Source organism: Sparus aurata, chromosome 9 (genome assembly GCF_900880675.1).
Source record: "Sparus aurata chromosome 9, fSpaAur1.1, whole genome shotgun sequence".
NCBI lineage: Eukaryota > Metazoa > Chordata > Actinopteri > Spariformes > Sparidae > Sparus > Sparus aurata.
In genome coordinates this window covers 17,056,477-17,200,655 of record NC_044195.1, presented here as the reverse complement: position 1 = coordinate 17,200,655, position 144,179 = coordinate 17,056,477, and the positions used below count along the sequence as shown (strand labels likewise).

Here is a 144,179-nt window from a genome sequence, read left to right as displayed (position 1 = left end):
TCCACGTCCTTCTTAGAGTCAATGTAGTGCTCCTTTATCTCCGGTGTTCCCTGGGGGCCACAGAGACAAAGGGTTTAGCACAGAAGTGACATTTCCCTTAAGGCAGGGTGCTATCAAAGTATATAATGCGTATGGTATGTTTAATAAAACAAGCAAAAAAAAAAAAAAAAACACTACCTCCAACAGGAATTCAAGTATGGCGTTGTGACTGTTAAGTCGGAAGAATTTGGGAACAGCCTTAGGGTTCAGGATTTTGAAGGCAGCATCTGAGCACAAAGAGATTAAATCTGAGCTGTGTAGAATTAGAGTGCCCTCTAGTGCTACAAATTTAATATGACCTTGACTGAGATGAGGGTGATAGGAGGGGCAAATCTGCCCTATGAGCCATCAGTTAATGTACATTATGGTGTTAGATTACACTGTAATTTCCACATTAATTGTTGCCACTGGTGCATGTGATAGGCACAAGTTGCTTAATGAGCATGAGAATGTAATGACTGGCTTTATGGAGCTGAACACCAATGCTCCTACCGCCTTTAATTATGTTACCTCGCGTTTTCTTCAGGTCCAGTGAGATTTCCTTGATGGCGAAGTCGGTGTGAAACGGGGCAATCTGTTCACGCATTATCAGCAGGTGCTTGATCAGGAATAGTTGCCCATCTATTTGCGTCTACAGAAAGTGATAGCACACTGTTAAATCCACACTGCAGGCTGCCAATACAAAAAGGGCATCTGCTGACTAGCCAAGCCACAGAGAACACAGAAAGCACAGGCTCCAAGACGATAAGGGAATATGTCTAATTAATAACTGCTGATTAACCATAGCTGGAGAGAGACGTATTACTGTGACAAAAAAGCCAGCTGAAACCATTTATTGCTCAGTGAGCGACTAAAAACATTGGAAATGGACATCATCAAAACTGGGTGGGAACACGTCCTCTGAGGATTGATGCTGCTGCTTCAATTTGAAGTGTTAGGTTGAAACGGGCCAGTTAGCACAGATAGACAGCAAATCTGAAGGTGAGAGAGGCCCATAAATAAAGAATGGTCTGCTGAACACTCTGTGGAGCATAATAAAGCAGCCATTAAAATAAACCTTAAATGACATCCCAGCTGCTTTAGTTAACTATCCTGTAGCAGGAATGACTTTGAATATCAGAGCACATTTTATCTTAGAGGAAACTGATCTTATTCACCAGGTCGAAAAAAGGCCCATTTCTTTCTTTTTTGATAATAATGAAAAAGTTCAAAACATTTGCAACAAATACAAAACCATACGCTATTTTTAACCGTGTGTGCCAACCTTGTTTTTAAGGATGATATCTGAAGCTTTAAGCAGCGACTGGATGCAGGCAGATAAGGCCTCTTGAGATAAACCCTGGAAGACTGCTCTCTGGAAAAAGACCAAATCACAGTAAGACACACAAGAATAAGAGATGCAAAAGTGGAAAGAACTATCTTCTACATATCCTGCCATATTTTAGGATTAAAAAAACAGAAACTAGAGAAACAGAAATTGAAGACTCACGTCTATACATCTGTAGAGTTTGGACAAACAGACCAGCGTTCGCCTGACTGTAGGGTACCACATGCCATGCAGGTCAGCAGGAGAGATCGTCGTCTGTAGGCTTGATGCTTCCACATTTCCTATATTCATTGAACGAAAGGGAGGAAGAGCCATCAGGCAAATGACAATAACATCAAAAGTAGAGAAAAGACAAGCGTCACAATCTGGAAACACAGACCAGCATTACTGTTTCTTCTACCATCCGGGTCCTCAAGCTGAACATCAGAAAACACGGACTCTTGTGACGTCTGCTTCATCTGCTCTTCCTTCAAGCTCTGAGCAATTCTCTATTGGCGACAATAAAAAGAAAAGCAGACAAAAACTTTGAGATTCTGGAGGGTCAGATTTTTTCCTGATTTAAGGATAAATTAACAGAAAATAAAAGTGAACTTGCAAAGTCTTAGGAAGAACGGAAAGCCAATCATCTAAATAATCCATGGAGGACGAACGTCAGAGAGACTTCATTGTTAGAAAATGTAGGAAGATGTAACACATTTTTAAGTAGATGAATATAAGTTAAGGCTCATCACTGTTTCACAACATTTCAGATAATCACAAGACCAAAGACTGAGCCCAGAGCTTTAAATTTGCATAATTTACCTTAGACTTCTCAAAGACCTTAAGAAAAAAAGTTGCAAAGTCGCTTTCTTTTCCATCGCTTCAATAGAAAATCTGAATATTTGTAAAAGTTTGTCATAAAATGTAGTTCATTTTGCAGAAAGAAAACAAATAAAATAAATATCTGAAGAGAAACAGGAGCAAAATCAAGGAGATTTGATGTTGACAAAATGGGTGTAACACACATGGGAATTTTAAAACAGCCCAGAGTCGAAGGCACACTTAAAAGTGCAATATGTAAGAATTGGCCCTCTCTCAAAATCATACTCCAAACAAGTAGGGGGCAGTATTTCACAAGAGATGAAATGCTAACTGCTGCTAACTTAGCTCAGTTGGCCATGCAGCTAGCTGTCCGAACTGGGAGCTCAGAGTGGTATTTTGAAAGAAAACAGGCCGGGTCTAGCTGGTTCCATGTAAATATTATTAGCTATCTGCAACTAAACACATTTATGTCTTTGATATATCATCAATACTGCTTCACATTCTGGTGATAATTTTTGTTTATTTGGTTTATGATGTTTGTTTTGTAATGTTTTAAACTAAAACTTCTACATACTGTACCTTCAATTTCATGTTCACATATTCACAAGCCAAGTGACCTTACAAGGCTTCAATTAATATAATTCAAGTTAAAACATGAACAGTATTCACAAACCTGCAGATGCTTGTTTGACCAGACAGACACATTTTAAGAAACATTATCTTACACTCTGTAACCTGTTGATGGGCATTCTTCCGTTTTGGGCATTTTATAGACTAACTTTTAATCAAAATAATCAATTAATTAGTGACTGATGAAAACATTCATTACCTACAAGAAAAAGGTAATGAAAATTTCAGTTAGTTGCAGCAGACAAAACATCTATATTGTGCAAAATGGGCTGAGTACACACTGTAAAAACCACACCCCGTACAGCACATAAAACTTGCCTCCATCATTTCCAGCTTCTCGGGGTAGGCCAGATCCCCCGGAGCTGGGTTGTAGCCCATGATATCAGTCTGGATGTAAATGTGAGTCCTGTAGACCAGCCTCTCCTGGACATCCTCCAGCATCTGCTTCACCACTGCATCAAAGGCCCCCAACTGAGCGGCTACATAAAAGCACACAAGAGGCCGATTTACAGTCGAACCGAAAGCAAAATCACGACAAACTTTGCCCTCTGGTCCAACACTTTGTTGTTAACAAACACCTGATACAAGTCCCTTCAGGCTATTCAGTATAAAGTTAGTGTATATTAAAGTGAAATCTCAACAGCAGGGTGAGAAGCGAATAAGAACCAAAAAGCAAGGTACTGTGCCATGTTCAGAAAAATCATCCCTTAAATGTTAGATTAACAACCCAGCAACGAATGAATTTAGTTTAGCACCAATATTGGTAAAAGGGAGAAACAGACCAAGAAGTAGTCCTGCACACAAAGTAAACCTCAATGCAACTGGAGAGATTCAGAGGACATTTCAAATTAAGAGAAAATATCCCAATTTAAAACGCGGATCCAAACTCCAGCACAACTGATATTCAGTAACTCAAAATCTAACACACCATGTGACAAGTGAGAAGCTTTGATGAGAACAAAAGGCTCCACTTTACCGTTGTTATGAACATGGTCTTCCAGCATCTCATTCTTGAGGATACTGCAGAGCTCCGACAGGGTCTCCAGGTGGATGATGTGGATGATGAGAGGCCGGAGGACATCATACAGGGACAAACATAACTTCTCAAGCAGCTCGCTGTCGGAGATTAAACACCATTAAATTGCTTTGTACAACTGAGGGGAGTCTAAAATTACACTTTATGCTCATTTTAAGCTTCAAGTTAAGGGATAAGTAAAGCCTAAAAATAATTATGCAAAAAAACGCTCTCAAATCATGATACGAGTTGTCTACCCAAGCTGTTTAAGCTGGTAATTCAAGCACTTAACATATTAAGTGAAACTTAAAATCTATATTGAAGTGCCATGCCTTAAGCAAACGCACTGTCTGTGTGTGTGTGTGTGTGTGTGTGTGTGTCTCTGTGTGTTCAGTGCTTATTTTACGAGTGAGGCAGGTGATACTCACTCTAGTTTAAGCGTGGGTTTAGAGAAGAACTCATTGTACAGTTGGTGTTCATCCTGGCACACGTGAACCATGAAGGCACAGCCACTGCGAACCTGTACAAATACACATAATGATCACCCGCTGCAGTGCCTTCCAATACTTTGCTTTGGCCCCACTTCAAACGAGCAAACACATCCTCCCACATAAAGCATAGAGGCACCCATTACAGCAATCATTAACGAGATGCAGTTTCATTAAAAGAAAAAATCTCAGATAGATGGTGCCGCCGTGACGACATCTGTTGCATGAATTTCTGACCTTTAATTATAGGATCCCCATCAAGCCAATTACTGAAGTGTTATTAAATGCCAGCACAGCATCAGAATACACACGCTGTCCAGGTGGCAATATTGGATCAGTTATTTCTGAAATATCAAACTAGAATAAAATATTTTACATTGTGCCAACCTTTACGTCAGATACAATTTTGCGTGCTGGAGGAGAACAGCACAGAAGTCACTGCTTTACAGATGAGGTATGACAGAGCATAAAACCAGCACTCTGAGCAGCAATTCACTTGTGAACAAAACAGGAGTAAGCTTTGGACGCCCGCTGTACACAGTCTCAGATTACACTCATTTATCACGTGCACAGCTTTATGTCTGCACCAACCACTCCAGAAAATATCCCAGAGGGAGCACGATGTCCGTTCTCTGCAAGTTCAAATGTCACCTCACTGTAATCTAAGGGCAGTTCAGCTTAGAACAGAATGAATCTTACCAGAGCGCAGTGGTCTTTGCTGTTTTGGTTGGTCAGGTCAGTAATGGTGGATGTAATGCTGGGACTGAGGAGCTGCTCCCTCTGGTCAAGGTAGCACTGATGGATTTCATCTAGGAGTTGATGGTATCTGCTCACATCGATATATGGAGGGATGAGTTCATTAAAAGGGTTTCGTCACCAGTTTGAAACAAACCAAGTTATTTTATATACTACATTTGCTAGTATGTTTACAGGACTTGGAGAGTTCTACTGCATATGGGAAAAAATAGAATAAAGCCTTCTGTGGCTCTGGAGGAAGCTGCATGTAATCTGATAAATCGCCTCCAGTGATGTCACTCAGTGACTTAGCTGCATTGTGGGTAATGTAATGAGTTTTGAAAATAAGTCCACTGGTGTAGCATCACACTCATATAATATTCTTATATTCATTATGTACAGTCTAAAAATCAATTAGAAAGAAAGTAGAAATACTACAGCAAATCCAGAAATATTTTCTTTTTTAATCCACGCATTTTTGAAAACCTGGTGCCTACATTACCCACAGTGCAATTTAGCTACTGAATGACATCACTTTTTCCACATATGGAGTAGTTCTTCCCAAGACTTGCAAACATACTTTATTGTGTAATACTGGTGGAGTTACCCATTAAGAAAATAAATAAAAAATAATAAAAAATTAGGGATGCACATTTTTTACCTATAACCAATAAATACCAGCTTCTCAAGGCAGATACAGATCATTTCACATTTTTAGCATTTTAAAAGTTCATAACTTGTAGTTTATGCGTAAGAAAGGGACATTTGGTTTCTTCTTCTTCTTCTTCTTGTTTATTGGCAGATCACAACCCAACTTTTAAAAAGGTGCATACATCTCCAACTGTATTGGAGTGTAGATAAAAAAAATGTTACAATGTCTGGCTGATCATTTATCTGTGCTAAAGTGCTGATACTCACTCTGGAATCTTCTCCGTTCGTTGCTCTATCTGTTCAATCAATGACTGAAAGAAAACAAATTTATTAGAGAAAATAGTCTATGCATAACTTTAATGGGTAATTAAAAAGTATATACTCACTCTAACTTTGGGTGCAACTGCTCTGAACTTTACATAGTAAAGTGTAAAGGCATTGTCTGCATTGGCCAGGCCCATTGGATCCTGGGGGAGAAAGATAAATAAATAATTGATCATGGACTGCACAAACAGTATCGATGCCTCTATCTGTTCTCATGGACTGTAAAAGAGAGTGGGAATGTGACTTTCCTTACCCTTTTTGTTAACTGGCTTGTGAGATTCTGCATAGTGTTTACAATATGGATCTTCATGAAGTGCATAGCTTTTGAAAGACACTGTTTAAACTTGGCCAAATAAACTGGATAGTCCTTGAAACTGGGCTGCAAACAATCAAAAGAAGCAAGTGTTAGATAGCTTTAATTGTGATCACACAGTACAGATCATAGTACAGGGGTAGCACAAGTCAACAGTATTTTATCTAGATCTTGCATGGCATAAATATGCATTAATTACACAGAAGGCATCCAAACACATTAACTACTGAAAAACATGCCTACGTGTTAAATTATTCCATCACTGTTGCTAAAAGGAGATCTGCACATACAGACAGAAACTGTGTGGAGAGTGCAAACTACTTACATGTGAAGAAACATATTCGATGCAGTCATCCAATTTCGACAGCATCGGTATAAAGCCTTCGCTATTTACAGACAAGGTCGGTGAGTTCAGTTTCTGCAAAGACAAAGAGAAAAGCTTGGTTTGAAATGATTCCAAATATAAACAATTATAATCCTTCTCTTGGTTTTTTGTAATCAAAACATTTCTTTCAGTTGGCAAAGTCATCATTGCCAGAAATGTGTTGCTTTAACTTTGAAACCAGTCCAAAGTAAAATCTATTAAACGACTTTCACAGATTTAACTTTCACATTTGAAAGGTTTAGAAGGTGAAACTCAATTTCAAGTTCGTTTTATGAAACTTTTCAGAAATAACTGGAACTGTAGCTTACATTAAAACTTCCTAACAATAATTGCTGATCTTCAATCACAATATTTCGTTAAAATCTAATAAGCTCATAAATAACAATGCATATTCCAAGATGAAGACAACAATAAAACCCATCCTACCGTGTTTATGTTTTCTAGCTCGTTAAAATATGACAGTTTCTGCTGTATGCTCTCTGCCAGGTCAACAAGCTCTGACTGCAGAAGAGAGAGAACAACAAATCACAGTTGATACAATATGAAAAGACAGTTTCATTTCACTTCAGTTCCAAAATGTTCCTCTGAGAGTACAATCTACATATATTTGTGAATGTAAGCAGCTATCTGCATAAAAAAAGAACAAAAAACTGCAGCGTCTATACGATTTTAAATATGCCACATAAAGAATGAGCAGCAGAGTGATTTTTTTGGCCTGCAGAATGCTTGCTGGTGATTTTATAATCAGACAAGCTTTTATCTGTGTCATGCTGTCCTGAACTAGATAGTATTTCCACTCTCCAATCACCAGTGACTCCTTTGGGTGTTACCAAAGATGTTTATACACAGTTTCCTAATTCAGACCAGCTCCAGAGATTACACCACACTGACATTAAAGCTAATTCTGAGATTTCTTAGTGTAGGAGTGATGTCCCTGTAAGACATACATTCAGTGAAATAACAATTTAAACATTCTCCGCTGATCAAGACTCAGTTATCTGCTTATCATGTTACTTGGGTTGATAGATGGATAACACAGCGTGCAGCTTACCTGCTCTTTCAAGAGTCGTTCACAGGAATCATGCAGGGTGCCGGTCTTATTGGACACAAACAGATACTGTTTCTGAAGGGAGTCCAAGTGTTCAAGAGCAGCACTGACATCTTTCAGAATAGCATCACACTGTTCCTGGTAGCAGTTCAGATCATCTCTGGTTTTCCTGATGGGAAAGTAGACATATTGTTTGTTTACGCAAAGAAAAGATGATGACCAATTGGTTTGCACAGCTATTTGACAGTGCAATTGTTTTAAACAAATGCATTTTATTAACATTAATTTATTTCAATTGTGACCATTTCTTTTTCATTTGATTATTTAATTATATATACATATTAAATTAAGTTTAAGGGTTTGTATGGGTCTGAATGTAAAACAACAGTTTTCTAGTTTTTTATTAAGCTGACTTTTCTTTGTATATATTTCACATTGTTATTGCTTTTTCCTTTTCATTGCATTGACTCAATGTTATTGTTACAAGTAAAGGTTGATTGACTGATTAATTAATTGATTATCACTGAGCAGACAACTGGACGCAATGTTGTTTATGAGTTAATCTTTGAAGCATGTCACACTGCTGACCGAACGTTAAACAGGGATGTAACAGCAGATGTGCTCAACCAGCTTTCAAAAGCAAAAGAAGCAGCTGTGACATCCATAATTTCAGTTTAGAAGAAACGCAGCTGATTTCTGCCTTGCTTGTTGTAACTTTGGTCCTCTTCTGTGGTGCACACAGCCTGGTGACCTGAGATCTGTCACAACTGTGGACACTTTTAAAAACCAACTTGAAAGTTCTCCATCGGCTTATGATTTGCTGTCATATGCTTGTGTATGTATGGCAATATGGCAGTATTTTAACATTTATTAGCTAGAATGGATATTCAATACTGATATCTGCAATGTAAATTTGCCACTTATTCAAAATATCTTTGATTAAGCTTTGACTACTCAAATCTTTAATTTTAATATCTGTATTAATATCTAGACTAGAAATATTCACACTACATTTGGCACTCATGTATATGTTTATCATTACATGTATCTGCAACTGAATGATGAGTAGCTGTAATTCCAGTTTAAATATCTATAATCTAACCCTGATAAGACATAATACAAATAAACAATCTCCATTTTCTTTTTGGATATCCTGGATAAGTTTTAAGTAGTGGGAATCACAGAGTACAGATAGTATGGATAATTGTATCACAAGAGGAAGCAATGTATTGCCATATCAATATCATGACACACCGCTGGACAGAATGAGGTTTACAGATATCTTAAACTGGTATTAGGAACAGTCATACTTAAATTGCAGGTATTCATCCTGAAGTTCAAACCATGTAATTCAACCTGTTGGCAGCTATTCAGACGTCCGACTGAAACAAGGCTAGCATATGACGATGGAGTGTTTGGGTGGACGTGGTGTGTGAGATAACAGGCATATTAATGTGACACACGCTGTGTTTGTCATTTAAATGACAATGACCTGTAAATAACACTGCTTTGCTTTGTGTGGTCGGTTGTTTCTGATTTATCCTTCTAATAAACTACTTTCTCAGTCTCAACCTGTGGTATGCAAATGGTGGTGGGAACCGAAAAATAAACATCTACACTACAATGTGATTAGATAACAATCCACAGAGTATATATTGTGAGGATTTGAATACAGGTGTGCCTTGAGATTTTGGCTCGACTTTGGTGTAACATGGGCACACGACTTTGAAGACCACTGGTGGTAACAAGTCCAAACAACAGTAAGACAGCATGGTAAAGGTGTAGGGTAAAATAATTCCAAAGGTAAGCACCTGTACTTTACGCTGTCATCCTGGTCCATGTTTGCCTGCAACTTGGCAAACCAGGCAAAAAACTGCAACACAAATTAGCATCGTATTAAAAGCCTGCATCTTACTGTGACAGAGTATGTCTGCCTGGCTACGGTGCTGTTTACTGCTGTCAGAGGCATGTCACCTGTTGTGCTGTTTCTATCCTGTCATTCTCCATGTCAAGCATCTGGAAACCCTTGAGCAGGACGTCCTCTGTTGATGCGGGCACAGTCGCTGTAAAGGGGGACTGCAAGGACCGCGACGAAAGGCTGCACAAGTCCTCGATGGGCAACTGCAAGGAAAGCAGGGCTCACTGTTTTGAACATATCAAACAAGCCCTCATACGAAGCTAGTTGGACGGGTTGACGTGGCGGAGTGCTAGTGAGAGTTAGCCTATAAGTTAAAGTGACGTGCTATATTGACTTTAATGTACAGTTTACATTACATGGAGGTAAACTGAGCTCACCCAGAGGAACCTACGTGGCTCACTTAACATCACTTGACGTTTAAAAAGTAAGTTAGCGTCCCTGTTAGCTCGCTAGCTAGGTAGCTAGCGGTCTGGCTATTGAGTGACATCTCACCTCTGACGGGACAGAGAGCGTCTCGGCGGCGGCTCGCAGCTCCAGGACAGAGTCCATTTGTTTCTCCGTGAGCGGAGCCATGGCGTCGGTGCGGCGGTCCCATAACGACAGTTTATCCCAGGTTTCTTTATCAGTCGGGTCCTGAAGGGTCTGGTCTGTGAACGCCATCGCCACTATGTATTAGCACCAACGTCAGCAGCAGCAGGTACTTCCTGTTCCGGGGGTGTGGGCGGGGCTTAGTTACGCGGCTGATCCAGTTTCTGACATAGGTTACATGAAGGTAAATTAACTCAAATTTAGTTTAATCAGACCACAGACCACACCATTCTGTAGTGAATCTGATCATTTTTACACACAAACTGCTTTTTGTCTGTTCAATGCTTTTGTCCTGTCTTCATCACCTTGTTTGGTTTCTCTTTATATTATTTTATTTATATTTTATCTTGTGTTATATTTTTATTTAGATATGTCCAAGTGTCGTTATATTGTCGTATTGAATTCATGGTTTTCGTTGTATTTTCTTTTCTTTCCTGCGACCATTTGGACAAGTGTGTTTTGCCTATGTTATAACACATTCAAATCAAATCAGTCACTTGTAATTAACTTTCTATGCAGTAATAGATTTGTATATTTACCATAGGTTTAAATGCCTCTAAATAAGTACGTGAATAAAAGATAGATGTGCATAAACACACATGTATCATGATGCTTTATAACGTCCATGTATCTCGAGTTACTTCACGTAAGTCTTCTTTTGATTATTACTCACAGAGTGCTTTTTGTTCTTTATTTTCCTTGAACTAAATTTGCCTCACACATCACCCAGATGACAGCTGAAACCCAAAATATAATTATTGCAAAGCTAACACCACATGACTAATAGACCAACGTGATACATTGGATTTTCTGGGTGGGACAGATATGGCCTCTGGCGCCATAATCATTCATCACAGAAGGTACAGATCCAGCAGGTGGAGCCCTGGGGCACTGTTTTAATCCTTCAAACAGTGATTTTCCCCTCTTTTTCATTATGTCTGCAAATGAGTTTCTTTGCTCCAAGTACTCACTCAGAGTAAAGCATTTGATGAGACTTTTCTAGTGTCGCAGTCACACAAAGACAATGTTTCTTACCCCAAGTCATACAGAGCCTTAAATGTCATGTCTGCCAACTCTATTATGTCTCGGCTCTTTCAAGGAAGACTGAAGATAAAGCACAAATAACAGGAAACATTGTCTTTGCTGCAAATGTGTATATGTTCTCAGTTTTTTTGTTTCAATAAACTGTAAGTGATGAAATCATTATAAACACATTGCAATTACATGTCCTTTGTCATGGAAAAACATTTATATTGACATATTTTCTTCAAAATCCTGTGTGATGGTACAACACAGAAATGTCATTTTGTTTGGCACTATGTTTTTTTGACTATCTTGTGATGTTGAAGAAAGTTAGAAAGAAATTCCTGGATAAGTCCCTTTATCCGGATCTGCAACATAAGTCAATAGGGTCTGTTCTGGGCCGAGGCCCATCCTCCAGCCAAATTTTGTGGAAATCCGTTTGGTAGTTTTTGTGTAATCCTGCTGACAAACCAACAAACCACCAGACACACACGGGAGAAAACATGACATCCTTGGAGAATGGATCTCGCTGAAGAAAATCAGCCATATCTGTGAGTGAGTACAGCTTGATGCAGAGCCTAATGAAAATCAATTAATCTTCACCCAATGGAGATTATGATTCAATCTGCATTGTTTTGTTGTCCTGGTGGTTGTTTTTAGTGTTGTTGGCTGTTTTTCTGGTGAGCTTATAATGAAGCAGTTATTGGTGGGTTAAAACAGAGTGATGCAGGGCTGTCGAGTTGGATATTTGATTAGGCTTGACTGGATTAACGGGGACTGTTCGACTGCGGAGGTAATCCCTGGGTGCTTGTCTATTTTTTGGTTTATTCCCTTCAAAAAAAAAAACTTAAAGGCAAAACCAGAACTATGTAGCAATTACATATTACACAAAAGGCTCCCACATTTTCTTTACACACAAGAAAGTACACATCTTAAAATCCACTGAAGTCCCGGTGGCATTACATGGTGGAGGTCTTGTTCACGTATTACAGCTCTGTCTGCAGGGTGTCTCACAGGGAGGTCACACAGAGTTCAGATTTTTTTCTCTCTCTTTTTTGCTCTTGTCTACTTTAGTTGAAAGGAGATGCTGCAGAATTCAAGCCACGTTACTCCAGAACAAAAAGGGATGTCAGAACGGATCTTGTCAGAGGTTGTATTTTGGCTCAGCATGGGTCAGGGCGAGTCCTGTAAAGCAACACTTTCCTCTGTGCTGGTGGTGTTTTCTTTTCACTGTGGCGTTGTGAGAGCGTGCTCAAGCTTTAATTAGAGATCAAGTATAAATGAGTGTAAACAAGTGTGCAGTGTATTAAATTATTATCCCACTGAGACACATTTTTCACCAGCAGTGCATCTTAAGAATGAAGATGACGAGTCATGCGGATAATCAAAAGACAACATTTTTATTACATCTTGTCAGAGTTAAACTTAAATGTGAAAATGGTGATGAGCTCTTGGTACAATGAGGAGATGAATAATCCCATAATGCTGAACTATACTCAAGCATTTTACAGACAATAAATATTTGAACATTGCTGAACTGACTGAAGTGAAACTGTTGTTAACTATTGTTATTGGATCTATTCAAGTGCCTTTCCTTTACAAAACATGAAACATTTGCATTATGGTACAAGTGGCTTAAAAATACATAGTGACAATTTCTCAAAGTGCTATGATTTAAAAAGAATCTTCAAAAACATTTAAAATAACCTATAATACAACCTTCCAGAAACATTAAAGTCAGAGAGTCCGCTTGTCACTTTAAGTTTTATCATGACCCTAGCATGACTGGCAAAGCCTGAAATATGAATTTAATGAAGTTAAAACTAAATATGAAGACTATTTAAAAAATAACTCAAACTGAAAGCAAACCCTTAAAACCATCCAGCAGTGTAATGTACATAAATGTGCAAAGCAAAGAAAAACATCAACAGATGCTTGGAAATAATTTCTTCAATAAATCCAATTAATTTCATCATACGCCTGATTAGAAATACCCCCTGGGTCATTTATTGCATGTCATTCAGTTACTGTTTCATTTTGACAACAGTATGTGGGCATCACAGTAAAGGTGCAGTCTGGTCTCTTTTTTCGGTCAACAAACAAAGTCCATTGACACAGGTCTGGTCAGTTGTTGTAGTCCGTTCCCTCTAAGTGATCAGGGATGGGCAGCCCAGTGAGGACTGTTAAACACCTGTTCCACACGTTAAACACAGGGCAGACTGGCTGAGCAAAGGCAATGTCAAACGTATACAAGTGCTGAGAGCCGACGGCATCGTAGAAGGACAGATATCCAGAGTCATAGTCCAACAGTATTCCAAGACGCCGCAGGTGGGGCGATGGCTCAATGGGCATCTCCTTGCAGTTGTGACGCACCACCCACGAGTTGTTGCATCGGGACAGCACCCAGGACGCAGAGTTTTTGCCGACCCACTCATGTTTTGGTGCTGACTTGTATGCAATGCCCACCGCAAACCTGCAAGCCCAAAGGAGAATAAAAAACTTAAATACCTGCTGATCTCTAGGTCTGTGGCTCCCATATTAAATGGTGTTGATTCTTGGCATAAAATATGCAAATGTGTTACATGGTGACATCGTGTGATATCAAGAAGTCACAGAATTGAAGGCAGGACTACTGACGAGGCGTTTCAAGAGAAGTTTTTTCTGTGAGAGAGGAGCTCCTGTTGCCGTGTACTTTGACCTTTTTACTCTCAATACCTTTTGCATGCACAAGAACCTAAATAACACACTGAAGGACGGGGAAAAAAATGTTAAGCAGTAAAGTACAGCTTAGGCTGCATACTGTTCTTTTTTAGCTGACTGGAGAAGATCTAGCTGATCAAAATGTCACACACCAACAGTAAAAAAAATAAACAAAAAACAAAAAAACTAACTTAAAACACTGTGGGAGCAAGAGAAAGTGGGCAGATTCTTGCCATGTACACAGCTTCATGGAAATCTATCCAACACTATAATAATACCACATCCATTGAGATAATTCACACTGGACCAAAGTAACAGAAGAGAAAAGAAGAGTAAAGGAAAAAAATACACTGCCATCCTAAGAGCCATGCTGAAAACGTATACTTACCATGTGCTTCCTCCTATAAGAGCTTCCCAGTAATGGCGGCCGCTGTCGATGTAGACGTTCCCTGTGACCCCGTAGCTGCTGTGGCTGGAGAAGCGGTCCTGACTGTGGCTCTTCTTGGAAGACGTCTCGTCCCTCTCTACTGTCAGATTGTCATGGGACACCCTGAGCTTTCGGTGAGCTGACTTTGGGTCCAACTTAAATGGCTGACCTTAAAAAAAGAGAAAAAATAAAAGAATATCGCTGTTTTCTAAAATGCAAGACAATATTCCTGGATTATATTTTCAGAATTAATTCTGTGCAGTTGCTAAAGTTGACATACTGTTAGTCTTGAGTTTCCCTGGTTCACTGCTGCGGTTTCCTGCCTGGTTTATGGCCTTCACAATGAAAATGTACTTGGTGCCACACTGGAGCCCGTGCACAGTGTAGTGATTCTGCTTGATGTTTGGTACAATCATCCAGCTGTCAGCAGAGTTACACAGACCTGCAGCCCAGACAGACAGAGAATCATTGATAAAGAACATCATCTTGAGTCACAAATGCTCACTTAGCAAAGGAGAGACACAATACAGCATAATTCTATGCAATGTTTCAATCTATAGCTGCTATTTTGACTCATTTAATAAGTGTGCACAAGTGTGCTTGAGCACTGAGGCAGATGAGAATAAATTGCTTGATCGAGCATGTTGTGACCTTGTTAGAGCAATCAATTCAAACAGCCTGCTGCTCATTCCAACCCCGAGATAATATCGAGCTTATGATGTGCATCTGGATGTAAATCCGCTCCGACTGAGATGTTATTTTCTCCCCATATCCCTTCCTAGACACTGCAGTGTATTTTGCTAACATCTCATTACCCATAAGAGCCAGGACAGAGTTCCCCTCTGCTACAGCTATTATGTTTGGATATTGTAACATAGCCCCAAAGCAATTTAAAGTCCTCCACTGAAATCCCTTTCAAATCCCTCCATCATTGTCATGTTTCCCCATCCCAAACATAATGCCATACTTCCACTAGAGAGCTGCATATAGACTTACTGACAACGTTAGATTGGCTGGTGAAGATGGCGTACTGAAGTTCATATGATACAACAGAGAATTCGTCTTCTGATGTCCAGTGAACTGTGATTGTGTCGTATGAAGCTGTGCATAATTCCTCACGGATTACTGGTGGATTTGGTGCTGCAATCCCAGAACAAAAGACAGATGCGGTTCTCAGTCAGTAATGAAAGCAAACAACATTAAATAACAAAACAAACAAAAAAACACAATATGTTGCAGAGACCAGTGGTGGTATAAAGCCCCATCCATTTGTGTTGTTTTTATCCTGACGAGTGTAATTAAGCAGGGTTACAATTCCTCCTGCTATTACAGCTACAGGCCCCTTGCCGAGTTAAATTCACGCTGCACAACGGGCGGCTGAGCATAAACAATCAAACCTGTTCCATTCAGCGGAAAATAAAGCTCAACTGTTTGTGTGCTTTTCTGTTATCTGCCACTTGCTAACAAGCATATACTTTAATAATAATCTATCCATGCTGAAGCCTTTAAATCATATGAATGTATAATTGAAGGATAAGGTGAGGACAATTTCAAATGCATTGTCTACCTGACAAGAATTAAAGAGTGCAGGTGAAAAACTGCTCAAATGTCTTCATCTGATGAACCTAACATAAATGTCGAACTTATACATTTCTGCAAACTGCTGACATGTTCACATCTCGTAAGGTTTAGGCTATAGAAGGAATTGGTTGGGATCAGGAAAATATACTATTTTGGCTTAAAGGTCCAGTGTGTGGGATTAAGTGGCATCTAACACTGAGTGTGCAGATTGCAACCATGAAATACCAAGAAATAACCCTCAACTCGCCCTCCCCCACACAGGCTCACTAGAATGAAGCCTAATTAAATAAAAAAAACAAAACATATTTAAATCCACTAGATCTGGATTTTAATTTGAATGTGCATCAAAATGTACTCACTCAGACACTAGCCTCTTAAATACACCTGCTGTTTTTGGTTTTTTTAAATTATCAAGATCCATGCATTACGCATGACAAAAATGTCGAAAAATGCAAAGTTAGAAAATAAATAACAAAAACAATCCTTGATCCATCCCTTTATCCAGATCCACACCAAAAGTTGAAGGGGTCTATTCTGGACCAAGACCATCCTCCATCCAAGTTATCCAAGTAGTTTTTGTGTAATCCTGCTCATAAAACAACCAAGAAACAAACAAACCGACAAATGCGAAAATGTAACCTCCTTGGAGGAGGTAATAAAAACACAAAAAATGGACATCTCTAGAGCCAGTGTTTGGTTTGTCCATTCTGGCTGGTGGTGCAACAAAGTGGTCAACAAAAGGACCCATTCTAGATCTTCCCAGATCCCCCTAAATCCAACACACTGCACCTTCAAAATACCAGGATTGGTTGCCACAAAGAAGACTGGAAAATGTCTTAATGTCTTGCTAAATATTTGCAGGTTTTTCAGTTGAAACAGGAAGCAGGAATGGTGGTCTCAACCAGCTGTCCCATCTAGCTGTCAGCCCACCCCCACCCTGCTCTCCTCATAAGGAAGTCAGCTCATACACATCTGTTTTCTGAATGTTAGTTCAGTTTGCAGAAAGGTATGCCAACATTCTATTCTGGCCACTGAGCTGCATCTTGTAGTATACACAGACAGATTTACACAATGCAATATGGTGTGCTTAACTTGTAAGACCAACACTCACCTGTGAGGTAATCCAAGCTTTCTAACATTTTCTTCTCTCTTGTGAAATCCAGAGCAAAAGTATCAAAAGTGTCGTTCAAGTTAATTTCTGGTAACAGGATTTGAGAGGATGCTGTCGCCATTGACAGTCTGAAATAAAGAGTTACATGATTAGTTGGTGATAGTTTTATACACCCTATCAGTTGTTTGTTCACAGTTGCTTCCTTACCTCTCACAGATACTCTTAGCCGTTTGGAGGAAACGAGTCTGGTCTGTCTCTTTGAGAGCGACGTCGGCCTGAGTGATGAGGGAGGAGGACCTCTCGATGCACTGTTTGCAGCTGGCTATCTGCTGGGCTAGTTTCCTTAGCCGCATAGCCTGGGCACGAGAAAGAAAACGCATGTTCATAAATGAAAAGCTTGATAAATATGCACTACCTATTGTACAAAGCACCACCCTGCCAGACGCTTGATTTGATTTGATCTTGCCAATTACAAAATCCCTGCTGAAGAAAATCCAATTTACACCTGCGACAATTGGATTTTTGAGTTGTCTAATACCCACAAGACTGCAAGCTTCAACCTGCTCTTAGAGCTATACTGGCATTGAGGGTGTATTTATGAAACATCCCCCATAACACTGCCATAGTAACCGGACCCTCCTATGTGCCTTGTTGGCTTAGTGGCTGGAAGCAACCTTAGAACCTGACAGGAGGCACAGGGCGAGGAAGGAAAGAGTGCTCCTCCAGAGAGGCTATCACAGGAAGCAGGGCTGATCTTACTCTGACACAGCATGCCATTGCCTCTATAATGGCATCTAACAGGGGAAAAGGAAGGGAAACGATTCAAGGGGCACAGCATATGCACATCAAATGTGTGAACATGGGGCCAAAAGTACTAAAAAACAAAGCACAGTAACAGTAAACTCTGCAGGCTGGTGAGGATTTCAGTGCAAACAGCTTCTTGGCTAAGCTATGTGTTTACTATTAAAGATAGATTGAATAAGTAAACATTCATGATTAGAATGCAGTGGATTTAGAAATTCATCACTGTCAACTAAGGCCTTGCAAGCCTTGATTTGGGAAGTTTTTTGTGAGTTCAAAGAATGACATGCTCGCCTCTGTGTGTCAACTAACCATGACAACCACTGGGGTTTAAGAGACAAAACAATCAGTCAGAAAAACCCAAACATTTATATAAAGTTTAAAAGAAAAAGCTTTTGTAGTTGAGGACTTAAAAACCAGACTGTGTGGCTTCGACTGTAATTATGGATACATTTTCAAAAATTAGTCGGTAGCTCCAAAGTCATCATCATTTAGGCGGCCAGACAGGGAGGGAACCAAATAAGAAACAGCAAACATGTCTCATGATGCAATCATGATGCAATCCAACAGATCTACATTTTTGAAGAAGGTAATGTTTTGCTTTTGTGAAACTTTCTAATAAGGATCGGCTATATGGCCTTAAAGGAATATATTACGGATATCTTTAGACTACTTCAAAATACACAATATTTATCCTGCCCTCTCCCCCTGACCCACCCCTCTACACTCTCCTTCTACTCTCCTCACCCATCAGCCCCCCACTGCTCTTTAATCCATCCCTGCCACCTTTAGACTGCTGCTGTACCTGTTTTGTCTGTTTGTCTGTAACAGTGTCATCTATTCCACACTCCACCATTGCTTCTGTTCTCTGTTGTGCTGTCTCTCGCTTGTCCCCCTTGACTGTCATTGCCCTTTTTGTGTTTTTTATTATCTTTTTGTGTCTTCATCTCTGTCAGCGACTTTGGGTCATTGAAAAGCGTTATATAAATAAAATGAATTATTATTTATTATTATCTTCTCAATATTTTGAAATCGCCTCAGAAGCACTTGATAAATGTTTTTATCAGATTACAAAATCAAAAATCACAATATTTTGGATCAAATACCTTAATATTGATATTGGGACAATATAATTGGTTAATATATCAACTCAATTTGATTCCTGATAAATAATCATGATGATGTGGATATAATAAATATATAGGCTACTTTTAGAACAATTCAAACAGTCTAGTGGGTTCAGAAAATGACATCAGTGGCAGGTCCAAAAACACACATATCTATACAGTATATAAATAATTATGCCAAATAAATAATTTTTTATTAGGATTTAGCAAGAGCATCCTTCAGTTCTGGCTACCATCTTTGTTTGGATTATGGAAAGGGTCACTGGTTCGGAAATGGGTTAAACATATTTTGTATCCTTATTTCTTCATCTTGATCATCAGAAGCATCTTTGAGGTTTCTTGAATTATCTTCAGAGCAGCAGTAAGTCATGTTGAATGAACAAGGTTTTTAGGGATCACTGGGCATGTATTTTTAGGAAATCGAATGCTGAGCTCAGTGACTCAAATGTAACATTTATACACAAGAGGAACAAACCAGGTCTAATCTGGGGCATGATAAAATGTTCTGTAACAGAAGCCAAAGTGGAGAAATAGAGAAATAAAGTCAGTGACATGACTTCAGTACTGGCAGGTACACAGTGAGTGAGGCTGGAACAGATAAACCCAGACTGTGTGGAACTGAGTAAGCATGTGATTTATTGCTTATGGATGAAACCTCTCATCTGGAAGAAGAAAAATGTATGATTGATTTTGTCAGAAGTTAGAAAGCTTTCACTTTTTAGAGTAACATTTTGTCAACAAGACTTAAGGCTTTTACTTAACAACAACAAAGATTTGCTACCACTGTATTCTCATGAGAGCAGCAGGCTTTGTTGAGTTGTAAGCTAGCTTGTCGGCTGTGTGGGGTGGGAAGGTTATCAACACGCACAAGGTGATAAACAAACAAACAAAGGTTATCAAGGTAACAAAAGGTGACAAACAGTACCTTTCCCTCCTTTATCTTGGTCGCTATGATTTGTCTCCGCTGCTGTATGATATTAATCAGAAGGTCACACTCCTCGAGCAGCTTGTTTTCCTGTCGCGATGCGTTTACCTAGACAGGACAGAAATATAGATAAGACACAGTCGATAACAGTGTTTTGTAATTCATCTGCTTTTTTTATGTTTTGCTGCACAACTGCAGGCACATTTGATTGAATTATGTTTTTAAAATACTTGACTGTGAGCACAGTTAATTTGATATAAAGCCCATGTGACAGGAAAACCACATTAGAGGATAACTCTGCCTTCTCGTGTTCGGCGGACAGTTGACCTTGTTTACAGTTTGTTTGTTTGTCTTCTTATCCCAAACACATGCATGATCACAGCAAATCTAATAAACCTGTGGCACACAGTCATGAGTCATCTTTATGACAGTAACACTAGGATGGAGACTGCTCAAAACAAGACTGCTTGTTGACTTTGTTTAAATGTCGAGCAAGGACCATTTACAAATGCATAATGAAATGAGATAATGAACTAAATACAAAACATTTTATATTGTTTTTATCCATACAATATTTTCAGAAGATCACTATTGAGGTATTTGGTCAAAAATAGTATGATAAGTATGATAATAACTGATGCACCTGTAACACATTTGAGGCTTTAGAAGTGTTAGTTTAGTGGGCTAAGCAATATTAATGCTAGAAGTATTCACTCGATAAAGAGTCTAACCTAGATCTTCATGAATGAATGATACCTGTTATCAATTGCTCTAAGAATGAGGTTTAGCGCCCTGTTACCATGGAAAACGCTGCTTTGATTAAGTTACATGTCACGCCGGATGTTGCACCCACTTACACAAGTTAAATCGGGGGATAGGAATAGGTGGATAGCTTAAAATTGCTGCCGTAATATTGTTGGACCATATCACTCTGCGCAAGGACATTTTTTAATGTATTTGGTGTAGTCCGGTTATGTAAAACAGCACTATTAGACAGTCTTAGCTGAACAGTTAAGTGTCTATGGGATCAAATGACATAATTATGATTCTATAGAGATCCAGGTATTGAGCGAAACTAGGAAAGTAAATAAAGGGGGGAAGAGATGGCACCTTTTCCCAAGCTTTGTCTGATTGGAAGCCCATAGTCTTCAAAAAAAAAAAAAAAAGCTTCTATGACAAATTACCATGAACATGCTTTATTACATTCTACTTTATATGTTTATTTCCAAGTCCATGCATTCATATCTGGTCTACACTACTCGACTTTGCAGCAAACTGTATGCATATTACAGACATGATTGATCTATAAACTAATGAGCACTTAATCTTGTTGACATGATGAAAAGCAACTCACCGATACTGTAATTCATCACTGTGTTAATAATTTAATGAGTTGTTGCCCATGAAATGCCACAAATGCGAGGAGCCCGCACCTGAAAGGGAACAGATAAACAACCTCACCTCCACATGTTGGCAGGTTTGGATAAGTTTGCCCATCAGACTTTCCAAATCACTGGTCCTCTTGATTAGACTGCCTAGGTTGGAATCCAAGGCTTGCTGCAAAGCGAAATTGAAAATGAGTTATTTTGTTGCACACTGACCCCCCGCATCCCACTGTAAACAGCTGAATAAATCTTGGAGGGGAGTGAGTTGAATGGGAACCTAAGGAGCATGTCTGGCCCGGGTGTAATGGGCACAGGAGAGGACACACAAGGCTGCCTCTGGATATGACTGGCCACATTTTTGGGCTCTGATGAGTGTGGAGCCTCGAGACTCCCAGTGTGCCAGAGATCCCATCATACTGCCTGCTGAGGCCACGGAGCTTAGCAGAGCATCTGCCAGTGATTTGGACAAGTAAACCCTGGCTGTGTTAATCACTGACTCAGATCAAAGGCTTATGTTTCAAACTTAATCTCTAACTGTAATTGGGTAGCATGATGACGGCGTACTGTGTTAATACAAAATATCTTCTGATAGAAAGTGTTAACTCTCCTCAAATAAAAGATCAACGTGTAATGAGATTTAAGCGTGCTATCCATTACTTAAATTTAAACAAACGTGTTGTAGTGATAAAATTGACTTTTTCAATAAATCAGATAAAAGCAAAAACATGCTTGTTTGAATTTATCATTAAAAGTCTTAACAATGGACACTATGTGAATGGAAAATCACAAATATTTCCTTAATGCTACATCCGATTGCAAAACATGATTTAATAAGGTCGTCCACTGCAGGTATAGTACATGGCAAGTAGCAGGGTCTTAGGTGTGAGGAGGTTGATTCAATCTGTGATGTGGACAGACTTTTTTTCTCTTATAGATTTATGACTTTTAATCTACCAATATTTACATTTTATCCTCTTAAATCTGTGCTTGTTTCGTGGAAATTTGGGTTTGCACTGGTAATATTGTGATAATCTTTTCCTCACTAATTTACGATTTTAAAGTCTCTGAGAATATAATTATAATATATATACATTTTTTTTTTCTCCGAAATGTACCAATTCAGTTTCAAATAATTGTTCTCATAAATTCATACAAGCTGAGTCTTGGAGTTTTTTTTCTTTGCATAGTGTGTTTCCATGTAGTTTATTATTGTTTTTACCTGCAACAATACACCTTTGTATGACGGATATCCACTATTATGGTAAAAAAACAATACTGACACAGCCCTGAAACTGTACTGTCCCCTGAAATATAACACTTGGTTTCAGGAAAATAGATACAAATAATGTTTGGGAGGTCAACATTGTGAATGTGTTTACTTTTACATGTATTATTTGTGTTTTCTTCTATATTTTATATCGTATTGTTTATCATGTTTGTTGGACAGAGACTGTGGATAGAGAAGTGGAAGCTGAAGGTGAATGGTAGGTAATCCAAGGCGATTTAATATTCAATTCTTCTCCATATGTTGAAAGCACAAACCCTAACCCTGAAAGCACAAACTCGAAAAAGGTTTCACAAATACCAGAAATATAACTGCGAGTCATGCCTGGATTCACTTGATCAAAAATAAACCACTGAAAATGGTCAGAAGAAGAGAACAAATGGACAACAAAAGGCCTGTAAGGTGCAAGGCTTTTAGCAAATTGTCGGTGGACCTCTTTCAGGTTGGATGTTTCACATTATGATTTCATAGGGTAGGTGCGTCACCGTGTACTAAAATAGCCGAGGCTTTATTTCACCACTCTCACAGGTATTATTTATTTATATGGAGAAGGAAAGTGATGAAAGCCATTTCAGATTCGGTGCTGCAGGTACAGTCGAGGTGAGTACAAAACTTTTAAAATGGATGCATGAAACATTAACATATTAATCAAACTGATACAGCCAAATATATCTGCTGACCTTTCTGTGCGCTGTACTTCTAAATCAGCCTAAAATGTGACTTCTCCTGCAGCATTAATACCCCGCATGTGTTCAGGCAGCTCTCTCTAATGGAAATCTCTTTCCCAGAATCATTTAAACTTGATGAGAGGAAAGAATAGCAGCTTCCTTTTGTACATGAATGCTTCTGGTCCCACACCTTTACTTTGGCCAGTCGGCCTTCCTTCCTCTCGCAGCCCTGACAGGTCACTGTCAGGTCTCAGAGTTTTATCCTGTGTCAACATTAGAAATCGGATCCATTGTCAGAGTTTGTCACTTCATCCTGTGAACACCACCGGCCCTCTTACAGGTCTGGGTTTTTTTTACTTTGTTGGAGGGCTTTTCTACTGTGCAAATATACTCTGTTATCTACTTAATTAATTAATTTAATTAAAGACCTAATCAGTATGTTCTATGTACATTATAGACGGTATGGTTTGTTTACTTCCCTGTGACGGTGAACTGAATTGTCTTTGCATTCTGGACAAACCAAGACAATTGAAGACGTCATTCTGGGCTTTAGGAAACACTGATCAATAATTATTTGAATTTTTTTGCCATTTTCTGACATTTTAGGAGACCAAAGAGCCAATCAATTAACTGAAAAACAAAACTGACCGATGAAAATAATCATTAGCTGCAGCCCTACTGTGTACTCTCTTCTGATCATAATTTCAAACAAGGTTTGTTTAGATAGATCAGTCAGTGTGGGAGTGAAAGCAGGTTCCAAACCTGTTTTACAAATTTAGCCTTCCGACAGGAAACAATGCAGAGGCTGCATTCTGTTAAACAGGTTAGCTATACTGTACAGCAGGTCTACTGACTAGCACATTTTCGTAATAGGTAAATTATAACAGATGAAGAGGAACCTTCATAATTGAGGATGTGCTGATCCTGCAGGACAAAGGTGCAGGTCCGAGGGTGATTGCTGCATTTTAAAGCATTTCAGGTGCCTGTTAGCACATCTGGACTTCTGGTAGCAACAGCTTGATAACAACATGGTAATAGTGATGTAATACTTTAATAATAAAGAGGTAATAATTTAACGATTCCATGTTGCAACTGTGACTCAGGATTATTATAATTAGGTGTTTCAAAGTGATAACTCACAGCATTCTACATGTAATCTGTCCAGTATTACCAAAGAACATGGTTTGAGCATTGTGATATGGTAATTACCTCAGAGTTATGAAGTGCTGTTACTTGAGTATTACGTCTTTACCCCACAAATACCATTTTATTAACATTTGTTATGTGTCGTGCTGCTGGATTTTTTCATGAAGATTAATTGCAGGATTGTTTTTAAAAAAAGTCATATCAAAATATTGTGTCTTACCACATTTTCTTAACCGGAATATATTTGCAGATAAATGTTTTTCTTCATTTATCTGCAAAGCGCACTAAACAAGACATTTTGATGACCTCAATTGTTTAAAAATAAAGTTTCAAAGTGTATGAGAAACTCAAATTAATAAACCAGGCTCAACCTAAAATATGTAGGTTTGACAGATATTTAATTTATCCATTATCTGTAACCGCTGATCCTTTTCAAGGTCACCGAGGGGCAACAGCTGATCCCAGCTGACACTGGTCAACGGTGGGATACACCCTGGATAAGCCAGATCATGAAAGGGCAGATATATGAGGACAAACAACCATTCACGCCTACTGACAATTTAGTAACCAATTAATCAAATTTTTTTGCATGTCTTTGGATTGTGGGAAGAAGCCTGAGTACCTGAAGAAAACCCACGCAGACAAGGGGAGAATATGCAAACTCCTCACAGAAAGGCCCTGCCCCAACCAGGTGTCGACTGATGGTCCTTCTTGCTGTGGGGCAACAGCGCTAACCACTGCACTGCCACACTAACTTAATCATGTTTAAATGTAGTGAACTCTGGGGAGACACGATAAGCAAAGTTTGTTCAAAGGAGCACCTAATAAGAATGTTAAGTCACACTTGACAGTTTTTTAGGTGCATGTGCGACCAAAATAGTAGCACCCTGGAGCCAAGGTCTACCTACACATGATACAGTACATCAATACAGTATTTTTAAGCGGGGATGTATTTCTGTATTTGATATGACTCTATATTCTTTACTTCAACTGATAGTAGGGGGGTTGTGATGAGCACCAGGAAGGTTTAAGGTCTGAGTTTCACTCCTGGTGTCTTTTGTTGGGAAATGTGCTTGTTCTTTCTGTGTTTACATGAGTTTCTTCCCACAGCTTAGAGCCAGTTGACTCAAATTCAGTTCAAACTTAAAATGTCCTGTGAGTGTTTTTGTCTGTTTACACATAAGCCTTGCGACTGACTGGCAACCTGAGGTTTTTCCTGAGCATGCAATGGGCAAATAGTTATTCTCCCTTGCCTCCACTGCATGTTGGGATATGCTCTGGCCACTCCTCTGACCATAAAAAAGAATAACTTGAGATACATGATGGATAGATACTAACAGATACAATGCCAGAGCAGGATCAGATCACATAGTGCCAGACTGAAGAAATTACTGCATTATACATGTTTGTGCACACATCCACACACACTCAGCCATTACAATGTCACAATATCCCTTTGTGTGGGAATTTCTGAGAAATGGGAGGCACTGTGACTGTTAACATGTGTTTGGAAAAAAAAACGGCAACTACGAACAAGCTCAGCTGCATGCCACCTGGGTCCTTTCCTCTGTGCCAGGAGAGAAAAAAACAATTTCTCTCTAAGATGGGAATTGCTGTTTCCTATGTCAGTTCTAACAATGCATCTACATGTACGCAGTATGAGGTCAACAAAAACATGTACTGGTAGAATGAATCCCATTGTAAAATGACATCAAAAGAGAAAAAACAGATCAGAGTGAGCAAGTCTTTAAGAAGATAAAGGACTCGCTTCATCTCAAGCCCAACACTCTGCTGTCAATCCTGAGATTGTGCTTGTTAAAAGAGAAAGAACAGTACATAAGCTACTGCACAGAATAATGAAGACACAAACTGAATACTATAATTTATTACATGTCTCATTACCATGTGGCTGGCCTGTTGCTGAATATATTTCACTCTCATTCTGTTGTTTTTCAAAGGATAAATCCCTGGAAAAGCCTCAGAGAGGTTTAGTTTTTAAAAACTAAAACTAAATCTCTTCCTGAATGTGGAATCAAAGAAATGATCACCTGGTCGGCCTCCTGGTGTGAACGATCACGCCCCACACAGAGAAAGCGGCCAGGAGATTTCTGCACGACAGCATGATCAAACAAAGGAGACAAGTTAAGACTGGTCCTCGGAGCCATCTTTGCAAAACTGCTTGCATCCACGTTTGCTGTGACTAAGCATTGTGAAAGAGAGGATCGGGCACAAAAGGGTTTCCAGTGTTACCTGTGATACAGTAAACCCTGCCTTTGTGAGTCATGCATGAACACTGTCAGTGTTGGTGAACAACAAAGCAGGGCTTCATTTTTATTTCATGCAGTGGATGCAAGGCTGTTCTCAGGATACACTCTCGGGTGAACTCAAAGCTCAACAGAATAAAGACATGTTCCGTAGCTAAAATAGTTAAGATTTGAGATAACTTATTTTTCCTAAATGCAGCTACACACAGTAGGTCAACGCTAACTTGCTATTTCCGTGTCAGAGGCGTCACAATAAAGCTCCACAATTGCCTTGACGTGGACTATTAAATGATCCCGCGAGGTTGCCTGAGACAAGATAGAAACCGACACTGTGACCTCGCTAAGCCAAAATCTCACTCTGATGATAGAAGCCGTTCATGTTTATAAAAAGAAAGAATACAGAGCCATCTTTTTAGATGCTCCAGCTAACAGCTTCGTCTCATGCCTTATTGATAAGAGCCCATCTGCTGAAAGTAAGCAGTTCCACTTAACCTAAAATAGTGAAAGCAGTCTTTGCATTGGGTGTCATTCTATTTAAGCATTGAGAGGGAGACAGCCTATTCCTCACTCCATTTAGATTAGTTGTGGAAAGCTTATGATTAATTTGTTTTCAAGGGTACAGCTGGCAGTTTTCTACATTTTTCACTGTAAATAAATCCAGTATTGAGACCAAAATCAAGCATCGTGCCCATACTGAAAACCCTGAACAACAAGTCATGACAAATATACTTTCAAGATACCTTCTTTAAACAAGTGGGCACTGTATTGTTTCTCAAACAGATGTAAATACTGTGTTGGTCTGGGACTTCTCAGCGAGTATTCACAGTTTATGTGGGACTGACTGTGCTAACAGTGCCCATGTTCATACCAACAAGGGAACATGTCGCCAAGTGCAATGGTGCGTCTCATAGATTTGTTTTTGGTAAACAATGAAGGTCTATGGCAAGGAGGAATAAGCCATATTGGGATTTGGCTTTACAGAATTATTGAAATGGTTGGTTTGGGTCTTTTCATGGGATTTGTTGACAGTAAGAAATATATAAATTTTTAGCAGACGCACACATTATTGTAAAATGAAGTGATTTTAGAGGTAGCAGAGTGTAGGTAAGTATTTTATATTGCTGATTGAAGAGAGTTTACAGTACAGTGTTTGTGAAAATGTCACTCTAGATATCCTTAAGGATGAGTTAACCCTAAAATGGAAATTTAGCTATTAACTACCCATGCAGATAGAAAGTGAGGTGAAGTAGTCCACCAGACATTTCTGGAGCTTCACAGAAAAGCAGCGTTGCAGCTCCTATAACACTGAGATAATACAACATAAAATGGCTCCATACAGCTCATCAGATGTAATCCAAATCTCTGGAAGTCCCAGTGGTCTCCCAATATGATTTTTAAAGAATACGATATTTACACCCTGTATGTGCAGTCGAGCTTGTGTAACCACTTCTGACAGGGTGTGTGGAACTAACACTTTTAGCTCTGCAGCTACAGTGAAGATTTCTGCAAAAAAGAGGGTGTAAATGAATCTTTTCAAATCAATTTGGGATCTTGGGGCTCCCAGAGACTTGGATTACAATCGATGAGCCTTCCACATCTTCCCATCCACTTAATCTAGTTCAGGAGGATGCTGCGGCGCTGTTTTGTTGTGATCTCCAGAAATGTTTTGTGGACATCTTGTGTATCTTGGGTCACTTTAAGCACATTCCTAACATAACATTAATACAGGGTTTATTAGTATACAAAAGAATTGCCTTATATATGTTAATTTTATATGAACTGGTCTCATAATGGTACCCATATCAGCCATCACGCAAAGTTCAGGTATCAGGGAAAAATTATATTAAAACATCTCTAATCTGTTTCCTTAGTTCTGGAGAATATGCTTCATTTATGTTGTGACATATTTTACTTTTAATAAAAATGAAAACTTCTCCTGCTATTTCAATATTAGAACAGCCATATTGCCATTTAATTGCCATTACAATTAACTGTTCAACGCTATAAGGTTACAAATCCTTTATCGAATGTTTAGCTTTCGGCATTTGCAAGCAGCGATCTGATCACCTGCCGCTGGGACAAGAAGCCAGACATACTATAGTTAACAGGCGTATCTACAGTATTACTTGATTCAATACTGTAGATTCTGGTTCAAAAATATGAGGTTAATGAGTGATTTGATATAAATAAAATGTTTAGAAATCACCTAGTTCACTGTTGACCATCAAAAAGACAGTTTACTCGACATTGTAGCGTAATGTTACACAATGGTAATTTTAACCACCATAATCTAGAAGCCTGCTAACATTATCTGCATTTTTTTCGCATTGGTCTTTGCTAACTTGGAGAAATAAAACATTTGCTCTGCTTATTTTACCACCAAGAGACAGTTTTCCAATAAACTGAAATTTCTTTAACATATTCGATCACAAAGTTAAAATATTTGCTGATGATTTTTCATCCGTGAAATCAAGCGGCTCACTTCTGTTTTTGTGCAAAATTGAAACCTAATCTGTATCAATAGCTTGTGTACTGTGACACTTTGATACTGTACAGGTTGAAAAGAGGTTTTGAACAATACTAGAAATAAGCTTTAAATTCTGTGGGCTAAAATCTGAGGGGACAGTTTTTCTACGGTGCATCACAACTCTCCAAGCATTCCTTTGACAATACATCATTTCTTACCTTGAGTTTATCATATCGGTCACCGAGGGCTGCCACTTGGTGGTCGCGGTGTCGGCCAACAAGCTTACACAATGCACAGATCAACTGTTCATCTGTCACACAGTACATGTTGACCTTCTCGTCCTCGTGCTCCAGACACATGAGGCCACGCAGATGGGAATCTAGCAAGGGCTCGATTAGACGGTGGCCCGTGAAAGGCTTCTTGTTGGGGTGGGTGGCCTTGAGACACTCGTCGCAGTATGACACTTCGCAGGTGACGCAGGTCTTCACTGCATCCTGTGGAGGGTCCTGCTCACAGAACTGACATTGCACCCGGTCGCCAGGAGAAGTCATGGCTGCGCTGTCGGACACGGCTCGCTCACGCCGGGTCTCGTTAGGAGAGTTAGGTCCACTGAGAGAGGCCTTCTGGTAGCGGTCAATGATGTTCTGTAATGTAACGTTGCGTTTGAGTCCCTCTAAGCCCCTCTGGTTGAGGCTGATGACATAGCGACAGGTGGGGCACTGAAAGGCGCTGATGGACTGAATTGGCTCGCTGGGCGTGCAGTGTGACACCAGGATACGATGGGCACAGTTGAAACAAAGACTGTGAGCACAGGGCAAGAGCAGTGGGTCCTCAAAGAGCTCCAGACAAATTGGGCAGGTCAGCTCCGACTCCAGTGTTTCCATCTTCAGGCAAAACAAAGTGGGGTCGTCAGCGAAATCCAGGGAAGCTGATGAGCTATCTGCAAAGAGACGGGAAAATGAGTTAGAAAATGGTGATGGCTATGAAAAGAGTGAGGGTTGTATCTGCAATTCAGAATGATAGAATATTATCTGTAGTTATTTTTAGTGCCAAAAATACCAAACATTCCAGCTTCAGCTTGGCAGTTGTGAGGATTTTCATCTTATGTGATAAGTACACAGAAAAAGGTTTATAAAGACATTATTTTAAGCTTCAGGAAATTGTAACTTTTTTTCTTCTGTCATTTAATACAGAGCTGAAATGAATAATTGATTAGTTATAAACTGTTAAATCATCGGCCTACTATTGAATCATGTATTACTCAGTTTGAGTAAAAATTCAGGTTATTTCTGATTGCAGCTCATTAAATGTTAATTTTATGTGGTTTCTTTCCTCCTTTGTGACAGTAAACTCAACATCTTTGCGGTGTGGACAAAACGAGAGATCAGAGGAAGTCATCTTGAACTCTGGGAAATGTTGATTTACATTTTTCACAATTTTCAGGACCAAATAATGCACTGATTAATCAGGGAAATAATCTGCAATTAAATCAACATTGAAAATAATGATTAATTGAAGCTTTTCCATGAATGATTAATCAAATAATTATGGAAAAATAATAAAATAATTGCGTCCCCCTTTTCAGGTTTGGACATGAAGTTTACTTGGGAAGAAGTGAATAAAGTGCTTATGTGCTTAACTAAAATTTCCATTCATGTCTTGAGCTTCATATGATTTCCATTCCAAACTGAATCTAAAAATGTGAATATAGACATTACTCTATGTACATATTTGTCATAAATATGAAAATAAACCAACATGTGTCTGCATATCACACTCATATCAGACTTCTGTATGGTCCATTTGGCTGAACTTACAACTCAGAGAATGCAGCAAGGTCTCATTTTAATTTAGCTCAGGAATAGTCTAGCCTGTCCCCATGTGTTCCTCTCTTTACTGTAGTCTGCCGGCCAGCAGGCCAGCGAGGACTGACAGCTCAGCCAAGCAGAAGTCTATTGGCCTGCTTGCTGATGGCTGGGGCTCCACACTATCACAGACACTAAGCCTTTGTTCCCGGCCAGTCAGACACCCCAGCTGCGAGTGGACACACTGTGCTCACAGCGTCGCTCTTATGTGAACTCCCTACCTCCACTCATTATGTGTGAAGAAGGCAAAAGCTCATTATCAGGACAGTCGGGCACACAAGTAGCCTTTTGAAGTTGTGAGGATACAGCAATTACCTCGGAGCTACAGACCTGGGTTTGTTCTTTCCATTCTATTCAAATCTTCACAGACATTGAGCCATCCCACTCTACTGTATAAGACAAGAGGCGATTGTTGCACTTGTCTCTGGTGACGGCTGGGATGCATCTGTGGGCCTTTGTTTCTCTGCTATTTTGTTCTTAACAGACAAAGCGACGAATGCAGGTGTCTAAAAGTTATCAAAGACAACCTCTTCACTATGCAAACACCCAGTCTTAAACAGAAACATCAAGGCGCAGGCATTTTTTTTTTAAGTTTGTATTTCATCATTCATTGACATGTTCTCTTTAAAATTTCTGACTTTCTCAATTTTTCTAAACATATTCTTAACTAATTCATGCATAAATAAGCAGCCAAAAACTCAACTCATCTCAACAGAGTAATCAACCTGTGGCACATGAGACTACTGAATCGTCCATTATTGTATCCAGTTGTTTGTCATGTTTTTATCTAAACACACATCACTTTTTGGCGAATCTACCAGCTACAACACAACCACTGTACTCGCACAGGTCTGGCCAAATAGGTCGAGTCATTACTTCGAACCGGGCTGTCCTAAATACAAAATGAATAAAAGAGCTTTGTATGACAAAACACAATGCGAAGACGCTAATCCTCTGATGTCATCGCCTTTGGTATAAAATACCCTGAAGTTACAGGAACCTTGTAAAACAACACTGTGGCAAAGAGCCACCGCAAACTGCATCACAGCCCCGAGTACATTATGCACTCCTGAAAGCTCTCCCATTCATACACAGTTTTACTTTACCCACCGATGGATTTCGCCCCACTTTGCACTGCCGAGACATTTCTGCTGAAGGAAAACTTCTGACCTAAATCATGAAAACATATTTATGACAACAAGTGCACCAGCCATAAAAACCCAAGCATGCTGTCGAGATGTGGCATCCAGATGGCACAAGTCTTTGCAGCCCCAGTAGTCCTGCAGCGGAGCTGTCATTAAGCAAAGAGATTGAGCAAGAGGTAGCAAGCACAACAGGAAAAGTTGCCCGACAATTCCAGGAAAGCCAGCTCCACCTACAGCTGGAGCGCTGGCCAGTACTGGAAGAAGAGAGAGAGAGAGCAGACAACAGCAAGAGAGAGAGCGAGAGAGTGTGTATGTGTGTGTGTTTGTTCATGAGTGTGTGTGTGTGTGTGTGTGAGAGAGAGAGAGAGAGAGGCACAGGATTGTGTACAGCCCCAGACCACGTCCTCACAGGCAGGTTAGTGTCCTCTCAGCTCTGCTGCCCATTCACAAATTCAAGCAACGGGATGAGTTTCAGGTTTCCTTCTTGTGTGACCGTCCCTACTGCTCTCTAGCAGCACAATGCAGAGGATCGGGACTTTTTCTTGGCTACGCCACTGGGGATTCAAAGAGAGAAGCTGAAGGCACAAACATGGCAGAAAGGCTGCCTGATAGGCAGCAGGATTCATTTGTAACAAGGGACTGAGGTCTGCGATTCCCACAGCATCCGAAAAAACAAGTACGACAATTACATCACAGCGTGTTTCCCCATCAGGGCCACAATTCAGGAAACCATATAGCTTCATAGAAAGTAAAATAAAGTTAAACCGTCCTTAAAAATCCTCATTCAACCACCTGACAGCAAAAATAAAAAGACACTAAGCGTTCTCTCTGACAGACAAGACTTCAAATGAAGACAGACACTACGAGACATCATCTGTCACATCCAAGTCGGTCCCAGTTGGCCCTCATGTGGGAATCACCGAGGTACCATCTGCTTACCATGTGCCTCTATTTCCAGACACACCCCCGTCGTGCTCCATTCGAATTCTCCTGTCATTCAAAGGGGTCCCCAGAGTGACTATCCTCTCTGAGCGACGGATACACACTGTAAATATTAAAGACGAGCTAAAGTTCAGACAAAGCGGTGGGTGTGAGCTACACTGCTTGGGAGATGCAAAGGGGAATGTGACTGGCATTCCCCAGGTCTCCCATGGTGTGCCCCATCTGGGACGGAATTTAGTACCATGAGATCAAACTTCTGTTTATACTTCCCCTAGGGGTGGTTAATCAGCCCAATTTCCCGATTCGATTCGATTCCGATTATTGAAGTCTCGATTCGATTACAAATCGATTTTCGATTATTAACGATTATCGTTACGATTTTCAATTATTAACAATTATTGATCTTCCATTTAACATCAGTCAGCTGCTGAATTATTTTACTTCTCTTTTGAGTAACACCTCACAGCACCTTCAATATTGTATAGTGTAACTGTAATATCAAAATTATTATTTTTTAATTTATTTTAAATGTAGTGTTTCACTGTTAAAAGAAAGTTGCCAAGCTCAGCAGCAGGACTCATGTTAGAAGCATTGTTGGTGACGAGAACCAGGGCGTGTTTATCTATTCCTCACTCGTCTGCCATTGCTTTGAGAAACTCACACATATTTGCGCTTGTGTGGCTATCATCCATAGCTCTCGTCTGAAGTACGTAGGACATTAGCTTCCATTAACTGCTGACATAATGAGCTGTAACGGTCACATATGAGACTGTAGCTCTGGATGTCCAGGCATCGCAGGTTATCGCTACCCTGTGAGCAGAGTTGAGGGACTCTTGCACGGAAAGGTTTGTCTCCTTGTAAAGATTTGGAATCGATTTAACCCCTTAACATATCTTGGCTCCAGATATAGATATATATATATTTTTTTATCGATTTTTGGAAATTTAATAATCGAATCATAATCGTCAATATCATAATCGCGATTAATCAATAATCGATTTTTTTCACCACCCCTAACTTCCCCCAAAGATATGATATGTTGAAAAAGAGAATCATAGTTGAATTACTGCAGATAAGCTCTGAACTATAAAGCAGTATTTAAGACAAGAAAATCACAAAAGCTATGATATAGTAAAAATAACCACAGTCTAGTATCTTAAATAAATCAAAGAATCAATGTTATATCTAAAATTGATCTGTTATGGGCAAATAGTTTGAGGAAAAACCTGTATTATTTTCTTTCTTTCAGAGGAAAAAATTGAATTATATTTCATTGCAGTTTTGCAGAATATGAGATGGACAGAAGATTTGCTTAAAGCAAAAGTTCACCCAAAACTCAAAACCACACATTTGTACTCTTATCTGTAGTGCCAGTAGTGATATCCATAGAGATGTCTGCCTGCTTTGGAATATAATGGAACTAGATGGCACTCGACCTGTGGTGCTCAAAGCAACAAAAGAATACATTTGTCTCTCTCTGGAAATCATGACGAGGTTACACAAGATAATCTACATATCCTGTTGCGAGCAGTGTCACGTAGGAACTATTTTCTTTTCTACCAAACTACACCCGCCAAGCGTATCGCCGCACAGACGGAAGCATGCATCTATTCAGGGGAGGGAGGCCAATGATGTTACACTGAAATGTCCTCATGGTGTGGCCCGCAGCGCATGCACACTCAAGACTTCAATCGACTCAGCCAGCGTATTTCCAGTTCAGTGCTCGGTTAACTCAAATAGAAAATCAATTTTTTAATATCAAATGGCTTACCCTATGACAGTCGAACAAGTAATTTTGCTGGGTTTGTGAAACAAAAAAAAACTATCCACGGTTTTACAGCAGCTTCTTTCACAATGTTAGCATAAGGGAAAGCCCCAAGTCTTGTTGGGCCCCAGTGTGTCACATGACGTCGCAATTACACAGGCTGGCCACCACGAAAGTTGGCTCCCCGAAAGTTTCATCCTGGATGCTTGGTAAACATCAACAGCGTCCTCCTCAGCTGAACTGTAATGAGCTAGCTTAGTTATCTTTGTTTACTAGCTTCTCGTCCATGAGCAGATGAACACTTTCTTCAGCGCAGTGATGCAGAAAGAAAATAGATCTTACATGAAACTGCTCTCTATGAGGTCTGTGGATTATCTTGAGTAGCCAGGTCATGATTTCCAAAATAATTTCTGAAATGTATTTTTTGGGGGCTTTGGGCATCCTAAGCCAAATAGCATGTAGTTTTATTAAATCCAAGAGAAGGCAGCTGTCTGTACTGTTAATATCTCAAAACTTCTGCACCTCACACCGACTACAGCTAAGAGGAAAAACATGCATTTTCGTTTGGTGTTGAACTGTCACTTCATGCTGCGTATGTAGCAGATGTGAACTGTGACTCATGCACACTTAACTGTGTGGCGCTTTGTCAAATGATGAACTTGGGCAGCGACTTAACATTTAGGCTTTATTTGATTATGAAAGTAATGGATCATTTGGAGATGAAACAATTACAATGTCTCCGATAGGACGACAATTACCTGCTCAAGCACTTTCTAATCCTTTTTGTTATGGTCCTTTATCACCTTTAATGACGGCTCTTAACCATGTATTCAGAGCCAGTGAAGGAGTGTGATTGCTCTTTGTCTTCTTTCCTGGGGCAGACACCTAACATATTTATCTGTAATCCTGTCTTCACAGCGTGGCTGTGACCAATGTGTGGCCTGTTGCTGCTCCCTAAAGCAGCTGGCTCAGCAGCGGCCCACTCAGGCCTAATGTGATTTACAGCTGGAGCAGCACAAGCCAGCTGATTAGACTGACAAATCTACCTGCTCTGCAGCCACACACTTTACTGAGATTAGCTGCATGGAGCCTGGCCCTCACCAACACCCTTTTCTTACTGTTATTTATTGAGGGGGGCGATTTAATTACCCTGCTGAACACTGAGGCTACTGAATTAAAAACTCATCTGTCAAACACAGGAAAAGTGTGACTGCTATAAGCTTTTTTTTTTTCTTTCTTTCTTTCTTTGCATAGACACAAAACTGTTATGAAAGTAAAAGATGACTCCATTAAGAGAGGCTCCAGCTTCCTCCATGAGCGAGCAGGATGTTTTATAATGGAGCACCAGATGAGGAAATGGCGCTAAGAATCAATAATGCACATGATGTTTGGAGCTAATGAACTTCTTACAGACTCAGGAGTGGAAATACAGGTTTAAAAGGTCAGTTATTTCTCACACGTCTCTGTCTCTGCTGCTTCAGGTCGTCCTGAAGTTGTACCAAGTCTCATTTCCTCGCCGCGGCTTGGCAGGTGGCATCGGCGGGAAAAAGAAAAAAACAAAAAAAACACCACTATATCCGTCCCACAACCACAGGAACTTTACGGAATGTGACTTTCCAGGCATGAGGCTGCTTAGAAGAAGAAATGTCTAACTGAGCTCAAAATAAAGAGGACGTAAGTGTCTCGTTCACATCTACATGTACACACTTTTTAGACGTAGTTATCCGTCGTGACGTGTGAGTTTTTAGCAATTTGTGGACGTGACACAACAAAAGTGTTGTGTTGTTTTTAGTTTCTGGGGAAGACGGTCAAAGAGCGACATCGTGCGGCGGATGTATGAACTGCAGCGTGTGTCTTACCTCATCACTCAGAGGAGAGGAGACCTTTCTCCACTTAAACATGTCATGATGACATGGAGACATTTTTTTTTTTTTTTTTTTACAGTTTTAATGTGCAAACATAAGCCACGTCACTCAAATAATACTGTTTAAGAAAAACACGAGGACAACTTCTTCTCTGTAACTTCGTCACCGACCAAGGTGATGCACCCCCTTCACAGTCGTTCATATCACTCCGCCGATATTAACCGACCCTGGCATCACAGGAAAAGGTGCACCACAATATAGTTCCTAGTTTAACTTAAATAGGTGAAAAACAATAAGATATATGAAATTGCCATTAAAGGTGCACTGTGTAGTTTTGGGAAAGACATTTTTAATCAGAAGTGAAAGATCTTCACTGACTAACACTGAATAAACAAACTAATCTTAAAGAACAACACAGTTTCATATTTTACTTTGTATATCTGTGGCGGACCCTGCCAACTTTCTAGTTTCAAACAATGTTCTGGGGGCCTTATTTTGCTCTGAGAACAGCTTGTTTATCCAGTAACGGCAAAAATAAATATTAGAGTATATATTATTACTTCATTAATATTGAAAATATAGCCATTTTGAGTTTTTCCCCCAAAACTACGTAGTGTCCCTTTAATGAATGAATGTCAACTCTCTAAATAAACCAAAATATAATAGTAACATTCACTAATCTGTCCCTATCAACTTACCCCTCACTGAAAACCAGCGCTGTCTCCCTTCATAAAGACCTCCACATGTGTTGCCATGGTGACAGCTTGATATCTATTTGTCACACTGGCGATCAAAGGCGGGCGCGCTCTGGTGGGAAGATGTCTAACATTCCATCTCCCAGGAACGAGCTAAGTTACTAATTAATAGGGGAAACCAAAGACCCAACTGCGATGTCCCAGTTTCACTCTTCATTAGCCTCACGTAAGAGTGACTCTTGTGCGCGTCACGCACGTGGGCCTGTTGCAAACTGTGTCCAGATGCACTGCCAGGGGAGAAAAGTCTGTTTCTTTTATCTTATCGGTGTTTTAAAATGTTTTTTGTTTTTTTTTGTAGGTCACGAGGTTGCCAGATTGTAGATCAAAGGCTGAGTCTATCTCCCTCAATGAAGCTAGTGAAAAACTTTTATGGTGACTCAGAGAAAGGTAAAAAAGAACAGCCACACTCTCACAACCCGTATTATATTCTTTCACATAGATCCAGTTCAGATGCACATATCTCAGGGAAGCTCCACACTGAATAGCCACTTTTGACACTGGAAACCTTCTCTGCCAACTCCCACTCTCTTTTGACGCTTTTTAATCACAGAAACCCCCTCGGCCTTCTCACTTAGTCATCTTATCTCTCATGTATTATCCACAGTTCTAAACATGAAGGAATCTGTGAACACAACAAGGCCAAACAGCCTCAGCCTTTCGCACACACACACACCCCTGCCCTGGAGGCTTGGAAGCATATGATGACTCAATGTTTTGGTAGCAAAAACACAGAGGCTCACTCAGTAACATGAAATACAGACTTCAGAGTTAAGAATGACCTTCTGACTTACCTGCCACATGATTACATCCATGAACAGGCAAAGAGAGGGGGGAAAAGCCACCTTTAAAGTCAGTCACTTTTGATGTTTTGGGCTGTGCCAAAGCTGATCCGGTGCTGAGTCTGAACTTTGAGTGGAGTGACTCGTCTTAGTCGTGACCCTCCAACCCTGTTCTCTACTGGAAAGCAGCAGGAGGATCGAAAACTTTTCCACCCTTTTCCTCTCCTCTCACTGAGGACCGTACCTATCCCATCTATACACAGTGGGCTGCAAGTTGTTCGCCTGGCCAATCACGTAAAAGGGGCAGGACTTGAGCTGGTTTGGTGTATCACTCAGGGCTATCAGGAGCATGGTCGTTGCCATAGCTCCCAAAAAGCTTTGTTTTTTATCATCATCAAATAAACATCACCCTCGCAGCAACATCCAGTGCATTAATTATACGTTCTGTCTTGATTTTTTGCATAATTGGCACGGTGACATTTATAAGTAATTGTCAGCCGCATTCACGCAAAATGTGAACTGCATGCTGTTATATTTATCCTCAACAAAGTCAGTCTGGATTATCGCAGCTAGAAATGTGTTTCATGCTTAAGGCAAGATTCAATACAGCCAGATGAAATAGTGCATAAGTAAACAGGAATCAATGATGTGCATGCTCCCTAGAAATGACAGTGATGCTTTGTGTCAGAGACAGTGGCCCAACACAAACGCACAGATGAGCAAAAGATGCATTGACAGACCACGTTTTTTTTCACACACAACAAGCATGTTCTTTAACGCAGATGGCGATCAAACAAGCCACGTTACATTCAGCAAACCTTATTTTCTCAGAGCGATCACACACACCCTTTTGTTTTTCCATGTGAACACACTGAAATGGAAACACACAGGAATGCACTGTGGTTGCGACAGATCGTGTTGAAAGTTGTCTCAGATTGTTTGGCACCGATCTTTTGGCTGCGTGGAAAATGTTCCCAACACAAACATGTGCTGGCTGAGGTGACTGGCATCCAAACAGTGACGCCGATCACATAAAGTTTGATCAGTCTCTCAGCTCTGGACAAGAGCCCCCGCTCGCTGTTTGACTGGCGAGGTTTTTGAGGTATTTAGTGAGAGGCCATTACCCCGGACGACCTTGTCTGCGACATCAAGTCGGTGTTTTTTTAATAGGGTATCTCTGTTTAAAGCAAACGTTTGTGTTATGCGGTGAAACCGCAGCACATACGGCATGGATTGATTTGGATTAGTAGCGATCCAAAAAAGCCCTGCCAGGACTCCTCGTGTTTCAGTTCAGCCTGCAGGGTTCAATAAAATATGGAAAGAAATGTGAGAGCAATGAAAACAAGTTATAGTTGAAGGTGTGTTCAGGAAGATAATGACTTTACAGTTATATAAACAATTGAATATAGTGTTAATTGCAGTGAGACCTAATGTATATGCAGTGGTTACAGCAGTAAGTGTGGAAAGCATAAAAATAATTGAATTCAGTTGCAGAGAAATTTAATAGACGAAAAAAAACTAAGCAGCAATATCCCCATTAAAGGGGCATTATGTAGTTTTTGACTCAGAATTTTAATATTTACAATATTAATGAGCTAATACTGCAAAGTCCGAATTTGTTTTTCAATAACTGAACAAACAAGCTGTTTTCAGAGGAAAATAAGGCCTCAGAACACTGTTTGAAGCAAGACAGGTGGAAGGGTCCGCCACATATTAAAAAAGTAAAATGGGATGAACTTGTGTTGTCAGTTAGGTCAGTTCGTTTATTCAGTCAACAAAACAAAGATTGTTTATTTAGTTTTTTAAAAGTTAATTAAAAAAAAATCAGTCAGTGAAGATCTTTCTGTTCTGATTAAAATGTCTTTCCCAAAAACTACATAGTGTACCTTCAATGGTTTATCATCTTGTGATCTTCACTTTTCTGTAAATCAAAAAATATGTTGCCACATTTCAAACACATAGATAAAAAGGCAGGCAGAATACTGCAAAGCATGTATTTTTAGCATGGCAAAACTTCCTCAAAGCCTCACTTTAAAGTCTAAAAGTAACTTAAATGGGACTTTGCACCACTAAAAGTAGAGATGATCCCTTACCTCTCAGCCTGTTAGTCAGTCAACCAGTGGACCAGACAGTCCATAGTCCAGGTGACATGAATACAAAAATAAAGTCCGTGAAGAGATATGTCTAAAAAAATACACACACTTTCCTCAGAAGCCTCCTTTTTTAGCTCCTACTTTCTGTCTGGGGCTCTGCGGCTTCGTCTGTCTCACCGCTATCTCTGAAATTCTCCTCACACACAGCCTCTTCTTCTCTAATCCTCTCTAAAGGAAGCCGAAACAGCTCCAAATGGTTCAACCAGGCTGCCGACTTCTCAGGCTTTTTCCCTCTTTGTATTATTTTGTTGGCTGGGATCATTAACTTAGTCCCATGAGAACATAAGGAGGTAAATAACCCCCCTCCCTTCCTGTGGGAGGCTGTCAATCACAACTGATGATGAGGTGGTGAGAGGAGGAGGAGGAGGTGGGGGGGGTTGCTTTTTAGCTGCCAAGGAGGCACTCCTGATTGGTCACCGGGGAACAGAGGTGGCCCTGCATGACAAGCGGGTGCACTGGGATGGATGGGGCCTGGAGAGATGCTCAGCTGAGGTTACGTGCACATTTATAATAGACTTTTATGCAACTCTCTCATTTACATGTCCCTCAAAGGAGAGTAAATGAATGGAAATGACTAATCAAAGTTGACATAGCAAATGTCTATTCAAGGATTTACGTACATGACAAACGAGCTGAATGTTGAGGAATCACAAGATCTTTAAGTGAGTCTTTGGTGCAGTCTGGTCACCCAGTGGGGGGGACTGGGAGGAAGGCATAAAGCTTCCGTTGCCATGGCCGTGTGGCAAGAGCAACGATGCATCTTGGCGCTTTGAGCCAAATGCCACTCTAATCTTTTCACTGGCAAACCCTCAGCTCTCTCTTCACAGCTTGTTTGTCTCTCAGTCAAGCCTACCGCTGTCTGTCACTCTCCACTTCCCTCCAACATCCCATGCCAATCTGAAGTCTGCTGCATTTTGTTAAGGGAAAAGAAGTGTGTAAAGACACTGTTAGCAGGAGAAACACTTCCTGAGATGGGTCACTCTGCTCCCAGTGACCACGACTAAACTGAAGAAAGGAGAGACAATGGGCGGATTAAGCATGACTTCCACTGTGATTCCACTAATGGATTTGTAAACAGCACAGCACACATCCATTTCCTGTGCAGCGCTGAATTATTCTCTCATCACTCCTCAGATGTGTGCAACCTCTCCAGTAATTTACAACAGCAAGAAAGTCTACAAGACAGTGTTATTGCCTCAGCCCAAGGCCACACATTGCTGCTGTATGTCCATAAATTGTCTGCGAAAGTAATGAGATCGCCACTTCATTTCGTTTCAATGCGATGAAACACCATAAAACCGGAGACATTTACATGGACTGCAGAGTCACGCTGACATTTGAGGCCAGGCGCTTTTTAAAGGTGAAAATGGTTTGCCACTCCAGGGTCACTCCAAAGTCGCTCCCCTCTCTTGAACTGTCGTAAAACATTAAGTGGAAAAAAAGTCTGCGTCTGTTTTAACCATCCCCAAAAAAGACAACTTGTCTGGGCTGCGGTTTCGAGCAACTGTTCCCACCTCACCCACTGGAAACCCCGACCTGACCCTCCATACAGGCTGACGCATAAAGTTTCTGTGGCTCTCGGCCCTGAAAACGAACCAAAACAGCGCATGTTTTCGTTTATTCCTCAGACCTCAAAGAACACCACAGTTTAATACTGTTTTACCTTGTTTAAAGTTGGCGGACCCTGCCACCTTTCTAGCTTCAAGCAGTGTTCTGGGGACCTTATTTATTCATTTATTTATTTATTTATTTATTTAACAGCTTGTTTATTCAGTTATTAACATTTCTGAGTATTCTGAGTATCCTTATCTCATTAATATTGTAAATATTAAAATTCTGAGTCTTGATTTCCTCTCCAAAACTACATAGTGCCCCTTTAAAAAGTACATATTCTGTGTCTATTATGTCATGATAATTCAACTTTAACAAAAGAGAAACTGTTCCATTATAGCTATTCGATAAAATAGGACTCAAAGCCACAATTTAATCCAGTCCAGAGGTTGGGATGCTGACAATTACAATTATATATTTTTTTTGTTCATGTGTTTGTATAAGTGGCAATCAAGATGCCGACGTTCTCGGTGTAATCCTTGTAAAATTATTTCCAGAAAACACGCCGCATTACACTGTACATATATTCTCTTATCAATAAGTAACAGCACTGTCGAAAAAATAATTATTCAAAACAAATGAATATTCATCCCCACTAAATAAGGCAATTTGCCGCCCAAGGCGCTTCTCTTGGTGGCGGCTGGCACATCAAGCTGTATTAATTGGAAAAAGAACTGAAAGGGGCCAGAAAAGCCCTCCTGAAGGAGCAGATAAGAAAGTTGGAACAAAATGGACTGTGAAATCTGATGTCACATAAAAGTTTGATGGGTAAGAAAAGACACAGGATTTCTCTCAGGGACCTTGCAGGAGGAGGCATTTGTTTGAGCTGCATCATCATGTTACAAGGTTATGCTTCACCTTGGTGCTCACTGGCAAGTGCAAACTCATTTTGCACTGAACAAAGAAATCCAAAAATCTTGTGTCCAAATATATGCAGAGAAGGACGTGCGAGGGAAGTCTTTCACACTGGTCAAGAGTCTTTGTCCTTGTCATTTCACTAAAGCAAATCCTGACAACTTTTCCATCAGATTCAGCAGCCAAAAACAAAGAAAGTTAGCCTGACTTACATGCTTATGTCCAGGGCGATCCTCTAAAGGAAAAGAAGATGCAATTCCGATTGACGGCTCAGCCTCCTATTTCACTAGCACATGGACGAGGGACTAAACAAAACATACAGTAGCATCCCGGCTTGTCTCTTTCCACACTCCCTCCCTCATTGCTTAAGCTCCCCACCCTGCCACAGCCCCAGCCGTATGCTCATGCGAGCGTAAAACATGCCCAGGAAGCGTCACTTCCACTGGGCCATTTCATGGATACTGTCTCCATTAATGCTGTGGCCCATCAACCCCCACCCCTTCCCCATTGGGGTTGCGCTCTCGCCCCCTGGCTCCCCACCCTCACGGTAATAACACAAAGATGTAGCAAATGGAGAGACAAAGGAGGGGGGGGCATGAACCTTGGGGACCCCATTTTGATGAGTTTCTGACTAAACAACCAGGGCCCGAACAGATGGGATCAGTCTCCAGGGCTCTGCTGCATGGCTGCATTTAATACACAGCTCCATACATCCTCACAATAAATGTTGTTCCGCTGCTCACTAAACGGCACTCGTCACAGCACAGACCAAAAAGGCGACACAAAAGCAGAATATCGTGTTATGTTTGCCATTAAGCCCTCAGAAACTACAGTAATTAAAGTGTGAGTGCGCATTTCTAATTGAGTTAGCACATGCTTTGGCACTGAGATTGTCTTTTTGAGTGCGAACACTGATCTAAGCAGCCATGATTGTTCTCCTAACTAGGACAGTCCAAAACAGCCACTCCTCGTTTTGCCAATAAACAATAAGATGAAAGCGTATCCTGTCCTCATCGTGGGCAAAGGTTCAGGATTTTAATTGCTTTCATCCCCGAGGCATACTGCCCATAACTAAGCAACGCACAACCGATCCAAAGACCAACTGAATAAATGAACACCAACACCAATTAACACCTCCTCCCCCCTTTTCGGTTTAACTTTCAGACGTGTTATTTTGGTGCAAATGAGAAGATAACCTTTACGCTATTCATCAGCCGTGCTGGGTGGGAGCTGAGGAGTGTAGAGTATCTGCTGCGTGCATGTCACATTAGCCAGTGTCTCCATGTATTTGCACGGGGGTTTATGATTAGCTGGCAGAACATATAGGACTGCTGTGAGCACTGACCTGGAATTGATTTTTCTCCTCTTTAGTATGCTATAGCTCTGTTGGTGCTGTGGTAATAGGTTTGCCAACAACGGAATCAATTGTCAGCCTAGTTGTCCCCTCTGATATGATGGAGCAAACATACACAAAGAGCTGTGATCTAAATGGTGCGATTGAATTTCGTATGAAAGACTAGTATACACGCAGTACTGATGCCTCGGGGGTGTCGTGGATGACAGCAACCTACTCAGTTTAGGTCTCTTAAACTGACAAAAGGCAACTTCGTTCCTTCTACTTATTCTGAAGTCATTTCTGAATGCGCCGTGAAACAGCTGTGAAAAAAATGAAATAAAAAAAAAAAAGTAAAAATAACACCATCCATGTGTAGTTTGGTTGCCTATAAACCTGGCTTTGTTCTGCCTGCCCGGCTCAATTTGTCTTGAAAAAATGAAGGGCGCATTATGACTAAAAGGAAGCGTGTCCGCCATTACGCAACTAAAGTGGGAAGAGGCATTGTTTTCCCTGGTTGCTAGCCCCAGGTAATGGTGGAACAACTGGAATAAACTGGTAAGCGTGTTGTGTCGAAGTCTGTTCTCTTGTCAATGTGTTTCCTCTCGCCACTGGGACTCGAGACGGTTCAACACTTTCATTGCTTTCTGCCTACTAATTGATAGAACTGAATGTTTTACTCGCCACTTACCACTACAAAGTGCTATTATGAGACAGGACAGACCGGGCTAGCTGATTAGCGTGCAGACCTCAGTAGAAAGGCTTTGACATTATGTCAACACAGTTCATTTGCTTCAATATCTAAAAATACATTCTGGCCCATCTTACAAATTGCTCCTTTGATGTAGATGGGTAAGCATGGTGCCAGGCTGCATGCCAAGCTGAACAAGCAGTCAGCCTTTATTTTCAAAGGAGATTTTGTGGCTGGTAGTTGACAGAACAGCATGGTGAAAGCCAGGTTTATAGATGCTGATGGTGTCAAGTTTCTATCCATTTCATTATGAAACCAACATTTGTCTTAATTATTAGTGGTTCAGGGTTTTATATTCTATTATGTCTTGTATTTTCTTATAGGTTCTTTCCTCATGTGACAAGTTTTGCGTTACACTTCTTGTCTTTGTCCTTTTTCCTGTTCACCTGTGTCTCATTTCTCCTCCTGGTGTCAGGTTATCTCCTCGCCTGTCTTTAGTATTTCAGCTTTTGTTCCTGCGTCACTTCCTGAATCCTGTTCTTCATTTTGTATTCTTTGTTTTTTTTTTTGTATTCTCTTTTGCTTGCCTTTTTGTCACAAGCCATGTATTGCCTGCATTTTGAGTTTTTTTTTCATAAAATGAAGCTAGCTTTCTGTTTCTAACTGCCCACCTCAGTGTCTGCATTAGGGTCTTCACCTTTTTGCCAAACTCGTACACTTCATAACACTTCAGAATCTGTGACAAAAAGGTTGAAAAAAGAAAGCAGAAGAAAACATTCAGACATCCCTCACCAAGGAAGGAGTTTAACTTTGTGGTTTGAAAGCAACACTGTGCCGTCTGGCCTTTTCTCACTAAAATGAAACAATGAAGGAGTTTTGGGAAAGTAAGGTCATGTGTTATGTTCGGTCCACACCACAGCCGCACAAGCCTGAAAATCTTGGCTTTTATTTTTTCCTGAAAAAAAAAAAATAAAAATCCTCCTTCAGAAAAGGGTGCGGTGAACGCCTGCTACATACTTCACTGCTCAGAGAGGTCTGTAATTGCTTCCAGCTTCTGAGAGATGCACTGTAGGAAACTAGTGCCACGTCTTTATCAAGAATCTTCCACATCTTTCAGCAACACGGAGCTAATCTTATCAGAGATGGTGCTGGTGAAGCTTTCAACCACTCTCTCATCCGCCGATGCCAGCTCCCAAATAGCTTTTTTTTTTTCCTTTTTTTTTCAAGTACAGTGTACAGTAGGACATATATAATTTTACCTCGACACCTGTATTATTCCTTCATCATGCAGTGGGAGAAATTGAGTCACTACACAGTTCACTCAGACCTCCTACAACAAGAACTGCTGGAGGAGGTCTGAACATCTGTCGTGTGTGCTGCCTTAGTGTGTCCGAGGAGACAAAGTCAGAGCCAGAGGCAGGAGCCCAGCTGGTGGGATCTGGGTCAGCCGCTTCCGAGCTGAGGGCCGAGGGGATGTTCTCTAAACTCTTTGCTCAGGGTGAGACACCTCTGACAGTGTAGTCGGCGCTATCACCGATTACCACCAGTGTAAACAACCCTTTCATCAAGATTCATTGCAGATTAAAAGGTTGAGAGACAGTCAAACTGATCAGTTTCCTGCTTTTGCTGTGAATCTTGGCTCAGAGAGGACTTATCCTCACTTCATCGACATGTCAACAAAGCATTCCTTCAAAACAGTGTGGGACGCATTCCTCGATTTTGGCCTGTGGAGCACATTCTCCGGAGTTTAAAATGCATTAAACCATGGCCGATATAAGAATACTCTTCATCGGATACCACACGCGCACTCATTTCCATCCACAGTTGCTGGCTCAGACAATGACATAGTGTCAGATCTCGCCCCGTCGCAACAAGCAGGCCAAGAGAACTCGCAGCTGCTGATGGAGACAGTTGTGTTTATCACTTGGAAAGAAGAGTGAGATTATAGAAACAGAGAAAAAAATCACCACACATTCATAGCACTCAAGGAAATAATAGCAAATTCTAATTAACAGCCTTCCTTATCAACTTTAAATATGACAAAGGACTGTCGGATGAGCACAAATCAACACCAAAGGCACAAAAGATTGATACGCAGAAAGGAGACTTTACTTTCAGTCTCTAAAGGAGAAGGAAGGAGGGCGGTTCAGAGCAGAACCAGATGCCTGCATGGAAGAAAAGGACTGCAAACCAAAAATGAATTCACCAGAGTTCCCTATCCACAGTTATTTGGCACACTTCTGCTTGCTCTTAGAACAACATCCCATCGCTTTTGCTCTCACCAAAACAAAAGTGGGGAGGAGAGTAGAGGTGCTCATTGAAAATCATACGCTTTCTTGCAAAAATACACAAAACTAAAAGTCTTGGACACGGCAAGTATGACAACAATCTGTTCCCCTCACACAGGAAATGTTACATTCTTGCCAGTTGGCTAATTTGCCAGCACTTGTTTTAGCTGATATTCAACAGCAGATGTGATGCATGTGCAAACAAGATTGAACTTGCTGTTGAGGGACGATTTCCAGCTACTTTTTTGAAATTTAAATTCTTATTGAGACACACGTGTGTGAATAGTGCTTTCTCTTGCTCTCTCCTTGGGCTCCATGCATGTGCGTATCTAATGTTTCCCTTGCTGTGCAGACTACAGCATGAGCGAAATCAACGTGCAGTGATTGATTTATTGTTAAAATCTATATCAAATGGACTTTAGCAGGACATGTATGCGTATAGGATTAACCATACAATATTTCACTTCTGCTGCCAGGGGGCACCTCTATGCCAACAAAACATAAGATGTTTGTAGAGTGTTGGGAAACAAGGCAAGAGTTGTTGCTCAGCTGCTTAGAGATTCAGGATCAGGTCCAGACCCTCTGGAGAATAAACACCTGGAGGCACTTCAGGTTCTGCTCCGAGCTGGAGCCATTTACCGACAGGAGCAGAGCTCAGAGATTACTTTTTAACTTTTAGAATTAAAAAAGTGGATTTATCTTCACTCCTGTTAATCAACCTGACTGGAGCAGCGATATATGGGGCTGACCTCAGTTTTCGGACACCCTCGGCGCTGCTCTCTCACGTCAGCTCACTCGCTATCGCTCGCTCAAGTTAGCTTGCGGCAAATGTACAGTAAAGTAAACTGGCTGCTTTGGGCAGATAAACGCTTCATGAGTAACACAAAGAAACACAAATGTTCCTGCCATCAACTTTTGGGGTTAAAAAGTTGAATTATCTTCACACTCCATGTTGACTGCCAACTGAAGCTGGAGGGGAAATGTATTTTACTTTGTGAATGTAACATTACAGAGAGGAGAGGGGGAAAGAAGAGAGAGTACCAGAGTCTCCTGTGAGTGCTGAATTCACTGAATTAAACCACGCAGACACACATATCCCTCGGCGTGTGCCGTCACTTCCTAACGTTATCTTACTGCTTATGTACAGTAAAGTAAGATGTATACAACAATAAACAATCTAATGTGAACCTAACCAACCTAATTTCCCCATCCCTGAAGTAAGAACAGTCGACCCCATGAAACGACCGTTACCTTGACTAAACTTGTGGATTTCTCTGGGTTTAAACATTGTTGGAAACACACATACACAACTCTACAAAATATTTAACAAAAGTGTGGTCGTTCTTGGTCTTCTTAACGAGCAATTGCTACATAAAATCTACTTATACTGTGACTTTTTCTGACTCAACACAAAGCCAGTGGTTCCCTCAACTGCTCCCCCACTGATCAGTCTGAGACGATCAGCACTTCCACCCTGCAACAAAATGTAAGACCTGGCGCCAATTAAACTCCCCTAACTCGATTGCCACTAAACGTATCTTTATCAGATCTTACCTGCTTCCCCATGGCTGCCATGGTATGTGTGTCTCCCCTGGTGAATAAACACAAGGCTAACACAGAGCGTGACTGTTGGGCAGCTGGTACTTCCCCTGAGGTGAAACAGACAGGAGACAGGAGTTTGAAGGTGTTTCTGTCTGCATGTACACTCCCCTTCGTTGGGGTGTGTGCACACACACACATATTTCACTGACATACTGCTTCTCATCTGCTGTACAGGTTCACACAGGAGCATCGAAAGCTCCTGAGAAGAGTACTTAACCCTTGCACAAGTTGGCACTAATAGGGGAAGACATTCATTATTCCCATGCATTATCATATTAATAATTTCTTGTAGCAGTATCACCAGCACTGTCACTGTTAATGAGTAGCTTTTCGCATTTCATGTTGGTAAAAAGAAAAAAAAAATGGGTGAAAAATTGTCGAAGGTTGGACCTGGTACTGATATTCTGTAAGACAGCATCTGATAATGGGGATAAAGAGCTTTTCTTTGTCACTGCAGGCAGCTTCGTGGAGTTACCAAGCAGAGAAAAATAAAGCTCAAGGATCCACAGCAGCCAGCAGGCAGAGAGCAGCAAAGAAAGAATGCTTGCTATTAAGCAAGAGAGAATTGGTTTTCTCCACCCTAATGAGAATTCATCCTGCGAGATAGATGAGTCAGTCTGAAAACACAATTCCATACTTGCAATAATGAGATCATATTTGAGGAATTGGGAGTACATCCCTCAAGTGGGAAAGAAAAAAAGTCAAGGTTACCAAGAATTTCAGTGAGATCTAACCTTGCCTTGAGGAATTTCCCCTTTTCAACTCAGAATTATAGACAATGACTAAATATTAACATTCAGACTGCATACATGTAAAAGAAAAAGAGAAAAGAAAAAGACACTGTCGGGCTCTAATGGTCACTGCCTCACAAAACTGCAAGGAGAAAAACAGAAAGAGATTTGTGTCGGCGTCTGGCCAAGCAATAGAAAGGCCTTGCACTGAAAACAAAACTGCAAAATTGATCGGAAATATGTGGAAATTGAAAAGGCCACTTGGGGAGAAATCAGAAAGCTAGGACTCAATAGGACAGAGAAAGTAAAAACCACACAGGAGCTCAAGTAAAGTTGTTCTTACCTATACATTACTGGATGGCAGAGCAGAGTGAACCATGCTGGAAGCAATTATGGCCAAGGTAGCTACACAGTGCAGCTAAATCCCTGGCTGAGGACTGTTCATCAATATAGTTTTGTTCCATATTACCTCAGGGTTGAAGGGGCCATGATAGCCGAATGGTTAAGACGTATACTGCATAACTTCATTCCAACCAAGGGCCTTTGTTGCATGTCATCACCTCCTCCGTTTGTTTAATGTATACATCTGTACTGTCCACAATCAAACAAAGGCAAAGAGCTGCCGTCAAAAAGTCTTTGACAAGACAAACAGTCTGTTAAAGAGACATGTTTGCAGCTCTGTGAGGCTAGACTCTGGACATTAGATCAGAGCACCACTGCTGACTTTGGGGTTTCGAGAGTGTTGTGAGGGCAGAGGCAGGGGTGGAGTACGTAGAGATGACTGTGCCGAAGTGGCAAAGGTTGAAGATGGTGCTGAGTCAGGAACAGGAACTGGGCAGAGCTCTCAGACTTAGATGGCAGTCCCAAACAAAAGGAGTGAGGAGAATCATTATTTTCTAAACACTCCCCCTGGACCTCGATGGAAAACATTGTGAAGTCAGTGAAAGATTCCAGAAAGACATAGGAACAGGTGTTAATCTGACTGCACTCACACTACACCGATCAGCCACATCAGCCTGATACTGTGCAGCTTCCCCACCTCTGACCCTTCAAGGCATGGTCATTAGACCTCTGGGGGTGTCTGGGATGTTTGTAGTGAGTCCTTTGTGTCCGGTACTTTTTGGGGGTGGGGCCTTCATGGATCAACTTTATTTTATTTATTTATTTTTTTCATTTAGTTGGGATAATGCACATTCATTAACATTGATGCGTTAAGCATCAGCGTAAATGTGCCAGACTTAGCATAGCTGCTAAATTTCAGCCGTAGACCCAATGCAGGTTCATCGACAACATAGACACAGAAGACTTTAAAAGCTTGCAACAACAAAATCATCCAATGGACAATTACGAAACAGAACACAGACAGACATAATTCAGGTAAAGCAGACACAGACAGACAAGATAAAACAGACAGTTTTGATCCAGCACATACTACAGACACTTGACCAGATTGGGATCAGGGGAGTTTGGAGGCCTGGTCGACACCTTGAGCCCTTTGTCACGTCCCTCGAGCCGTTCCTAAGCAGCTTTTGTGGTGTGTCAGGGTGCACTGTCCTGCTGAGTGTGCAGCTGCCATTAGGGGGTGAATGTCAAATGGAATACACATGAATGCCAGGACCCAAAGTTTCCCGGCAGGTCATTGCATTGTAGCAAGATGACCAATGTTACTCACATCACCTGTCAGTGGTTTTAATGATGTGGCTGATCAGTGTAGGGCTGCAACAAGCGGCGGGATGGCATTATCTAAATTCCTTTCGTAAGGACTGGTCCAATGTATCCCATGCTAAAAGCGATCAGACAGGAATCAGCAGAAGTACCTCTCCTCAACAACACCAACATCTGTGGTCCAGACAGCTCGGAAAACAAACATTTATATTAGCTATGTGCTGTAAAATAAAACGTATAATAGCAGCTGTTGCCTCACGCATCATGCTTCCTCCTCTGTTTCGTTTGGAATGTTTGGAGGTCGGAATTTTGACATTTCAGCTGGGAAATTCCAACCTCCAACTCTGACAGGAATGAAGCTTAAGAGAAGTCAACCAGCTCTTATCATGGCTGCCACTTAGATACTAAGGTGGGGGGGAATGCTCTCCGAGTGCAGGTAAATGTGATATCATTTCTTGTGTTGGTGAGTGCAGCTCCAGGCCTGACTACTCCCTCAATCAATTCCTTCATCAGGGCCAGATTATATGAGGCACCTGCTGGCCTTTGCTCACTCTTTGGCTCGTGTCCTCTCTCTCTGTTGGAGCTGGTTTGTGTTGTGTGTTACAGGAATGTAGTTCAAATAAGCCTTTTCTGCACAGTATAGCCAACTGCTTTCAGTTTAAGCTTTGATCTGATGTGTTGGCTTACATATTGTGTGTTGGAACCCCACTGTTATCTTGCACACCTTTTTTGAGTGATCCTGTCTAATGGCCCGTACCAGAGGTGGTGAGCCACAACATCCAAACCTATCATTTAATATGCAGCGTGGTGAGCTTTGATATTTCCCTTTGTGTGTTCACCTGCCACTGTTTTGCTCCTTATCGTTTGGTTTGGCCTTGTGGTTTGTTTTACTTGTCATTATTCTACCTGTATCATTCAACCAACTGTGTTGTTTACATGTTTGAGATGCTTTTTGTATAAGCTCTCTTTCAGTAAAGCAGACTGCCATATTGTTGGGAGGTTAGGCGCCCACGAGGAGTGTTCTTCACTTTACTTCCCTTTTCACGCATTATATAAAATTTAAAGTTGAAAACATTCAAAAATCAACGACAATTGTCACCAGAATGTGAAGAAATAGCAGTTTTGACATTATGATGTTTATGTATTGGGTTGCAGAGATGTCAATGGAAGTTAGCATGCTAACCAGTTAGCCCCGTTTGTAAATGCTAACGCTCCTCTTGTCCCTGAGCCCTACTTGAACCACTAACTGAATGGTGAACTGAGCTAACTAGCTGACGGCAGCTATAGTTAGCAGCCATTACTCTGGTAGAAACGCTGCTCTCTATTTGTTTTGAGTTTGAATTTGACAAATTGCCAATTCTCACACATTGCACCTTTAAAAACCAGTTCCTAGCCTGTAGTTCATGCACATCTGAGGGTAAGAAAGGCTCAAATGTAGACCATAATTTATCTGATTTTGCCAAAATGCATTGTGCACTAATTTTAATAAATCACTGTTTTTATTCCCCTTATTGGTTTCTTTCGAACTTTTCATCATTCATTCATTTGACTGTTAATATTTCCTCCCACACAGCTCCAGACACAGCCTGTTTGATTTATTTTAATTATTTCAAACACATCCTTGAGCAGACTCATCCATCTAGTGTCAGTAACAAGTCTGTGTGAACCAAATTGCCACATTAGGGTCATTATTAAGAGTCATAATAATGACTGTTAATCTAAATGATGAAGGTCTTGATTTTTAATGAAGCTAATAAGCGAGCTGAACTGAATGAAGCAGATATATAAACTGTTTCAATTCTGCCTTTGCCATCTCCTGAATCACTCCTTACTTACCCATTCTGTGTGGACTCTATAAGAGGTTGCTGGGCTTGTATTAAAACTCATTTTGGCTGGAACAGAACGAGTTTGAGTCTTGCTCCATCTTGCTGAGAGTCTGAAGGTTGAGGGGTAATTGGAACTTAAGGGAAATGTTTGAAATTGAGCCGAGTCTTTCCATTGGATTGATCTGATCTGGCTTTAAAAGACTGTTGGAAAACGGGGACTGCCAACTGTTAACTTGCCTATTAGGACAGATCAGCATGGATTGAGTTCATTTATTGTAATTTAGGAGTAGTTTGGATTGTATTTCGCGCCTTCATACAGTCTCAATTATTTAAGGGAAAAGGGTGGCGCCCACATGCAGCCTGCCTGCTTTTATGTTCAGAGAGTTTACAGCAGCTTTCAAGATGCCGGGCTCTGCCAGGAAGGGAAAAAACTCTGGGGATTAGAGGGACTTTTTACACACCTGTTTAGGTGGGATGATTACACCTTTACTGTATGATTCATTTGAGTATATGGAGTTTGATGACTTCAGCAGATTTCCAGTAAAGCCAAACACCAAAATCCACCTCAGCAGAAATCTGATCAGCCACATTTACTGTGGCATCAACTCATGTGCCACAGGGGGCGGAGAGTCTCATATATGTGTTCAGGAGGGCATTAGTATTGATTTTCTCGGCTGAAACAGACTGACAGAATGATCCAGGCTTCACAACACAAACAGCACTACTTTGTGCATGACATTTTGTTTTATCCAGATCTCGCCCGGAATTGAGGCCGTCACTGCTGAGAGTGACGAAACTGTGGAACATTTTCAGATCATTAGCTTTGAAGATCACAACAAATGTGCTGCGGGGACTACAGAGAAGATTGTTGGTGCTTTGGTCTTACGGGAACAGAGGGAAAGCTTCAGCAAAACCCCAGAAGGCCACAGAGCCACTCAAAAGTCACTCAGGAAATCTGAAGTGTGCGCTCACTTCTTGTGGAAACTAATTTCATGCGTCAGAATTGCAAATAATGATATTCAGTTCAATTTCAAATAATAACGACAATTGATTAATCAAAACACACTCGAGGCTGTGTGTTCTGTCTTCGTGTAAAAACAGGCCGAACCTAGGAAGTATTAGGTCGACTTCATAACTGAGCCCTCTGTCAGAAAGTCAATACTCCTTCTCAGCTACTCAGTAACAGCCTAAACGTTCTGACAGAACAAAGAAAGACAGCTTTCAAATCTTTAAACCTGAAAATGAACTTGTAAAGATCTCAAAATTGGATGGTGTTATTACAGAGGAATTTTTTAAACACTGTGTTTCGCCTGTTTTTGAGACTGGAAGAGAAACAAACATCTGAGAAACCGGCGTACTGCAGCTTCAGAACGAGTCATTTCAATTCACGTCAGTTTCAGTTACCTAAGTGGTTTTGCTTGTTAAAGTTCGGTTTTTATTGCTGAAATGAAAATATTGCACTTCAGCACTTTTTGTCCACTGGAGGGGAACCCCAGAGGGCAATGTATCGTGTTTCATCTACCATAGGGGCATCCGGGAGGACAATTTTGCGTCACTAAATTTGGATGCAGGATGGGTCTGTGCTCAGAATAGACCCCATTAACTTTTGCTGCAGATCCGGATCTAGGATCAGATCTAGGAACCTTTTCTCACATTGAAAGATGGGGCGTACTTAAATATAATTACTTGATGTGAGTGTATGTATGTCTGTATTTTTGGTGTATTCAGCGTGTTCTCTGACACTTAAACTGGAGAGATGGATAGAGTGGCGTACAAGCATCTGAGGAACCGGAGGTACTTCAATAGCAGAGAAAGAAAAGGCTTTAAACGTGCATATGGGGACCTTCAAAGTTGAAATCGTGTGGTTTTCTAGTGTTGGAAGGCTTTCGCTGTGGTTGCTGCAGCGCTGTTGCTTTTCGCTCAGGCTGACTACAGCACCAAAAATGAATAACACATCTCCACTATGACCTGCATATCAGAGAACTGTAATCTGTATCATGTGTTGATGGGGGGGGGGGGTTTAAGTATGAGACAGCACATCAGGGAAATCTGGATGTTTTTGAAAACATATCTGATTATTGGGAGCAAAGGGAATAAAGAATAAACCAGAGACAGCTAGAAGGAGAAACCTGCCAGCAGGAACCTGGAGGACACAGTGGGGAGAAAGTTCAGAGAACATCTAACGCTGCTTGGTGTCTTTTTCAGGACAATGGTGTGAAATCTCGAAGGTGCTGATTAAAGCCTTTCTTCCTTCGCGGGCACGCAGCCATATTGCCGAGTTGTTTGCGTGTTTGCATTGCAACTCTTAGAGCTGATCCATTTTTTTGGAGTCACTCTGTGATAATTACCCCGGTCGATCCTCTGCTTACTTATTAACCGCTGGCACTGTCTTTGATGCATGAAATAAAGTTTGATTATATGTTTGAGGCTTGATTTAATGCTATGTGTCGACTTCAGTCTCCAAGCAGCAGCTCCTGTTGCAATCAGTGCACAAACAGAGCCTACAGCGTGCCGAGAAACTGCCAGCTTCTCTCCAAGAAACGAACAGCTCGAACATTTGCTGGTAATGATCGCCTGCGTTGTGCAACAAAATGTATAAATCAGCAGAGACTTGCACAGGCGTTGATGTAACAATATTAGCCTCCACCCTTTCGTCTTATTTCACATGATAGTGCTGTGTGTTATCGGTCGCAAAAATGACAGATTTAAACTCGACAGCCTTCTCCCAAAGGGACGTAAAACACATATTTCACAGATGTTTGAGAAGTAATGCTAAGTGACTCCTAAATGACTTACTGACAGGCTCAACCAGACTGTCAGCAATAAAGGAATAAATAAAGATGATGATAATAACATTAAGTAAGATATGGATGTGTTCATAGCCATCCCATAAAACACACTCGATTTTTCGACTCCGTAGGCAAACATCTGGATGCTCTAAATCCTGATGTTGCTAGGGAGTCAGCTGCATAATAGGCTGACTGTTGGAAACGGCCTTTTGGTGGCTGTCCCGAAGTGTGCTGCTAACACAATTTAAACAGTGAATCATTCGCTCCCCTTCCTGCCAAAGAACTGACACATTGAGGTTGACCCAACTTGATCCCCCGTCCCACCCGATACACCCGATAGCCTGCAACCCAACTGAACTGCATGTGGATTCAAGGAGGGAAGGGCACCCACCAACGTAGAGTATTTCATAGCCCCCGCGCACACCGATCAATCGAACGCATACATCAAAAAGAACAAATTCAACACGGCCTTGTTTCAAATTGAGAAATATTTATCAAATTTATCCCAAACCGGAGCATATGAAGCAGAGCAGATGGGACGAAATGAAATGATATTTTTGTGGGCTGTACAAACACGGCGCTGGTGTTGCTTCACAGAGATTGCAGAAAACAGGCGAGCGGAGAAGATGCTTCCCAGTATACTGGTCTGATAATCTCCAAACATAAATAAATCAATTTGGGAAGCCTTGAAATTAAATTCAAAATGAAAGAAGTCTAACGAGAAAGCGCTACTTCAAACAAACCCACTCGAAAGAAGAGAGCGGAGTGCTGCTCAAAATTCAGATCTGGTCTGAAATGGCTTCAAGTTTTCTAACCAGCGAGACACTCGATCTCTAAAACTTCCCATTTTTTTGTCCATAAAGTGGTGAACTGGGCTGAGCCGAGCGGCTTAATCACTACTAATCCTTTAATCTTTAACTTTGGTTCCTCTCAAAACAAACTTCATTACCCAGTCATGACCGCGACTCCTACAAGTCTCTATTATGGACTCTTGTCGCTCTTGCATTCATTAATAGTTTGCTGACTATTGTCTTGCACATTTTTTATCCATCAGTGAAAAGACAGGCATTGTGTTAATTGCTGTATATTGTCCCTCTAAACCAAAGGCATTGGAAATACATTTGCAGACACAATGGAAGCAGAGCAGATGGAAGTGGAAGCATAAATCAGCACAAAATGACTTCTTGTCTCAACTTTTTGAAAATGTTAATGCAGCACATTAACAGTGATTGATGGCAGGGATTATCCTAAAGGTACACTCCCTGATTTTCTACAAAGTTAAAAGGAGAGTTCATCCAAAAAAAAAAAAAAAAAAAAAAAAAGACACATTTGATCTCTATCGTGGAGTGCTATTTACTCCACTAGATTTCTTTGGTCTGACAAATTTTGGAGATATCAGCTGGAGAGATGTCGGGCTTCTCTCGAATATAATGGAACTAGATTGCAATCACACAAAGCTTGTGGTGCTCGAAGCACAAAAAAGAAAAAGAAAAAGACTTGAAAACCCTTCAGCAGTGTCTCTCTCCAGAAATCATGACCTGGTTTCGGTTAACAGGCCTCGTTGTGAGCAGGCTCGCTAACTAAGCTAGCCAGTGCTAAAAGAGGACACCATTGACCATTTTTTCCCCTCCTTTTAACCACGCAGAAGGAAACGTGCTCATGACGGCTATGATCAGCATTACAGCCATCATCCTAGCTTTATTTGGCTTCGAGCAGATGGACGTTTCCTTCTATGTGGTGCTATTCTTTGGGGGGATGTAGTTCTGTAAAACAGAAAGTATCTCCCACAAAAAAAAAACTGCTAACAACAAGGTCTCTTATCTTGAGTTACTGGGTCATAATTTCTGGACAGAGCCATTGCTGTTGATTTTTTTCAAATGTATGTTTTGGGCGCTGTGAGGATCACAGGCCATCTAGTTTCATTAGGCGAGGCAGAAGCAAGGCTGACACCTCTACGGTCGATATCTGCAAAACTCAGAAATTCACACCAAACCAATCTTGGTGGATGAATAGCACTGCAGGAAAGTGCAGGCGCATTTGTTTTTTCATTTTTGGATGAACTCTCCCTTTAAATAAAAAAAAATGTAATAAAGAAAATCAATCATAAGCATGGAGGGTGAACCCTGAGGGCAAGTAATCCTTTAAGATGTTATTGACAAGCAGTCAGTGTACAGCAGTATGTTAAGTAGTCCAGGGTTTGTATCTAAAATGACAAAACATGGACTGAGGCTTTGTAGCTTTTGATTTCAAAGTGTTTCTGTGCAATAACCGACATCTTAATGAGCTCCACTGAGCTCTATTTCTTTTCTGTAGAGATTTGTGTATCAGTCTCGCCGTTGAAGCACCAGGGCTGGGGGCTTTCTTGTTTCTGGACATTCAGCCTCATTTCGGTTGTGACCTTCCTCCGTCCTCCCTGCAGCTGCTCCTGATGCCAGTCAGCGGACTCAGACAGGATGGACCCCCTGATGGGAACAGTTGCAGCTCTCTGCCAGAGGATCAACTTACATCCATCAGTGCTGCAAAGATAAGACGTGAAATTAAATATTGGATCTTGATTGTTCGCTTTCAGGAGGTAGGTCACAGATGAAGGAAAAGAAGGCTATTTGTTGTCCAAAAGCCAGGACATTTAACGGGATAGTCTTAATGCAGACTGCTACATTTGTGGTGCAGATACAAAAGCTTAGGCACATTGTAGGGATTCCGTGTAAAACACATCCAGACATCCTGTTCTGTCTCTTTGGACACAGTCAGTTCCAGACTGTCGGTGGCCAAATGCTGCTCGGCTCACACAGCCGCGGAGAAGGATATGGCCGAGAAAGCTTAAACCACAAATCTTTGTGTTGAGGGAAATCCCCCTTGGAGGAGTTTATTATCAGGGCGGGGACATTCATTCTCAAAACATAATCAGATTGCTCACTTTAAAACACACATTCATAACGCAGTCTATTGAATTACACAATCTCGGTTATCTCGATAGGATCCATCACTTAGCAACTAATCATACAGCTGTATCCTCAAATATGCGTTTCTAGATTTTTATCAACTATGTGTAATCTGCACCAGATTTCAGTGGTTTTCCATTTCCTGCAGAACTGCACATTCATTATGAGTACTTCTTGCAATTCCAGTACCTGAATAGCTTATTTTGTGGCAAAATGCGTCAGCTCAGATCTCTTATTTTCACTCACACACAGCAAGATTTCTGCTGATGAAAGAAAATATACTCTCTAGGCCTAGCAAAACAAGAGAGTGTAACATTATATATTTTGAAACATAAAATAGAGCCATCATCCATAACACATGAATTCACCATTTTAAACATAGTGGGGAAAAAATGAGTTCAACAGGAATGACATTTAATCTGAAGATGTTTTTTAGATCTTGAGGAGGCAGACAATCATTTCCTGGTCTTATGCTTCCCCCTTGTGGCCACATCAGGTAATTGTTTCACCGTGATCTCAACTGCAGTATAGAAAATTATTGAGTAGCCATTTGATTTTAACATCATGCTGATTCCTGAATGAACTCCTAGGGAAAAGTGTCAAGTAAGATTGCAACCTGGCACCAGAAAACAATGCTCCTTACAAGAGTTTAATATGCACCCTGCTGACTTTTATATTCATGTTCCACAAGTTCTAACATATTTCACTGTGAGATGTGTTAAAGCATGGGGCCAAAACCTTAACTTAAAAATATAGTGCTTAAAAGTGTAGTGTACTGCTTTTAAAGACATACAAATCTATAATATAGGTTGATACATAATGCTTAAAGTGTGCAAAAAGCTAAAAGTAATTGCAACAACAAATCATGTAGAAATTAGTCTTGATGTTTATTTATGCAACTCACCCCCCAAAAGATGGTCTCAGTCATACAAAATTAACTTGTATGGTGTTGTTTTGTTGTAGGTTACATTTATACTGTATATTTTACAATACTACTGTACATTGTTCTTAGATTCAGTAAAGTTTTGCAAGTGCCACATCGGTAACCTTTGTCCATAGCTGGAGAGAGTGATTTTAAGAAAGGTAAAATAACAAGCAGTAATTGGAATACGCCTTTTACAAAACAAATCCTCCAGTTTTGTTTTCTGGAGAACAAACATGGGTAGTAATACGAACATATCTGCAGTATTTCCACAGATAAGTAGATTGTAATGCGCGCCTGTAACGAAACTCAACATTAAAGCACCAGCAGTACACATCATAGTATTGTAAATTTAAGCCAAAACCCAACATAAACACTGTTTAAAGTTTTACATTCAGCATTAGAAAAACCTTCATGGCTTCAAATTAAGCTTTAATATATCATTCAAATCTAATTATGCCATTCAAGTCTAAATACACTTGAAGATGTTTGTGTTGTAAATAATCTCAAGGCTATAGAACGTTGAAACAAAATTAGATAAAACAATCATTTTATATCACGTTAACACGAAACAAAAATTCATATATGTACAGTTGAACACTCAGGCAAAAATAACAACACAGCAAAACAACAACACATTCAAGAGACAGTGCGTGATGGCAGAAAGACCCTGTTCTCCTTAAGTGATCAGTTTAGTTCATATAGGTATAAATGGTGCATCACACCAGGGTTTCAGGCAGTGTGTCTCCATTGTCTTTTGACAGTATCTGCCATATATGCCACCTCTCTGTCTGCCAGTCCGGTGCACCAGGGCCCTTTGCTTCTCCGGGCCCATCTGCTGTATCTACAGTCTGGGCCTGCTGTGGGGTTTGAGGGTCAGGCTTATACGTGAAGAGAGAGGGTGTGGAGTGAGAAATATGCGTCTCCCTCAGCTGTCCGGAGTAATAAGGAGGAATCAAACCGTGCGTCCTGACCCTAATTAATGGACATACAGGGTGTCCTGTCCTTCCTGCTAAGTTGTCCGAGCTGATGGCTCCTGATTGGTCGCTCAGTCGCTGATGTAATGATGATTGCGGTTGAGTCTGTCCTCTCTGGTCATGAGGGCCACTGCTGCTGCGAGTCACCGGGAGGTGTGGCCTGACTTCCAGCACGCCCAATGAGGTTTGTGTTGGCCTGACAGGCAGCTTGTTGTTACCTTGGTGACTGCTCAGTCCCTCTGATGATCCGTACGACTCGCATTCCGACATATCTCCGAGGGAGCCTGGGAGAAAGCGCTCATTAACATCCGGCAATCATTAAATGTCTCAAGACCATCTGCAGCAACATGTACAGAGGAATCTATTACCGGTGATGTGATGGCCAGTAAAATCCTTGCTGAGCAGTTCCTGCCAGGTGTCCCAGAAAGGATCATTTGAGGCCTCTAACAGGAACAAAAGCGACAAGACGATTACTTAATTTGGCTTAATTATTACTATAATTAACTATCAAAATGTGATATGAGTAAAATTGATAACAGAAAATAAGTCTGACGTCTATTAAAACAACATAGATAAATGATAAGAGGTTGTTTTGTCTTTAAGATGATTATTCAAGAAGAGGTTCAAGAAATAGTTACGTTAGTTGATTGTTACTTTCATATAGTTATGAAATTATTTTAGGAATCTTGTGTTCTTGCTGAGACTTAAATGAGAAAATCGATATCACTCATGTCCATACGGTAAATATGAGGCTATAGCCAGCAGACGGTTAGCTTAGCTTTGCACAAAGACTGGGAACAAAGGGAAAACAGCTGGCCTGGCTTGGTCCAGAGGTACCTTTGGACAAAGGCTAACGGCCTCCCCTCATTTCCAGTGTTTATGCTAAGCTAAGCTAACTGGCAGCTCGCTCTACTTTCATACTCACCCTACAGATGTGTGGTATCAAACTCCTCATCTAAAAAGCAAATAAGCGTGATAGTGTCAAACTATTTATTTAATTTTTAACTTATGATACTAAAGTTTACGTTGCAATTTATTTAGTATACCTTTGTCTGTTGAAAGCGTAGGAGAGGTGCTGCCAGATCTGTCTTTAGAATGGCCACTGAGTTTTTGCTGCTTAGACAGTCTGGGGATCCTGTCTGACATCGGACTGCTGTCCTCAGGGAATTTATACAGCAGTCCATCTGACAGGACTGGGGAGTTGTTGTCATAAGGAGACACCTCTCCACTAGACGCTTTGATGGAGTCGTTGGATAAGCGCCTGTCGGTTAGAGAGAAGGACTCCTCCACTTTGAGAGGGCCTTGGTCTCTGTAGACACAAAGAGGACACGTTAATTATGATGTATACAATAAATATCCCAAAGGTGTAATCAGACATGATGTATTCTTGATCATTTGGAGGCTGAGAGACAGCTCTCTCTTTCATAAACACACACTAACATAGGATGAGACAAGAGGCAGAAACTCACAAGTGTTGAGAAGCCTTCCTCCGCAGTAGGTAATCTACGACATCAGGATCAGTTTCTAGCAAACTCATCAGCACCTCATTCTGCAGGTCAGCAGGAACCTAACGGAATCAGAACATTAAAAAAAAACTTGTCAAATTGTACGCCATGTTACCTTAAAAGGCAACTCCACCAATTCTACACATTAAAGCTTGGGAGTACTACTGCATATGTGGAGAAAGTAAAAGCCCTTTGTGGCTCCAGAAGAAGCTGCATGGTATCTGATCTGAATTGCTCCCCAAGACCGGTGAATACACTTTAATGTGTAAAATTGGTGGTGCCGCCCTTTAATGTGTCTGCACATGTAATACTCAGTCACTTAAACAATTACATTATGCCTCTCCTGCAGATAAATATCTTGTCTTTCTTCATAATGCTTACCTTGCCTGAATTCCTCCTTCACACAAACAATTTTATGCTACCAGTATTTTCACAGTGCCTATGACGCAATGTACTGTAGCATGTTGTTTCAATGCTACGAGGCGAAAATAATTAACAGCAGTTTAGAAAAGCAGAGCTAATGATGCAGAGCAAATGTCTGCTGGGCTTTTTTTCTGCCCTCTGGCTTCTTGAACAGATCATTTTCAGATACTCCAATTAACTGCATCTGCACTTAAGTTTGTGGCGGAAAGCGGAGAAACATAATGGAGATGAGGATCTTGCCCTAACTCCCCATCATTGTCTATAAACAAAACAGAGGCGCCAACGACACTTATTAACCTCTCCAGTGAGGCCTCTCATTTTAAAATGAGTGTTCGCTACACTGAATTTCACAGGGTTCAGGAGAGACAAACAAACTGAATGGATTTCAGTGTTTTACTGAGATGCTGCTTTGTTTGTGTGCACAAGCTGAGTCCTTCACAAAAGCTATAAAGTTATATCAATATTTTATTAGAGTGCTCCACTCGATTAAGCTTAAAGTAAAACTCTCGCCAAAAAGCAACCAAGGCATTATTTGGGATTGAATATGAGTCAAACCTTCATGTGAAAGCATAATTACGACGAAAGAGGCACTTTTAAGATTTACCGTAGTTTCGGTTTTGGGCACGTTAATTTTGAGCAGGAGTGCATGGGGCAAGACATGCTAAGTTTGACTCATATTCAATCCCAAATAAAGCCTTGGTTGCTTTTTGGCGAGAGTTTCGCTTTAAGAAGTAAACACTTTTCTGGCTAAGGGAAGATCTGACAAAGACCTTAAGATTGTTTAACTGTGCAGACCTTTGGTTTGCTGTGAGGAAGGCTTACCATAAATAGTGTACCACAAGTATTGATCATCCTTTCAACTACGCTGATGATGGCTGAGCTCTCCTCTGCGCGGGCGAAACTCTGGACGGCAAACTCTTTGTCTGAGTTCTTCTGCTTGTGTAAGAGGTTTGGCCCAAAGATGGTGGCTAAATTGAGTGATGTCATCTTGTTTCCTGTGATCTACAGGCGACAGAAGGTAGAAATAAATCATTTCTTCAGCCACAGTAATACAAGCCCTTCAGTAACCCTTTTAGGTCACCTATTATGCTTTTCGTAAGGTCAAAGTCCACACTAACGGAAGCTCCTCTCTCCTACAGAAAACACTGCTCCTCAAACGTCTTGTTAGTAGGCCCACCTTTAAATCTGTGACATTGTGACATCACACTAAGTCACAGGGTCACACTTATATAATTTATGCCCAGTGGCTAGAAGGATTGATTTAACACAGGTGCTCTGTTGTTGTTAATGATGCTGGGTAAGGCATGTGTGAGCTGACCAATCAGAGCAGACTGGGCAGTCAGGAGAGGAGCCTTAAAGAAACAGGATTTAAACAGAGCATTTCAGAGGGGAATCAAAAATATGATTAAAATTGTGTTTTTTAGCATTAAAACAATTAAACCTATTCTAGTAGTAACCCAAAATAAAGCTGTGAGCCCGACAATCAGCATGTCTCCTTTAAAACATACTTTATTCTAAAGCAATTAATCCTTAAGTCAAGACAACCTTATAAACTTCTTAATCACACCCAAATTATTACCTTCGACAACCCAAATTTGACCCCACCAATTACATGAAATGTTTTCTATACTGAAATGATTTATATTAAAGTTAACTACGCAGCCAAATTCCTCTGATTTTTCTTTTCATCTCCCCATGTGCTCACTCATAGGAATGAAATCTATTACACGCATAGAGTAATTATGGTATTAAGAGTGAGAGTCTTTTTTTGAAGACAGACCCTCGTGGGCATCCAGGAAAATGTTGGGAATGTGCACCCAACACAGGCCTGCCACCATCAATAAGGCTGGCTCTGCCTTCTTTTGTTCAAAGGGACCAAGAAGACCTCTTCATCTTTACAGTATGTATGCGGGCGGGACAATGCCAAGAAGAAACTTGTTTTATATCTCTGGAAAAACAATCTCTAAAGTAAACATCAATGTGAAAAAAATTATCATCAAACTATCATAAAAATCACAAATGCAATATTTTAGAATTGACCACCTGTCCAATTCATACTTAAAACAAGGGCAGCATATTAGCTGAGTAACTTGTAGCTAACTGTAGCTGCTGTTGGTTAGTTAGCTCAGTTAGCCATGCAGCTAATGGTTCAGACTGGGAACTCCAGGGAAGTGTTGGTGTGTACAAAACTAGTACAGGAGCTGGTTAGCATACTAACTTCAGTAGATATCTCTGCACACAATAGACATATAATGTCAAAACTGTTATTTCTTCACATTATGTTGATTATTTTAGAATTTTTCCTCATGTTTTCAACTAAAATGACTTCCATATTGCCCATTTAACCAGGTATTCCAATCACGATGCTGTTGACGTACACTGGCTTCATGGAGTAGAAAAAATGACTGTTGCCTGTCGGCACAATTATGTAGATGTTGAGATAAACTGTTTCTAACCATGAAACACTTCCTTACTCCTCTTATTCTCTGCAACACATAAACTGGGGGAGTGAATTAGGACCAAACTGTATGATGCATGTTGAGGCAAACCATTTGTGCAGTTTATGTGCAGCAGCGTGATTCATGTTGACTGTGCATCATTTAATCATGATACCCACAAAGGATCATTATGCATAATTTGCTGTGCTTTGGCAAAGCGCTTTCTTCAAATTAGAGGCTGCAGATGTACCAAACATCTGTCTTACTGCCCTCTGATGGCTGCTGGAATTCATCACAATCACATTAACTTGTAAACAGTTCATTTACATTTTTCAGGATTGTTCTGTGACAGTTGCTTGTTTCTTTAATATTTCTTTGTACGTGATGGTTGAATCAACAAGTGTCACAATGTGTAACAAAACCAGGGAGGTGAAAACAGGTGGCCTCAATAACACTGCTATGGAAACAGGGCATGCACAGTTTCTTTACCTCCTGTCCCTCATTATCTATGCTGTCGTCAGCATGTGCAGCCACTGTGGACAGCAAGCAGAGGAGGCGCTGCAGCGTATCGCTGTTACAGGGAGGAAGCAAAAATATCAGGAGCTGCAGGGCGCTCTCTTGTTCTGAATAATCCAGCACTGCAGACAAAAAAAAGGCCACCACATGATGTCAGTAGGAAGAAAAAACACCACACAACTAAAATTGTAACGAAAGCATGTTGACTTGTTACTTTTGGCACCAGCGTATGTATGTGTACTCCTCACATATTGTGTTGATGAATGCCGTGTAGAGCTCTCTTGTCAGCAGAGGGTCAGGCATGTCTCTGAGGAACTCTTTCAGCAAGGCAGCTACATCGTGGACGCTGTGCTCCTCATCCAAATGTACCTCCCATCCCTGGTCAAACTCCTCGCGTAGCTGGATGAAATATCATGACAGTGGCATGAATAAAATCTATTCTCATAGTTAATACAATATATTCAACTGCAGAGGTGTGTTAAAGGACAAGCTCTCCTCAAAAATCTTCAGTCATTATTTACTCAACCACAGAGAATACTGCAACGCTGTTTTGCTGTGAATCTCCAGAAATGTCCCGTGGACTACCAAACTTTACCAGACTCTTCATCAGTATGGGCTTGAGTAGATAGAGACTGCATTTTCATTTTTGGATGCACTTATCCTTTAAAGTTAACCTAGCTGAAATCATCATACCTGTCGCACTCTCTTCTTGGAACTCCCAACACGGAAAATTCCAAGCGTCTGTAGGCCTGAGCAAAGATGAAGAAGCTCACTTAGTGCCGGTACTGTGGCTCATTATCAGCCTCAACACACAAGTTTCCACAGTGATATGCAGGACTATGGCATGTAACGTTAACGATTTGCACCATTCTCATATAGTGTTACTTTAATAATGAGTACCGTGTTTTTCAAGGTGCTGGCAGCAGAGACCCACCACCCTGGGCACCTGTCTGTAAATTGGGTTGAGGCTGAGCTTTTTGTCATGACGCTTCTCCCTGTTGCCAGCTGCCTCTACTGGCAGAGACAGCTGGAGGGCCTCCAAGAGCCGAGACTGGTTATCATCAAGGTCAGTGATGCAGTCCACAGACACTCCGCCCTGTCAAGCAGATGGGTGACAACCGTACAGTGAGTGATAAAATGTGGCTGCATCATCCGCCCACTGAGTGAACATCCCCAAAAAAAAGTCACAAATTCCCAGAGAGATCTCGTGTGCAAGTGCAATCAGACAGATTTCCTGTCGCCCTGCGACAGCGTGTTTTGACAAATGCCTCACCCTCCTGCGGGTCCGTGGGGCAACGTCTAGTGTGCTGGGCAGAGGTGAATCATTAGGGGTCTCAGAAGTGGAGCTCATAGACGAGTTGCTGCTGGAGAGCTCCTTGTTGGCTCTTTTGAAGCTGGAGGTGAGGTGAAGGAAGGATAGCATCAATTCAGTGGGGTCACTGTGCCCCTCCCGCAGGGGATCGTGCCGCTGCTTGTAAGTGCGGTCATTGGATATGACCTGTGACAGCGGTATGCCAAACGCCTGGGGCGAATTCTCTGTGGTAGGTAAAAAGGCAAGACAGGGAGACTTTAAGTTCATCACTTTGGCCCCAAGTGAACTCGGAGATGTTGAATTACTCCTAATATGTGCCTGCCACATCAGCATTTTATACATTTTACCCTCTGGATCTTGTTTTTTCCACACAAAACTGTGTTTCAATTCATTCTTTATAAGCTTTTAAATAAATACTGCTCTAAATAAATATGACAAGAGAAATGCTAAGAACAGCTCTCTGCAGTGCACACTCAATATTCACAGCCAGGGAGTGCATACTTTGTGAAGTGCCTTTGTAAACAGAAGGGGTAGAAGAGGAAAGAGGGGGCTGGCCGTGCTGGAGGATAGGCTGTAATGAATGAGCCACCACTTAAGATTGTTTTTGTTATTTCCCTCGACTGCCCCGTCTGACAGAGAACATCACTTTCCTGCCACATTGTTGCAGCGGGCGCGGCAGTCGAAGATCACAGCTCCCTCTGAGACTTCTTTACTGTACTGTAGATTCTGATCACTCAGAGCTCCACGGGTATAAACAGCTGAGAACGTCTGCTTGAGTGAGTCTACACAGCTTCACCCGAAACTATCAAGGAGTATCTTTTTTCGAGTGTCAGAGGCTGACTAGACTAGAAACCAAAGAGGGATAAAAGTCTGACAGGTCTCACTGGCTCTCTCACAGACCTAAATAACAATTGTTTATCTTCACTGGTTTTGGAAAAAGAATAACAAAAATATCACTGAGTGTCATGAATTTTTTTATCTGAAGACAGTCTGCAGGAGGGAGCGCTAACATTCCCCCGACTGAATAGAGTATGCCCAGCACATCTCATATTACCTTTGTCTCTGCTCTTCTCTTTAGATAACGAATCCAACTTCCGCCTGAGTGACTTCTTGTGCTTGTGGCCATCTGTAAAGGGGCGGAGTGGGTCACAATTCAATATGAGAACTCTCATTAATATGCTCCTGCTCTCACTCGCACCACTTGAAAATCTTAGGCTCATTTCCTCAATGACTACAAATTTAAAACGAGCTTGGCAAACTTCTCATAATGTGTCGAGACAAAGATATCGAGGTTTGTTTGGTCAAACAGTATGTTTAAAGTTGCACTATGTAGTTTGGGAAGACATTTTAATTGAAAAAGACAGAGCTTAATTTATTGATTTATTCATGCTTAAAAAAACTAAATAAACAAACTCTATTTGTTTCCATGACTGAATAACCTGAATAAACAAACCCGGGAGCTTAAATGACAACACAATTTCGTACTGTTTTACTTTGTCTATATGTGGCGGACCCCGCCACCTTTCTAGCTTAGAACAGTGTTCTGGGGACTTAATCTTCCTCTGAGAAGAGCTTGTTTATTCAGTTATGGAAAAAATTATTATCTGTGAGTTGGCATTAGTACCTCATTAATATTATAAATATCTAAAATTCAGAGTTTGGATTTCCCCTCCGAAACTACATAGCGCCTCTTTAAAGGTGGACACAGTCTCCCACCATGATATCAATTTAACAATCACAGTTAAATGCAAGCAATCATGAGCATCACATCATTACATAAGAAGGGAAATAACTCTTTGCATGTAATAAAAAACAGAGACAGAAACGCTTTCTGACATTTTGCTGTTCGGAAAGACATGCCATGACACGCTTTTGCTTTGGACAGGTAAGAAAGAGGGCTATTAAATTGCAGGTGCGCGTGTGTGTGAGAGAGTGTGTGTGTGTGTGTGTGTGTGTGCATTAATACATTTAGGGATGGTGATGTGGCAGCCCAGGTCGTGATCCCGCAGGAGTCTTCTGAAGGCCACATCCTGTAGACGAACCCTCTCCAGCTCTGAGAGGCTTTGCAGTGGGACGGGCTTCAGGCCAACGCTCCGTCCTGACACGCTGCTCCAAGTGAAGTCACCCTGGACACACACACACACACACACACACCAGATACATCAATCATTGCCATCATACGGTTGTGACCAATCATACCCTCTTCAGACCCTCAGCATGCCTGACAGATACCTTTGCTTCACCTGCCATCTGGACCATTAATCATCTGCAGTTACTTTCCCATGACAAATACTGACAGCTAACACAGCAAACACAGCCTGTTTTCAGAGATCTCTGCATGGGCTTATCTTCTTGATGTTAGGATGCAGCATTTGTACTGTATGTTCTGTGTAATCCAACACAAATGTGTTTTTCTGTTTGCACAAGCGAGAATTGACAGTTGTTGACATTAGTAATACCGTCTGGCAGGACTTCTGGAAGCTGGGACGTGTTGTCTGTCCAGAGAAAGCAGCATGAATACTGATCATGTAGATTATCTCATTTTACAAGTGTCAAATGTGCTTAATGCATAAAAAAGCAAAAACACTTCACCATCAGCTCTTTAATGTGAAACACCTCATTTTTATGCAATCCCTCCTTCCCTCAATAAAGTGCACAACGCTGCATATAATTTGTGTGCACACTCCACTGATTTCTGAATAAACCATCATCAATATATCAAGAATAATTTCGAAACAATACTGCAATAGTAAACCATTCTGAAGTTTCAGAACTGCCCCAATGACGGGGCAAGTAATCTGATCTGAAATCCCCAACCTTTGAGCATGTCCATACTGGAGATTACAGTACTTTGATCCGGTACAGTTGAGCCAATCATACGAACCGTGTTCTAAAGAGGCTTAGTAACTCATTATCAGGATAAGGCTTACGCTAAAGTGGCTCACTCCCATTAAATGAGAATTACAACCGTGCTACGGTAGCATACTTTTAATTTTGAGTACACGTTCCTGTATTGCAAGGCGGATTCATTTTAACCGTGGTCTCCTACGTATGCTGCACAGCTAACAGTAGGTTAACCTCCCGGGATTAGATCCAATCCCTGTAAACAGCCCAACAATTTACCAATCAGATCACTGGAACAGGATTCTGACAGGGACCAAAGTACTGATGCTGTAATAAAGTAACAAGTAATAGATATTTCTACATTTTTGGCTTTCCATTTCCACTCAGAAATGTTAGGTATGCTGTAACTAAATTTTCTCATGCATGTATCGCGGTTAGGCATGGGGCAATATGAAAATGTCATGTCACAATTTTCCTGTCCAACACCTAGTCACGATATTATCCCGATAATCATCAAAATATTCTGAAGACTTTAACATTAAAATTGCACTAAAATACACTGGACTCACTTTAACGTTGCAATTTGTTAAGAAATAAATATTCTTATTGCATCAATAACAGAACACACATCTTTGTTTTTGTGAAAAACAACAATTCACAGACTCTTATATTAGTAATCATAAATCATGAGCGCTACCTGCTCAAAGAAAGGATAAATGGTGGTAACCTCATCTCTCTGTCGTTTCTTAGTCTGGAATCCACATTATTTACACAAATCTGATTCCAACTTGTTTTTGTGGGGGATACAAAGTGCAAGCCATGTCTTCAGCCATGGCGACAGGCTTCGGCAATTTGAAAAAATCAGGAAACCAATATAGAACTGTGCGTCAGCGAGCTGGACAGCTTTTCCAAGTCATCTGTGTGATGATTTCATGATTATCCTGATTTATGGTTATCCAGTAAAGGAAAATTAACCACGATCAACTTATTGTCAGGGGTGTTTTTTTTTTTTTATATCGCATTCTGCAATAAAATCTTTTTATTGTCCCATCCTTAATCACAGTTCCACCTCATTTCATATTAGGTATTAAATGGCTCTGACGTTGTCCCTTGTAAACAACAACATTTCAGTTACATCAATTAAGCGTGGTAACTGTGGACTGGTACAAATGTAGGACAGCAAATTACAGTCAGGTTTGCTGACGTTCCTCTTGTGTGATTATATGCGAGTAGAAATTTTCTCCGTCTCTGATGTGAGGGTCAGATTCTCTTGGTCAGCGGTGTGACGTCCTCAAATCGGACCTAATTGCTCTGGAATTCAAAGTACTGTGTACTGCATTTTGATGCAATACTCCTTCAGCTATTCCATAATCAGTGGTTTGGGTGTATCGTGTCCAGACATGATGTTTGAGCACACAATCACTTGGGTGCAGCATTGAACTCTTACCCACTAAATCTTCTTACTCTAATAGTCAGAAGATCGATGAGTGAAGAATGAAAAATAAACAAATCCACACGTTGACACAGTAATCATAAATAATATGCTTATTTTTCTAACATAACTTAACGTTATCTTTGTTATTATAGAAGGAGTCATTGTTAAAGTTGGATGAATCTGTTGTTTCTTATCACACTGACCTATTGAAGCCATTGCTTTATAATCTGATATAAGGAATTTACAGATTTTCCATGCTGCCTCTCCAAATCACGAGTCGCTTAGCTCACAGAAAGAAGCATCACAGTGCTTGAAATCATTGTTGTTGTTGTTATTTTTCCTCTTATTGAAAAAAAAAGCTGTTTTGTTTGACAGTGATTAGACTTAAAATGTTCCTTTTCAGATGTTTTCAGCTTTTTCTATAATGTTGCAACACTTCTAGCAAGAAAGCAAGAATACCAAATTTAGGCATCAATTCATCGAATGATTCAATTTATCTCAACCCTGTCCCCGGTTCTGGCCACGCAGTGTGATTCAAAGCCTTGAAACACAAGAGCTTTTGTTCGCGCTCCCTGGAATACAAAGAGAGGAAACGTGCAAGGTGGTTCATACAAAAAAAGCGAGATTGCACATTCAGATTACACCGAATCGACCCCTCTTAACTAAATGCGGCGGGGTGATGAATATTCCTCAGTGCTCAGGAAGCTGTTGAATGGCGCATTGTGGGAAGAGTTTCCACAGGGGTCCCTACACTCCGTCCCTATAGTTTTGTTTTAAAGTCCCTCAGTAGTCTAAATTCTGCTTGGCTGTTTAAGAATTGCATTTTAATTGCAGACATTGCACAGCCTTAGTCTTGTCATTTCTACAAGTATAACATTGTTGACAAACTAAAACAATACTGGGCTGTCCTTTGAAACTGGAAACTGACCAGCAGCAGCACAAAAACTCATTCATATGCTCACATCCTGTTATTCTTAGAGTAAATAAATACATAGATGTGCTCAACAGAGTAAACTCCAGGCTAATTGAGATGCAAGGTTAGCCAGATATCCACTATCCCCCCTTTGCTAATGTCAATTAGCAAGTCTCTATAATTAACTAAAGGTCCTTGGAGGTCTGGACTCATAAGAGGCTAACTTTAATGATGTTGACCCACGCTAAGTGTACATGAGGATTGGGAGGAAGAGGACACACATGAGTGGGAAACACAGAACAGCTCAGTAATTACTCAGTAATAGTAACTATTTTAATGAGCTGACACGACGCTTGAATGCAACGTGGGACGTTTGCTTCCCCCGCGCCCTTCGGGATGTTTCAGCACTTTAGAGAAGTCTGGCTACTAGCATAACGTGACATAACATGTCCCGCGTTAGCGTCATTAAGTTTCAGTCTACCTGCAATTACTTCCTCCACTCTAATGACCTAGTTTTGAGCCTTCACACACAAAAAACACACGATGAATGCGAAAATGTTCGGACTGCTAGTGAGATAAACCAACGGCAGCTAACGTTTACTCACGAGATAGGTAATGCGTCGCTCGACAGGGGGACGCCACATGACGACACTCAAAACTTTTTAGACGACCACCTCAAAGTTTAAAGCTGAGTAATAAACCGACGCCATCTGACTCCAGGAGAGACGAACCAACGTAGATACAGTCCACATGCTGCCCCCCAGCTGAAGCCCGGGTCCAGGTCTCACTCAGACGCTGAGCACGTTCCACGGCTGAGTTCCATCCCGGTGAGAGACGCGAGCCTCATGAATGACACCGATGATGAATGGGTTGGGAGGGGCAGCAGGGAGGGAAAGACTGAGCCCCCCCTTATGAAAGCTAGGTAACCTTACACAAACCATTGAAAACAGGATAAAGAGAAAGAGATAAAGCACCTAAAACGGCACGCGCATGTAGCGTTGGAGTTTAAAGGGGCACTATGTAGTTGTTTTTTTTAGAGGACTAGTGCATTGCCCGTAGGAAGCATGTATTTCTATAGAAAAGTGGGAGGTAGCTTTTTCATGGATGGCCAAATGAGGCTGTGTTTGAAGGTGGGACGTCAGGGATATAATTGGTTGTTTTTGATTATACCATTATATGTCACCTTAAAAACTATTTACCTTGCCTTGTTTGGTGTCATTATTTTCAGCACAACCTCACATGTGTGACTGTACAGTTATTTTTTCATTTTGACATATTATATTAACACTATGGACCTAAAATCACAAAATAACATAAAATCAGAGTAGGAAAAAGTTTGATTTTTTTACTGTGAAAACCACAAATGTGTTTAATGAACCAAGTGCATTGGTTATAATGCAAATATAAATTGTTGTTTGCTAAATTTGTGCTAAAAAGTTTTTGAAATTTACAAAGTTATATGTAACTATTTACATTTAAATGCAGGCAATGCCTCAGGCTCCTCAGCTCAATGAAGAGCTGCACTGCCTGCTCCACATTCAGCAGTCTCCTCATTGTTTTGACTCAGAACACAAACAAACGACTACACTACATACTACACTAAACACTCTATAACATACTAACTATAAACTCCAAACATGCTATATGTAACAAATCTCTCAACTCTCAAAACTCGCCATCTCTGTCGCTGTCTCTACACCGACCGTCGTCCCTCACACAACTTTCCCTGTTCCTCAGCAACAAAACTTGCTGCTTGCGGACAATTTCGTGACAAAAGCCCGTTTTTACCATTCCTTCCTGCACCGGACATAAAGCAAACGTGACGGCAATGTTTGCGAAAAAGCGTGGCGAACATTATTTACCCTAAGTCTGGTTTTGGACCTGCCGGTGCGTCCGGTCCGTCGACTCGGTAGGTGGGCCGTGTGGGTGGGCTAGCAGCTAGCTACACACGAACATCCACAGATTCCGATTCCACTTTGTTGTCCGCACGTCTCCGGATCTCCTCAGACTGGAACAGACTTGGTCTGGACTCGTTTAGTCTCATTAATCCACAACAGTCAGTTTAGATGCACAGAATGGGACCGAACCACCGGCAAAATCCCGGTCTAGCTCGCGCCGCTGCAGGTATAAATCCGCTTGTTGCTTAAGGTGTGTCGTGGGCTTGAGCTCTGCAGTGATTGGCTCTAGTACGCACGTGGCTACGGTGTGCCGTGATTGGCTCCGGAGCGCACATGACTGTGGTGGCTACTGTTGACAAAGCTAGCGGAATTGGTAAAGCATTTATGAAATAATTTATTAAAGGTATCATTGCAGTCCAAACAAATCCGACGTTGCACACCCTTAAACCAAGCAGCAGCCATGTTGTAAGTCTCAGGTCAGTCTGATCCTGATCCGCAGAGATATTTGATGAACACACACACACACACACACACACAGACACACACACACAGACAAACAGAGATTCCTTGCTTTTATAGAGAGATATCACTGTGTCAAAGTGGCTTTAGCCTTTTCTGTGCCTTTCAGTCTTTTGCTGTTTATGCTGGAATGAGTTTGTCAGTGCTAAGTAGGGTCCTGATAAACAGGAAGCGGCATGTCAGACACAAACAAAACATTTTGAAGGTGATCCAAATACTCAAAATCGGGAAATCCTTGTTCACGAGCACTCAAGAGCACTTGAACAGTATCTTTAGTAATAAAACAGCAAAACTCAAGACTGAAGTCTCAAAACAGCAATACAGACTTGTTCCTGTGAACTAATATTAGTAAGCCCATACAGCTGAGGATCCCTATGCTAAGCCAGAAATGTGTTTATATACATACAGTGTAAATATAGATCAGGGATTGAACAAGACTAGTAATTGCAATTTCTATTTAACATTTTAGGTTATTACATTAGTTTTAATTCATATCAAGAGCACATGAGAACACACTGCTACAGCAGCTGGAGCAGGAGCTGCCCGGGGCCTAAAATCATATTGTCATATTATGTCATAATGGAGCAGAGTCAGCAGACCACCAGCTTCATGAGCCTGCAGATGGGATTAAATGTCCGTCCTGTCAACTGCAATTAGGCCAGTAATATCGTTTTTTTCCCACTTTTGTGCAGCTACAAGGCGAGGCTCCATTAACTTAATGTTTCAAAAGGGCAGTCAAAATAGCAACGCAGTCTAATCCCATGTGTCCAATTAGTTGGAAATCACTTATGCACTTAGATTTCCCCTTGTAGCTTTGCAAAGTTCACTGGCATGCTTTTCAGACGAAAGGTTGAGTGTCTCATGAAGGTTCCCTGTGCTTTAGTCAAAAATATTTGTATTATTATCTGCCCTTATAAACTTTAATTGGGGTCTTTCTTTCAGCATTGTTGTTGCTTCTTTAACCTCCAGCTTTGTTCGTATTAAGAGAATCCTAGTAAAATACTGAACACGGCTAGATTCGATGAGTCTCCACATCTTACATTTTCTGAAAAGAAGCTGGATACAATCAGAACATATTTCTTGACACACTTAACCAATTTAATTCCTTTTTCTGAGATTTAAGTGGCTTTGTAACAGAGTAACAGAGACAAAGTTTTCTCTTCCTCCCTCAGGCAGTATGTCCTCCACAGTGCTCCAATGCATGCAGTTGACATTCCATCTTAACACGCCATCAGCTCAGCGCTCTCACACTTTTTTTTCTCTGCATTAAATGATTCCACCAAAATGTTTGAAATGTAATACAGCTAATATTTCCAGAGCTAAGGTTGCAGCTTTGCTTTCTAGCATTTAAAGTAAGGATGCACATTTAAAACTGCACACTTGTCAAATGATGTGGGATAAATATTCAAAGGTAAAAAAGAAAAATGAGATTTTCTCCGGTCATCTGGATCATACTTATTATACTTATAAACTTACAATGTAAAGAATAATGCTTGAAGCACACATCTTCAAATACTACCAAGTGTCAACCCTCTTTATCTTTGTCCCAGTGATTAATGGCCCTTATTTGGTCACAACATTCCTACAACAGAATGACAAATGGCTCCCTCTAAAGGCTTTGTTAGTTTCTGCAATTTACTATCTCTTGAAGAGAAGCCTGTGTGGAGTGAGTGGAGATCAGGCCTTCTCTTTTTTTACAGTTGCATATCTGATCTGGCTGTTTAGAGTGACTTACAAAAGGTATTTCACTCAAGGCTTAATAAATAAATGAAGATTACATCACACACGGCCTGAGGTCCCTTTCAAAATCACTATTTGTCCAAAGACAAGGTTCAATGTGGGCAAAACAGAACGAAGAAAACAGAATCAGACGCTGAATGACGGTTAATAAGTTAGGTTTTGACGTAAAAGATTTAACCAAAAGGCAAAATGTTCCAACATCTCACAGGGTCTTCATATCCAGACGCTCGTCCAATAACAAAAAGATCAGTTTAAATGAATCCTAAACGTGACTGAGAGAAGAGATCCACAGTTATATTAAACAGTAACTGACCTGCAGTCAGGCAGTCATGCGTTCTGTCATGATATTCAAAGACATCCACAAAAATTATGCAATATGGCGAGCAGACGTGTATAGAAAATCGATGCATATCAAGGATTTTTGCCAGCTGCTAGGGAAGTGCCCAAAATGAACTTTTGTGTACGGTTAAAGCTGGCTTAAAAGCCCGTTTGGAGCTCTCATGTCTGTTTCTGTAACCTTCCTCTCCAAAACCAAAATAATCCATAATGATCCAACCTCATAAAACTTTCCGTCTGAGTCCTCTCCCTCGATTCAGCGTGTCCACTGCATCGTTGTGCCTAAAACAATGTTCTCCAGTAAACAACGTTCTCCACTGAACACACTGATGTTGTTTGATGGCGAGTGTAGTGCGAGGAGATGTGGGGAAGACTAAAGAAAGACGGTAAAGACTGTTCACAAGCCTTTTCTTCTTTCGGCACAACTGACAGCTTAAAGGAAAAGTTCACCCAATAATGAACTTTCATTCATTATCCGCTCACCCTGATGCCGATGGAAAGACGGGTGATGTTTCATAGTCCACAAAGCATTAGATTCGGACCCGACTTCCCATTGGTATTGGGGTGAGTAGTTAATGACTGGATTTTCATTTTTTAGGTGAACTTGCAAAGCAAGACTAATTCAATTTTACACCCTACAATGCCAACCCATTCTGACTAAAGTTACAGAGAGTTTGGTTAATCAGTGCAGGTATCTAGCTGTTTGGACTGGGACTACCCTTTCACTTACAAGATCCTGCACAGTCTGTCAGTTATATAACTATAACTAGATTTAATTGAAGTGATGTGAAGTCAGTGGTGATTTAAATCTAACCCACTGTTTGTCCTTGTTTCATCAGACACAAACTGGATGCAACGGGTGCCGCACTTTCAAGCCAGCAGGTTTAGCTCCATGCCACGCAAACGGACAGTCTCTCGTGGGAAGAAGTATGTGCCTGAGGGACTGCAGCCAAGGATCAGGTCATGCTGCTGCACTGTGAGAAATAAAAGTTGCAGAGGCTTTCTTCATGTAAACCAGATGTCTCTGCTTTCCATCACAGCTCAGCCTACTGACACCCTGAGTGAGTACACCTCTAACAGAACGCCGGGACGTTCAACCTATGGAAAACGCAAAGGTCATTTACAGCATAGATCAAACATACCACTCTGACACTACTTTTTAAACAAGGGACGGGACGTGTTTCTATGCCAGGATCACGCTACAATATGTAGGTTACTGCTATCCATTTATTTATGACACCTATGACCAAACACATAGCATTGATTAATATCCATTGATTATAGACTCAGCAGGCTGTGGCACCAGGTATGTGTTGTGTGAATGGTTGCCTATGTGATTCACTCTGACGCGCGATAAATATACGGTGGATGGAATGCACAAATCTAAATACAGTAACTTTTTGTTTTTACAAGATGCTTAGACGGGTTGATATATAGTACATCTCATAAAAGTAAAGTTTTGTAGAGCTGGGGCTGTTATTGGGTGGAGGAGCAGCAGTGTTTTGTCCAAAGGGAGAAAACTTGTCAGTCTGACTTCACTCATGTTGCTGCGACTGTATCTTAGATACTATTGTCCTTGGATGAACCCCTGTTTGGGTATTTGCACACCCAGAAAATGTGACTTTCATTACGGACTCGGAGTGACGTTTGCATACAGTAAGGGACTTAGTTTAAGCCGACAGCGTGGTCATGTGAGTCTCCAGGAAGGATCTCGCACCTCAAACCTGAGCTCAAACGGCTGGAGTTCTTCTCAATGGCGTGCCAGAGCTCTAGAAATGCAATAGCAAAGCTGTACCGTCTACAAATACTCCAAAAGGTCTTGTATTTGTGGAGGTTTCATACTTAATTCAAGTGTCAATTACTGACAATGTGTCCAAGGTTCCTATCAGCAGTGGAGGTAACATTTTCCAACTTTACAATGCTTGGCAAAAACTAGGCTGTAGTGCAGCTATGGTGTTGGCAGCAGCAAGTACTCCCCAAAGTCATAAATCAATTTAAATATCTTTTCTGACACAGAGCTGTCTCCAGTATTAATCAGCTTCATTCAGATTTACTGTGATTACATTTCTAAGAGCTCTGGCTGTAGGATCTGGGTTATTGTTGATGGCTGGAAGAGAGAGCAGATACCTGGTATTCATTACAAGCCTATTATAATGTCATGTCTGCAATACGTTTCCATTATACTAAACAAACAGTGTTACCATGAGGACCAACCTAAGTGCAGCAGTAGACAGTGGCTCGAGTTATGATCATTTGACATTGCTTCATGCTATAAATCAAATATGAATTAATCTCTAACAAAAGAAGAGATGGACAGTGTCATCTGAACATGCCTTTATATATTTTTCCTATTCTTTGCTAAACACGTGACATAGCAAGGCACCTCACCATGAACACAACAACCATGGATAGTAATCTTTTTTCTATGCTTCCAGGCCTTAAAGGTGTAATTTACAGCATATGTCCAGAATTCAAAAGTAGCTTCAACATCATCTGGGGCGGCATTTCGCCTGAGTAATTTCACCTTGGCTATAGCTAGCTACCGTTAGCTAATTAGCTCGTGGCTCAGTTAGCCGTGGAGCCAGTGGCCATAGAGTTTAAGGTAGAGGACATTTTGACTGGATACAGTATGGAGGTGATTTACAGCGGCTCTGACCAAGAGACTGACTTCAGGGACGACAAAACACGACAAGCAGTGGAGGGAGAGGTGTGCAGTTGCATAGAAGCAAAAAAAAGCCAGACATCGGAGAGTGAGCAGGAATATTTTCACATCTTACTCAGTAAATGTAAAGGGTTTATTTCAACCAAAGCAGTGATGAGTGTGGAAAGAAAAACCAAGACTGTGTTGGTGAGTGTCATCTAGTTTGTCAAGTTTGTGAAATTCTTTCTTTGAAAGTTGTTATTTTCATTTTATACCCAGTAAACACGCCAGGTCCTGGCCAGGTCCTGGCGTGTTTACTGGGTTTAAATTTTAATTATCTGTTATTTCAGAGTCATTTACCTATTCTTAGGGCACACCTTCACACTTCCATCACATTGAAGCTTGCCACGTTTGGAAGATTGTCAGGCTGAAAGCTTTACTGCGCAGGAAACAGATAAATCGGCACCCATCGCAGCCTCTTCCACACTTTTTCCACAACTTCACCTTAAAAGTCTTTATTCTGATGTTGGAAAGTAATCCCTCTGTGTGTGTGTGCGCGCGCGTGCGTGCGTGTGTCCGTGTGTCTTAACACACACTTGCCAAATGTGGCAAAACTTTTCCAGTCACAGCTCTTCAGCAAGTCAGGACAAGCAAAACGCGTCAGCTGACATCATGTCATGAAAAGGCATGAGCTGAATCACTTTTTGGTGTCCAGTGACGCAGCTATAAAGCTACAATAATCACACACAGATACTTTGTCGTGTTTGTCACAGACGACCTGATGTTGCAATAGTGGAAGAAAACGATTTCCCTTTGATTTTTTGTTGTTGTCCCATTTGAGAGTATAAATATGACAATAGCATGCACATTTACATTATGATCGTTTCATGACGTGGTCGTCCGCATCAATGAAACATAGAGACCATCTTATACATGACTACATCATCCTTTAGGGACTTGCAGCTACTTCCGGAATTCGGACACACCGTATAGCGCTGAGCCGCGCGCTCTCGAGCTTTAACTCTTCTTAGTAGATCGTGATTATCGTGATGCGATAAGAAAATACATTTTAACAGCAATCTATATATATATATATCTATGCAACAAAAAATCCGAATCACATCGTAAGCCAAGTTTTTTAGACACTTTGCACTCAGTCTGGGAAAAATCCCATTTTCATCATCAAGTGATCATCATCAAAATCCTGTCACTCATCACCGTCTGCGACCCGAACTTATACCTCCAGATGATTAGGAAGCAGCAGGGCAAATCCAGATTTCCAGTGGGTCAACTCTCTGTTTTTGACAGCAACTTCACTGACCTTATACGACGTCTCCTCCGCGTCGGTGCCATAATGTCGCATCAGCGCGGGGTCCAGGCTCCTGGTCTGCCTCAATCTCCGCTTGGCGATAGTTTTGGGGCTCAGCGAGCACGAGAAAACGCTGCTTAACAGTCCTTGAGCGGACATGTCTGCTCTCAGCCGGTCAACTTGCTATTAAAGAAGTGGAGAGGAGATTGAAATCCAAGCGGAGCCTAGGAGCAGCAGCGCTCCACAGCATTAGCAGCAGCAGGTCCCCAGCAGCGCGTCACCATGCTGGAGATTATGAAATACGCGCCTGGAGTCCCTGGTAACCCCCCCTACACCTCCCACATACTCTGACTCAGTACTTCCTCCTTTCATCATTTTAATAACAATAAAAAAAGAAAAAGGATAAAAGAGAACGACATGGAAAGTAGTTTCCCCCGAAACACCAAAACAAATAATTAAGCATAGAGGAATTAGGGCAAAAAGGATTTTATTCATGCCTGGCTGTGCTTGTTTAGCTTAGTCCTGCTGTTCAAATAAAAAAAAAATGTGAATTAGTATGCACACCAGTGCAAACACAAAGATAATTAAGCTTTTAATGTGACTCATGCAGTTTGTGAACAAACAAAAAAGCACAAAACAAAACATAACAGAACAGAAGAAGAAAGGTTGGCTAGTTTTGCAGCAATAGTATCCTTCTATACACAAAACAAAATACTGCAAACTACCTTTTAGATCTCTCTCCATATACATACTGTATATATGTATGTATGTATGTATGTATGTGTATATGTGTGTATATGACACATAAGACAGAGGACACTACCATTGAAGGCCAGTGATGGAATGTAACCAAGTACATTTACTTGAGTACTGTACTGTACAATTTTGAGGTGCTTGTGCTTTACTCGGGTATTTCCATTTTCTGCTACTTTTAATTCCTCTCCACTACTTTTGCTTTTCGATCGGATTAAAAAATCTGCCAGGCTGATAATCTGTTGACCTAAAGCGTAGAGCATATAAACAAATATATAATTTACCTCCAGTTGTTCTTTTGATACTTTAAGACCTGGACACCTGTTCAATTCAAACTCCAAACAAAGGCAGATGTCACCAGAGTCACCGCTAACTGCTGCTAACTGTAGCTCGGAGCAGAGAGGGCGTGTCTGATACTTTTCTGTGAACAGACTTCCACCTCTTGAGGTACAAACTAGCCACTGCCTAGCAGGCTGACTCAAGTAGATATCTCTGCAACGCAATCCAAAGACGTCTTTTAACATCATAACAAAACTGTTATTTCTCCACAATCTAAAAAAAATATAACATCACTCGGATGAGGCAGGTTACAGACCAGTATAAAAAAGGCGAAACAATTACGATAAAAAACCCTACAAAATAACAAAAACACAACATGTTTAAGTGAGATAATCTTCAGCCTATGTGTCCCAGTCATTGTAATTAAATGATTTAATATGCAGAGAAGAAGCATATTGTTTCTTGGACATATTTAAACTGTATAATGCTGCTGGGTTTTTTTTATCCAGGTGTACAGTATGACACATTCAGTTTAAGGGTAACTGAGCCAATCAAGCAAATTAAACTTCATTCAAAAACGTTTGACATTATTTAGTATTTGCAAGAAATCACAGCATCTTGATTTTTTAGTAGCGCTCATAACAATACATTGAAATCTTCTAATATGGCTCCCACTTTGTTTTACAGACCCTCACAGTGACAGAAACATTGGACAGACCTTGCCTGAGCTCACAGTCCTTCTCTTGACCACACTGCGTTTTTCCCCTCACCGTAGGCGGCTGAGATACTTGGCATGTAGTGCCCTGGGAACAGACTCTTCCTGTGGGAGCCCTGGGGAAGGGACCTGTGTGATAACATGACATGTGAACCAGCACTGTATGGCCCTGATAAGGATTCATCAGATACCAGAGTCCACCAAACAGACAGGGGAAGTGGTGATAAGGGGACGGCTTTGCGTTTGATCCACTTATTTGGTGGTACTGGTGGTGGTGACGAGGTTTGGAGTAAGACTCCTCGCAGATCCTCATCAGACTTCCCGTTATGTCATCTCTCAGCGGTATAAGTGCAGCTTAGTGAGCTCACATCCACTAATGTTGCAAAGATTGCCAGAATAAATGTTCGGCCCACACAGGCCATGCCATGTAGTATGTTTGTGAAACGTTATTCATATTTGTGAATGATAATTGCGCTCTTGACCAGCTGAACAGCTTTCCAAGAGGCACTCCGCTGTGCAGAGCAGAGTTATACAATAGGAATATAATGAGGAGGATAATGTGCAGCCTGCTGGCAGAGAAGCTGTTAGGAGTGTTGTCTCACTGGAACCATACAGGTTCCTGGGGATGTATGTAGGAGATCGTTTTTCCTAGTGATTTATTAGGTCAGTTCTTTAGTGCCATTAAATTATTGGATGGAAGCTCTGGTGTAACATTTAGATTCTCTTGTAGAGACTTCTCTGGTTGATGAGAATGTGATGACCCAGATGTTTGTCTGCAGCAATGCCGTCAGGTGACAAGACTTTTTTGAGAAACCTAATATTAATCATGCACATACCATATTGAAGATCATTTCTAAACGCTGGGGACTGGCCACATCATGTACTTCAGGACTTACTGTCTGAAGAACATTTAATGGAAAACAATGACTCTGTATTCGTGTGTGACTGACGATCGATTGTTTGAGCCGAGAGAAAGTATCCACCCTTTGTAACCACTAGAAAACAGGCCACTAGGTGGCAGTAGTGCATCCTCATTGCATCCGAGCATTAACTGAGTGCAGGCACGATGTGTTGCAGCTTACTAATGACTGATTTAGAGAATTTACCTGGGTTGTTGCCATGACCAGATTAAGCAGCTTGGGGTTCTTGGAGCAAAAATGAGTCACTGGGCTTCTATTAACCTCCCGTTGAACCCCCTTCCCTGTGCACTGTATTGATATGCAAGCATATTACAGCCCCAGGTTACAGCCCCAATTTGTGTGTCTTGAAAAGTACATGTACCATAAGATGTAGGATTTTGACACAGGGCCCCTTTTCAAGACCTGGGCCTCAAACTCTGGTAGCAGAAGCCACCCTAAGGCCCGTCTCATGTGAGAGGATAATGAGCTTTAGTAGTCTCATATTCCCAAACAAAATCACAATTAATCCTATTGCCACAAACCCAATTGCCACATAGTGAACCTGCTTTCTGAGCTCCTGTGGTGCTCTTCTGTTACTGATATCACATTTAGACAAATTGAATGCAATACCTGTACAGTTCAGTGCAGTCCAATACAGTTGTAGCAAATTATACCTTTGTGAGGCTGATATTATCTTATCTTGTGTTCAGTTTCTTTACTGTGACATAAAAACTAATCGCAGTGACAAGAAATTATGAGATACAAAAGTCAACATGTATCTTATAAAATTTTGACTTTAATTATTAAACCTTTTTTATGTCACAGTTTTAGCCTTTTATCTCATTTATCCCATTTAATCTCAGTAATTACTTTTTACCTTGTAATTATGACTAACCATGGGTATACGTATCATAATTCGTTTTTTTACCGTACAGAAATGGACTTCCATAAAGCTGTGGATTCACATGCACATATACATATGTATAGTAATTATTTGTGAACTCCTATGTGTTTGGAGGATGAAGCAACTACAACCTTCAGCCTTGAACTTCAATGCTGTAAACATGCCCTTCAGCATAGGTTTTGTCAACATTTGTTTGACCAAAAACAGAACAAATTAAACTTAATGAAGGTAATTTTTTTTACCACAGGCATCATATTAAGCCTGTACATTTAAAATAAAGTTCTTGCTTTGTTTCTGATTCAGCCCGCAACCCTTCTTAATGTAAGGACACTCTTAAAGACAAACTGATGTATGGCGTCAGTATAATATCCTGAAAGTATACTGAGGGAACTTTGCCTAAATAGCCTGGCTTAGTTCAGCCCTGATCCACTGCAGTGCCTCCTTCCTGTCACTTGTCTGTGCTGGTGCGCTGTCAAGCACAGATTTAGTGTGAGCAGCCCATGGCATCATACTGTTATGAACCTTTAATTATACACATTCAAGAGAGAATCTGTCCTAGTGGGCCGCCAAAAGAGAGTGAAACGGCACCTTTGGAAATGTTGGGCTTGCCAGTCTGGTTAATGACACCGATTTCTCTTCCATTAGAGTGCAGCTATTGAGCAACAGCCCCAATAAGATACAAAATAAATGGTGTGCTTGTGAGTCAGATTACAGCTGTATATTGGGGGGTTTACAAAAAAGAAGTCTGTCGTGTAGGCGGGAGATGCAATTGAATTGCACCATTTTGCTTTATGTCTCCTTTTCTTTATTGAGGCTCTCAGCAAAATGGTCGGTTTCACTTTAATTCAGCAAAGAAGCAACATTTTAACTCAGTGAGTCATCACAGACAGCATTTCCATGAGATTATACAGTCTAAGAATCAAACGTATGTCAGGCTCATGTGGATTCCACCCTGGTGTATAGATGCCTTTGGTGCAGAAGTGAAAAACAAAGCATTTGTCTTCTGAAAACTGAGATGTTTAGACAAAAGCCTTTAGCAGAGTGCGGCTACATCAGATTGGTGCCTGCTATTATTACTCCGATTACCATCTCTTACATTCGACAGCACATCTTCTCCACAGTGAAGGGGGAAAATGGGAGTAATGGTGAGAGGAAAATGCAATCTTGATGTCAGACAAGCACTCGATTAACCACTTACAGAAGCAGCCTCCGCGTCAGGGCAAGGCCGTGCCATCTCACGTTTCCTCTCAGCCCGGTCCTTCCAACATTACTGGCCACAAGGTATTGATTTTTCATCCCTCTGAATATCTCCTTGCCATTAATAGAATTTACACCAGACTATCAATGTTTCAGGGAGGCCTCCCCTCCCCTTCCAGCTCTGCCGGGATCTTCTCACCCTTAGAGAGGGCACACTCGAATGTTCGCCCTCCATTAGCTACGGTTGTGGGAGCGAGAAGACATGGAAGTTGACATTACAGGCCAAAATGAAATTTGTGTTAGCAGCAGTATGGAAACTCAAGAGCAGCAGTGGTGAGTCAAGGCTGTTTCACTTTTTCTCTCTTTTTTTCCCCAGAAATTTCAGAATGAATGACTACAGAGAGTGATGAGTCATTTAGGTTTGAAACACCAGTCTGTATTTTACAGGAGTTGGATATAAGAAACCTTATCTGTAACAGCATCAGTATAGATTGTAGATTGTGAATACTGCCTTAAATCGGCATTGTGTCATTTTCGAGAAGAAATTCAAACTGAATGAGATAATAATACAAACTAAGGAATGTTTTTTTTTTTTTTTTTTTCTTTTTCCATAGCTAAATAAACAAGCTGTTCTCAGAATAAAACAAGGTCCCCAGAACACTGTTTGAAGCTAGAGAGGTGGCAGGGTCCGCCACATATAAACAAAGTAAACAGTATAAAATATGTGTTGTCCTTAAAGGTCATACAAATGCAAATGGAAGAGATTTAGTTTTCTATTTGGGTAAAATTAAACTACAGCTATATGAAATTAAATTGTTTGAAAGAAAGAAAATAAAACTGATGAAATTCAGCCTAACTAAGCTCAGCTAAATGAATACTACTTGAAATAACACTTTTCATCTGCTAATATATGATGATGTTAAATAGATGGCATCCGTAATGATTCTCCATTCTATCATGATAACATGCAAAAAAACCCCAATTATCTTCCATATCGTCATGCTAATAATGATCGTAATCCACGGAATTACAAATGACGCGGTTGTTCTCACAGATGCTGGCTTGATAGGCTTGGAGCCCAGCCTGCAGCGATCACAGCGCCTCTGATTCAAGTGACAGCGTCGGTTTGGTGACCTTAGCATCTTTCCATGGGGCGCATCGATTTTTCTCCCACATTACAGATAATTGCTGGACGCTGTGAATCCTATCCTCCCAGGCAAGCAGGGAGGAGCTTCTGTAGTGTGTTGACACGAGAGTGACTATCTGATTTGAGGAATGTGATATCCTGCCTATCCCATTGACTGTGATTGACTTTTTTATGTACTTCCTGTCTATGGTATGAGTATATCTAACAGCTTATCAGGGGAGTTGCGGACCCTGCCACCTTTCTAGGTACAAACAGTGTTTTGGGGACATTATTTTTGTCTGAGAACAGCTTGTTTATTCAGTTGTGGAAAAATTAAATATGAGTTTGTATTATTACCTCATTAACATTATAAATATTACAATTCTGAGTTTAATTTCTTCTCCTGAACGACATAGTGCCCCTTTAATGTCAGAGTTTGACTTAAGCAGCAAGTACACCTTTCAGACCTTAATGAGAGCAGCGGCTTTGGCCAAACTTTGTTAATGGGTTTCCAACTTGTATAATTGATTGTGATTAATGACCTATTTGGCATTCTTCTGTGATGGCAAAAAGATAATTATCCCAATTCCAGATTTGTTGCCAAATAGTATAAATCACATTACTGGAATGAATGCAGTGCACAGCTTTTACAAACACAACTGTAACCTTTAGCGAGGGCCAAGCAGTAGCTCTTATTATATTAATGTGAGTTTTCCTGTTCTGCATGGAGCGACTCTCATCATCTTATGCAAATGACTGCATCTTCTGTTTGTTCTGCTCCATAAAGTAATGAAAAAGTCACTTCCTTGCTGTTATTATGTGAGGCACAAATCTGCTTTGATGGCCTGAAAATGAATGTGCATCTTCCGCATGTGGAGGCAACTTCAGCTTCTTGCTTTTGCTTTCTACTTTAAACTGTCATTTATTAGTCATTTTACAGCATCGGGATGTTTTTGTTTCATGTGCCCTTAAGTGTGTTTTACTAATTAATCACAAAGTTGTGCGTTGCCATCACAAAAGCCGTCATAGCAATCTGCAGAAGAAGCATGCAGCTTCACATTGTTCTAAGGGAACAAATGAGCCATCCGCCCACGCACAGGGAACAGCACATTAAATCATACAAGTCTCAGAACACACACTGCCTATCATCGCAGTCTTCAAACACTGTTGTGACCTGGAGACAACATGCTAAATGTGATTTCTCAGTCGTGTACACAGTGCAGGGTTATTGTGCTTCGAACGTCCCCTGTCCGCACTCTAAGTGGTGTGGCCTATGTGTCACGGAAAAACAGGCCACTGATGCAGCGTGCTGTGGCCCAGGGGCGGGTGTTAAGGCCACGCGATTGGATGGATTCATGTGCAGCATTTATCTCCCAGAAAGGTCTGCTTTAGTCTGCTTTAAACTCACACAGCGCTCCATTGTGGCCATATGGCCATGCACACGCATAAAGAGACAACGTGTGTGCAGAAATTACATAAACACTAGCATGGCACTGCACATGTATAACGAGGAAATGACTTAAAGAAAGACGCAATCAGACTTTCGTTTACCCTTTCCCGTTGTTACATAGGAAGCTAAACTTTCAGTTGTCACCGACTGCTGTGTGTACATGACATCTTATGCAAGCAGCTCTGTTTGCTTGCAGAGGCAAAGACACGTGCCTCAGTTCATAACTAATGGAAGACTGTGTATGCCATTCATGCATGAGAGAGTCTGCATGGCATAATCCAGCGTGAACTGTCATGATGTGAAAATGCCATGGCTGTATGCAGAATGCCCCAGAATACACAGAGATATTAAAATGATTGTATTTACTTGGATATAAATACAGACATGACAAGACACATTATTTGACAGTAGACGTGTAAAAAAATACAAACAGCAAGATAGTACCTGGTGCTCTCTGTGTTACATTTAGGTTAAGATCTAATTGTGTGGTTTATACAGGATTTAGGTTTGGCTCTGTTAAGGGTGACAGTTGGCAGGCAGACAGTGATAGAGTGGGGTTATGGTGGAAGCTTAATTTTTTAAGCTCTCATGGATGATAAAACACATGCCATTTCCAAATGCCTCGTACAGGGATCAGATTAATATTTCAAATGCAGCAGTTTGGTCGGGTGCTGAAATGTTGTAAATAATACCGTCGGGATAGAAACGGCGACGTTTGCGACAGTTCCTGTTTTACCTCTCCTGCTCCGACCAGTGGAATCAAGCTGAAATATGAAAACACCGCAGGTGAAATTTCAGCAAAACAGAACATGTTTTCCATGAGAGCCTTGCTCACTGAGGCAGCCTCGACCAGCACAGCAACTCATTGGAGTCCAGCTGTTCGGCATTGATCCCTCTTGTGTTTTCTGATGCACTGGCCCGGAATGTGATGTTATTTCATTACTGAGGCAGAAGCGACAAGCTCGGTCTCCTCCCCCAGGGCACCGGCCACTCACTTGGACAGGGGGCACTGTATGTAATCATAACTGAATGGCTTAGTCAGACAAGCGCAGTTGCCTATGGAGAGTCCAAATCAAGCAGGAAGAAACTTTGGAGTCGGGAGGTAGGACGGGAACACACATCAGAGAGAGAGGCTTGAAAGGCCTGGACAGGAAAAACAGAAACAAGCACTGCATTAAAGACTTGTCATCAGCAATGGACCCAGACGACAATGAACTCGGCATCTTCACTGTCATTCAGTGAGTAGTGTGCTGTGGATGTTCTGTGCTTACTTTATAATTCAGTCAGATCTGATTACTCACGGTGGTCATATCTCTGAGGAGGGAGTGCACTGATGGTGGTTATTGTATAGAGAGCTTTGAGTGCTCAGACCATAGTTTCGCTTTTTACCTCAGTCTCACACGGGTCATTTTGATGAGAATTAATGCTAATTAAATTTTGCTTGAATTGTGGTACAGATTGCTGCCTGAAGGTCGCACCTTACCCAACTTATTCTTTGCCGCCGCTTCTCAGTAACGATGTTTCTCAGTAACGATGTATGTTCCTGCGGGACTGCCAAGGTTTTCCTTTGAGATCCACCGCCACCCTCGGAAATGATTGGTGTTTACAGCTTGCTCGAGAAATCTTCCTTTCAAATCTCCACACCTGAGTGACAGTGCTGGAGCCAGTGTATGGTTATGCAGAGTTTTCCAAAAAGACATACGATTATACCGAAGATGTTCAGGGGAATGCATCAATAGCGTTGTTATATCAGCTCGGTTTAACTGGCATTTTTTCACAGACGCATTATCAGAATAGGTTAAGCACAATTAAAATTAACAACTGTAATCCAAGGGTCTTCAATGTTTTTCAGGCGAAGGACCCCGAAGCTGATAGAGAGAAAGATTCTGTTTTATATTAAACTGGACCTACACTAACGTAGGGAGCAGCACTATAGGCCGCTCTCTGCAGCAAGTTGGCAGCAGGCTAATGTTAGTCTCTTGGGCATTAAGGTACGAAACAATCCATTGTGTCTGAAAAGAATGTTCATATGCTTTGGATAGTGATACAGATAACTGGCTTGTGGATAGGTGCTGCAAACTTATTTGGTGTACGGTTTTGGTTGCCTTGCTTACATGGTTGCACAAGTAATGGGTAGCCTACCATCAATGTTGCGGAAGTTAACTATTTGTTTTTTTTGTATTAATTCATCTATGCTAATATTATGTTGGATTTATGTTATCTTAGCACACATCAGCTAGTGTCTGATAATGTCTTAGCTTTTTTATTAGCCTTAAAAAATGTAGCTGCATCCATGTGCAGATCTATAAGAGTTGTCTCTCAGCTCCATTCTCGCATCTCAGTTTGCTAATTGGGCTGTAAACACTGACCTAAACATGGAAGAGTAAGTCTCAGCCCAGATACCCAACCCACTCACCAAAATAAATGTTGCCAATGTACTTTTCTGCAAACCCCCACGGATAAGATGATACGTTTCTCATTTTATATATTTATTCATGATGAAGAGTAAAACAAAGCAGAAGAAACACAGCAACAAAACAGGAAGCAGACTGCACAGATGAGATTCAGAAAACCCCTGGAGGTTCGTAGAAGGAGTCTCACTATCTCAAGACGCAATGCAGGCAAATACAAAAGTCAAGTAGCCCACAAGTAGACTTTACATTGCACCTTTATGTTTTCAGTTTAATATTGTGACAATGTTTTGCTCATAGTCAACACTTCGTTAGGGCTAGGAAAGTATCATGTTTTGGCTAACCTGGTCCTGTTGCCACAAACACTTGGAAAATGTCCCAAGGTTTTGTTAAAAATATCCAGTAGTTTCATACTTGCAAATGTTGAAACGCAGTCTGTAACTCTGGCTTGGCAGCCATCTCGCCTAGCTGTTTTGTAACCACGATCACCTCCACCTGCAGACCTGAAAGTCAGCTCACACACATGTAACATAAACATGACATATTGTAGAAATGTCGATATGATACAAATGACATGTAGAACAATGTAGAACATTTTTTTCTCGTGACTGGACTGGGAAATCTTACACAACCAAGCACTGACTAAACTGTTGTCAGACAATAGATAATGGATTTCCTGATTGGATCTAGGTTAGTTAGACATGTCTGTAGAGCTGTGATTGGCTGGTGAATGTCCATTGTGTCAATATATGGTCTTCCGTCCAGAGGTTCGGTCCTGCAGCAACCCTGAGAATAAGTGCATGTAGAAGATAGATGGATGTACCAGCCATGACCCGACAGCTACCCACGTGTTTTAAAAAACTTGTATGTTTGCAGCACACAGTACATGTAGGTGTCAAGCATCTTGGCAGGTTCCCCATTATGTACTTGTATTCACTCCGCACAGAATAGGCTACAGCCTCCCAGTATTACTTTGAACTTTATCAGCAGGTGTAGTGAAACTGGCACACCGAATCCATAATCTGTTTCAAAGCGTAGCATAACTCAGCCAGGTAACACTTCACTTCTTATCCCAATTAGTCACACCACTGAATATTCATGGAAAAACAGCGTTCAGATCTTTAAATTCCCTCTTAAAAGCTGTTTAATTCACTGAATAAATCAGCCGTGGCACTGGCATAATTTGCGTGGCACTAACAGACGGGGAAAGTTGAGGTACTGAGGTGGCTCGCAGGCAAGGATGAATACCAAAAGGACACACAAACAAACAGAAACGCTGGTTAAGTGTGGCCTCTGAGGGCGGCTCGATGCTGTGGCCGCTGACACACATCTGGTCGAGGTCAGGGCTGCTAATGCTAAGTTGGGATCAGAGGGAGGTAAAAGCTACAAATTCACATTATTGTACTCACAGCAGAGAGTATAATGCTGCTCAGTCTGCACGCTATATGTACACATCTTCTCAAGTTCCCATTATATGGGCATTTCCTGATAAATCTTGTGTGTCTGATCTTTTTATAACAGACATTAAAGGTGCACTATGTAGTTTTTGGGGAAGAAATTTTAATCAGAAGAGAAAGTGACTGATTTTCTATGACTAAAAAAACTCAATAAACAAACTCTCTTTGTTTTCATGATTGAATAAACTAAATAAGCAAACGGGCCTGAAAGGACAACACAAGTTCATACTGTTTTACTTTGTTTATATTTGGCGGACCCTGCCACCTTTCTGGCTTCAAATAGTGTTCTTGTTCTTCTTGTTCTTGTTTATTCAGTTATTCAAAACATGAATAACTCTGAGTTTGTATTAATACCTCATTAATATTGTAAATACGTTTGAATTTCTTCTCCAAAACTACATAGTGCCTAACTACCAAACATGGTTATGCCCTGCTTATTTTAGGTTTTTAAAGGCGAGCAATGCGATCCTTTTGAGCACTGCTGGGCTTAAAGTGGCCAAGTGTGCCAGAAATTACTGAAATCAGCTGTTTTAAAAGGGACACAGATCGAGAGGAGGGTTAGGGATCAGCAGGGCAGCGGGGTTTTATCGGTCAAAGCTTCAGCCATAGTCTCCTTAGATCACGCTTCTGTCTGACCCTAATATCCTCTGCCACTCATGTTGGCCGCCGGACCGCGAGCCCAAATGGGCAAACATGAGCGTCCAGAATACGCTGAGTCTCTTCAATCCTCCCGCCACAGGACACAGCGGTGGCATTTGATGCAAGCAGACAGACATGTTCTCCTCGCTCATCAGTGGGTACTTGATGTCGCGTGTGTACCCGACAAAAAAAAAGAAAGAAAAAGACCGTGTGAGCTGTATCGTCAGCTAAACTGTTTTTCAGAATTGGATTAAGATACTGATACACTTTTCACAGACTCAGAGTTTTTAAGGTAAAAAAAAATCTATCAGCAGGTTCACTTTTTTTTTTTTTTTTTTAGTTGCATCTTTTCTGTTGCAGCAAACAAATCTGAGCCTGAGTGGAAGTGACAACATTCTTTATTGCATGTATCACTCTCAGCAAAGGCACATTGACTCACCCCGCAGAGCCTTACAAGTTGTGGCATTTTAATATAGGATGCCTGCTACTTGACTGTGGAGACACTAACAAATCGTGGCTTGAAAATTCCTCAATTTGCATCCTACGTTTTTTGAATTTATTTATCCATTACTACCTGACGTTTTTATCGATCGCAGTGTTTATTATTCCGTCAAGCTCCCAGCGGAGATTCAAGCGGAATATAATTAGGAATGGAGGAAGGTCCTCTTTTTACCTTTTAAGTGTATTTTGACATCACTGTGGTGTAAATGAGTATTACGCAGGATTTATTTATTTTTTTTAGACTTTATTGACTTGTTGATGCTGTGTTCAAGCACATGGAAGTAAGGCGGATGCCTTTTATAGGATCTATTCAGTGTCAGCTTTATGCGATCAGGACAAGAGAGTAAAATTGGCTGCTTTTTCCTCGAGAAGTTCCCTTTTTATCAAAACTGTCCGTGCCACATGAAGAAGTATCAGACCTATCCGGATCAGAGACGAGGCTAATTGGCTCTTGGCGGTTTTTCCGACGGATGTACAGGGGCACCTCGTCTGTGCCACTTGATTTATGAAGGGTGGCTCTCCCTGTTTGGGAAAATGATCGCGTGGTGATTCTTCATCTGGACCGAAATGTGATGTTATCCTATAGCTGGTTTTAAAATTGCGGTCCTCTCCCCTCCTGCTCAATTTATCAGCCTTCGCACCCTGACGTGAAATAGGAAATGCCTCCCCCCCCCAAAAAAACGCCGGAATTGCTGCACATCTTGAACGAGATGGAGCAAGATAAGAAAATTCACGGGGATGTGTTTTTGATCTAAAGGAATATCAGAGAGAAAACGAGACGCTTGAAGCATTTGTTAACACGAAGCGCCGTGAATCACAACAGCCTTCGTCTTCTCCCCTCTGGGCATTGATTAATCACACAAACCCACTTCTTGTTCTCCACAATGGAGTTCTACAATCCCGATCTTCTCGCATCGGCTCTGTGTCCGTTTGTTCGTGTCGGGCTAATTGCTGAAATGTTCGGAGGGGCCTCTCATAAATGAACGGCCTCATTGAGAGCAAGCATTTCACAGCTGAACTGTTGGGAAAGGTCAAAACAAATGCAGTGTACAGTATGGGCATCCTAATGTGCAGCTGTGAGGCAGAGATTCAGCTGGGGAGGGGACACATTAGGTCCTCCTGTCCCCACAGCTGCTCCTCTGTTGCACTCACATTATGAGCACATCATGCAGTTTATGCGCGCGTGTGTGTGTCCTTGTCATTTTATCTTTCTCATCCTTTTCAACCTGTTCCCACTCTCTGGAAACACACCTCGGGGCTTGAGGATTGATGAGGCGAGCCTTTGGGGAATTCTTGGGAGCTGGCTGCATCCTTTAGTGGTGATTCTTGTGGCCTTCGCTGCCATATGTATGCACAAACACACACACACACACACACACACACACACAACATCCTCTCACATTCCTCTCTCTTCCACTCTCATCTCCCATCGCCGCCGCCACCCCTGTCCCTCCCTCTCTCTCCCTCTGCCCCTGGCTCTCTCTGCCTCTCTTTCCAAAGCTGTTGTTACTGTGCGGCTCCCGCACATCATTCCACCGCGATGGAAATTAAATGAAGGTGGCTTAACGCAGCTAACAGAGGCATGCTTTGAAGGATGTAACCGGGGGAGGCTGCTCTGCCAGATCCTTTTCCATGGGCTGTGGATTTGCGCTGCTGAGGCGAGGACACAGCAATCACTCAGCCATGCAGAAGCCCAGACAACAGGACTAATCTCTCCACCTGACTTGTGGGAGCTCCACTTTTTTTTTTTTCCTGAATTATTTATTCCTCGCCGCCAAAGACAGTGTGGGACAATGGAGTGAAGTAGATGTTACATTTGTAGCCTTGACTGCAGTCTGCAGCACACATGGATGTGTTCAGCTTTGTGAAGATGCCAAAGCTGTCAGGGTGAGTCCGCTGGATGCTGCTGCTGTTTTGCTTGCCTGTGTTTAATGTGCCAGTTCATTCTCCTAGTAGGTTGTGTCATGTACTCTCCTATAGATTCAGAGAGCAACACGGTGATCACGCGTGGACTTGGGCCATTAAAGATGCTGAGTTATTGATTGCTCAAGAGAGCAAGTTGTGCAGTCATGTATGATGTGAAGAGAATGAGCAAGTGAGGTGGATGGGGAGTGGGGGTGGATGCGGGAGGCGATGCGGCTCGTGTATCTAAACTGTCTGTATGTAAGTTCGTAAATTCCTTAGATTGCGGACAGCGTTTGTGGTCTGTTGCTTTGTGTGTTTTGTGATGCTGTGGAAGCATGAATGTTCTGGAAAATCGTCCGCATTTCACTTCAGTTACCACGGCTAATGGTTACCAATTCATATTAGAGTTGTAAGTCATTTGTGGGAGTTCAATAGAAACATCGTCTTTATATAAATAATTGTGCATGAGCTATCCCTGGTCATAACAACCATTAAATATCAGTGGTGATTTGATACTGACTAAGTGGTCAAGTTCACATACCTATGGCCAGAACAGGCGGAACATTACACATAAAGATGATGTAGAGGACTTAAATCTTGTTGGATTACAGTTAAAACAATATAACAGAAATAACACAAACCTAATCTTACTCCTTTATCCTCTTTATTTCTCCATTTCTATGTTAGAGAGAAGTGAAAATAGAAAGCGATGGCAAGTTTGTGATATTTGAAGTGTACGTCAAACCAACAGTCACGAGGAATTCATTCATCGCCGGCGTTGACAGCTCACCTTATGCACCCATGGGTCTGCTAGATTGAGTTGATCTGCCCCAGTGGACAGTAATCCTCCTAGGGGATTTGGCTCCATCAGAGTCACCACAGACCACTAGCGGTGGGAACAGCTGATCATAAATGTGAGATATAAAATCAGAGGGGCTGTTATGTGTCACAGGGATGGCCATTTAATTTCACGTATGAGTCATCAACAGACTGCACATGACACATTTTTTATCAGTTGCTTCATTTTTCTTTTTAATAGGTCAGATAATTGTGGTGGAGTTTCTTTTTTACGTGCACTTTTCCCACAGCAGAGCAGGCAGGTACAGTAGCAGGGATTTTATGTCAGATGAGAGCACCGTTGTTTCCCACTTAGTATCCCTCCGTGGCTGTATTTATGATGCAGCTCCCAGTGGAACACCAACGTCACTGCATCCTGTCACTGTTAATAACGCCACACAGTGCTATCCCTCATTATGAGTTACCACTGGCTTTTTTTTTTCTTTTTTGTTTCCTCCCGCTCGGCTGCCAGCCAGAATTTAAGTCAGCGGGATGCCACTGTGCTAAGGGTTGATAGAACATTTTACAGGAAGCATCACTGTATGTATGTATGTATGTATGTATGTATGTATGTTAGTGCAGGCTTACAGTACATAAAGAGAGAATAGCCCCCCTCACCGTTGTCTCTTCCTCCTACCTCGCGACGCCTCCAGATGTGTCTGCTGTCAGCAACAAAAAGCACGCCCTTGCTTTCATTTCTCTCCAATTCTTTGTTGAGTTTAACTCTAACAAACCGTTCCACACGTTTCATGTTCTGTTTTTGAAAGAGCTGTCACACTCTGTCTTCTTGTATCTTAAAAAGCAAGTTTGACCAAAGGAGTTGAAGCTGCTCTGTTTTGATCTTTCAATGTCGAACTTTGGCTTAACTTAGCCGGAGGCGCTGTTACACTTTTAATACACCCCGTGGGTGTTATGAATAGGGTGTTGGCAACGGTGCCGTGGAGATAATGAGCACGAACTTCACGTTTTAATGTAGAAAGTGTCAATTATCACTCAATCGCTGTGATTGCCTGACTCAGTGGGGTTGCTAAAATGTGTGTAGGTGATTGCGGGGCATGCTCGCATGGCATGTTTAAAAAAGCACTCAGTTTATTTGTTGGTGTGCGATATTTTTAGTCATTCTTATGTAACAGATGGATGCATTCATTTAATGTGCGAGTGGAGTTGTTTATGTGGATGGCGTTCCACATGAATAATATGGAAGACAGTTAAAGCAAATTTAGTTGGACTGCGTGACTTGACTCCTGGCGGTTTCTTACAAAAAAATTGAAAAAAATCCATTATGTGGGCCATTGTTCAGGATGTTTTGACTGCAAAGTTTTTGCACAGGAAATCACTGGTCTGGACACAAATTGATTAGCCTAAATGTACATCAGAGTACACAAAGACCAAAAGATCTGTCAGTCGTGCAAATGAGAAGCTCTCGGGGGTGGAGTGGATCAGAAATGGCTGAGGGTTGGGAATGGAAGCCAGCTGGCTGCGTGGTGGACGAGGTCTCAGGCAACCATCTATTTTGTTCTGTCCTTTAGAGCTTTTAGCATAAAAGCAGTGAGTAGCACAATGAGGTGCAGGAGAATTCAAGTCTGAGTGACCGCAGGCTAAGTTCACCACTATATTTGGTCAGTGTTTTGTGCATGCAGTGCAATGCACGCCTTGGGAAAACGAGTCATAAAAACACAGATGTCCATCTTTTCGTAGTCTAATGTGAAGAGTAGATTCCAGGCTGATGCAGCGCTGTGTTGTTGTTTGGCTGTTTGACAGGTAGACCTGAGATTCCTGAGATTCACTTGCTCGCTCACTCACTCGCTCGCTCACTCACTCACTCACTCACTCACTCACTCACTCACTCGCGGTGAAATAGCAAGAGGAATCGTAATGGGTGGCCTGTTTCCCAGATGCAGTTTTATTCCCACCCAGAGGAGATTAACTAACCAAAAAACCTTTCTGTATAGAGGCACCAGAGAGCAGCTCAGGATAGTGCAGTTTCCCATGGCAACAATATCAGTGCTTCCAAAGACAAATACAGAAATACAATATTCAGCTGGAAAACAGACACTCTCATTCTGAAGTGTTACTGTGCAGAAGGTTTCAAACATATTGGTTTTGCTGATGTCATTTCATCTTTGTTTGCAAGTTGTTTCTTGCGCATCAGGAAAAACCTGGTGCTTTCTGGTCCGAAGTGGACAAAAATCATGATTTGTACGTCACAGAATAAGCGAGAACAGCAACATGTAATCCAAGTATTGTGTAAAATAAGTAGCAGATATGTTCTGTTGTGCTGTAATATTGATCGAAGGATTAGAGTGGTGGTGGTTTCAGAAGTCAAGCAGAGGGCAGCTGTTTTCTGAAACAAAAGGCAGTGCGTTTGTGCCCTGAACAGTACGGAGGCAGTGGAGGAACAGGGCCTTTAATCAGAGAGGTTCCTCTCTGTCTGAGCCACTTCTCCGCTCCGCTCCACAGGCCTCCTCCCAGGAGATGGTCATCTCGTCTGTCTCTCTGCAGATTGCATATCCAAACAGAATCACATCAGTGGTCTCGCTCTGCATAAGCGTCTTTGTTTAATCCGAGAGCGCGGAGTAAGCGGCGTCACCACCTATTTGCCGCATATCTCAAGTCACGCTCGCAGCACTTCACCTCCCGTCACTCAAGGAGGGCGAGGAGATAGTGTTTGTTTTGACCCGACTTTGTGGAGAGTTTGGTATGTAAGTGTTCAGTGATTGGTGATGGCAGTGGAGTGGAGGTGATTTCAGATCCACAGCATGCCATGGATTCAAGAAACACTCAGAAGAAAACATGCCTGACTCACCTCCTTGGTAACACTTTTTAGGAATCCTATGTTTATCATGCATTATAAGACATCATGAACATACTTATAGCACATTAAAATGTGCCTATACACCATATAATTGTTATAAGCACACATAATCATAAATCTTTATTACTGCAATGATTATAATGTAATAAAAAAATAACAACATTATGCAGAGGATTAATCCATTCATTATACACTTGTTAGAAAAAAACATTTTACAGTGTTTTGCATGCTGCTGTTGGATTACATAGAGCAAATAATGAACACTTATTAAGTTAGTAATTTATAACCGTTTTTTTAATGGATCACATCTGCCTATAAACAGGGATTTAATTACTTCTGTGGTGTTCTAATGTATTACAACAATGACTTCTTTCAACAGTGAGTGACCAGAAATTATAGAGAATTGATACATGACCTTACAAGTCATTACATAATGGTGTAAGATGTGTTGTCATTATTATTTTAAAGCTTTCTGAATATTGATAATTGCATATGACTACTGCTACTATTGTATATACTATACTTCATAAATATGTTTATAATGCAATATAGACATCAGGGTCATAATGACTTAGCATTATGAAAATCCATGAGCGCTATGATTACACAGATTATAATACATTCTGATACATTACATGAAGTACGTCAACAATGCATTATAGTGTCATTGTCAATTATAGTCAATTATTATTGACTTGTGTGTCCTATGAATTGATACCTAATTATTCATCTAATTTTATTACACAAGTTCAATTTGAAGGGTCTTTCAGTCATGTTGAGCCATCAATTAATTAAATAACTAGACATGTGATTTACATAAGGTTCGCGTATACGTTTGCATTAACTGGATTTATTTAGACTATTTTATTCACATTGACTCAACATGTAGAAAAAACTTGCATAACTGCATAAAACACAGGGGTGAATGTTACTAATTACAACTACTTGCATTACTGTAAGGAAGTCATTTTTTGGGTACTTGTTCTTAGACACAGTTATCTACTTAGTTATTTTTAAAATCAGCATTTAAAACAATAACAACAGGACAAAGTATTACAATAAGTCCAATTTGAAAAAATCGTGACCTTTCATCTTCATTGTTTGTAGCCAATCAGGCCATGATGCAGTCCCAAAATAAAAATCCACCTAGCAGATTTAAATATGTTTTATCAGATATTGGATTAGTCTTGATTGAATTCAAAGGGGATTGTTGGTTCTTGGCGGAGGTATGCGCTCTACTGCGTGCCATTCTAGTTGTCTATCTTTAAATAACGTAGCTGCAGCAACATGATTTTGATAAGTGTGTGTCTGTGTGTACACGCATTAAATGTATCCTGTCGTAATGTTGCTCATACATAAGACATTAACTGTAGAGTCGATCCGATGAGACTGGATCTCGCGTTCGATCACAAACTAAACTGGCTGCACTGGAAGAGAACAATGTGATGCCTAATTGACAATGGCGTATCCAAAGGAAAATGGAGATTAATAAGCCTCTCTGGTCCGTTCCTGGATGTTCCCTTTTTTGTCTCACCGAGTGCACGCTGAGAAAGCCGTTGGGTTTCATCTTCGGGCAATGAGCATGTGCTCAAATGTAAGCAAGATCGTGAGCAGATGCAGAGAAGATGACTTTCCAAACACCCCGTGAAGAAACACACCACCTAAATTCTCAATATACGTAATGGCGGGCATGTGGCACCAGAGTGTGGTCTCATATAGCCAGCCCACATGCAGATTGTTGGTGTAAATTATTCAACTTAACTTGAGCGTCTGCGTTGGAATGTGCTTCCCTTAGCTGTGCCTTGTCCATAATGCATAGTTACTCCCAACATTAAGAGGGTCTCAGCCTCGGAGAACGCGCCGGAATGCTTCGTCACAACCAGCCTGCGCTCAGAGAGATGAAAAGCGAAAGTGAACGACTGTGATAAAGCGAGGATCACGTTGTTCATGCAAGTTTTATGAGGGACTGAAAAGTGATCTTTTCCTCATCTCTCAGGCAGGACAATTGCAATAATATCTTCCAAATCATAAATGACAAAGTTGTGTGACAGACTATAGCCACTTTTCATCATCACAAGATGCACAAAATGAAGTCCTTCTAAACCAAATTGTGTTTTAGTCTTCGAACCTCAATGATGAAACCCTGATGTTTATTTGCTGCGGTTGCAAAGGCTTTCATAGTTTATTGATTTTTACACGCTATGAGTCATTTTTCTTGTAGTGTCTGTTAAAGATGACTTTTTGCTTCTTTGCTCCCGAATACTAACGTAAGCGGAATCCGAGGATAAACACATACAATTTGCCGTGTGTTTTGTTGTTTTGGTGCAGTTTGTCCTGAGAGAATTCCACGTTCGCTTCCAGCTTCTTCTTCTTCTAATTGTCCTCGCTCTGACTCTTGGGTAACCTGTTCATGAATTGTGCAGCGTGGCTTGCCCACTTGGCGCTCGATTACTTAGTCCGATGTGACTGTGCAGGCATTACTTATTTATGCCGGCTGAGGAGGATCAGTTTCACTGTCCACCAGTGCGGGTGAACCTTTTCAGCCCCTCTCTGTGAAGCCGGAGTGCTGCAACTCAGTGGCATAATGCACCTCCCGCCTGCAGACAAAAGAAATCAAAGATCGCAGTGTCCATGACTGTGGCGTTAATGCAGACACTTTGTGGCTGAGGGACAAAAAGTGGATTTGGGGGAAGAATTTGTCAGCCGGGGAACATATTCTGTGAGCACAGCAGCTGAAACTGTGAGTACCATGTGCTTTGTTGTGTTACAGACAATTGGAAAGGGTCAAACTTTTCATTGCTGAAGGTGTAATCCTGCGAAAACGCCACATCGACTTTTTATACATCGGATCCTTTGACTCAGACATGTCGTTCTGCTCGTGTTAAAGGTGCACTATGTAGTTTTGTGGGAGAACTTTAAATCAGAAGAGAAAGATCTTCATTCCGCCTGATTTTATGATTTAATTTTACGCCTACACAAACTAAATACACATCTCTCTTTGTTTTTGTGACTGAATGAACTGAATAAACAAACTGATACTGTTTTACTTTGTTTTATGTGGCGGACCCTGCCACCTCTCTAGCTTCAAACAGTGTTCAGGGTACCTCTGAGAACGGCTTGTTTATTCAGTTATAGAAAAATTAATATTTCTGAGTTCATAATATAACCTCAATAATATTGTAAATATTAAAAAATCTACATGGAGCCCCTTTGACATGGCTGCTATCCCAGATGCTGAAATGTAGGCTAACAAGTAGGACTCATCGATGAGGCGAACATGGCTCCGGCAGTGTCAGACAGTATCCAGTTTTGTCCACACACACATCATTTGTGCTGCAGGAAATGTGTTCTAAATTTACACCATACAGGAGGCCTGCTCCAAGCTAATGTACTGTGGGTCAGATAAATCCATATCTGTGTGGAAACACTAATATCCCCCAAACGCGGCGCTGTATTGGGAAAGAAAATCACATCGCTTCCTGTGTTGACTTGAAATGTAGTGCACAAAAAGAAAAAGGCACCGCGTTCAGCTACAACAAGGACTCTTTTATGAATTAATTATGGTTTAATGCACCCAGTAGTAGTCGGTGTGTTTTGTTCATTAGCTGAAGTGACCCTAGGATGTAGTTCATATTGTAGCCAACGCTCGCTTTACAATGTTTTCTTTCTCTCGGCTCGTGTCGACAGTGTTTTTATTCATATCTCGTGAAATGGGCACGTGCGCCAATACAGACTGTGCTCACAGGCACGCCCACGCGAAGACACACACACAGATACAGGCACACACCCCTGCGCACAATTTATTATCGCCAGTACAGTAACTGGGGAAACATTTAGAGGGGAAGAAAGAGGAGCTTTGAATAATGAATGCGAAGAGCCCTGTTACACGGCAGACAAGCCTTTGAAGTGACATAACTTACTGCCACCGCTTTCATAGCATCACCAGTGTGCAGACACAAAGACAGAGATAAAGGGTGGGCAAGGATAGAGGGGGGCGCAGACAAAAAGAGAGATGAAAACATTTTAACCAATTACGGTTCCTCTGAATACCTGCACTCTGCCAACTTGTAGCACAGTGGGGTGGGATGGCTGCATGCAGAATTGTGTTGGGTTGGTAAAATCAGAAAAATCAGCTGAAATTGAGATTTAGCCAGCCGCCGTCTTGCATACAAAAGCCTACAATAATTGTTTTTTTCTTTTTGTGAAAAGATGGTCATAGCTGGTTGTGTTCTGTGATAAACTTTATCACGTCTTCATGGCATTATGCAAATGGAATAACCACTTTATAAGAGAGTTCCTCTGGGCTTTCACTAAAGAACGTGCTGACATCTAGAAATAAAAGCAATTTCATGGCTCTCAAAGCGTAAGAGTGAGGCATGACAACTCCGCCTGTGTGCCTAGCTTACGTAATTAATTTGATTTGTATTCACTGAGTGAACTGTGTGTGGCTCTGGAACATTGTTTGTCATGCTGGAATCGCTCTCTTAATCGCCTCACATGAGCTATGTCTATTATTATTTCCTATGACAAGTCTTTTTTGAACGATTAGATAAACTAGGTCTGCAGATATACTCGCAGCTTGATACTACAGGTGTTATGCAAGAAGATCTTTTAGATAAAACTACACATAATATGATATAAAGTTGATGATATGTTGAAAATCTCTTGCAGCCACAGGACCAAATCCTCCGGCTGGCCGCCCCCGTCAGGGACCTGGAGCGCTTCGCAGGGACCCCCCAATGGCTGGGACATGGGCACCAGTAGAGAGGGGCGTGACTGCTACATCAAGTAAGTGCCCTGTGTTTAGAGAAACAGAGGGGGAGCTCTCTGCTGTCCCAGATGTTTCAGATGCTCTGCCAACCTGTGATTATTCCAGCCACGTCACTGCCTCCACACTGTCTCCATCTGTGCATTCAGAATACTGATTCTCTGTTCCCTCCACTGCTGCGCACACTCTGCCCCTGCCTCCCTCTCACTCTCTCTCGCACTCTCACGCACCCACCACACTCCTCATGCCGCCTCGCAAAACGCAAGGAGAGGGCTTTGGAGAGTGTGCGCGATGCGGTTGTTGCTGCCGCTGATGAAGAAATTCACCTGCGCGGGGACTTTGTTTTTTAATCCGAGAGTCTGCACATCACTCAGAGGATGCCGGGTTGTAGTGCCATAATTGATCCTCGGTAATTGGCACTTTTGGATATCTGCGCAGGCAGGTAAAAAGAAAACTCTCTACTGGCTCTTTATATGTTTGTGTGCACATGTTCCAACAAGTGAGTGTGTTGCTTGTTTCATCTTTGCTGTTGATGCGGCTGATCTTTGCTCTGTTTTGCACCCCGGAGACGTGCAACGCGAATTCATACTAGATCTAAAAATATTGCTGCATTTATGAACCCCTGTGCACGCCACATTCTGACTGATTCTGCAAAATGTGTGCTCCCTTTATCTGTTCACAATGTTGTCACTTCCTCTACTCAAAATATTAATTATAATTAAAAGACATGGATTGAAATGTTTGCATCCTAGACGCATCTTTGTAACGTGAGAAGATCAGTACATGTGCATGCTTTGTGGAATATGAGGTGAGGCACTTGTCACACATGGGTTATAGCATGAGAAGCGTGATGTCAGAGGAGTTATATAAGAAGTGAGGAGCAGTGAAAGTGCCTGGATGCAGAGTGTGCCTGGATGAGGCAGATCACAGAGGCTGTTATGGTTCCAGCTTTAGCTTCTTCTTCTTCCTCTTCCTTTTTTTTTTTTTTAATTAAAATTTGAGTAACACTCATGAATAAACAAATGTTTGTGTCTGCGATTGTCCGTGGCCATCTGAGTTTGTCAAGGCTACGGGAGGGGGTCGATGCTAAATTGTCGTATCTCTCGGTGGAACACATGTCTAGCCTGCGTGACGGGAGCACATGAATAAGGCAGTAGTCATTTAATATTTACAGTGTGACTCACGGTATTTAACACAGATGTGGTGTAGTTCGGAGAGTGTTGCGGCTGTGTTATGGAGGATTCTTCAACAGATTTCCCCAAAATGACAGATTCACCAGGGATTGAAAAGAGACCGGGTGGCAAGCACAGAAAGATGTCAAAGTACTTAAGTCAACCTAATCAAAGCATTTCACACACAAAGTTGGGTTCCATACGGGAGGTTTTAGAAAATTCCCAGTTACCAGTCCCCTAAAAGGAGGAGTGACACAGCAGAAAAAAAAACAAAACATTATGCCAATACACACTGGCTGTGATTGCATAATTTGAAAAACAGGACAAATATAACTGCCTCAGCACCAACAAACTGTGAGCCGTGTCAGAGCAAATTCACAGTGAGAGGAGCAGGATATTGCTTTTAGTAATGAGCTCAAGCCACTTTCTTTTTCCACAATGTGCTTTATGAAAATAGTCTATGAACAGTGACAGTCTCCCTGCTCATTTTCCTTCATCTTGTTAACCTTATAGCTCTCAGTGCACCTTCTGATTGCTGTGTAGAGCGTTGTGGTGCTACACTCGCAGCTAATGAGTATGATTAGGGGCCATTAGATGCATGGCTGTCTGCACAATGGGAATCCAGCCATGTTTAGCAGGTGGCCTTGGAGGGGAGGAGACAGCGCTCTTCCTGAATGCACAGGTCCATATGGTTTTGATTTGTTCACAATCTGTTGTCAAGGAAATAAAACCGACACAGAAAAACAAACGCAAAAGTGTAGGAGAAATGTGAAGCGAAAGAGCTCACCGTGCAGTTATTGTTGTTGCTTTGAGCTGCTGCATAATGACTGTCAAAATACTATGAAACAGATTCCTTGTTTTTATTGTTTGTGTGACGAGGTTGAGAACAAAACGTGTCACTTTAAGAGGCATTACAATAAACCTTATTATATTTAAAGACATTGTACGGGAAACAAAGATAAAAGATAAATGCTATCAGAATCAGAATCAGAAAAAACTTTATTGTCCCCTGCAAAAAGACTCTTCTGTATGGAGGCTCAAGTGTGTCACTAAAATAGGTACTAACATGAATGGTTACTTGTAATATTTTACAGATATATTTAGAAAAAACATTCTAAATTATACAATAAATATATATTAACTGAACCAATTAATAATCTACTCGATATTGATATTATACGCACCACTTCTATGTGTGTTTACACTGTCCCAAATTTTCTGGACTGGTTCTGTTGTCTACTTTCCTATGTTTTGTGGAAAATCCCTATAATATTTTATAAACATTATATCAGAAAGATATTATAAAGCCAAAAGACACACAAAGTTACATATATAAGAGTCAAAATTATATGTATAATACAGGGCTTTAAATAATCAAGTTCGTAAAATAGTGTTTGTTTGTTTTTTTAATTCATTTAAAGGTCATTATTGTGATTGTGAATTTATAAATTCAGAATCTTTGTCGGGTCCAAAATGATTGTTTTTTCATCTCTGCATAAGAATTCTGACATTTGGTTCCAGCTTCTAACAAGGGTTGTCAGCCAATAGTATAACTCCGCTGGTATCTGGTGGTATCTGTGTTTTATTCAGTGATCAACGCTCTTGGTAGTTGCCAGTTTGTGGAAGAAACAAAAGTAAGAATATTTCAGTTCCAAAGCATTCACCCAGCATTACTGTACTGCCCTAATGCTACTTAGCATTAGCAACGTTATCATTAGCTAGTGTTAGCAACATTATTGCTAGCTGGCTAACATCAGCAACGCAAGCTAAGCTAATTTGCGTGCTAACGTTGGCAATGTTGGCTAGTGCACAAACTGACGACCTCTGGGCCAAATGACTCAATCAACAGCAGCGTTTTAACGTGAAAGGAATGGAAGAAGGGAGATGTGACGACACATTTATTGGCTGAATGTTATCAATCACACCTTTGATATTAGTCCGTAGAGGCTGACAGCGATTTGCACCCTAAAATTTTGATGTGGTCATGTTTGATAACACATCATAATAAAGATAGAAAAGTATAACGACAAACCACATAGAAATGGAATCCATTGAATGAGCCAGAAAAGGAAACTAAGCCTTTTTTGACTCAAGCAGATTTTAGTGTTTCTCTGTAGATCACCTCAGGTATGGCACAGGGACAACCCACTCACCTCATTATTTCTGATTCCACCTCCACCTTTTCAGTTTTGTTACTGCGGGCTTTTCACATACCATCGACATGCTCTCTGCCTGCCCATAGCAGTGTCATTTTTTGGTACTCCATCTTGTCTTCCTCTCTCAAAATATAAAAGTATGTAATGTTTTTTCATCTTTTAATTATAAGTGAGACACAATGGGTGTGTGTGTATTTGAGATCTATCAATCAGTGTGTACTTGTGTTGGTCTAAGAATGATTAAGCATTTCGTGAGCTGTTGTTGTGATGATACACAACGTTATCTGGGCAAATCGCCCACATTTTGTGACTGGTAGATCCAGTAATTAAAACACTTGAAAGGCGATTAATGTGTTTTGCCTTTAGCTGCTTGGTAGCCGTTTTTAAATACCTTCCCTTACCTACTTTTGCAGTATTGGCGCAGAATTAGCAAGCACTGAGACTGCCTTACGTACAGTGAAAAAACAAATGTGGTTGAAGCATGGTGAGTGTCCCAATTTAAATACGTGGAATTGTGGATTGATTTCTTAATCTGAAAATGTGGATCTTAAGAAATCTTTGCTCAGCAGCATACACTTCCTGCATTGCACTTCCTGCACTAACTAAACTTGTATGCAGGAAAAGAGAAAGAGAGAGGATGCTGACTTTATCTTTTCATTACACCTCGATATAAATGTGCTGCTCAACTCAGTGTGCATGTGCGCCACATTTTTGCACATTAGCTGCTGGTTCCTCGAATAACACAAAGACTACTTTCTTTTTTTTGCTATTTTCTGAGCAATGCACAGGTTTAGTCTTACTGCAGATGTATTATTGCCACAGAGGTCTCTAACTAATTTTTGCTCCCTTTTACATGACATAAGGATACAGAGCAAAACAAGAGAGTGGGAGGAGGGATAACAACATCATCCTTGTAATAGGAAGCAGTCAGATTTATTTAAAAAGTATTCATTTAGAGAAAGGTTTACGAGGACGGTGCAGTGATAGTTCCTCAAATTAAAGAGAGCACCAGCCCTCAAAATGTTTGGACCTTCAGCTGAAAGGAGACGACAAAATGTGTTTTTATCTCCAATACATTATTGTAGCATTAGCTGTGGCCCAACAATAGCGACCCTGTTTTACTAGAACTGGCTTGTAAAGTCAATGTTTACAGACCGGTTAGGGCTGATCATCATATGTATGCATATAAAATCTCTATGTAAAGGTGAATGTGAGGGCATCACAGAAGAGCGGGTTCAATTTCAGTTCAGATAGAGGTTGAAAAGATCCGACACAGACATTCTTTCCACCCGCCTTTATCTTCAGACTGTCAAGCGGCTCCATTTTACATCCTAATGACGGACCACATGTTGAGGCTTTTTTCTTGTTTGCAGCTCTTGGAAAGAATCGCTGAATCCTCCTCGAAAATATCAGTTGACAATCACCTCGTTTTGAGCATCTTGCCGCCCTTGTTCTTTTTTTTCATAGTATTGGATTGGCGATTGACAGATCTCACTGTGTCTTTGTGCCGTGAAAGATTAATTGTTAGTATTTAGTGGTGAACAGTACATGTGTCAAGAATAACTGTGAATTACACACTGTCTGCCCACGGCTTTAATTAACCAACACTGTTGGCACCATACGGAGCTGCCTCTGCTGCTGCTTTTGCAGTCGGAGAGAGTGGAGAGACACTGTATAAACTCTGATCACACGATATGTGAGAGCTACATACAGTTTTTGCATGTCTTCAGCAAGAATAACTGCATTGCCAGGACGAAGGAAACCGCGTAGATCAGGGTGAATGAGGTTCAAACTGTACCGTGTATGTTTGCTGCCAGCTATCAAGGGCAGGTTCCCACTGTCATCGAGATAGCAAATCTTAAAATGCGGCCAGTCGGGAGGTTTCAACAGCATGACACTCCACAGCATACCTGCCCTGCATCTTTATTAGCCTATTCCGTGACACATATAACAGTGTGAGTACTACAGAAACCTGTAACTGCCTCTCGGTGAAACACACAGTGGATAGCTGCAATGTGAGAATACAAACATTGGAGCTTGATTACCATCGCCCACATGTTCTATTTTTGCAGCATCGCTCCTTATTTCAAAACAATATCTTCTGCCATCTTGTCTCTAGGCATAAAGGGTTTAGACTCTCTACACAGTTAGCAGTTATATCTATTGCTGCCACCTTTGCTGACTTTTTTTTTAACAGCTTTGACCAGTCTGAGCATCACTTGTCACTGTTTCTTCAAGATGTTCAGCGTTCATATTTTGAAATTAGCACAGCAACTAACGTTCACTTGTTCTAATGCCTTTGGAGTCGTGGCAGGAAGCACCGTCCATATGTACGTGCATACGTCCCTCCGAGGTCAGAGATCACCGTGACCTCATGGTGTCCCATTTTCGTGAACGCCATATTTCAAGAATGCATTTCGGGAACTTTCTCCTGCTATTTTTTTTACTTAACTAATAAATTCATACAACAATTATATCCTACACAAACCTCTATCGGTAAAAATGAAGAGCTGATAACATTTATTGTCGGAAATATCCAACACAAATTGCTCAAATGTCCTTATTTGTCTGACCAAGAGTCCAAAACCGAAAGATATTCAATTTACATTAAAAAGACAAGCAGCAAAAGACTTCATAATGTGGATAGAGCTCCCAGGGAAGTGCATTAAGCCGGCATTCCTTCTAAGCCATCTCCTTCTGCTCATTCAGTAGGGGGCTACCACCAACAAAAAGATATCTGATTGTATGTGAGCTTATGGGAAAATTAGTCTAATTCTCTTTTCATTTATTAACACGGTGATCAGTTTCCTAGTGAGTTTATGGTCTCAATCACTACCTTCAAGCCTTTTTCAATATACAGTTACTCACTAGGAACAAATACATAATGTCAGTAAAATCCCAAAAGTTGCCGAACACATTTCTGCTGATTAACTAATTGATTAATCAACTTGTAATTTTATATGCAATGACTACATATTTCTTTCTACGTCTCCGGCAATTTACTCAAAATCAAATCAATTGATGGTGACTGAAGACATTTACATTTTCCATGGAAATTTGGGAAATTTAAAATTGTCCTGGAAGCACTGAAGGTGGTTTTGCAACACAAAACCAGTTTCATACTGAAACAGAATCATCCAGCAGTGAAGACAGAAACAGGAAATATTGTTTGTTTCTTTCCTCTTACAGCCACGTCTCCCAGAGCAACTCCCTGGAGGAGGTCCGTCTGGAAGGGGACAAGTTTGTGCCACCAGCGCCCCGGAAGGTGGAGATGAGACGAGACCCAGTGCTTGGCTTTGGATTTGTGGCTGGCAGTGAGAAACCTGTGGTGGTCCGCTCAGTAACACCAGGTAAAGTGTCCCAGCTGTACAGTGAGCTCTCATACGTGCGACAGTGACTCAGTCTGTCCATGGCCATTATCAACACAATCCCTGAAGGAGGTGAAACCCACCTCAAATATAGCCAGAAAGGAGAGAGGGAAACCCACTCACTCAGTGGCTTACGTCGATGATTCATTGATTTTAACAGCACTCAGTGAGTAAGCATTCATTAGAGCCTTGAGCTAAAAGACAGGAAAGCAAGAACATCAAGAAAAATGGCACGACTGTGCGCAGTTTGTTCCACTTAACTCTTGTTTATTGTGTGTCGGCAGGGGGCCCATCAGAAGGCAAGCTGATCCCAGGGGACGAGATCATCATGATTAATGATGAGCCAGTCAGTTCAGCACCCAGGGAGAGGGTTATTGACCTTGTCAGGTATGACAACACACTAAGGTGAGATGCCATTTGCCTGCTGTTAAACCTGTTGTCTATAATTGTGCAGTGCTATAAAAATGATTCACACTCCCTGGAGGTTATTATGTTTTATCGTCTTACAGCACGGAATCAAAGTCGATTTAATGTGGCTTTTTTGACACAGATCAACAGAAAAAGACATGATTGATTGATTGATTGATTGATCTGTACAAAATGATCTGAATTACAAATATAAAATAAAAAATACGTTTGCATTGATTTTCATCGGAGAAGTAATCACCTATGCAGCCAGATAGTTTAGGAAGTCACATAACTATATAATTGCTCACTGCCTCTGGATATCGCACCAGCATATCGGACAAGATCGGAAACGTGTCTTTCACTCCATAAAGTTCAGGGGGAAAAAATTAAAAATACATACTGTTGAAAGTGTTAAATTAAAGGTGACTCATTGTGCTTTTTAACTTGTTTCCTCTCCTTCAGTGCTGTATTATGTTATGCATGCATGTGTGAACTGACCATTCAAAGAAGGTAAACTGGGTATTTTGGAGGGGGGCCTTAAAGAGACAGGAGCTAAAATAGAAAGTTTCAGGGAAAACAGTGCCGCAGCACTGGACAGTATGACAAACTGATGTCTTTTTGTAAACCTGTTCTAGTAGTGACCCAAAAAAATGATGAGCCTGAAAAGTAGTTGAATATGCTGATTAAATATGAATCAAGATTATGTTACTGTATAGTCTATTTATCATCTTAAATGTTGTCAGAAACATAAGTTAGTGTACTGTTTAGACAGTTTGAGGGACAGACTCACAAACATGGTAGGCTTACATTCACACTAACAGCCGGACTGAATATTAGTTTAAGATCACCAATACAAGAAAATGAGAGTGTCAAAAAAGGCACATTAAAGGTGCACTGTGTAGTTTTGGGGGGAAAAGAAATATGTTCAATCGTTCACATTTGAATAAACTGAATAAACAAACTGTCATCAAAGGACAAAACAATTTCATACTGTTTTACTTTGCTTATATTTGCAGGAACCTTCCAAGTATTCACCTTTCTATCTCCAAACAGCATCCTGGGGCATTTATTGTCCTCTGAGTTATGGAAATATATCGAATCAATATTTGATATATACATTTATTTGATAAATGCATGTAATAATCTATTTAAATGTTACCACTCTGAGTTTCCAAAACAACGTAGTACACCTTTAAATCCCCGATGATTCAGTGCTGTTAAAGAATAATAAAATAACATTTCCAGGAGTGCTGAATACTTCAAGCACTGGAACTAATCCCTCATTTTATTTTATTTTTTAAATTTAATTTTGTTATTATATTTTTGTGTTTTTGTTCACTTTGTTGTTACGAAACCATCTATTTTAGGTGGGTATTTTTGTGGAGCCACCTGCTCCATTCACCATGACTTAGCTGTATGCTGGTGTTGATGTTTCTTCATGCGTCTCATTTGATTAATATCACTGACACAGCTGAGTGGCTGGCTGTGAGCGTTTGGTCCTCATATGACCTGTGCGGCAGTCTGTAAACAGTACATTAGCACAGGCAAAAGTGCCCATGTGGCCACTCCTTCACCGCTCCTGTGGCCTTGAATGAGCTCAGTCTCTGCAGTAAAAAAAAAAAACTCTGCACTATGGAGGCAAGACAGGGCCGCCAGGAGCATCGCTGGGACACAATGTTCCTCCTGCTACCGTCCACTATGGTGTCTCAAAAATAACAAGACACATTTCCAGATTTCCCTCACCACAGTATTTTTAGTTTGTTTCTTTTTCTATTTGAGCTGAAAATTAATCTTTAATCATTCAAAATACTTTTGTGTGTTGCAGGAGCTGCAAGGAGTCCATATTGTTGACCGTTGTTCAGCCGTACCCAGTAAGTTTTTCTCCATCCTCTATGAATGAAATCGAGTTCATCCCAATAGGCTCTTTTTGTGTTTGTGGAGCTGATCTTTTGTGTCGACTCTATGAAAGCAAGTCATTAATCATGCCATATGTTTGTGCTGGCACTATATCAGAGTGTTAGAGCCCCGCTAACTCAAAGGGAGTCCAATGGCTGCAGTCCTTTCCCGGGCTTCTCGTGTTGTAGTGTCAGATCCTTGCAAGACCTCAGATGAACCTGCCACATCAACATTTACCACCCGTAACAGAGCACCAGATGGTGGTGGACACAGTGCCATGAGCATATATTCAGCCTTTGTTTACAGCTCACATAATCAGTCGCTGGGAATGGAATTATGCTTGAATCCCCTCCAAAAATAGACACATCATCTATGGATGCTCACAGAAAACCAGGATGTCGGCAGGTCTATTAAGTCTTAAAAGAGACCTATTATGCGTCTTGCCTTTAGTGTCTTATATTTGTTATTGTGCATGTTAAAGATCGTGAAAGTTAAAAAGGTCAACGTCCTCACCAACAGCCTGACTCACCCCGCGGTGCTGAGTCAGGCATGTGTGAGCCGACCAATCAGAGAAGAGTGGGTATTCAGGAGGAGGGGCCTTAAAGAGACATGAGCTAAAACAGTGTCAGACAGAGGGGGAATACAGTGCTGCAGTGCATTAAAGCATGCAAACCTATTCTAGTAGTAACCCAAAATAAAATGATGAGCCTGAAAATTTGCATAACTTGTCTAATTTAAAATGTCTTCAGTTCTAGAATTATGAGGCCTTAATGGTCATTACATAGTCTTAAAGTTAAATTTGTGAGGTCTTGATTGTTACAAATCTTTTATTTAATTTCATCTATAGATCTTTTCATTTCTCTTTGTCAAATAAGTCAAGATCTTCCTTGTGAAAGTCCAAATGTTTGATCTATTCAGAACTTTAACTAAACTTTAAACCTAATGCTGTACCTATTACTGTCTTTTACCTGTTGGCACAATGCACGGTAACCTAACTCACTCTAACAACCATAGTTATGAATAAAAATTACATCTCCCATCTGATATGAACTATATACCTCTATAATTGTGCTTGAATAAGAAACCTAAATTTGGTTAAAAACGATCTTGACATTTTTTTAAAGAAGTATCTTAAATAAAGTATCTGTTGCACCTTGAAAACAAAGTAAAAATGTTTTGTGATGAAAACCGTGACAGTAATTCAAGAGTTTTATAGCACACAACACTTCCTGAAATGTGAAAATGCACTCAGTGAATACATCCATTCATCGTGCATTTCATTAATCATTTTGTTCAAAGTGTTTCAGAGGCTCAGCATGATGAGTGTTAGGTCTTTAAAAAAACAGCCATTTAACAAGTGGCTTAACTTGAATAAGGATGTGATTTGCAGAAAAACATGGGAGTATTATTCTACAATACTCAGAGGGCCAAGCCGGTCTTATAATCCAGCCTGTAATTGCCTCCATTCACTATTCATTTTCTTTGCAGCCCCAGTGACACACCGGCAGTGAGGGTGTCCTCCCTCTTGTGCCCTTACACAGAGCCACCTCAGTGGCATCAGCACGGAGTGGAGACGTGGGATGTTGCCATGTTTTAAAAAGGGAACATGTCTTTGAATTGTGTGGAGCTGAAAACATGCATGTGTCATCTTTACACTGACTGATCGTCCTTGAAAGTGTCTTTTTTTTCTTTCTCCCTCTCCGTCTCTCTTTCTTCTTTCCCCTTCAAAAGTCACCCAAATCGGCATTCATCAGCGCAGCCAAAAAGGCCAAGTTAAAGACTAACCCTGTTAAAGTGCGCTTCGCTGAGGAGGTCATCATCAATGGCCAGGTCCCCGTAAGTCACACTGGACACTGATTCACTGAGCACACATCAAGGTTCTGAGCGAGAAGCAGCACCAGACTTGAACTATAAAAGCTGGCACAGAGAAGAGAGAAAATATTAGAAATCGCTAGCTGTAAAATGAAGACACGCACGAGCAAGAGGTGCACCTCCTCTGCTTATTCCTTTTCATCAAACTACCATCGCCGGGATGAAATAGAGAGCGTGTGCCTCTTAAGGCGAGAGCTTCCCTGATTTGTCGGATGTGTCACAGAAAAGAAGAGATTTTTTTAAGAGAGCAACCACAAATTCAAAGGACTATCAGGGAGTCATATCCTCTGAGCAAGAGGGACAGCGTCACACATAAAGCCAGGCAATGATTACTGAGGAAGATGCATCATTGTGTTACTTTGTATTACTTTCACAACTGCTTTTGCTCAAAAAAGTGCCCCAGAAATGAGATAAAAGGGTAAAAATGAATCACAGTAAAGAGAGACAGGGATGACACACTTTTGGAGGCTTTGGAGGCTGGTTTACTTGACAAAAGGACTACGGGATTTGTAAATTGGATTTTGGATTAAAGCAGAAAATAAGCTCAAACAGAAGTTTATGGTTCTTTTGTTCAGCAAGACGATTGTCACAGATGAACACCACTTTTATGATTTTTAAAAAGCTAAAGGAAGCGTAAATGTACTACATTGTGATCACACGACTTCACAACACCCCCACTAAACATCCTCCTGCATTACACTATACACACCCTACTTTAAAGGTGGTGTTGATAACATCCGTCTCCCCTTTCCATGGTATTCATGTCACACTACTGTCGTTCGAATCGTCAAGAGCCTTATAGTATTGGCTGTAGAGTTCTTACACAGACATAAACAAACTCATAACAATGTTTTTAAGGAAAAGAGATTGCATCTTTCTAAAAGCTCTGTGGAATTAAAAATTGATTTGTCAACATGACCTTTAAATTGATCAGTTAAGAAGCTGGAAAGTTAGTAGAATAGTTTGCAGTTTGTTTTGACAAGTGAGTAGCTGAGTCTCTGTGTTCGACGTAAAGATTTTTAATGTCCCCGACAACCTATGTGGTCTCATTTAGCCACTTGTTAGCAGCTGCCTTTTTAAAAAAAAGATATGTAAACACTTCGAAATTCACAACTTGGGTATTTACTGATGCATTTTATGTCATAGAACAAATCATGAAAATGTCTTGTGTCAGCTTGTGTTAACAACAAACCTTATTTTAAACATTTAACCAAAAATCCATTGACTTTGAAATACAAAAATATGAACATATTTCCAGGTTTTAAGGATCATTCCTGCAGCACCCTATAAGTCACATTCAAGTTTAAAGAAATAGTTTGACATTTAGGGAAATACACTAAAATGCACAACAAAATTATTTCCTTGGTGTTTACTTGTTTACATATAGTATATGTTTATTGTCTGAATAAATGTGTATATGTTCCATCTTTGTGTAGCATGGAGGACTTTGTAAACTTTTTAAGGCAACCCTGTGATTTATAATGACAAATAAAACACATTGAACCTTGCAGCTTGAACCTTGAGTTTGATAAGAAAATCAATACCATATTAGATCCGTATCTGCCGTAAGCTACAGTCAAGAGGTCTTATCTCATCTTCAAGACTGGAAGCAGGAAAAACAATCTGCCGACGAGCAACTTTAAAATGTCCCTAATTATCATGTTATATATTGTCTGTGTGTAAAAATGGCTAAGCTAAGCGATTCCTGGCTGCAGCTTCATAATTACAGTACAGACATGAGAGTGGTATCAGTCCTATCATCCCAGCAGGAAAGCAGATAAGTGTCTTCCACTTTCATCTTGAGCTCTTGAATGGGCGATCACTTTCTACCACGGGTCTTCCAATTGCTGAATTTACCAACCCAACTCCAGTGCACTTTAACAACAGTATATAAACACCTTTCAATTAGGAAAAAAACAGATTTGTTGATCAATACCTCTCGTTCCATCCTCAGGAAACGGTGAAGGACAACTCTCTTCTTTTTATGCCAAATGTTCTGAAGGTGTACCTGGAGAATGGGCAGACTAAATCATTTAAATTCGACAGCAACACATCCATTAAGGTAGGTGCCATGGAATAACTTTGCCATGCTATGAAATGCTGTTGCGTAATCTAAAGTGATGTCTGGTTTGAATGTTGAATGTTGTGCACAGCTGCACTGTACATTATGAACTACTCTCTCCACTCTGGCCTTATCTGAATTTAGATTGGGATTCACACAAAATTATTTTTAAGTTAATTAAATGTGGCGTGGGAAATACTTGGTCAGCACTACACAGTCCCTTTCTTAGTTGAAATTCCGATCGCATGTTCAGTATTAGTCACGTTTTTGTGTGTGTGTTCAGCCGTGAAAATGATTTATGGTCATGGCATTGAGCTGAGCGTGAGCAGGCTGCTGCATCTGCACACTTCTCAGTTTGTATTAACCACAACTTTGTCCGTGTGAAAGGATGTCATCTTGACCCTGCAAGAAAAGCTATCCATTAAGAGCATCGAGCACTTCTCTCTGATGCTGGAGCAAAGAGCTGAGGGAACCGCCAGCAAACTAATGCTCCTGCATGAGCAGGAGATGCTAACTCAGGTGAGACAGCTCTCTGGGGTGTCGCTAAACAGGGAAGAGTTAAATGATAGACTTGATGGCAAAACAGATGGAGGATAACACCCTCGTCTTCAGGGTGAAGTATTGTATATTTGTATTCAAACCACAGTCCAACAGGAGCAAAGCTGTAGTTACCGGTACAACAGCTTATACATGAAAGATTTTAATGGAATAGTTTTTGGGATACATTCGCTTTCTTGCCAAACGTTGAGAGGGTCCTTGAAATAGTCCCTTAAGAAAACCACTACTTCTTGTTTCTACACTTAAAGGGGCTCTGTGAAACATTAGCTGCTGTTGCTTTCTGTTAGCGGAGCACAGAGAGGCACTGAGACGAGGCACTGGAGGAAATACATAACGTCACATCTTATACACACCATCCACAGGCTTTTATAGTCAATCGAGAGACACAGGGAAGGTATGACGCTCACATTTGACCAACAGAAAAAGTGATTAATACATTTTTAATGACTACTAATCGTTACATACAGCTCCTTCAATTTGTGATCTTTAGATGTACTGCTAGGTGGATCAGAGCCGGGCTAGGTGTTTCTCCCTGTTTTCTGTATTTTTGCTAGGCTAGGCTAACCGTCTCCTGCCTCCAGCAACATATTTAAACACAGTATGTCATTACTGCGGCAAGGGGTCTCAAAACAATAAAACAAAGACATTGTTTGATGATTTCATGAAATAGCATAGGGATCATGGGAATTGCTGTGTTCATAATTAAATAATTACAATTGCTAATGAGAATATGTCTGATGTGACTCAAGCAGAAATGTTCTTGGACTAGGTAATGTTTTAAAGGAGATCTATGTTAAATCATGTTGTTCGTTTACCTCAGCATGTTATGTATGTTCTCATGCATGTAAAAGATCAGACAGAGGGGGGAGAGTGCTGCTGCACTGGACATTGAGAGAAAACTGATGTGTTATTTGAGCATTAAAGCATGTAAACCTTCTAGTAGTAACCTAAAATAAAACTAGGAAAAAATAAGCATAATGTGTTTCCTTTAAATCTTTGTTTTTGTTCATGTTCACTAATTTACTCATTTGATGTTTCCCTGGTTTAAACATAGTTTGAAACACTTACAATAATGTAATACAACTCAACAATTTATGTAACAGAAGGTGTTGTAATTTAAATGTAGACTTGTTGGATGATTTTATCTCTAACTTGTCATCCATTCCAGCAAGAAAGCGATTAATCAATATTCTATATTACTCCTGAGAGATCCCAGGTTTTGAGTCAGTACCAAATGTTGCATGTCATGTACTGTCCTTGTTTGTCCGGAAAAAAAATGCTTGTTAGAAGACATTGGACTAATGGGTGCCACCTTATCTTCCAACTTGTGGTCTAGGTGACACAGAGGCCAGGGTCACACAAGATGAAGTGCTTTTTCCGCATCACTTTTGTCCCAAAGGATCCTGTGGACCTGCTTAGGAGAGACGCAGTAGCATTTGAGTACCTCTATGTTCAGGTGAGTATAGCAGATGCAGATAAAACAAACAGTATCGTTTATAATGAAAGTTTTTTTAAAATATGTTAATCTGAAAACAATTCAGGACCAGGACCTACTCTAGATCTATAATAATGACTTAAACAAAGGTATGGTTGTTGTTAGAGTGTTGAGTTTCTTGACAAGAAGAGTAGCTCCATTGTAACCTCCTCCTTTCCTCTCCTTCTCCGGCTCCTCCAGAGCTGTAACGACGTGGTATTGGAGAGATTTGGGTCAGAGCTGAAATACGACACGGCCCTCCATCTGGCTGCTCTGCAAATGTATATTCTAACCATCAATACCAAGCAGTCCCAGAAAGTGTCCCTCAAGTATATTGAGTAAGTAGACTGGATTTCACATTTTGCCATGTGGGCTTCGAAGTCCTTTGTTCCCAGGTGTAGAGGATACTACTGAATCAAGAATGCTGTTAAACAATAAAACAATAGCGATCCCGCTATTATTGTTCTACCTCAGTGCCAGAAGATACATCCCTGCTGGTCAGTGGATGATTTTGATTGTACCCCGTCAGTGAATCAATGCACCACTTGTGGGTGAAGTAAATTGATCGCTGGCAGAGAATGATGACTCGACCGTTTATCATAGCGCTCGACTGACCTTCTCTAATCTATATGAATTGTGCGTGTGCAGGAAGGAGTGGGGTCTGGCATTGTTCCTGCCTCCTGCTGTGCTCTCTAGCATGAAAGAGAAGAACATCAAAAAAGCTCTCACTCACATCCTCAAAACCAACCAGAACCTGGTGCCGCCTGGTAAAAAGGTAGAGCGTGCTACTGCTTCCTTTTTTCCTCTCTCTCTCTATCTCATTCTCTTTGCCTTGCACTCATGTGAACAGACTCTTGGCTACCACCTGGTGGCCAGCTCAGTTACAAAATAAAAGATGACGTTGCACCTCAGTTAAATGCCTCATTTAAACTTCATTCTGTATCACTTGTTTCCTCTCTCTTCCAGCTGACTGCCTTGCAGGCAAAGGTCCATTATCTGAAGTATCTCAGTGACTTGAGGCTGTACGGAGGACGGGTGTTTAAATCCACACTAATTGTGAGTGAAGCCGTCTTGCCGTATACGCAGCAAATACATGGCGAGTCACATGCTGTTCATTTCAGAGGGTGATACATGTGCAGTCTCTCTCTTTCCCTTTGCAGCAAGGCGAGAAGCACACAGAGGTGACGCTGCTGGTCGGGCCCAAATACGGCATCAGCCATGTGATTAACACCAAAACAAACCTGGTAGCACTTCTGGCTGATTTCAGTCACGTCAACCGCATTGAGATGTACACAGAGGATGAGAACAGGGTCAGAGTGGAATTACACGTTCTGGACGTAAAGGTTAATAAACCCTCTAATACAAATAAGTATGTGCTGGCAGGGTTTGTGAATATTTCCTATGGTTTTAGCCAACAACATTAAGTCTGTGCTGCAGTCATTATAACCTCATTCTACAGCCCAGATCTCCCATTTACTTTGCGCCCATTGTCATCTGCTTATCTGCCTCTTTCACAGCCCATCACTCTCTTAATGGAGTCCGTTGATGCAATGAATCTGGCCTGTTTGACTGCTGGCTACTATAGATTACTGGTGGACTCCCGGCGCTCCATCTTCAACGTGGCCAAAAACACAGACAGCCTGGAAACAAGTACGTCTGAGCTGAGGATCACAAAATGACTCGTCAGAAAAGTGTTGTGTTCAAATGTTTCAATTTTGGTTCCTCTTTCCAGGCCATGCTGCGAGAGTAAAGCAGAACTACCAGGCCATCGAGTGCACATACAGCACACCAAATAAAGGATGTGAAGACAGAAACAACCAGAGGTGCAGCCAAGACTATTCTGATCAGGAGTGTGAATACCTTGACCACGGGAGATATGAGGGCCAGCCGGTCTACGTGACTGAGATCCACCAGGCCCACTCGATGCACATGGCGGAGAGAGTGGAGTGCTGCAGAATCCCTTGCTCTCAAACTTACCTCAACGTCCCGAGAACCAAACCCCAAGACTCTTCCAGGAGTGCAAAGGTCTCCTTCATTTTTGGAGATCCCCCCTTAGACAGTGTAAACCCCCAGAATCTGGGATACCAGCGATTGATGGATGAGGGCCCAGAGAATCTAGACAATCACAGCCCCATGTACAGGCGTCTTGAGGAGGACTATAAGATGATGGATGCCATAGAAGATGGCGACGGGTATCAGTACTCCACCAAAATCTTTGGGCCTACCGAGTGCATCGAGGAGCCGCTGCTGCACGACATCTGCTACGCCGAGACGACAGATGACGCAGAGGATGAGGATGACATCAGCTGCGAGGAGGACATGGTGATGAGTGACATTGACAAGCCTATGCTGCTCTCGCTCTCAGGGTCCAGCGATGACATCATTGACTTGACCTCCCTCCCTCCCCCACCGGAGGGGAATGACGAGGAGGACAGTGACGTACTGCTGCACTCTCTTAACCTGGCCATCGCTGCTCCTCCTCCCGGCTTCAGGGACAGCTCAGACGAGGAGGAGCAGCAGCAAGGGGCTGGGGGTCGGGCCCCGGCGGCCCGCAATGATATCCCAGTGTCTGTCATAGATTCAGTGCCCACCCACAGGGCAGAGGGCCATGGAGAGCCGCTGAACGATGCAGTGGTGTCCACCTTACAGGCACTCGAGGCCCTCGCTGCGTCTGAGGAACAGAGTCCAGCACAGTCCGAGAGTAGCACAGGTTCTCCTTTCACTATTGTAACGTTCATCCATTAACACCGTTCATGTTCCAGCCATTCACTTTTGATTTGTTGTTGTTGATTTTTCTTTTTCAATAAAACCCATTTTGTTCTATGTTTCCATTTGTGTGAGTATTTCTTCATTCATTTCAGCGCACAAACAGCTGTGTTCATCACAGGGTCATTCATTTTGTCATGATTTGTTATTGTTTTGTGGATCATTTTTGTTGGTTATCACAATTACACACCACATGATATCAGAGGGTCTGTTGCTAATACTAAAAAATGCATGCCGATTTAAGTTATCTAACAAAATTCTGTCAAAGTAATTATTCACGCCTTGTTCCCCCACAAGCTAACTCACTACCATGAACTTTATTTGACTCATTCTCTAACCTGTGATATTTTTGTTTTGCCTCAGATTAAGTCATTAATGAGATGTTTGTCTTTCTGTGGCACGCAGGTGTAGAAATATCTCGAGCGTTTAGCCCTGAGTCCTCAGATTCTGGCAACGAGACAAATTCCTCCGAGATGACGGAGAGCTCTGAGCTAGCCACTGCTCAGAGACACTCTGAGAACCACCTGAGGATGCATGTAGCCATGACAGAGGGGTACCACGCCGTAAATGAAGACAAGACAGAGGTCACCGCAACTAGTGATGGCGGTGCGGCAGCTATGCAGTACAATCCCCAGGAGCATCAGGAGGAGGAGGCAAAATCAGCCGTCGCCTCCTCCCAGATTTTTCACTCAGATGGCGGTGAGATGGAGCCGGAGACGATGGAAATAAAATCGGTGAGTGAATACTTCACCAAGATGCACATAGGCTCAGTAATGAGCAGGCAGAGAGGGAAGCACGGAATCCAAGGAGATACCTGTGAATCCTCCGGTAGATCTCACGTGATGCCTCACGACTCGGCTAAAGAGGAGCCCCCTCACCTTGTTGGGAAGTATAACGCGTTCACTGTGAGAGATTCCTATTACATGAATCAACTCGATCTGGGGCGAACTCACTTGAAAGACAGGCATCAAAAATGGCAGCAGAGAGTGCCTGGAAACAAAATGGCAGAAAATCTCCCTCCAGAATGTGTGAATGACTCACAGGCTTCCCACGCAGACAGGTTGACCGTCAAGGGAGAGAAACAGGACTCAGATGAAAAAAGCCAACACTTAAATCTGCGCTCGCCATCCAAAGGTTCGGTCTCTGCCGAGGGAGACGCCGCTTCACAAGATAATCAGCAGCAGCAAATTAAGATCCCGCCATCTGAGCAAGACCTCGCACGGTTGTATGAATACCACGTGAGCAAGCGCATGTCGTCGATACAGAGTGAGGGCGTTCATTCTCTCCAAAGCTCACAGTGTTCCTCGATCGACGCCGGTTGTAGCACAGGCAGCAGCAGCTGTGTCACTCCCATGGATTCTCCCCTTTGTGCCACAGACAATATGCATGTACTGTCCGAGTCCTCGCTCAAGGGGCTGAGTTATGTAACGGCCGAGGAGAGAGCTTCTGGGCCCATCGGTCAGGGGAAGGTTGGCCATCCCATGGACCCGACCCTGCTGAGGAAGATCCACGCAGCCACCAGTGCTGAGCCTGGGTTCACCATTACACGGGACAGCAGTCACAGAATGCCCAAGATTAAAGAAACCACAGGTAAAACTAAACAGGAGGGTGCTCTCTTTATCTGTGTCTGTGTAAGTGCATGAAAGGAACGAAAGGGACATATACTGCTGTTACTCACTGCAGGCAAGTAAAGGCAGGAATACATTTTAAATGGTCACTTCACACACGTTTTTTTTTTCTACCTTGATGTATCAAGTGGGGTTGGGCTCTTAAAAGTAGTGTGTCGCCTCAGAGTTGCAGTGAGGCAGAATTGTTATTTTCCTTTCTAGTAGCCTGGCTTCCTCGGTATAGCTGAACTAACCTGGTTTCAAGCTTCTAAGGCTGAACACAGCTAAGTTGCAGACTTGTGGTGCAGCGATGAAGACCCTTATTAACCCGACACAGGGATAGATGTCGAAAGCCCTCCATCAGGGATCTGAGAGTTGATCTGACTACCTTCGCTGGAGAAGGGAGACAGTTTTGTCAGCTTTGTGAGATAGCAACCCGCAACCACCCCCCTCCATAGACCACACAGCTGCCATTTTCCCCCGATGTGACGCCCAGGGTGAGAAGCTTGAATGCTGGGACAATGTTGTGTTGTTTAAAGGTAGGGAATCTGACAAATTGTTATCATTTTCCCAATTGATCAGCAACTGAAAAGATGATGGATAGAAAAAATCTGGAGGGACATCTTTTCCGGTAAAACAATATATTTGATAATCCATTGGCTAACATTAGCATTATACCACTCCCTAGCTAATGTTACTGTTTGAGTACATCCAGTGCGATTCACTTCCAGCCTTAAAAAAAACTTGTCCAAGATGTGTAATGATATTTTAGAATTAATTCACACCTTTTCTATCTGATCATCTTACACTATGACACAATATCATTAAGCCAGTAAGTGGTTGAATGTTAAGGTTAGCTGTTGTCTAATCGAAGCTAAAGGGTTATCAAATATGTTGTGAGAACTGAGAAATGGTCTGATGTCCTGTCAGATCTTGACTTTCCATTAACTTTTCTATTTATGATCATTCAGGAAGCTTTGAAGATAACAATGTGTCAGATTCTCTACGTTCATCGACTTGCAACTTGGAAAACAACAGTATGACATTTGTGCTTCCCACCTTGAGCGCCATGCTTACATGCTGATGTTAAGCAGGTATAATGTTCACCATGTTTAGCATGCTAGTGTAGAATGTTAGCATGATAGCTTTTGCTAACTAGATCTCAACACAGCACAGCTGAGGTTTTGCAGGTCTACTGCTTTAAACTAAAATATTATATTATACCTTATCCCTTCACATCTCTTCAAACAATTTGAACAAAACAATCTGTGACAAGGATTTGGAAGTACACACTTTTATTTTCACGGGCCAAAGATATTGGGAAGCATTGCTTCAAAATATATTCCTGCACTTATGTACCTGAAATTCGGAGATTTCTTTAAATGTCGCTTATGTTCTTTTAGTCCAATCGAGCCTTTAGAAATTAGGACAATGGTTTCAATCCTGATTCTGGGACCCCCGTTGATTTTGATGATTCCCTGCTCCCAACACAACTGATTCAAATGAATGACTTAAGAAGAGATTGGTGACAAGTTGATCATTTGAGTCTGGTGTGGTGAAGCAGGAAAACACCTAAAAAATGCAGTGCAGTCCGGGCCATCAGGACCAGAACTGAAAAAAACTGAGCTAAGGAATTAAAATATAAAATCATCTGATTTCTGTATATATAGCAAATATAAGTATGTAAGTGTTGTTAGTATAAAGAAGGTGTGCTGTGATGCTTAACAGTTCCCTTTGTTCTCCTACTACCCCTAGTGTAGCTTGCACACAGCTGAAGAAGGTTGGGGAAGAGTCATCTTTAGCTCTCTGTACTGAGACCACCACCACAACCATGTCACCGCCATCATTAAGAAGTAGCACAGAGCCCGCCGGGCTAACACAGGTCAGTCCCGAGCCCGACCCTCATGCCCTGGCATTCCCTTCAAGCGCATCTTCATGCGACCCAACATCAGGCAGCCTCAGGAAGCCACGCAGGGTCCCGTTGCTCAGGAGGAGCTGGAGCACCATAATGCCAGGTTCCAGGAGCTTAGAAGCACTGATAGATAAGACCAAAGCCACACTTAGTGGGAAGAGTCGCGGTCAGAATTTCCAGTCTCAAGATCCCCCAAAAGTGCAGAGGATATTCTCTGCCAAAACCTTGCCCAAAAGCTTTTCCCAGGGTTCAGTCGCGTCTAGTTCATCCGATAGAAAGCTGCTAAGAGGACCCTCCCTCTTGCTGTCCCCAGCCCCGAAGCTGGATGCAGGTACGTGGAGGTGCCATGGACCGTTCAGTGACTGTTTCCTACGGAGAAAGACAAACACTGATGAAAACAGAGAGATTCCCTCGCATCCTCTGTTCTCTGTCAGCTCGGTTTCTTTCAGTCGCAAGGGGAACATGAAAGCTGCCTGTAAGACTGGGCGGAGCAACACGGTGATGAGCGACACGAGCCTTAAAGCAAGGCTAGCTCGTGTAAATTCCATGAAAGGAAAAACCTACAGCCTTCACACAGGCTTTGCACTTGCACGGAAGGATGCCTTAGAGATAGCCAGCGTGTTGCGTTCCGGCGTCTGTCACTCGTGCAGAGGCGAGAGGCAGGAGGTGAACGAGGCCGACATGGACGGATTCTCCCAGCTGCTCTTTATGCAGGCCAAGGTGCTGAGCAGCGCCTGCAGTCAGATGGCCGCGGAGTATGGCAGCCCAGAGGAGTTACTGCTCACTCTGACACACAGCTTCCACACGCTCTGCTGCCTGACGCAGGCCTGCATGTCACTCGTGGAAGGCCTGAGCAGGGAGAGTGAGCGGCGCTCGGTGGTAGCCAAGGTGGATGAGGTCGTCATGAACTACGTGTGTCTGCTGAAAGCTGCTGAGGTGGCTTCGGGACGCTCCCCCAGTGACCAAAGTGTGAATGCATTGACACATCACTCTGCCACCATGTCTGCTATTATAAACACACTAACTCACTCACTGAAAACACTGCTCGACAAATAAACTGTTGTTATTTTATCCTGATTATTGATTTTCAAGCCATACATAAGAGACATGGGTCTAACAACCAATGTGAACTGCTGTGAAAGAAAAAAAAATTGCCTTGTGTATACAATATTTTAATATGTAAAGTAAAACTAAAATTATATGAATCATTAAAGTTTTAAATAGATTATATTAAGGCCTCTATGAAGAAGCATACGGTCCTCCTCTCAACTATATTATCTAATATGACATAACAGAGATTGTTTGAATGATTTATTGGTTATATTAGGGGCATAACATGTAGATTATTACCACCTTGTTAGTACCTTGTTTATAAATTGTAAAAATATATATTATGTTGGATAAATGCATACACTATATACAGCTCTAGACAAATCATTGCACAGGACAAGACATGATCAAATAAAAGTAATGAATATAACGTTTTCATTTGCTGGATTCACCTTAATTTAATGGATACTTTACACATGAACACTGAGTACTTTCCTGTTACTTTTTTGTCAAGATCATTAAAAAGATTAAAACTTTTAGAAAGTTTGTATCTGAATTTTTGTCTGTTTGTGTTTGAATAAACATGAGTTTGCTGCTGTTTATCACCAACCTCTCGCAGATAAAACATTTTTGCTTTATTCAATTATCAAGGAACATGGAAGGTCGTCATAATCATTAAATCAGTTGATCCTTGACGCATTAAAAGCAGAATAAAAACAGACGGAAATACTTTTCTAGATTATCCAAGTTGCCTCCTAAAAAATATTAATATTCATACAGAAAAGCTGCTTGACCCATGTTTAGTTTTGCTGCATTTAATAATTCAGGATTTTACTACTTACTCATGCCTGAATGTTGGTAATGCTTTTTGCATTCATGATGATGACGGCCCATTTCACTTACGGGGCAGGAGAGAGTGTTTGTACAGTGTTATGCTGCATGACGCTTACTCATCTGAGAGTCTAGAGCCATGCTAGCAGCACCGACATGTACCTTGAGCTAAATGCTATCAACGGCATGCTCACAGTGCCAGTGCTAATGTGCTGATGTTTAGCAGGTAACGTTTGCTATGTCTTAGTCTATCTTGTTAGTACGCTGACATTTGCTCATTAGCGCAACACAAAGTACAGTCAAGGCTGATGGGAATGTCATTAGGTCTGCAGGTATTCAGTTCTAAAGTTTTGCTAAAATTCAACTTGTGACATGATAATGGCGCTATATGTAAAGTTCAGTTCTGAGGGGGACGTTAGTTGCCTCGCAAGGTCGACCAGGTCGATGCTCTAAAACTACAGTCCTGTGTTGGGTCTCTCAAATAGAGGGCCAACATACTCAGGTGAGAGTGAATGTTACTCATCTGTAGAGCAAGAAAGGAGCCACAGAGAACGTGTTATGATTTTGCCTGGTGCAAGAATAGCATGTTTACCATATAGGCTAAACTAGTAAACCTCAACCGAGGCATAGGTTTCGCTTTCCTCAGCCGGCTAGTCGGAAATGAAACAGCACTTTCCATGGATGGTGGCCACTTAATAACCCACAACTCCTGCAGCTGTGCCATAATACTGCTCGATAACCACCAAAACCATGACATTCTGTCCTAAAGGAAACTGTTTAATAGTAACGTTAGAATGACACAGATTTTTGCAGCATTATATAACAAACAGCAATCAGTCGACCATTATCACACAGACGTTGTAAAAGATAGAAGAGTTGGATGGTGCGTGTTGTTTGAGACAATAGGGAAGTGATTCTGGCTAATTATACACTCGATGGGCTACCCCAGGCACCTGTTACTTTCAGCCCATCACCGAACATCAATGTTACAATGTTCTTTAAGCACTTGATCCAACTTGACAGCAGGACTCACAGCAGGACCTCTCTACCATCTCCAGAGCGAACAATGTTCTTCCACCTGGTGAGTATCAGTTACCTGTATTCATTCTCTATATTGAATCATAATCACATTCATACTGTATGTAGGGAAATGGCAGGTTGACTTTGATCAGAAGGGCAGTAAACCACATGCAGAGGTTGAAAATTAAACGCTAGCTTGTACAAGCTCCTAGTTGTACTATGACCATATGAGTGGCAACAGGCTCTTTGATAGATTTCAATCTGGTTTTAGAGCGAGGAGGATTCGTAATGACATTATTTTAGCAGCCAAACATCTGAAAGATTTTCATGTAAACAAATATCTGTTAAGTCACTATCTACTGCTGAATGAGGTAACACAGTGATGATTGAGCCTATGGCCCACTGATGAAAGCCCTTGCATTTGCTATTATACTAAGGATGTACACTGGGTTTTAGTGGTGACTTTCCAGAAAATTTGACAAGTGGCACACAGTTACCGATGCGTTACAATTACCATCTCAGAAGACATCATTCCCTTTTTGCATCCATGCGGTGTTGTTTTGGAGGAGTGGCAAAGCTGGCAACTGACAAGACGTCACACAGGTGACACACTTTTGATACAGTTGATACATGTCATTTTAATTGAGCATATCTGGTTCGGTTTTAGAACTGATTAGTAATTATTTGTAGCCATTGGTGATTTTAGACCCCCCTTTACCTGTATTGTACTTAATTGCTCAGTCCTTGGCCCATTATTATTCTCCATTTATATGCTACCACTAGGTCAGATCTTGTATAGACAAGGGGGTTCCAGTTTTATGCAGACGACTCCCACTAAAAACCCCTTATGAGCCTGAATGCAGCCTCTGGCAGAGGAGTGTTGGCAATTCCAAGGTCAAGGCTAAAAACCAGGCGAGAGCCAGCTTTTAAAGTCTTTGGAACAAACTGCCGGAGGAGATCAGGCAGACTAGCTCTGTTTCTTCTTCTCTTAAAAATACGCTTCATTTTTTTTTTTACTGTTTTTTTATATGTTTAGTATTTCTTGTTTTATTATTGCGTGGTTTGTACTGTTGCTTATCATTTCTCAGTATTTTTCCTGTTTTTATGTCTTTGTAAAGCACTTTGTAACTTGTTTTTTGAAAAGTGATTTCTAAAATAATTATTATTGTTGTTATCATGAAGAAGTATATCCTGCACATACCTTGAATATTTTAGCAAGTGATTATGCTATGTGTATAATGTGTCTTAGACTGTGTTATTAGTTTTGCCACTTGCACACATTTCTCAGTGAACCTCCTTGTGTTTTTTGTGCAGATGTGTGTGTCACTGCTGGGCCTGTGGTGTTTCCTCCCCCTGTCAACAGCCAAGGTTTCCTACCCAAAAACTCTGCCATGTGATGTTATTGAGACCAACAATGGGAGCATGGTGACAGTGGACTGCACTGAGAAAAGCCTCAAAAATATTCCCAGCGACATCCCCAGAGACACCACCAACCTGACTCTCACCATCAACCACATTCATGAACTAAACTCCACCTCCTTCCGAGGTCTGGAGAACCTGACTGAGATTGACATGAGGTGCAACTGTGTGCCCATCAAAATCGGCCCTAAGGACCGCATGTGCCTTCAGAGTGTGACAATAGAGGATAATACCTTTACCAGCCTGAGGAATCTGCGAGCGCTGTTTCTGGATGGCAATCAACTCGAAAGTATACCCAAAGGCCTGCCTTCAAACCTGATGCTGCTGAGTCTGGAAGTGAATCACATTAGCTCTATTTCTAAAGCAAACCTCTCTGAGATCAGAAATGTTCAGATACTTTACCTCGGCCAAAACTGCTATTTTCGTAACCCGTGTAATTATTCCTATTCTATAGAGGAGGGTGCCTTTCTTCAGCTTAGCAATTTAACATTGTTAAGTCTTAAATCAAATAACTTATCCTTTATTCCACCTCACCTACCCACAAGTCTGAAGGAGTTGTATCTCTACAATAATAACATTTTAAAAGTCACAGATGAGGATTTCAAAAACCTGACAAACCTTGAGATTCTGGACATCAGCGGAAACTGTCCTCGATGTTACAATGCACCTTTCCCATGCAACCCATGCCCAAACGATTCACCGCTGAATGTCAGCAAGAACGCCTTCAAAATGTTGACAAAGCTGAAGACGCTCCGCATGCACAGCAACTCCCTGACATTTGTGCTGGCTGAGTGGTTTGCCAGCACAACGGAGCTCAAACAGCTCGACCTCTCATCAAACTTTTTAGGGAGAGCGATAGGAGACACCACCTTCCCACGTTACCTGGGCAAACTGGAGGAACTGGACCTTTCCTTCAACTATGACCTGCAGAGGTACCCGCAAACACTGAGACTGAGCTGCAGCTTCTCTGACCTCAATTCACTTAAAATTCTCAGGCTGAGGGGCTTTGTGTTTCAGCAGCTACAACCAGAAAGCATTGAGCATTTAAAACCTCTCAGAGGCTTAGAGGTTCTAGATTTGGGTACAAACTTCATTAAAATGGCAAACCTTAGTAGTCTGATGGAATTAAAGAGCTTTAAAATAATCAGTCTGTCTGACAACAAAATATCCTCCCCTTCTGACGGTGAAGTACCTGTTGGTGTCTCTGGGGGAGGAGAGCCCCTGGACTGGTCGCCCATGTCGGCTGCTGATCAGTACCAAAATGGGGAAGCGAGAGAGATTCATTACTTCAGATATGATGAATATGCACGCAGCTGTAAATACAGAGATAAAGAACTTGGAGTCATTACAACCCTTGTCAAAGGGAAATGCAGCCATTTTGGCAAAACCCTGGATGTGAGCAGAAACAACATCTTCTTCTTGCATTCAAGATTTTTAAACCTTGGCGAGCTGAGATGCCTCAATCTGTCAGGAAATGCAATGAGTCAAAGTCTGAATGGCTCCGAATTCACCTACCTGACTAATCTGAAATATCTGGACTTCTCCTCTAACCGGCTGGACCTGCTCCACTCCACTGCATTTCAAGAGCTGAAAAGTCTGGTCGTCTTGGATATAAGCAACAACAACCATTATTTTGAATCGGAGGGCTTGACTCACATGCTTAATTTCACTAGAAATCTGAAAAATCTCAAGATTTTGTTGATGAACAACAACAAGATTTCTACCTCCACTAACACGGAGCTGGAGAGTCAATCTCTAGAGAGGTTAGAGTTCATAGATAACCGGTTAGATATTTTGTGGAGGGATGGGAATGACAAATATTTCAACTATTTCAAGAAATTAATTAATCTGAGTGTCCTTGACATCTCTAGCAACAACCTAAATTTCATTCCAAAAGATGTGTTCAATGGCTTTCCAGACAAACTGTCTGAGCTTTACATTAAAGACAACAGACTAAACTACTTTTCTTGGGGCCAATTACAACTTCTACATTCTTTGAAAGTCTTAGATCTCAGTGGAAACTGCCTAACCACTGTTCCACGCATGCTGTCAAACTGCACAACGTCGCTAGAGAAGTTCATTTTACACAATAACCATATCCTAAAACTAACGCCAGATTTTCTCAAGGATGCCTTCAACTTAAAACATCTGGATCTCAGTAACAATATCATAAAGCACATCGAAAAATCTAGCTTCCCAGACAATGTTGTTAATAAGATGGACACGCTGCTTCTGCACAAAAATGCTTTCCAATGCAATTGCAATGCCACTTGGTTTGTCATGTGGCTCAACAGTACCAACGTGACCATCCCGAGACTGGGCACAGAAGTAACCTGTGCCTCTCCGGGGGCGCAAAAAGACCGTCCTGTGGTCTCAGTGGACCTGCTGGCCTGCCAGCACAACTACCTGTCGATCATCTTCTGCATCCTCATGACTTCTCTTGTCCTCGGCTTCCTCACCCTGTCCATCTCCAGCCACCTCTTCCTGTGGGATGTCTGGTACATCTACTACTTCTGCAGGGCCAAGCTCAAAGGCTACATCCGCCTACAGTCCCAAAGCTCCATCTATGATGCTTTTGTGATATACGACAAGGAGGATACTGCAGTGACGGAGTGGGTGATGAAGGAAATGTGCGTTCATCTGGAGGAACGCGGAGACCGTCCCCTGACACTGTGCCTGGAGGAACGGGACTGGATCCCTGGATGCCCCCTGATCGACAACCTCTGCCAAAGCATCCACAGGAGCAAGAGGACCGTGTTCATTCTGACCAGCAGGTATATTAAGAGTGGCAACTTCAAGACAGCTTTCTACATGGCCCATCAAAGGCTAATGGATGAAAAAGATGATGTCATCGTACTGATCTTCCTGGAGAAAGTACAATGCAATTCGAAGTACCTGAGATTAAGGAAGAGGCTGTATAAGAGGTCTGTGCTGGAGTGGCCAACAAACCCTCTGGCCCAGCCATACTTCTGGTTCAGCCTTAGAAGTGTGCTCGCCACTGAAAGCCACAAACAATACAACAACCTCTTCAAAGAGACTCTGTAAATAGACCAGAAACTGTAAAAGACGGTTCTTGAAATTTGGATTCCCTGTGAATGTACTTCTGCAAATGAATAACAATGTTTGAACATGTAACGTGTATTTTCTTGCATCAGTGAACAAAGAGGAAGACAATGATAACATAAGTGATTAACCGTGTGTATATTGTAAATACCCCATTCACTGTTTAGAGAAGTGGTTTGCATTCTGTGCTATCTCATCAGAAGGGTATATGTTTTCATCCTTTTATTTTAGGATGTTAACAAAACTGCCAACATGTCAGGAAATGGGGAAGTGATACAGATGCACTTCCTCAATTCACGCGCTAGATCTACCCCAGAGTGTTGTTCTAAGAACTAGACAGTGTGTTACTGTTATGATTGACTCCAGCGACAGGGGGATGATTTTTTATTTTTATTTTACATTGTGTGTTTTATACTAAAGATAAAGAACACAGTGATGAAGTAGGACATTCTGATCTGTGTTTACTTGATGACACACAAGACAGACAATAGTTCTGACAATGACTTTCAAATGCCAGAAAGTCATTCAAGGATCATAAGGAATCTATACAACAAATGCACGATGGTGAGTTTCACTGATACAAGTTTCTCTGTATGCTTTTAAGCTGTGCTCGATGTATAGATACCCCAAATGTTCAAACTGTTTTACTCATTAGATTTCCTCAGAATCATGTCAGGATGTGTCTGTAATCTAATCTTTCATGATTTTCTGCTTCTGTGTAAAGATATTCACCGCACAAGATAATACATTGACCGACTGTGTATACATTCATTCGATTACTGATTCTTTTTTTGATAATGAAGTGTTCTACAGTAAATACAGTGCATTAAAGTTGACTCACAACTGTGTGAGGGAAGATAAAGTTTGATGTGTCAGTATCACCTTCCTTTTTTAGAGAGTCCCTGTCAACCACCAAGCATTAGCCTGCGGTGTAATCACAAAGCCATGTTGCGCCGCCAAACTTTGTCAAACCCAAAGAACATTGTTTTAAATGATAGTTTCCCAAGGATTCTGTGTTTCAAGCTGAAATGTTGTAAATGTTGAGTAAAATGAGATATTTCCTGAGAAAACTGGATGTTAAAGGGAGGGTGTCTAGCTTTTAGAGGTAGAAGTAACTTACTCACTCTGTTTCAAAAGTTGAATTTATACTAGTTAAACATGCACAGCCTTACTTAGTTCAGTTCACTCGGGGGTTTTGCTGCTACAGCCCTAGCTCGTCTGATCTGAGTACAATTCAGATATATATTGAGGCATTATTGAGGCAAGTCAGCTTTTCTTAACTTGTGCCACCGTTGCAGTTCTGTGTTTAGTATTTACAATTATCCCACAATAGCTGTCGAGCAAAAGTTACATAATCTTGCTGTGAGGGGTTTACTGAATATATAATTCTACAAAATGAAGAGAGCCCTTATTCTAGCTGAGTTATATTTCACTAACAGACTACTGCCACCTGCTGGGAACAAGTGGCATCATTCTGAAAAAAGAAACTTGTAAGTGTTAATCCTTCAGTTTTTGATGATTTTGTTTTTCCAACATCAGTTTGCAGACTGCATAGTGATGAGGGAGTGTTTCTATTCATGACTGTGTAAGATTCATTATTGTGATATAATTAATTATTATAGTGGTGCAGCTTTGAGACCCCTCAATACATCCACAGGACTCTGCCACAAAGAATAATTATCAATTTTTGACTTATCCAACCTAAATTATTATATTAAATGTGTATAAGAAGTGTTTCATAAACAACTAAGTAACTTCTGTCTACTCACACAAACTGATCTCAACCATTTTTACACCGAAATTAATTGATGCCAGTAGAACTTTTAGCAATAGGGAAATGAGTCCTTTGTCGACATGCATTAGTAAGAAACAGTAAAAAGCAGATGATAATATACCTAAACAGACTACAACCAGAAGACAATGCAAGTATTAATCAATAACATTCTGATCGTTTTTTCGGGAGGTGACAACAGCGGTTGCTAAGAAATGAGACATCTTGCTTCTTTTCTCATCTCTATTGAGAGTTGCACATGCACAGTACTGTTCGGCAAACTGACAAGCACAGAAGCGACGCACAAAAGTTACTTTTTAAAATATGTTTTACTTGCATCTCTCTTTCAAACTAAGTGTCGACTGACAGGGACAGATTCAGAAGTATTAACAGGCCGGCGTCAACACATATTATAGCATCACCTCTGAAAATGGGCAGAAATGAGCATGTCCACCCGAGATGTAGTGTTCCCATCATAGCCGATTGGAGCAGGAGCCAATAAACGCCAGCGATTACAGCCGTTACTGAGTCATTTGATGTGGGAGTAAATGCTGATTACACACATCCACATTGAAGACAAATGCAAGATGTTAGCAGATGTTAATGGGTTGTAATGTCCACTATGAACAGAAGGAATTATTCCGGCAAAAAAACAATTTAAAAACTCATACAGTCAACTTACTTGACTTAAGTTCGAAACTGTGAAACTGCACTATATTTGAAATAACGCACATGTATGAAATAATTCATGATGACTCACTGTTTAAGTTAAAGTGATTTGAAAGATGTTATTGTTTATCTACAGACCGTCACATGTTGGATACGCCTGCTGCTCTTCTGTCTCTGTTGCCACCATGAGATCCAGCCTGCTGCATGTAAACTTTGGTGGATGTCGCCAAAGTTCCCTTGTGATGTCACAGCCAAAAACGCCTCTGAGGTCTTGTTTGACTGTAGAGGGCGTCATCTGCAAAAAATACCTGAGGGGATAACTAGTAACGCGACTCAGCTCGACTTATCAGAAAATTTCATCAAGAATATTTCGGCTGATGCGTTTTCCGGCCTGCCGAACCTGACTCAACTTACGCTCAACTGGGCAAACAAGAAAGAAGACGTGAACATCGATGCCAATGCTTTCAAAAATCTGACAAAACTGCGTGTACTGAGCCTGAGTGGCACCTGTCAGACATATATTCCCAGAAATCTCCCCCCCAGCGTGACAACCCTGGAGTTAAACTTTAACAAGTTTGTGTCAGTGAATAAGACGAGTCTTGCCAGCTTAACAAATGTGACACATTTATGGTTATCGAAAAACTGCTACAGCTGGCATCCTTGTGGGCAGTCTTTTAAGATCGAGGACGGCAGCTTTGAGAATGTGACCCAACTGCAGGCTCTGGACTTGTCCTTTAACAACATAACTCAAGTTCCCAAAGGATTACCCCAATCGTTATGCAATTTGATATTGGGGTCGAACCAAATACAGAGCATATCTGAAGGTGACTTCCGCGGGTTATATAATTTAAAAGCTCTAAAATTACAAGGGAACTGTCCAAGATGTCAAAATGCTCCATACCCCTGTGTTCCCTGCGAAAACAGCTCTCTTAGCATCCACCCTGATGCATTTGACGATTTGATACAGCTCAACCTGCTGAATCTTGGAGGAAATTCACTGACCAACTTAAATCCCTCCTGGTTTAAGAAGCTGAACAAACTTAAACAATTGTTTCTGGCATTTAACTTCTTGCTAATACCAATGACTGAGGATGCAGCGTTTCTAAGACACATTCCCAAGCTAGAAAGACTGGATTTCTCATTCAACTTCGATCTTAAGTACTATCCTAAGACTTTAAATCTTTCAGCAGAATTTTCAAATCTTAGGTCACTTAGAACTTTGCATTTGGAGGGCTTGGTCTTCCAAAATATCGGACCAGGGACACTCAAACCTTTGTACCAGCTCAAAAATCTGTCTACATTGAACTTAGGGACTAACTTTATTATTTATTCCGATTCCACCATATTCAGCAATTTCCCCTACCTGAAAGTGATATACCTCGCAGAAAACAGGCTGTACCCCATTTCAGTGAACAGCCCCCCACATCCAAGTAAGGGAGACAATCAGAGGTTGGAATTTTCGATTTCACCACTTGTGAAACCCCATTGGAAATATTTAGATTTTGAGATAACACGAGGCTATTTCAAGGAAGAGTGCTTTAACTCTGGACAAGTAGTAGTTCTCAGCTCAAATAATCTGTTTTTCATTTCTCCAGAGCAATTCCAGGGCTACGGAGATATTGCATGTCTCAACCTCTCGAGAAATGGATTATCAGCTGCACTTAATGGAACAGAGTTCAAAGGGCTGGACAATTTGACATATCTGGACCTGTCATTCAATAAGATTGATCTGGCCTACGACTACGCCTTCAGTGAACTACAAAAACTAGAAGTGCTAGACCTCAGCCACAACGAACACTACTTTAAAGTGTTCGGGGTAACGCACAACTTGAATTTTACAAAACATCTGCCCGCCTTAAGAGTGCTGAATATGAGTTTTAACAGCATTCACACGTTAACAACAAAACAGATGCACAGCAAATCTTTAACAGAACTTCAGTTCACACACAACTCTCTTGGAACTCTTTGGAAAGAAAAAGATGGCACATATAAGAGGCTGTTTTCAAATCTCACTAATTTGACAATCTTAGATATATCCTACAACAAAATCGCAAAGATTCCAGATAATGTTTATGCATATTTGCCACGGAACCTCATCAGACTGCACATAAATCACAACAAGCTGAGAGACTTTGCGTGGGACAATCTGCAGTTTTTCCATCAGCTTCAAGTTTTAGACCTGAGTAACAACGTTTTGACCAATGTGACTGGTATACACTCAAACGGCACCCACAATATGACTGTCCTCGACCTGAGTCATAACCACATCTTCCACTTGGACGATGGATTTATAAACGGCGTGAAATGCCTTAAGGTCCTTAAACTTGGCTACAACAGACTGATGACTATCAATCAATCCACGTTCCAACCGAGACCTGAGAGTAACATTGAAACTTTGTACTTGCAGAAAAATCCCTTCCAGTGTACCTGCGACTCATTAGATTTCATTCTATGGATTGAAAACAGTGGTATAAAAATCCCTAGACTGATCACTGAGGTGACATGTGACACACCAGCAAACCAGAAGGATACACCTCTGATAACGTTTGACATTAACCAGTGTGTAAATGACAGTCAGGCGTTCTTGATCTACCTTCTCACAAGCACCTTCATTATCGTTTTCATGTTAGTGGCAACGATTGCTCACTTATTTTACTGGGATGCTTCCTACGTCCTGCACTATGTGAAAGCAAAGCTGAAGGGATACAGCTCCCTGAACTCATCACACAGTGTTTATGATGTCTTTGTGACTTACGACACCTCAGACCCTCACGTGTCTGAGTGGGTGATGAGGAATCTGCGAGTGAAACTTGAAGAGGAAGGAGAGAAGCATCTTCCTCTGTGTCTGGAGGAGAGGGATTGGCCCCCGGGGGTCCCGCTGGTGGATAACCTCACTCAGAGCATTCAATACAGTCGCAAGACCCTGTTTGTCTTGACAAAGGGCTACGTTAAGACTGGTGTTTTCAAGCTGGCGATGTATCTGGCCCACCAAAGACTGCTGGATGAGAATACCGATGTGATCGTGGTGCTGATGCTGGAGCCCGTGCTGCAGCACTCTCACTTCCTGCGTCTGAGGAGGAGGCTGTGCGGGCAAAGCGTGGTGGAGTGGCCGAGAACAGCTGCCGCGGAGCCCTGGTTCTGGCAAAACCTCAGGAATGTGGTCAGAGTAAACAATCAGGTGATGTACAACAAGACTTACTCAAAGTACTTCACCAGCCACTGAAACAAGACCAACAGCCTGGGATTCAGTTAGAATTGTATTATCACATTTCTAAAAGAACTGTTTTGTCCACTGGCCAAACACTGATGTCGTCCATCAAGACTTTTATCAGAACATAAAAAAAGACATTATTTCATAATTGTTTGCTGACAATTAAAAATGTGAATTACAGTATTTGATTGTGATTTGTGTGCAGGTATTATTGTATGAATAAATCAATCCATTTACAATCTGTGTCATCTTGTTAAAATAAACAAACTGGCCTTTGACAGACAACACAAGGACAACAAACAGTCATACTGTTTAACTTTGTTTATATGTGGCGTACCCTGCCACCCTTCTAGCTTCAGTGTTCTGGGGACATTATTTTCGTCTGAGAGCAGCTTGTTTATTCAGATACCGGAAGAATAAATATTTCTGAGTTTGTATTATTAACTTGATTTTATGGTAATAATTAAAAGTTCCGAGTTTAAATTTCTTCTCCAAAACAGCATACTGCCCCTTTAAGTTTCTAATAAGAGAATTTATAGAAATCAAAAGAAACCTGGCACAAACTTTACAATACATGAATTCTGAATCAAACCTAAATATCTATCTGATGTATACTCCTACCTTTTTATGAATCCAATCTCTACTGACAATAGAAATCACATTAGCCTATGTCACTGTAATAGAACATTTCGTACAGTGGTGTGATACCAACCATCTCATTATAAATCTCAGGAAAACTGCAGAAAAACTGAAAACTGAACTTTTTGACAGCACATCCTTCGTTTACAACAGAGATTGTTTTTTTTTTTTTTTTACGCATACTCAGGGTGCATGTGGACCAGAAGATAAGATGATTTTATTCTACCGGGCTGTTCTAGAGCGCAGGTATGGGATGTCAGCATGGAGTGGCAATGTTACCACACAGTTGAAAAACAAGCTTGCTCGCCTTGTACAGACTTCCATGAAGGCTATGGGGGAAAAAATCAATCCCTTCAGTCAACATATGAGCAGTCTGTTGTCAGGCAAGCACAGAAGACACTGTTTGACCCACCACATAATTATCCACGAAGAGTATTAGCTCAAGATACAGATCAAACAAAATAATGCTGCTTGAGGCCGTGGGGACCGTGCAATAGCTTGTGGTGTTCTTATCATTACTGGTTGTGTAGTATGTGCAATATGTGCAGTATGTGTAATGTGTTCATTAGGTGCAGTAGAGGGGTGTGTGCAGCAACTGGCATTGGCAATAACTGTGATGTTCAAAAAAATGAAGTAATGATATCGAGTTAACAGGAAACATATGAAAATTTCATGTCAATAACCAAACGCCTTGTAAATCTTCTCTGTTCTCTACGTTCTGTTCTCACTTGGTCATAATAGATGTCAGTAATGAGCCTTAACACTGTTTGCCAACCCCCTTACAACAGAATAAGAAGCAAAACCTTTCCATCATGTGGAAACAACAGACATTTACGGTCACATTGATGCTCTCTGCAGCTACGGTATTATACATGGGCAAAGTAGTTGAGTCCAAGACAAATTTCCGCTATGGGGACGATACAGCAGCGTACAAACAAATAAGTCCTTTTTCTTCTTAGTGTCTCCATTATCTTCACAGTCTGTGGGCCTTTGTTCAACAGTCCTAGTAACAAAAAAAAAAAACGTTTGACTCATACGTGTCATGTAACAATACAATGATTTCATTGTCATATCTACACTTAAATAAAATCAGGTTTTTTTAATGTTTTAACGCTAAATGAAAACTATTTGCCTTGTGCTATGTAATACCAAGGTTGCCATTTCAAGGGAAATTAAAAACAAAACACAATGCAGTGGATAAATGGTAGGTAATTACATCAGCACCCTTAGTTCCTTCTGGGTTTTGGTGGCCCAGTACTGAATGACTCAAGGGCCGCTGCTGTTTCACAGCCCCGTTGTTGGGAAACCCCTCTTATACAGTGTCATTCACACACAAGACAATTCGAAGTGCTTTGTAGGGGCATAGAAATACATTCAAAATAATATATGAATAAGCAAATAAAAAGTTAAATTAAATAGAAGTTATGAACGTAAATATAATTTTGACAGTTTTAGCCGACCTCAGGTTTTTTTCCTCAGTCAAATCGAGCGTCTGGAGACAGAGGATGTCGCTCGCTGTTCAGATTGTAAAGCTCAATGAGGCAAACGTTATTGTGATTTAGGGCTAAATAAATAAAACTGATTTGATGTGTTGACGCATTTATTTCATTAAGCATTTTTACATTCATGTATTTAATCATTTATTTCCGCATTTCTGCATACTTGATGTCACTTTATTCGCTCATACATTCCTCATCTTCAGTTACTTGTGTCCCCGTTACATTACTTCCCTGTTATTACTTCGTCTGGCCGCACGGTGTCGCCCTGACACTGTTTTAATAGCGTGAAAATTGACTCGGTAAACTCAATGCCTTAGTTCCGAAATCTCTCTGTAGTCTACATTTAGATCATTATGTGTCATAAACAAACAGTCTGAACCGATGTGCCGGCAAACACTTCAGTAAAAAGACAGAAAGGACAACAATTGATAATTCAAACGTGTCGCTCATCTGGTCTGACGCAGGTGGTCGCAGCTGACCCGACGCAGATAGTTTAAACGACTTAGACTCGCAGACTAAATGTAAAATATGAAGCAAAGGTATATTCTACATTTGGCGCTTACCACTCAGTGTTTGTAGGAGAAAAAGCGACTTTTTTCCGAGACGGTGGGCGTGACGTCAGGGGACTATTTGCATACTGCGCAGTATTTAACGTGTGATTGACGGTGAACTCATCACTGCGATCCTGCGCCGACGAGAAGTGTACACTGTCGTCTCTCTCTCTGACTGAAACCCTGGTGAGTGTTTGATTTATGTTTATTTCAAAATATCCTAGTGTGTGTTTTGAGGCAGCTTTTATTGTAGCCCTGCTGTGTGAATTACTAAATCGCGGTTTTTGACTTTTATTACCTGTTAAATCATCGTCTCCTAACGCCCTTCCTGTCGTCGACATCTGACGGACGCAGCTGCGCAGGATGCGTTCAAAACTGCCCGGATAAATCAGGAAAAAAAGGCGAAAGTGTGACTCCTCTTAAAACAAAGACGTGCTGCAGAACTACTGAAGGGTGTAACGTTGTCGCTTTGTAGTCTGTGAAACTTCAAACTTAACTGGGCTACATGCTGTTTTACTTGACTCAAAACGTACTATTTCATGTGCTCCGTTTCTTAAAGTCGGGGGTTGGTATTAAGGCAGTACGCTCATCTAGACTGCTTAAAAGGGCGGTGGTCCTCGAAATGCACACTCCACTAACCGACACAAAGCTGATCTGTGGTCAGCCGCAGATGCACCGTTTATTTTGCCTCGTGCTGGAACGTCTGTCACCCAATCAATCTGTTAATTGCGACCTCCACGTGCTCAAGTGTGTTCTGTGTGAACCAAACTTGCTTAATTTTCTATTTTCTTTTTTGTAGAGCCTCTGCAGACATGTCTGACAAGCCTGACATCTCAGAAGTCGAATCCTTTGACAAGTCCAAGCTCAAGAAGACAGAGACTGCGGAGAAAAACACACTTCCAACCAAAGAAAGTACGTGCTGCACCTAATGACCTTTTTAATCCAGAACATTTGAGTTGGTGTGATCACAACCTTTGGAACTAACGATGCAAACTTTACTTCCTCCTTTCACAGCCATTGAACAGGAGAAGTCGGCATAATGCAGACCTGGCACTCCTTTGCTCTGTACATTCCACAAGACTTGCCTTTTTTTTTTTTTTTCTTTTTCAAACTTGTATCTCAAGCTGACTAATTGACAAAACTGTGGCTGTTCAACCCTCGCCGCACTACTCTCTCGTCAAGATGTCCCTCTGTACAGTAAGGAAGTGTGGCGTAACATCAGCATGGGTTCCTGGTCATCTGTTCTGGCTGCATCTCCAGGATGGTGGTGAAGAGCAGTTGTGCCATGAAACAACTACGGGACCTACACTTTGTGATTTGTAGCCCTGCTCCAGCCACTTGTGAATGCTTTAATTAAAAAAACAAGCAGTGTTAAAGGGTTTTTGTAAAATCTGGAATGCACAAGTTTGTCAAGTATGCAAAATAAAAAAACTGTAAATTGACTACAATGTGTCCTTGTGGTTGATGCTGTTCAGCTATGTGTGCTCCTCCCAGAAGGATTATTAGGACTACTTTTGAGCAGAAAATTCTGCTTTTTAATATAAAGCGGCTCTGATGGCATGGGAACAGTTTGTAAGCGGCGCTGGCACAGTAAAGTTACCAACTGACCTATAAAGTGCTGACAATCCTCACTGCTAAAGCTGGCACCGCTTGCTCCCACAGACCAAGCTGGAGTTTAAATTTCAAAATCTGTGTCTTTGGATTGCACACTTCAGAATTTTAAGTTTGCCAGCTACATCGGTTTTAAAAGGGGGAACATGAACCCTTACAGATCAGAAACTGACCTGCAGTTTTGGCTGTGCACAGGTAGTCTTTTAATGGACTTCTCCACCTACACAGGTGTAACTGAAGCCTAGGCTGACTATCTTGGAAAAGTTGAGCTGTCTAATTATTAACATCAACTCTGACTCCAGAGGCAAAGCATCATTTGAATCATGCTGTGAGGAAAATGCTTAAAACTGAACAGGCCCATGCTCAGCTTACCTTTAGCAGAAGCACTGCTGAACTTTGCCCCCAGCTGTCAAACTGCAAAGAGGCAACTGAGAATCTCTCCTACCCGATGAAACACAGCTCCTCAAATAGACCTCAGATGTTGGATTAGAGTTTAGGGGTGTGTGTGTCCATTTTCATTCAGAAATGCTCTGCTGGTAGAACAGCATAAATGTAATGCTAGGGAAGACGTGAGAATGAACCATGTCTGCTGTCAGCTGGGTGTCCTCTGGTGCCTTGTACTGTAATATGGTTACAGGTACACACTGAACAGCCTGTACCTGGTTAAGCTAAGGTCTTATGTTCTCATACATAAACAGGAAGAGAATAAGCACAACAAGAGCCTTTTGCTATGGTGCTGAAAAAAGTTATTTTAAAGGGGCACTAATTTGTTTTGGAGAAGAAATTCCAACTCAGAATTTGGATATTTACTACAGTTTAAATGAGGTAACAAAATATTTCTTTTTCTTCTCAGAGGTAAATAAGGACCCGAGAACACTGTTTGAAGCTAGAAAGGTGGCAGGGTCCGCCAAATAGAAACACATTTGAAGAAGTGTGAAATTGTACTGTCCTTTAAGGTCAGTTTGTTTATTGAGTCATGAAAACAAAACAGTTATATATAGTATATATTCAGTTAATGTAGGCAGATCATTCTGATGATTGTGTGATCTTTAGTCCTAGCTCAGCTGGTATACAGCAGCTCCATAATGTGTGTTCTGTGTATGGGGAACAACATGATATAAAGTACAACGAGTCAAAAAGTGTGATAATGATTTGCAGAACGGTGGAAGATAGACATATGACTTTTCCAGACTTTAAACTCTCAGGTAAGGTTCTAAATATCTGCAGTGAAGTGAAATATCTTGGTCATGTGATCACAGACCAACTGACAGATGATGAGGACATTTTTCGTCAGTGTCGTATGTTGTATGTGCGAGCAAATGTATTGGCACGTAAATTTGGTTGGTGCACTGTTGGTGTGAAGCTGACTCTGTTCAAAGCGTACTGTTAACCTATGTACACTGCACATCTGTGGTTGAATTATAAAAAAGCCAGCCTCCAGAGACTGCAAGTGGCATACAATGACGCTTTGAGGATACTTTTAAAAAGGCCCAGATGGACAAGTGCGAGTGAGCTGTTTGTGAGCGCTGGAGTGAACACACTGCAAGCGGTTCTGAGAAATGTAATGCACAGGTTCATCTGCCGGTTAAATGACTCTGAGAATCTAAATGTTGTGGCAATGGTGAACATTATGTATAGTGACACGCGCTGCACGTCTCAGTTTTGGGGGCACTGGTATAAGTGTCTTTTAAAAATTAGTCATTAGATTATTATGTTTTTTCATTTTTTTAATTTTTTTATTATTATTATTTTATTGTGTGATTCGTAATCCTTTTGTACTGTGTGTCTTGCTTTTACTTTTTGTATGGACCCCGAGTCTGAAATAAAGCTTATCTATCTATCTATCTGTAGGCCCCAAAGACTATACAGTGCAGCTTTAAAAACTAATGCACGAATGTGTCCGTGCAGGACTGTGAACATACTGTAGTGAAGTTGGTAACAATGTGAGTGCTCTGAGTTGACCACAGCCTTCATTTTTGTGTACCATCATTATTGCGTGCACCAAGGCACTGACGAGGCTGTCACAAAAAAAAGAGAACCTGCTCTACCTCATTCTGCTGCTCAGCGACAACAGCTGTATCTTATGTGGGGAGAGATAGAGCGGGGGAGAGGGAGAGATTACGTAACTGTAATGGGTCTTTAGACTGTAACAGCTGTGCTGTAACAACAATAGGCTCTGCTGAGGGGCTTGGCACAAGTTCACGTTCATCCTCTTTCCCATGAGGCTGCATTTAATCTCATTTTTAGCTTGGGAAAGAGGACATGCTAGTTGTTGTTTTTTTTCTCCATCTGCCCTTTTAAGAAGCAACAAAAAGGCCAAAACATTTATACTTTTACACACATCTGTGAAGCCATGCAGCCCCCCCCCCCACCCCCTCTGAGTCCTCTACCATTCTTACATGCGGTCTGTTCATACAACAGCTCCTCAGTGTCCCC

General features: G+C 41.3%; 6 protein-coding genes and 1 long non-coding RNA gene across 26 annotated transcripts in view; 3 read left to right on the top strand and 4 right to left on the bottom strand.

Moving 5' to 3' along the window:
• Positions 1-10,373, bottom strand: part of cog3 (component of oligomeric golgi complex 3) — a 13,491-nt gene extending 3,118 nt beyond the window's left edge. Inside the window, exons 1-19 of the mRNA XM_030429031.1 lie at positions 10,167-10,373; positions 9,731-9,877; positions 9,568-9,629; positions 7,760-7,925; positions 7,135-7,209; positions 6,649-6,741; positions 6,264-6,389; positions 6,073-6,153; positions 5,954-5,997; positions 5,000-5,126; positions 4,241-4,332; positions 3,774-3,913; positions 3,116-3,276; positions 1,746-1,854; positions 1,529-1,647; positions 1,304-1,393; positions 550-670; positions 178-266; positions 1-50 (exon numbers count right to left, since the gene is read on the bottom strand). The exon at positions 1-50 is cut by the window's left edge and continues 85 nt beyond it. Of these exons, the coding sequence (XP_030284891.1) occupies positions 1-50; positions 178-266; positions 550-670; positions 1,304-1,393; positions 1,529-1,647; positions 1,746-1,854; positions 3,116-3,276; positions 3,774-3,913; positions 4,241-4,332; positions 5,000-5,126; positions 5,954-5,997; positions 6,073-6,153; positions 6,264-6,389; positions 6,649-6,741; positions 7,135-7,209; positions 7,760-7,925; positions 9,568-9,629; positions 9,731-9,877; positions 10,167-10,334 (2,060 nt within the window). The 5' untranslated portion in view covers positions 10,335-10,373. The remainder of the gene's footprint in view (positions 51-177; positions 267-549; positions 671-1,303; positions 1,394-1,528; positions 1,648-1,745; positions 1,855-3,115; positions 3,277-3,773; positions 3,914-4,240; positions 4,333-4,999; positions 5,127-5,953; positions 5,998-6,072; positions 6,154-6,263; positions 6,390-6,648; positions 6,742-7,134; positions 7,210-7,759; positions 7,926-9,567; positions 9,630-9,730; positions 9,878-10,166) is intronic.
• A 2,291-nt stretch (positions 10,374-12,664) lies between these two features.
• Positions 12,665-48,866, bottom strand: mid1 (midline 1). 9 transcript variants are annotated; one of them, XM_030429289.1, is made up of 12 exons: positions 40,382-40,739; positions 40,175-40,209; positions 29,391-30,112; positions 26,490-26,549; positions 21,419-21,514; positions 19,958-20,065; positions 17,312-17,460; positions 17,105-17,232; positions 15,409-15,552; positions 14,693-14,854; positions 14,374-14,581; positions 12,665-13,758 (listed from the first exon to the last, which is right to left on the bottom strand). In XM_030429289.1, exons 3-12 carry the CDS (start codon positions 30,054-30,056, stop codon positions 13,410-13,412), a joined length of 2,070 nt encoding a protein of 689 aa, XP_030285149.1. In that variant the 5' UTR covers positions 30,057-30,112; positions 40,175-40,209; positions 40,382-40,739; the 3' UTR covers positions 12,665-13,409. The 9 variants fall into 9 exon arrangements, with proteins under 9 accessions (XP_030285149.1, XP_030285148.1, XP_030285144.1 ...); XM_030429288.1 differs by lacking the exons at positions 40,175-40,209; positions 40,382-40,739 and adding an exon at positions 48,774-48,866; XM_030429284.1 differs by lacking the exons at positions 40,175-40,209; positions 40,382-40,739 and adding an exon at positions 43,120-43,338.
• A 10,776-nt stretch (positions 48,867-59,642) lies between these two features.
• On the bottom strand, positions 59,643-80,752 carry LOC115587675 (rho GTPase-activating protein 6). Of its 3 annotated transcripts, XR_003985125.1 has the most exons (14): positions 80,515-80,752; positions 68,834-68,993; positions 67,922-67,993; positions 66,829-67,091; positions 66,456-66,651; positions 66,249-66,304; positions 65,804-65,954; positions 65,529-65,677; positions 63,424-63,603; positions 62,143-62,240; positions 61,720-61,982; positions 61,599-61,628; positions 61,042-61,116; positions 60,937-60,957 (listed from the first exon to the last, which is right to left on the bottom strand). XR_003985125.1 is itself a non-coding variant. In XM_030427612.1 (13 exons), exons 1-13 carry the CDS (start codon positions 80,659-80,661, stop codon positions 60,416-60,418), a joined length of 2,352 nt encoding a protein of 783 aa, XP_030283472.1. In that variant the 5' UTR covers positions 80,662-80,749; the 3' UTR covers positions 59,643-60,415. The 3 variants fall into 3 exon arrangements, 2 of the variants coding, with proteins under 2 accessions (XP_030283472.1, XP_030283473.1); XM_030427612.1 differs by lacking the exon at positions 61,599-61,628 and having other exon boundaries at positions 59,643-60,957; positions 80,515-80,749; XM_030427613.1 differs by lacking the exons at positions 61,599-61,628; positions 80,515-80,752 and adding an exon at positions 72,665-73,068 and having other exon boundaries at positions 59,643-60,957.
• A 4,792-nt stretch (positions 80,753-85,544) lies between these two features.
• Positions 85,545-126,015, top strand: LOC115587671 (FERM and PDZ domain-containing protein 4-like). 9 transcript variants are annotated; one of them, XM_030427605.1, is made up of 17 exons: positions 85,545-85,582; positions 103,062-103,178; positions 109,676-109,836; positions 110,139-110,241; positions 112,088-112,133; positions 113,890-113,994; positions 115,985-116,092; positions 116,480-116,611; positions 117,987-118,106; positions 118,326-118,462; positions 118,773-118,899; positions 119,091-119,180; positions 119,285-119,467; positions 119,642-119,774; positions 119,857-120,834; positions 121,296-122,480; positions 124,258-126,015. In XM_030427605.1, exons 1-17 carry the CDS (start codon positions 85,560-85,562, stop codon positions 125,463-125,465), a joined length of 4,956 nt encoding a protein of 1,651 aa, XP_030283465.1. In that variant the 5' UTR covers positions 85,545-85,559; the 3' UTR covers positions 125,466-126,015. The 9 variants fall into 9 exon arrangements, with proteins under 9 accessions (XP_030283465.1, XP_030283461.1, XP_030283462.1 ...); XM_030427601.1 differs by having other exon boundaries at positions 119,264-119,467; XM_030427602.1 differs by having other exon boundaries at positions 110,139-110,259.
• Positions 126,016-126,448: 433 nt separating this feature from the next.
• On the top strand, positions 126,449-134,674 carry LOC115587673 (toll-like receptor 7). Of its 2 annotated transcripts, XR_003985123.1 has the most exons (3): positions 126,449-127,371; positions 128,625-132,356; positions 134,369-134,674. XR_003985123.1 is itself a non-coding variant. In XM_030427609.1 (2 exons), the coding sequence occupies exons 1-2, from the start codon at positions 127,282-127,284 to the stop codon at positions 131,772-131,774; spliced, it is 3,240 nt and encodes a 1,079-aa protein (XP_030283469.1). In that variant the 5' UTR covers positions 126,449-127,281; the 3' UTR covers positions 131,775-132,654. The 2 variants fall into 2 exon arrangements, 1 of the variants encoding a protein (XP_030283469.1); XM_030427609.1 differs by lacking the exon at positions 134,369-134,674 and having other exon boundaries at positions 128,625-132,654.
• A 2,802-nt stretch (positions 134,675-137,476) lies between these two features.
• Positions 137,477-140,831, bottom strand: LOC115587682 (uncharacterized). The gene is made up of 2 exons (XR_003985128.1): positions 140,431-140,831; positions 137,477-139,085 (listed from the first exon to the last, which is right to left on the bottom strand). It is a non-coding gene; the product is annotated as an uncharacterized LOC115587682 (long non-coding RNA).
• tmsb4x (thymosin beta 4 X-linked) lies at positions 139,892-141,575 on the top strand. The gene is made up of 3 exons (XM_030427625.1): positions 139,892-140,318; positions 140,932-141,044; positions 141,147-141,575. Exons 2-3 carry the CDS (start codon positions 140,945-140,947, stop codon positions 141,170-141,172), a joined length of 126 nt encoding a protein of 41 aa, XP_030283485.1. The 5' UTR covers positions 139,892-140,318; positions 140,932-140,944; the 3' UTR covers positions 141,173-141,575.
• The last annotated feature ends 2,604 nt before the right edge of the window (positions 141,576-144,179 follow it).

What these genes read in the sequence shown, in the direction of transcription:
- tmsb4x (XM_030427625.1), top strand. Translation starts at nt 140,945, where the DNA reads ATGTCTGACAAGCCTGACATCTCAGAAGTCGAATCCTTTGACAAGTCC. An exon ending in CACACTTCCAACCAAAGAAA is followed by an intron (nt 141,045 to 141,146) that starts GTACGTGCTGCA and finishes CTCCTTTCACAG; the next exon opens with CCATTGAACAGGAGAAGTCG.
- mid1 (XM_030429280.1), bottom strand. Translation starts at nt 36,398, where the DNA reads ATGAGACTTGGTACAACTTCAGGACGACCTGAAGCAGCAGAGACAGAG. An exon ending in AAGCTTGGATTACCTCACAG is followed by an intron (nt 15,553 to 17,104) that starts GTGAGTGTTGGT and finishes CTGGGATTGCAG; the next exon opens with CACCAAATCCACCAGTAATC. An exon ending in AGGGAAACTCAAGACTAACA is followed by an intron (nt 14,582 to 14,692) that starts GTATGTCAACTT and finishes TCTTTTTTTAAG; the next exon opens with GTCAGCCATTTAAGTTGGAC.
- LOC115587671 (XM_030427603.1), top strand. Translation starts at nt 89,020, where the DNA reads ATGGACCCAGACGACAATGAACTCGGCATCTTCACTGTCATTCA. An exon ending in GGCATCTTCACTGTCATTCA is followed by an intron (nt 89,064 to 103,061) that starts GTGAGTAGTGTG and finishes AATCTCTTGCAG; the next exon opens with CCACAGGACCAAATCCTCCG. An exon ending in CACAGACAGCCTGGAAACAA is followed by an intron (nt 119,775 to 119,856) that starts GTACGTCTGAGC and finishes TCCTCTTTCCAG; the next exon opens with GCCATGCTGCGAGAGTAAAG.
- LOC115587673 (XM_030427609.1), top strand. Translation starts at nt 127,282, where the DNA reads ATGTTCTTTAAGCACTTGATCCAACTTGACAGCAGGACTCACAGCAGG. An exon ending in GAACAATGTTCTTCCACCTG is followed by an intron (nt 127,372 to 128,624) that starts GTGAGTATCAGT and finishes TTTTTTGTGCAG; the next exon opens with ATGTGTGTGTCACTGCTGGG.
- LOC115587675 (XM_030427612.1), bottom strand. Translation starts at nt 80,661, where the DNA reads ATGTCCGCTCAAGGACTGTTAAGCAGCGTTTTCTCGTGCTCGCTGAGC. An exon ending in GGCATTCATCAACACAATAT is followed by an intron (nt 65,678 to 65,803) that starts GTGAGGAGTACA and finishes TTTTGTCTGCAG; the next exon opens with TGCTGGATTATTCAGAACAA. An exon ending in AGGAAGGCTTCTCAACACTT is followed by an intron (nt 61,983 to 62,142) that starts GTGAGTTTCTGC and finishes TTGTGTCTACAG; the next exon opens with AGACCAAGGCCCTCTCAAAG.